The sequence below is a fragment of the Trichomycterus rosablanca genome, chromosome 17 (assembly GCF_030014385.1).
Source record: "Trichomycterus rosablanca isolate fTriRos1 chromosome 17, fTriRos1.hap1, whole genome shotgun sequence".
Lineage (NCBI taxonomy): Eukaryota > Metazoa > Chordata > Actinopteri > Siluriformes > Trichomycteridae > Trichomycterus > Trichomycterus rosablanca.
In genome coordinates, this window is record NC_086004.1 from 19,612,535 (window position 1) to 19,720,617 (window position 108,083).

The 108,083-nt window shown below is 41.1% G+C and overlaps 2 protein-coding genes across 3 annotated transcripts; one reads left to right on the forward strand and one right to left on the reverse strand.

The window, feature by feature from the left end:
• The first annotated feature begins 866 nt into the window (after positions 1-866).
• alx4a (ALX homeobox 4a) lies at positions 867-44,175 on the forward strand. 2 transcript variants are annotated; one of them, XM_063013247.1, is made up of 4 exons: positions 867-1,212; positions 26,483-26,796; positions 35,598-35,726; positions 43,858-44,175. In XM_063013247.1, exons 1-4 carry the CDS (start codon positions 867-869, stop codon positions 44,173-44,175), a joined length of 1,107 nt encoding a protein of 368 aa, XP_062869317.1. The 2 variants fall into 2 exon arrangements, with proteins under 2 accessions (XP_062869317.1, XP_062869318.1); XM_063013248.1 differs by lacking the exon at positions 26,483-26,796 and adding an exon at positions 30,203-30,232 and having other exon boundaries at positions 35,620-35,726.
• A 6,397-nt stretch (positions 44,176-50,572) lies between these two features.
• Positions 50,573-105,105, reverse strand: ext2 (exostosin glycosyltransferase 2). Its single transcript, XM_063012904.1, has 15 exons — positions 105,024-105,105; positions 99,568-99,897; positions 98,079-98,302; positions 97,155-97,244; positions 86,435-86,551; positions 86,146-86,341; positions 84,778-84,917; positions 84,551-84,644; positions 80,499-80,630; positions 68,267-68,456; positions 65,531-65,697; positions 61,203-61,346; positions 58,767-58,895; positions 53,046-53,128; positions 50,573-51,073 (listed from the first exon to the last, which is right to left on the reverse strand). The coding sequence occupies exons 2-15, from the start codon at positions 99,880-99,882 to the stop codon at positions 50,935-50,937; spliced, it is 2,160 nt and encodes a 719-aa protein (XP_062868974.1). The 5' UTR covers positions 99,883-99,897; positions 105,024-105,105; the 3' UTR covers positions 50,573-50,934.
• Between the last annotated feature and the right edge of the window lie 2,978 nt (positions 105,106-108,083).

Sequence of the window (108,083 nt, forward strand, 5' to 3'; positions counted from 1 at the left end):
TTTTGCGCTTATATTATTATATAAAAAAAAAAAAACACGCACTTAAAAGACAAAAAATACATAAATAAAAAAAATACTGAGATGATTTTAACTTTCAATCAGTTATCCTTACATTAATGGAATGTGTTATGACCTTCCACCAAAAAGCAAGATTTAACCTGACCCAGTTATTTCATAGAGTCATAACACAATGTGGTTTTCAATGAGAAAAAAAAATAAAATCAGTTATTTTGATATCATGTTGGTTGAACAAAAATGTCATTAGAAGTGCTTTCAAATGAAAGAAGGCTTACTTTTACATATACAAAATAAATTAGCTTTGTCTGGAGTCCTCAATGAGGAAAGCTGGCTTTAAATGACTCCCACTGAACTGTCTGTTATATATGTATATTCATTTACTGATTACAGTATTGTCATGTGTTAAGTCCTTCCTCCAAATATTTTCAACAAAACAGTTTTTCTTCTGAGCAAAGCTCTGACCTCACCCATTCATTTCATCTACATAATAACCGAAGAGAGGTCCATACGTCCGAGGAGCACTTGGGTAGCCTATATACGAAGAGATCTGGGTTGCATCTTCCAAAGAAAGGCGCATTTTTGTTACTACCGAAACCTTAAGGGGACTTTTTTTTAAGCTTTTGCAGTTTCTGGAAAACATCTGAATCATTTTGTAACCAAAGCCAGCTGTGTGCGAGAGAGCTGGCGTGCGTGTGTGCGCGTATGTGTGTGCGTTGGTTTGGATGAGGAAGAGGTAGAGAGGTTGAGAGAGGATCTGCTGGTTTGCTCACCGCAAGAAGTAAGAAAGGGAAAAAAACCGCTTGGACGTCTTTTTCCTCCCCACCGCAGCCTGTAACTTTTTTTTAGGAATGAACGCTGAGACGTGCGTTTCATACTGCGATATGACATCCATGGATTCGTATTATAGCGCGTCTGCGGCGCAGGCTAGGGATCAGCAGACCAACCCGTTTAGGACTTTTCCACCCAACGATACCAAATACAGCCCCACTTTCCTCACCAACAAAAGTCAGGCGTACGGTGAGAAGTCTCGGAGTCCGTTCCAACCGGAATGCCAACCACTGGATGGCACCGCTGGCGAGGGCACCTTTAACAAATACCACCTCTTCATGCAGAGGTCCTCTTGCAAGACGCCCCCTGAAAGTAGCAAACTGCACCAGGAAAGCGCACCCAACGGAGGACTCATCTCCTGTTACGGTGAGTTTAAATGGTCTAATAAAGCAGTTTTTAAAACAAAGCATAATGTATTACCATAATATATTATGATAAATAATCATTACATATCTTTAGTACAATTTTAAATGCATTTAGTTTGCAATGCTCTTCAAGGTTAAAGATATAAGGCTGCAATGAGCAGTAAGGACAAAAATAATGGTTACTAGAACTAGTGCTGCATACATTGGCTTACACATTTATCTTAATAAATACATATAAAATAATTGTTGCCTATCTAATATATTTCCAAAATGAAATGAAATGAGCTTTTACAACTTACTACCAAAATTTGCTTTTCCAACTAGCTCACTGACATCATTTAAACAGGCATACCCTGGTCGCCTATTAGATTTTCTAATGAATTAAATTATTTTAATGCGATAAGCTATTTTACAATCCTTAATATTGGAGTAAAATCGCACAATTAAATTAACACGTTTTCAGATCTGACTTTAACGTGAAGCCAGGCTATTCTGTTATTATTTTTGACCAATTTGCACAATTTAAAAAATAAAGCCCATTGTCAACTGGCTGTCTTGAGGACTGGTAATGCTGTAGAGCGCCAGTAATATATAAGCTATATCACGGTTTTTTTTCATCAACATACCTTTTCTTCTTTAATTTTAATTCTTATATATTTACTTGTTTAAGCAAAAGGATATATATATATATATTTTTTTTTTAGTACGCTCTACATGTAACTTAGAAAATGAGATTTTGGCGTTTGGTTTATTTAATATCTACTCTATTGAGCATTTGGTGTTGATTGTCTTACACAAACATCGATTACGCTATGACGTTGCTACAATGATAAAATATAAAACATTAAACTGCTCCATACCTTAATAAACAATCATTTCAATCATTATTAAGGACTCATTCCTATCGTCACATTATTCGAACCACTAAGGCTTTTCCAGAGCTGTGCGAAACAATTACATTACGTACATGTTTTTAGGTTTTAAACACAACTAAGCTAATACACAACATTTTTTAACACATCAGTTGCCAAAGTAATTCCAAATTAAAGTCACAATTTACTGTAATATCAACGCCATACTCACGACTACAATCTCCAATCAAGACTACAAAGCTATTTTACTGTCAATGGTGGTGTTAAGCTTATTCCACAACCAGAATTCAACATGAAAATACGTCATTTACACTGAATTTACTGTTTTTAAATGTAAACAGTTGTTTAACGGCCAACTAGAGTTCACATCAGGGAACCTTCTCCAAACAAAAATGGTAACAAAAATCGTGTTGAAGTAAAGTAGATCAGTTTTAACACAAATTAGCAGGTTAAACAGGAAAGCAGAGGTAATTACTAAGTTACACACAGAGTGTCCTGCAATGGTTATAAAATGTATATCTTGGAAGATCCACATGCTGCTATAAATTTTGCCAAAATTCCGAAACATTTTCAACATGAAAAGTATACTGACATCAATAGGATGCAATGCATGTAAAGGTATATACGCTTTGTTTTGTTATTGTCGTTGTTGTACATAAAGGCCATGTTTTAAGCTCGGAAACAATATATGGGTATTAAAATTTCCAGTAAACAAACACAAGACGAAAGTTTGAGTGTAAACTGAGATTTTAATTACATTAATTAAATTATACACACTAACTAGGCTATAATAAAAGTTTTTAAACCTTGAAATATATTTTTATTTTTACACATTATTTTAACACATTGAAGAAGGGTCAGTAATAAAATATATTGATTGACATCAAGTGGACTGCATTTTTAGGATGCTGTAATACTATTAAGATGTTGTAATATTAACACACTAATAAAATGACATACATAACTTCTGAATGATTCTTGAAGCAAAATGTCTAAGGAAAGCTGGATCCCGCTCCATCTGCTCCCCAAATAACATATTCCATCTGTAGCAGGGCTTTAAGCATCGGGATTACCAAATCTTACAACCTTGCTTCCTGTCACCTTTCAACTAACTGAATAAGGTTAAGGTTAACCTTTAGTTTAATGAACCTGCCAACATTCAAAGCATTAATGCATCCCGTCTCTGTTAAAGATCATTAATCTTTTAAATCTCATTGGGGCTCTTTAAATGATTAGTTATTACAAATGTATTGTACCTCACTTTAAAAGCGAAACAAAGTGTTTTTCCTGTTGATATAATAAACAGCGCAAACTGAAAATGTGCTTTTTAAATCTTACAGCTTACATTACTGTGACTTCACAACTTAATTGAACTATACATAATTAAATAATCAAATAATCAAATAATCAAATTAATGCATAACTGAATAAGTCAAATAATAATATTAATAATAACGATAATAATAATAATTAAAATAATAATAATAATAAACATTATTTTCATGAGCACAATAAAATTTATTTTATCATAGCTATTAAAACCTGCATTTGACAAATGGTAAATTTAACAAATAAATACAAACTGTGTTATTTAATTTGGAATGCTTGTATTATGTTTGTTCATTCAGTACAAAGTACAAAAAGTATATATATATATATATATACAGTATATATATATATATTTCTTCAGTATTTAAAAGTTGATGTCACACTGATGAACTATCCTTTCGCCTGTTTGGCAGCATACAAAACCCCTGAATGATTACTGAAGATGTCAAATTTTGGTTAACTGCTACACAAGACCATCCACTTGACTTTAGTCAACTTTCTTTGGGTCACCAGCTGTGTGGTGAGATCTAATACCTACATACTTACTTACTGACACCTTAATTTTCTTTTCTTGAATTTCTTATTTTATGTATATATGCACTTTGCAGCAACAGCTATTCCTATTCCAGCATTCCAGCATTACTGTGCTTATAGGTCTATAAGGACATAAAGCTTGGTTGACAGAAACTCCAGTGGTCTGCAGGGGCATAAATATATATGACAGATTAACAGATTTCATAGAAAACAACAATAATGAGAATGTAGAAAATACAATAAAATAAAATGACAATAATAACAACAATGATAATAATCCATATTAATCATCATTTAATAATAAATATTATGATGATATAAAACAGCATATTGGAGCTAAGCTTATAGCTTAACATAGTCTTTATAAATTTGTAAATATTTTTTTCTATAAATTAGGAAACAAGAAAGGACAGAAAGCTTCAAACCGGGTCAGGGTAAGCGGGCGTACTTAAGTAGAAGTTAAGAGGATCATTTAGAAGCGCACGGTCATGATCGCATCACTGCGCCAAACATTTAGTACAACTACAACATTAAAACCAGATTTCCGATCATTTACTCAAAAACCTGTAAAACAGAGTGAGTTTGGCATTGTTGTGGCTCTTTTATTATGATTATACATTTTAGTGGGGGGGGTTTGCAAATCAGAGCCATCGTTGCGCATAATAGCAAAGTCACTGCATGCTGAAAAAACAAACAGAGCGCAATTCGTTTAGAATGGCAAATTGTGAGGTAAATAAATGTACAAATACACTAAATGTACAATAAACTAAACATTTGTAAAACTGCTGAATTAACAGAGAGAACCAAATCCCTAAAAACTTTAGGTTTGTTCATTATTTTCTTCCTGTGTGTGGCTGATGCCTTGAGACCTTCAACAATCCAATATTGTCACATTCTCTGTCACGTTCTCTCCCTATTTCTCACCCGCCCTAACAAACTTTTGTAATTTAGGCCTTGGGGTTTGTGTACGATAATCCCTTGTTAAATACCAATACCAAAAGTAGACAGAGAATGTAGAATCTAGTCTGTGCGCTTAACACATGCAATAAAATTAACCCAAAGCAACCACAGAGTTTTACACAGGGGCTGTTATATATAATATATATATACACTATAGCACTCTATTAAATAAAGTCAGAAGAATAGAAGAAAGTTTCCCTTTATTTATTTGATTTCATTTATTTATGTGTTTGTTTTGAGTATCTCAAATGTCAAGAGGCGTACGACTTGTGTAGTTTTATTGACAGTTGTACTTATTTACAGTTGTTGCAAATATTTTTTAGATTTTCTTTTATATTTTCTAAAGTCCATTAAACTATATTTCTGATGTAAATTGATTAATTATTAAACTATCTAATTAACTAATGTATCCTAAACTATAAATGTTAAAAAAAAAAAAAATTCATACCAGAAATGGTCCCAAGAATTCCCAATCTACTACAATCTATTAAAAAAAAGAAAGTGTTCGGTTTTACATTAGGTTTGAGAATTTTTGGCTTTCTTTACAATGGGTACCTGTCTACACCTCTAACAGTAGAACTGCAACATTTAATAATTACATTCAAATACTGTATTGCAATTTGTATATTACTGTGACTTTTATCCTATGATATGCATTGTGGATACCATTATAGCAAACTACAAAGCCTCACACACAAGACAAATTAAACGTGTTTGTAGAACCGGTTGTAGCTTGTTTTCAGATTCAGTAACACTTTGTTTGAAGGGTACCTGCACTACACCTTAATGACACTTTATATTAATATATAATATTTCTGAAGAACTTGTGCCATGGTTTGACTGTGTGTAACAAAAAATTGGGGAAATGAGGCCTCTATTTTTGATCAAAAGTATACTGTGGATATTGATAGCATTTACTTTTTAAATAAAAAAATGTCTTACTCAATTAAATAATAAATAAAGAATAATAACAATTATGATTTACCATGTATAATTATGCATTTATGAAACCCATCTAGCAGCTATATATGTATACTTTTGAATGCCTCTAAATTAAAGTGATGAGTTGTATTTTTATAACACAGCATTATTCACAGGTAATGTCAGTTGAATTCATTATTTACATGCTCTCTCTAAACAATTAACTAATTGCACAAAAACGTTCTTCATTTTGAACAATTAATTTAACATTAATTCTTATCTAAGCAGGGCTCAAAGGAATGCCAAGAAAAGTCAAGTTTATTTGTATAGCACTTGCACAGTGACGAATCAAAGTGCTTATCAGAGACATAGAGAATTGAAAGCATAAAACTAATAAAGCATGACAAAAACCTTTTTTATGAAAATGTTACAAAGATAATGTATTACACACGTTTAAAACAGTGAACAGTCTAAACAATGAAAATAAACCTTTTATTGTTTACTTTTTTATTGCATTGTTTTTGTAGCATTACTGTATATTTTCTTTAAGCACTGCATATTAGTGTATTATGAAGTTCTAGTGTATTATGTGTACTGAAAGATGTCCTGACTGGTGCATTCTGATGAAATTTCAATCAATTACTCATTTACTTAATCAGAATATTCATTTTGCCTGTGGTCCTAAACACTTTAGTTTTGTTCATCATTTTCACCCTGTGTGTCAGATGCATATGCCTGATGCCTTGAGGCCTGCATAGCTCTGCAGCAGACTGACTCAGCTGGGTACCACTGCCAGAACCGAAAATTCTTTATAACAGATAGGGGGTATTTAAAAGTACTGGCTCAGATCAATTGTTGGAGGTCCAGTCGCTTTGAAACTAGTGAGAAGATAGTTCTGTCTTTAATGAGTGTCACTTATCTGGTATTATGTGAGGGTGCAATAAATCTTACCAGAGCACTACAGCAAGAATTCCAAATACATTGTAGTGTAGCAAGTGTAACATATTTGCTAACCGATATATCACTTTAATAGATTCCTATCTGGTAGCTGTGAAGCACTGACTTCTGAACTAAAAAAGTATAAATGTTTTCTAAAAATGTAGTAAATGATTCAGTGTGTTAATAGTATGTCCTGCTAACAAAATCAGCAATGTTTTTTTTCATAATCTAATTAACTGTTTGTGTTACAAATATGATTTTCTATTCTTTCACTGACCATATGATTTGTTTTCACATTAGGTACTAAAATTAGCTTAATATAAATCTGAAAATATCTGTGACAAATAAACGGATGTAATGGTCCACATATGGTTTGCTACAATACATAATTCATACATATGCAAATACATTGCTTAATTAAAGAGTCAGCTTGTTATTTTTTATTTATTTATGTCCATTAATAATGTGTGAAAAATTGATTTCATGGAGGTGGTTATTCGTAACATTTAAATTACAAAGTGCTGCCTGTGTAACAGTTTGCCCTAAATCATTATAAACTGAAGAGCCCACAGCCAACAGTACTGTTATACTGTACTTCAAATATCTTTAAACTCAATAACATTTATAGGATTTGAAACACTAACTCAGATGACAGAAAATGTAGTAAAAAAATCATTATACATGTAACTAAAGACTGAATATAGTACATTGTATATCAACAAATTGCATTATGTTAAGTGTTTTATAAATGAAAAACGAAATACATATTAAAATGGTTAAATTATGGCAACATTAATATTAACATTAATATAGGCCAAGTTTAATAATTCTGTATGTTGTCGCTTTATAAGCAAGCAAGCCAGCTTCTACGCAACAGTAGATCTTAATAGAAACCAGTCTTAGAGGTGCTCTGGAATCTGACCAAACAGCTACATTTCTGTAAGCTATTAGTCTAAGGAGTGGTGACAAGAACTCGGGATCACTTTACCACTTAGATCACATTTTGGCTTTTACAATTTACATTAGTCTCAATTGGCATTCTTGAGCACAGCAGGCTAACAGAGGGCTTCAAAGACAAGGCATGCAATTGAACCAGGCCTTAATCAAACCCCAGTAGATTCAAGTTTAATAGATGCTCACACTACAGGGTGCAAATCTTTTAGTTTGAGCAGAAAAAAAAAATCAAACTTGTGTTGTGAATATGTCAGGAATTTATTGTAAATAGATACCTCTTTTTCACTTTTAAATACAGTGAGAGAAACTATGTATTTAACCACTTCTTTTTTTAATAATTTATTATATTAGGTAGTGGATAGTGCTGTCGCCTCACAGTAAGAAGGGCCTGGGTTCAATTCCCAAGCATGACAATCAGTTCTTTCTGTTTGGAATTTGCATGTCCTCCCTGTGTCTGTGTAGGTTTTATTCCGGGTGCTTAGGTTTCCTCCCACAAGTCCAAGGACATGCAGTTACCCCAGTTGGAACAACTAAAAATGTCCTTTGCGTGTGTGTGTGTGTATGTGTGTGTGTGTGTGTCTTTGCCCTGTAATGGACTGGCAACCTGTTCGGGGTGTTTCCAGCCTTTCGCCCAAAAAAATCTGACAGAAAGTACATATTTATAAGCATAAACAAAAATATTTAAAAACTTACATAGAAGAAATATTAGATCAATATATATTAAAAATGTGTAAGACATGTGAAACACATATGATTTCACTATATGTACCTTCAAATTCATAATATAAACGTATGAAATAAAAAACAGCAGCCACTTGAAAGAAGTCACACAAAGGCCGAAAAACAACCAACAAGCAGTGGACTATACTGCAATAATTTCAGTTCCTACACCCCACACAACTCTGCTAAAAATAAGCACAGATGTGTGCCTCAAGACAAATCTTTATACAAATCAGAAGAATGATCTGGTGTAACAGAACTTAGTAATTCAGCTGGTCATGTTTGGATCTGCAAATACTACTTGGGCATTTCATATATCTAACTTATGCTTAGAATACATAATAAACATTTAAAATACGTTTTTATACATTTTCATATGTGTTCGTTTTAGTCATCACTGAGCAAACAATGGCAAACATATTTTAATTGTTAATGCTGAGTTTAGAGGAGAGCAGTTCATCATCATAAAGTATTTTGATGCACTTAGATTCATTTAGATTACCTAAGCAATGAAAATAAATAAAATAAAAAGAGCTACTAAACACTTTATAAGACCATTATATTACCATTCCATTTAGTGCCTGACAGTTCTGTTAGAATCTAAATAAATAATGCATTTTCAGCTGCTATTGCTTGTCTTTAAGCTTTTGCCATCTTACAGTTAGATGGTCTTATAACAGTTAAGAGAACAGTGGTCTATTTTGGGTACAGTGAATGCTTTTTGCTGCAGCCCGGTGGGATAAATCTTCCCTCAAGACTGATGGCATTTTCATCCTGAGATGTGACAAAATTCTACCAAAATCATGGGCCTTCTAGTTACATTAAAACAGAATAATACACCGTCCAAAAAAAGTAGACAATATAGCCCTATGCTATGGCAGGGTGTTACAGTATATTGCTCCCCATAGTCAATTAAGGACGGAAAGACCCGGGCTGGCAGGAATGTCACTGTTACAATCCACTTTTGGTTAGGCAACTTGCTCTGGATTTAATAACTGTATTGTGGGTGTGTTTTTTTTAATGAATCACACCTTCTACCAATATAAGGTGTTAACCTTGGAATCACCATGCCTATGTAACCCGTGACAGCATTCAACTAATCACTGACTTTCAGACTCTGTGTCTATGTGTCTGTCTAAAAGCGCCCAAAATAATTGGAAACCAGAAGCAAGGTTCAGACTGCTGGCGGGGCTTCAGACCAATAAGCTGCCTATTACAATCTTTTTCCAATTTTAAGAACAAAAAACAAACCCAATTAGAGAGACAAATAAATGGAGAAAGGAACTAGCCGTCCACTAATTCCCTTCAGCCTCACCTTCCAGTCAAAACACAAATCAGACATGACCCAAGAACAGAATGTTAAAACACACTTTTTTATTTATGTGCTTTAATAGTTAAACTCATCATAACCTTTGCAATATTTCATTATTACCCCTTCAGAGAAACCCTGAGGTGCCTAATTTATAGTGTTTCTTTTATTTGCCTGGTGCTGACCCTGCCCATCGGATTCCATAAAAAACATAGGGGAGACCCTGCAGCTTTATAGGCAGTTAAATTACACTTTGATGTATTCCCCCATTTTCAACTGGAAATAAATAGCTGCCCCTTGTAAAGCTGTGACCCTTACTAACTCAAGGGTCGAGTCCTGACATCTTACGGGCCATAAGCCTTTGGCGTCTCCATTCACAAGAAAGGCATGTTTTAAGGCTTGCAGGTCTGGAATAAGTGTCTGAATCATTCATGCATGTATTATGAAAAGTATACAGGGCGCCGGTTCTTCTCTATTTACTGGAAATATCAAAGGGCAAGCAATTTAAAGAGTTTCTAGTCTAAAGACTTAGACCAGTGTAGATACAGTAAAACTGATTTACAAGCTTCATTCAGGTGTGAATACACTCAGGTTAAATAGCCAATTAGTCCCTGAGCTGAACCTCACCCTTTCCTAACCTACTGATGAACCCTTTCACGGCTCTTCTACAGCTTCTTACAAGTCTTACAGAAAGCTCAAGAGCTAAATATTCAATTTCTGAGGTACTAATTATTAGATCAGAATTCCATCACCACAATTTTAGAAAAGAATTTGTGGACTCTTCTTCTATTTATTTAGTTTAGGTGATTTAGCAACACCCATTGCCATTTGATGAGTTTGGTGTGGAGGAATTTTACTAACCTGCACTGTAAGCTCTGTCCTTAACCCTATTTAACATCTTAGAATTTGTATTGTATTTTGACTAAACAGGCCCAAATTCCTAGCTTTCCTAGATAATTATAGGCCATTTTTGCTGCAAAAAGGGACCAACTCCATATTATTCAAATGTTTCTTGGATGGAATGTCCATCAAGCTAATGTTCAGGTGTCCAAATGTCCATATAGTGTAAATGCAGATGCAGTATGATACATGTTTTCATTGGGTTTAGTTTGCTAAATTAAATACATACATATCATTACATTTTTCATGTGTTACAACATTTTTCCAAATAGTTGGTAGACAAATGGGTAATTGTAAGTCACAGAAAAAAAGAATACTTAAGGACACCGAGTGTTATTTGTAGAAAAAAGATTTCATCTCCTTAATGTGATTGACAGAATGTGTAACAAACTAGAACCATAAAGTATAATTTTTTTAAAATAATAAATTCCCCCCGTCCAGGGTGTTACTGTGTGCCTTGCGCCCATTGAAAAGCTGGGATAGGTTCCAGCCTCCCCGGGACACTAATTGGATAAGCAGTTAAGAAAGTGAGTGAGTGAGTGAGTGAGTAAGTGTAAATGACATAATTAATGAAGCTGGTAAAATGAGTTCCATATTGCAATATGGTTGCTGAGGTCCTATAAACTATAGAGTGTATTTTACCTGATAGGTTGGCTGATCTATATTGCCTGTATGTGTAAATGAATGAGTGTGTGGGTATTTCTGCCCTGCGTCTAGTGTTTAAAAGTGCACCATTAAAAATAAATTATGATAAATAAAACTATTTATTTAAGCATCAACATTATAAAAGGTAATAAAGTAGCGGTAAAACATGCTAGCACACCAGAGATGACATTTGAAATGTGCAAATTCAAATCTCAACTCTTCTACCAGCAGGCTGGGTGCTTGTACAGACAGTGATTGGCTCACCTATAGGGTGGGATTGCCAGAGGAGATTCCTCATGACTGCTGCAATTACGACCTTTGCTGGTTGATCAAAGAAGGCTGCACAATAAGATGGGATAATGGCGATTGGTTGATTTCTCTCTGTAAAAACAAATAATAATAATAAAAGAAAAAAAATAATACAAACTCCTCAAATAAAATGTTACCTCAGAGTTACGAGTGTCTAACATTCTTCCTATATTGTAATACCGTAGACCTATGCTAAATGCCATTGGCTTTTGCCGCAGTTAAACCAGGCACGTGCTCATGTGCTGCCCTTGTACTACACCATTGAACCGCAATCCCCTCCAAACCTTTCCCATTCTGACAGAAACAATTTGCAGTGAGGTTTCATGCCTTAGAGGCAGGTCATGTTACTCACCCATATGGAGGCGCTCCAGGGGAAGCCAACTGCTGTTCACCTTGGGCAATGGAAAAGCCTTGCAGCCAGGTTCAATCATGAAGGATAACCAGCAAGGGATTGTCACAATACCCTGCATCAGCCAAAAGCCATCAATGACATAAGGTATCAGCAAGAGGCTTTGATCGCCCGGCACCAATTTCAAACAGATTGACATTCTGCCCATGTGGAGGCAAGCGGCGCAAGTCATCTGAAAACCCAAGCCAAAAATATTTATGTTTGAATAAATGTGCTTGCTCCCTCTGTCTTTACAGGCTGTGTCAGGTTTGGGCAAGCAATATGGGAGCCATTAAGCCCATGAGGCCTGGCTCCATGTCTGTCAGGACAGAGGCCATAGTGACTGGAGAATTTAGTCAGCTCTATACAGGCAGGTTTTACAGAGCAATACACTCCCCTGCCTTTCTTCAGTCCTACACACTTAATTCAAAGTTTAGCCTAATGAGATACTTAAAAAAAATTGAAATGTATTTGAAAGGTGAAGGGCGGATGATACTCTCAGGTACTTATGATCCCTTTTTTATATTAATAAAAATACTGTACATAATACATCATATTTTACAATCTAAAATATGTGAACATTTTACATGCGTGAATTGTTCTCAATGAAAGAACATGTGCTGTCATAGGCAATGAAATCTGTGTGTGAATGTGTCTGTGAAAACTGGTGCTTCCTCCGTCAAGAGTGTTTGTAAGGTCAGTCACTGATGTCGGAAGAAAAGATCTGGCTCGCACTCAATGTTCCAATAAATCCCAAAGGTGTTCAGTGGAGTTGAGGTCAAGGCTCTGGGTAAGCCATAAGAGATCTCCACACCTCTACGCCAAAGTTATCAAAGCACGTTTTTATGGAACTTACTTTAATGCACAGGGAAAATGTCATGCTGGAACAGGAAAAAGGCCTTCCCCAAACTACAGTCACAGTTGTTGAATGTGGAATTATGTAATTTATTTTAAAAATGTTTTTACACACCTGTTAGCAGTGACTGGCTGAAACACAAAAAAACTTAGAATTATAAGGTGTCCACAAATTTCAGCACATGGTTCTTTGAAGCTAGTTGATATTTGATGTATTTGATGTACTGTATATATATATATACTGATCAGCCATAACATTAAAACCACCTCCTTGTTTCTACACACACTGTCCATTTTATCAGCTCCACTTATCATATAGAAGCACTTTGAAGTTCTACAATTACTGACTGTAGTCCATCTGTTTCTCTACATACTTTTTTTAGCCTGCTTTCACCCTGTTCTTCAATGATCAGAACCCCCACAGAGCAGGTATTACTTAGGTGGTGGATCATTCTCAGCCCTGCAGTGACACTGACATGGTGGTGGTGTGTTAGTGTGTGTTGTGCTGGTATGAGTGGATCAGACACAGCAGCGCTGGAGTTTTTAAATACCGTGTCCACTCACTGTACACTCTATTAGACACTCCTACCTAGTTGGTCCACCTTGTAGATGTAAAGTCAGAGACGATCACTCATCTATTGCTGATGTTTTGATGAGTTGGTCATCTTCTAGACCTTCATTAGTGGTCACAGGAGGCTGCCCACGGGGTGCTGTTGGCTGGATATTTTTCTCAGTCCAGCAGTGACAGTGAGATGTTTAAAAACTCCATCAGCATTGCTGTGTCTGATCCACTCATACCAGCACAACACACACTAACACACCACCACCATGACAGTGTCACTGCAGTGCTGAGAATGATCCACCACCTAAATTATACCTGTTCTGTAGTGGTCCTGGGAGAGTCCTGACCATTGAAGAACAGCATGAAAGGGGGCTAACAAAGCATGCAGAGAAACAGATGAACTACAGTCAGTTATTGTAGACCTACAAAGTGCTCCTATATGGTAAGTGGAGCTGATAGAATGGACAGTGAGTGTAGAAACAAGGAGGTGGTTTTAATGTTATGGCTGATCAGTGTATATATATATATATACAGTGTATCACAAAAGTGAGTACACCCCTCACATTTCTGCAAATATTTTATTATATCTTTTCATGGGACAACACTATAGACATGAAACTTGGATATAACTTAGAGTAGTCAGTGTACAACTTGTATAGCAGTGTAGATTTACTGTCTTCTGAAAATAACTCAACACACAGCCATTAATGTCTAAATGGCTGGCAACATAAGTGAGTACACCCCACAGTGAACATGTCCAAATTGTGCCCAAAGTGTCAATATTTTGTGTGACCACCATTATTATCCAGCACTGCCTTAACCCTCCTGGGCATGGAATTCACCAGAGCTGCACAGGTTGCTACTGGAATCCTCTTCCACTCCTCCATGATGACATCACGGAGCTGGTGGATGTTAGACACCTTGAACTCCTCCACCTTCCACTTGAGGATGCGCCACAGGTGCTCAATTGGGTTTAGTCCATCACCTTTACCTTCAGCTTCCTCAGCAAGGCAGTTGTCATCTTGGAGGTTGTGTTTGGGGTCGTTATCCTGTTGGAAAACTGCCATGAGGCCCAGTTTTCGAAGGGAGGGGATCATGCTCTGTTTCAGAATGTCACAGTACATGTTGGAATTCATGTTTCCCTCAATGAACTGCAGCTCCCCAGTGCCAGCAGCACTCATGCAGCCCAAGACCATGATGCTACCACCACCATGCTTGACTGTAGGCAAGATACAGTTGTCTTGGTACTTCTCACCAGGGCGCCGCCACACATGCTGGACACCATCTGAGCCAAACAAGTTTATCTTGGTCTCGTCAGACCACAGGGCATTCCAGTAATCCATGTTCTTGGACTGCTTGTTTTCAGCAAACTGTTTGCTGGCTTTCTTGTGCGTCAGCTTCCTTCTGGGATGACGACCATGCAGACCGAGTTGATGCAGTGTGCGGCGTATGGTCTGAGCACTGACAGGCTGACCTCCCACGTCTTCAACCTCTGCAGCCATGCTGGCAGCACTCATGTGTCTATTTTTTAAAGCCAACCTCTGGATATGACGCCGAACACGTGGACTCAACTTCTTCGGTCGACCCTGGCGAAGCCTGTTCCGAGTGGAACCTGTCCTGGAAAACCGCTGTATGACCTTGGCCACCATGCTGTAGCTCAGTTTCAGGGTGTTAGCAATCTTCTTATAGCCCAGGCCATCTTTGTGGAGAGCAACAATTCTATTTCTCACATCCTCAGAGAGTTCTTTGCCATGAGGTGCCATGTTGAAAATCCAGTGGCCAGTATGAGAGAATTGTACCCAAAACACCAAATTTAACAGCCCTGCTCCCCATTTACACCTGGGACCTTGACACATGACACCAGGGAGGGACAACGACACATTTGGGCACAATTTGGACATGTTCACTGTGGGGTGTACTCACTTATGTTGCCAGCTATTTAGACATTAATGGCTGTGTGTTGAGTTATTTTCAGAAGACAGTAAATCTACACTGCTATACAAGCTGTACACTGACTACTCTAAGTTATATCCAAGTTTCATGTCTATAGTGTTGTCCCATGAAAAGATATAATGAAATATTTGCAGAAATGTGAGGGGTGTACTCACTTTTGTGACACACTGTATATATGGACTCAGCCAGTTTTCTTTTCACCAAAATAATGACAACCATGCTGCAAAATGTTCATTAGATTATTATATTCCCTTCACCTTTAATCATTTACACAATTTTACAATTTACAACTGGCATTTAAATGTCGAACATGCTTGATGAATCACACTGTGTGTGTTAAATGAATGTTTATTGATTAGTCCCAGTGTTTGCAAAAGGGAGGGATATTTTTACTAATAGCATAAAGCCTTTCAGGAACAGTATTTCAGAATTCAAAGCTACACTTAATAGTTTTCTAGATCAGCGCTCCCCAACCTTTTTTGCACCATGGACCAGTTTCATATAAGATGTAATTTCACGGACCGGTGGGCACGGGAGGATTTAATATAGAATAACAGCAGAATGAAAAATCAGTGTGAATCCTGACCTTTTTATGCTGCAACGAGACGCTGCTCCAACCTAGTGGTGATATGCAACAATAACACCCGAAGAGTTTTGGAAATTTAATTGCTCTTGTAGCAATCTCTAATTATTTATTCTTTCTGTGCGGCCCAGTAATAAATGACCCACGGACCGGTACCGGTCCACAGCCTGGTGGTTGGGGACCACTGGTTTACAATACGTAACGTAAAGCCTCCTCATGGAAGCATCTGTGGACAATTTCATTTCGTGTTCATGTGCCAGTTAAAATTCATTTATTTTGTTATTATTTTTTTTCTGCGACCCATTTTTTTTGGCTCACGACTCACCCAAGGTTACACGACATCACTCACTCGATCACATCTAGGGACAATTTAGAGCAGCCAAACCACCAGACGCTGCTCCCACCTAGTGGTGATAAGTGACAATAACACCCGAGAGAGCATTTTTCTCCCCATTTTTCTCCCGATTTAGTGCATCCAATTTGTCTTCCGCTGCTGACAGACTCCAGATTTGCATCCAAGGAGAGCACGCCGCTGCCCACGCCTTCTTTACACGTGTCTCTTCTGCCAATCAGGGTCTTTACACAGCGTATGAAGACCCACCCACCCCACCCTGCAGATACGTTGGTCAATTTGTATCTGCTGCAGGCACTGTCAATTATGCCCACCAGATGGCACCAAGCCGACCGGTGGCAACACGGAGACATTTTTGTTTTAGCTACGAAAGCCTTTGTCTAAGCATGAATAAAATGCTCACCGCATACAATCACTGTAAGTTCCCCTAAGCACAAGGTACAGGCTAATCCCTTTATCTTTAATGTATGTATTTTTTTAAGTATCAGACAGAAGATCTGTTTAATAGCTTGTTTTTCTGGCGATCTATGTCACAGGCTTTTTTAGGCAGACAAAGATAATGAAAGCATGAAGAACTGCACAGGCGATCCACCGTATGCATGCGAAAATTCATTTGTAACTGACATGTTGACTGAGGTTTTACAGATGAGCTGATGTGCATTTCCAGTGGCTTGAGGCAGATAATTACCTCTCTAGAGTTGTGTTGCTTGGTCAGTTTGACTTTGTTACTGGCTATGCTTCATATTGCGTCAGAGCATACAGTCAGCGTTCATGTAACCAGAGAAAAGTAACCAGGCGTAGAGGAGGGAACCTGCAATTTTCTATCGGGCTGCAATTACATCTGTTTCTGGATATCTGTTTCATATAAGCACTTGATTTACGAGCTGAGACTGGCAGTTTTAAGTGGAGGAAGTCAGACATGTTTAGATATTACACTAAGCCACAGGCCTGACACTTTTTCCTTTTTTAAAACACAAATAACCAATGAACTTTGCACAGTATGAAGGCATGGTTTAAAAACTAATTTTACCTATATGCTACAAACTATAATTGTTTAATACAGGTGTAAATCTAAAAGGCTTAAGAATTGTATTGACAGTATGCAGCTTTTATAATACACTACATGGCCAAAATACGTTAACATTCCTCCCAGTAATTAAGTGTATGTGTTTCCATTGCCAACATGCATTTAAACCAATAATAGCAAATAAATGACATGCTTCCAAATTTGTGGCAACAATTTAGGGAAGCTCCTTTCCCTTTTTATCCGTGTCTCTGACTCTATCTGTGTCCCTGCACACAATGCCAAATCTGGTGTGGAGAAACTCCAGGCTGCCTGCACAGAGCCCTGACCAAAATTGCAATGCAGTTCCTGACCACACATATGCACAGACACACTTCAGAATTTTGTGGACAGCTCTCCCAGAACAGTGATGGCTGGTATAGCCGCTCTGAAACACCATATTAGTGCCGGATGGATGGATGGATGGATGGATGGATGGATAGATAGATAGATACACACATATATACACATATATACACATATACATACATATACACAAATTGCAAATACATACACATATATAAACATATACATACATATACACATATGCAAATACATACACGTATATACACATACACATACATATACACATATGCAAATACATACACGTATATACACATACACATACATATACACATATGCAAATACATACACATATACATACATACAGTGTATCACAAAAGTGAGTACACCCCTCACATTTCTGCAAATATTTCATTATATCTTTTCATGGGACAACACTATAGAAATAAAACTTGGATATAAGTTAGAGTAGTCAGTGTACAACTTGTATAGCAGTGTAGATTTACTGTCTTCTGAAAATAACTCAACACACAGCCATTAATGTCTAAATAGCTGGCAACATAAGTGAGTACACCCACACAGTGAACATGTCCAAATTGTGCCCAAAGTGTCAATATTTTGTGTGACCACCATTATTATCCAGCACTGCCTTAACTCTCCTGGGCATGGAATTCACCAGAGCTGCACAGGTTGCTACTGGAATCCTCTTCCACTCCTCCATGATGACATCACGGAGCTGGTGGATGTTAGACACCTTGAACTCCTCCACCTTCCACTTGAGGATGCGCCACAGGTGCTCAATTGGGTTTAGTCCATCACCCTTACCTTCAGCTTCCTCAGCAAGGTAGTTGTCATCTTGGAGGTTGTGTTTGGGGTCGTTATCCTGTTGGAAAACTGCCATGAGGCCCAGTTTTCGAAGGGAGGGGATCATGCTCTGTTTCAGAATGTCACAGTACATGTTGGAATTCATGTTTTCCTCAATGAACTGCAGCTCCCCAGTGCTAGCAACACGCATGCAGCCCAAGACCATGATGCTACCACCACCATGCTTGACTGTAGGCAAGATACAGTTGTCTTGGTACTTCTCACCAGGGTGCCGCCACACATGCTGGACACCATCTGAGCCAAACAAGTTTATCTTGGTCTCGTCAGACCACAGGGCATTCCAGTAATCCATGTTCTTGGACTGCTTGTCTTCAGCAAACAGTTTGCGGGCTTTCTTGTGCGTCAGCTTCCTTCTGGGATGACGACCATGCAGACCGAGTTGATGCAGTGTGCGGCGTATGGTCTGAGCACTGACAGGCTGACCTCCCACGTCTTCAACCTCTGCAGCAATGCTGGCAGCACTCATGTGTCTATTTTTTAAAGCCAACCTCTGGATATGACGCCGAACACGTGGACTCAACTTCTTTGGTCGACCCTGGCGAAGCCTGTTCCGAGTGGAACCTGTCCTGGAAAACCGCTGTATGACCTTGGCCACCATGCTGTAGCTCAGTTTCAGGGTGTTAGCAATCTTCTTATAGCCCAGGCCATCTTTGTGGAGAGCAACAATTCTATTTCTCACATCCTCAGAGAGTTCTTTGCCATGAGGTGCCATGTTGAATATCCAGTGGCCAGTATGAGAGAATTGTACCCAAAACACCAAATTTAACAGCCCTGCTCCCCATTTACACCTGGGACCTTGACACATGACACCAGGGAGGGACAACGACACATTTGGGCACAATTTGGACATGTTCACTGTGGGGTGTACTCACTTATGTTGCCAGCTATTTAGACATTAATGGCTGTGTGTTGAGTTATTTTCAGAAGACAGTAAATCTACACTGCTATACAAGCTGTACACTGACTACTCTAAGTTATATCCAAGTTTCATGTCTATAGTGTTGTCCCATGAAAAGATATAATGAAATATTTGCAGAAATGTGAGGGGTGTACTCACTTTTGTGATACACTGTATACGCATGTGTATACAAGTACGTACACACATGGCTACATTAGGAACTTCAGTCTTTAGCTACAGCCAGCCTGTAACGGGTCGATTACCTGCGGCCATTTCCACACGTAGTCGGAAGCGCAGGTCGACTCGTTGTAGTCCAAAAGGAACTGCAAATCCCAGGAGCTGCGGCAGCGCCAATCTGCGCTAATTGGCAGCACCTGATCGCGCTCTATTTAAGAGATCCTTAGCCACGCGATCAGTGCTGAGACATACTCAGTCGGTAAGGTAGTTGGCCGGTGTGCGTTCCTCCTTACTTCCTAACTCTATTCTTAAGCCAGCGGTTTTGTTAACGCTCTAAAATACGAACGCGTTTAGCGTTCACTTCCGCATTTAGGAAGTCCTTTTCTGCGCAAGCGATTCCGCTGCTGAATCGACTCTTGGTTCGGAGTCGTTTCGCACGAATCGATTCGGAGTCGATTCCCTAATCGACTCCCTCGCGCTTTTTACTTTTGTTTTCTGATTAGAATAGAAGAGAAGCACTGGGACCACGACTGTGTGTTGGTATCCTGGTGGATTGAGTAGCTGGGGTACTGACCATGGTTATGGTTCCACCTAGCGCTCTCTGATTTCTCTTATTCTGTCTTCGTGGCCTACCACGGTGAGAGGTTGGTGGAGTTTACCTCTCATCCGCTTAATAAGTTCACTTTTGTTATTGCATAAGCACGTTCCTTCCCTGCAAATGGGTCCAGCCCCCTACTGGTGAGCTTCCCACCATCTGGCACACCAGTGCAACCCCTGACAGAATGTCTCAGCCACAAATGGACCCAGCGGATCTGGAAAGAATTAAATGTGCCATTGAGAGGCAAGGAGCCCTCATCGGGCAGCATGAGCAGGTACTGCATGAAGTCCTTGCACAGTTGCAAATACTCACTGCAGGGCAACGGGCTGGAGCTGAGGCCCCAGAGCCCTCAACGACTTCTCCTACCCGTGAGTCCCAGGGGCCTGAAATTCGGCACTCCCTCCCGGAACCTCAATTACCCGCTCCTGAGCGTTTCAGTGGAGAAATGGGTAGATGTAGAGGTTTTCTTCTGCAATGTTCACTGGCGTTTGAGCTTCAACCATCGCGTTATCCCACCGAACGATCAAAGGTCGCCCACATAATTGCCCTCCTGTCTGGACGGGCCCTGATATGGGCTACGGCTATTTGGGAGAACCGACCCGATCTATGCTCCTCGGTTGATCGCTTTACTGAGGAGTTACGGCAAACTTTTGACTGCCCCATGGTTGGCCGAGACTCGGCCAGTCGACTCCTCCGCATTAGACAGGGTCAGCGTTCTGTGGCAGACTATGCGGTTGAGTTCCGCACGCTCGCTGCCCAGAGTGGGTGGAATTCGGAGGCTTTAATAGCAGCCTACCAGGAGGGACTCTCTGAACAGCTCAAGGATGAGCTAGTAACCAGGGACCCACCCACCTCCCTCGAGGAATTATATGAATTGACGGTGCGGCTGGACAACCGACTCCAGGAGCGTGAGCGTGGCCGTCGGGCCAAAGCCCAGTGGCAACGAAGGTGGGTTGACAGCCCTCCCAGGCCCTCTCCTCTGGCATTTTCACAAACTCCTCACCCCTTAGAGGAGCAAGAGGAAGCCATGCAGGTTGGTGGCACAAGCCTTCCATACCCCTGTCGGCGCTCTGACCCCTGGAGGAGGTCACGCAAGCTTGGCAATAATAAAGCGGGTGTCCATAACCCCAGCCAAGATCCAGCGTTAAAAGGTCAGGTCCGCCCCAGGGAAGGGGACCTGTGACGGACCCAATATTAGCTCCCCACTCCTCAGGGATGTTTCATGAGGTCACCATTCATTGGGGTGCCCAGCAAAAAAAAAGCCTGCAGGCGTTTATTGACTCCGGCTCAGCAGGTAATTTCATGGACAGATCTTTGGCTAAGACCCTGGGTATCCCCAAGACCTCCCTCATTGCACCACGCCCTGTAACCAGTATTGATGGCCGACTGCTAGGGTCTGGAGCAGTCACTCACATGACCCAACCTTTAATCATGAGTCTGGGGAACCATGTTGAGGAAATTTCCTTTCTCCTCAGGCTCCAGATTTACCCTTGATCCTGGGTTTCCCGTGGCTTCAGCAACACAACCCCAGGATCGATTGGGGAACTTGTGAGATCTCTATTTGGGCCCCCATTTGTCAAAGGACATGTCTTAGGGGGAACCCAACAGTTCCACTCACACCCGAAGGGCCCTCAGAGATGGTTGACTTAACGACTGTTCCCCCGGAGTACCATGACCTTAGGTTGGTGTTTAGCAAACACAGGGCATTATCTCTTCCACCCCATCGTCCTTTCGACTGCACGATTAACCTGCTCCCTGGTATGACCCCTCCTCGAGGCAGGTTGTTCTCGCTATCAGCCCCCGAGCAGAAAGCGATGGATGAGTACATCCAGACTTCCCTAGTCTCAGGACACATTCGTCCTTCCTCTTCTCCAGCCGGGGCTGGGTTTTTCTTTGTTGAAAAGAAGGATGGTTCCCTGCGCCCCTGCATCGACTACCGGGGTCTCAACAGCTTAACTATTAGAGATCGCCACCCCCTGCCGCTCATGAATTCAGCATTTGAATCATTGCAAAAGGCCTCCATCTTCACCAAGTTGGATCTGCGCAATGCCTATAATCTTGTTCGGATTCGCTCGGGGGATGAATGGAAGACAGCCTTTATTACACCATCGGGGCACTATGAGTATCGAGTGATGCCATTCGGGCTTGTTAACGCCCCGGCTGTCTTCCAGAGACTCATTAATGAAGTACTTCGGGAGGCATTGGGGCAATATGTGTTCGTCTATTTGGACGATATTTTAATTTATAGTAGAACCCTAGAGGAACATGTGACTCATGTAAGACGGGTCCTACAGTGGCTTCTGGACAACCAACTCTATGTCAAGCTTGAGAAGTCAGAGTTCCATAACTCCTCAGTGACTTTTCTTGGGTTTGTGGTGTCCCAAGACCAATTACAGATAGATCCTGCAAAGACCGAGTCCATTAGTGAATGGCCCTCGCCCACTTCGGTCAAGCTGGTCCAGCGCTTCCTGGGGTTTGCAAACTTTTTTAGGCGGTTTATCCGAAACTTTAGCGGCATGGCCGCTCCCCTTACTGCTCTTACCAGGAAGGAGGCAGGTAAGTTTCGGTGGACGCCTGAGGCACAGGAGGCCTTCAATGAAATAAAGAACCGCCTCGTAACTGCCCCTGTACTAACTCTACCTGACCCAGAGGCCCCTTTCATTGTGGAGGTTGATGCCTCTGATGTAGGTGTTGGGGCGATCCTATCCCAACGCGCAGGTCTCAAGAAAGTTTTGCACCCCTGCGCTTATTTCTCTCGTCGCCTCACCCCAGCCGAGAGGAATTATGATGTTGGGAATAAGGAATTGTTAGCTATTAAGCTCGCGTTAGAGGAATGGAGGCACTGGCTGGAGGGTTCCAAACACCCTTTTTTGGTCTGGACCGATCATAAGAACCTAGCCTATATCCAGCAGGCCAAACGGCTTAACCCCCGCCAGGCCAGATGGGCTCTGTTCTTCGGCCGCTTTAATTTTATCCTTTCATATCGCCCGGGGTCGAAGAACACTAAACCAGACGCCCTTTCCAGACAGTGGGAACCTCCACACTCTTCCCCTTCAAGTGAGCCTATCATTCCAGGATCCCGTATCCTCGCCCCTCTCCGATGGGGGCTGGAAGAGGCAATACGAGAGGCTCAGCGGCAGGAGCCGGATCCTGGTAATGCCCCCCCAGGGAAACTCTATGTCCCAGCGTCGGTCCGGGGACGAGTACTGCAGTGGGGGCACTCCTCCCCTTTTGCAGGCCACCCAGGTGCCCACCGAACACAAGAGTTTTTGCGTAGGCGATTTTGGTGGTCCTCCATGGAAAGGGACGTGCGGGAATATGTGGGGGCATGTGAAACTTGCTCCCGCAATAAGGAGCCTAGAACACGTCCAGCTGGCCTCTTGCATCCCCTCCCTATCCCATCACGTCCCTGGTCTCACCTGTCACTTGACTTTGTAACCGGGTTGCCCCCTTCACAGGGCAACACGGTAGTCTTGGTCATAGTGGACAGGTTTTCTAAAGCATGCAAGTTTATCGCCCTGCCCAAACTCCCTTCGGCCAGGGGTACCGCCGAGATTGTTCTGAAAGAGGTGGTTCGGGTACATGGCTTACCTAGTGATCTGGTGTCGGACCGGGGACCCCAGTTTACTAGCCAATTCTGGAAGGCCTTTTGCCGGCTCTTAGGGGCCTCCGTTAGCCTTTCTTCAGGCTTCCATCCTCAGTCCAATGGACAGACGGAGAGGGTCAATCAAGACCTAACACGTACCCTCCGATGCCTAATCTCCACCAACCCTACAGCGTGGGCAAACCAATTATTCTGGGCGGAATACGCCCACAACACTCTGTGGCACTCCTCCATTGGCATGTCGCCATTCGAGTGCCAGTTTGGGTTTAGTCCACCCATGTTTCCGGAGCAGGAGGCAGATGTTGGTGTCCCATCGGCACAACGCTTTGTGCAGCGTTGCAAAAGAGTCTGGCGAAAGGCCCAAAACATTCTTCGGGCCACCACTGCTTCCAGAACAGCCGTAGCCAACCGCAGAAGACGCGTGGGTCCTTCTTTTCGCCCGGGGCAGAGAGTCTGGTTGTCCTCCAAAGACCTTCCTCTCTCCCTGGAGTCAAAGAAGCTAGGCCCTAAATATGTGGGGCCCTTCAAGGTAGTTCGTAGGGTCAACCCAGTGGCCTACACCCTCCAATTACCCCGGACAATGAAGATTAACCCCACTTTTCATGTTTCACGTCTAAAGCCGGTGCTATGCAGCCCCTGGAATGCCCCCCCCACCTCCAATCCCCCCCCACCACGAATGGTTGAGGGTGCCCCAGCTTACACAGTAAAGCGTATCCTCAACATGCGTCTAGTCAGACATAGCACCCAGTACTTGGTTGACTGGGAGGGATATGGCCCTGAAGAACGGTCCTGGGTTCCAGCCCGCCACATTCTGGACCCAGAACTTATTCGGGAGTTTCGCCGCAACCAAGCGGCAGGACTTGGAACGTCAGGAGCCGTCCCTAGAAGAGGGGGCTCTGTAACGGGTCGATTACCTGCGGCCATTTCCACACGTAGTCGGAAGCGCAGGTCGACTCGTTGTAGTCCAAAAGGAACTGCAAATCCCAGGAGCTGCGGCAGCGCCAATCTGCGCTAATTGGCAGCACCTGATCGCGCTCTATTTAAGAGATCCTTAGCCACGCGATCAGTGCTGAGACATACTCAGTCGGTAAGGTAGTTGGCCGGTGTGCGTTCCTCCTTACTTCCTAACTCTATTCTTAAGCCAGCGGTTTTGTTAACGCTCTAAAATACGAACGCGTTTAGCGTTCACTTCCGCATTTAGGAAGTCCTTTTCTGCGCAAGCGATTCCGCTGCTGAATCGACTCTTGGTTCGGAGTCGTTTCGCACGAATCGATTCGGAGTCGATTCCCTAATCGACTCCCTCGCGCTTTTTACTTTTGTTTTCTGATTAGAATAGAAGAGAAGCACTGGGACCACGACTGTGTGTTGGTATCCTGGTGGATTGAGTAGCTGGGGTACTGACCATGGTTATGGTTCCACCTAGCGCTCTCTGATTTCTCTTATTCTGTCTTCGTGGCCTACCACGGTGAGAGGTTGGTGGAGTTTACCTCTCATCCGCTTAATAAGTTCACTTTTGTTATTGCATAAGCACGTTCCTTCCCTGCAAATGGGTCCAGCCCCCTACTGGTGAGCTTCCCACCATCTGGCACACCAGTGCAACCCCTGACACAGCCTAAATTTAAATTTACAGGAATGAGATGTTCAATATCCCAATGGTCAGGTGTCTGCATACTTTGTTCATATGACCTCATCAAAATCAAATTTCAACTACCTACAAGCTATATAGTAGCAATGCTATCAAGTGGTTAGTGGAAATACAGCCAAACAAAAAGCTTGGAGCAGTGGTAAATCAGTGGTCAGAGTACTGGACTTCTGATCCAAAGGTTGTTGGGTCAAATTCCACCACTGCTGCAAGGCTCCTAGCCCTCATTTGCCTGCATTGTAAACAGTATATAGTGTGTCGTTTTAATTAAACGTGTCTGATCAATTAAAATACTATTGAGTTGTGAGCTTCATTGATCATAGCAATGCTACTAAGTGTAGTGATGCAAGTATCGGATATCCAGGTTTTTTTTTTTTTTTTTTTAATAATTTAGCGCGTCCAATTTCATCCCATCAATCATCCTCTCACTAATGCCGGTCCCTGCTCCTGATCGGGGCTGACGAGGCCGCTCCACGCCTCCTCCGACACGTGCACAGCCAATCAACCATCTTATCACCCACACTTGACGAGTGCAGCGCGGCACAGCACCGTGCACGGAGAATCACACACTCCACCGCACCCCCTCCCGTCTCCATGCAGGCGCCACCGACCAGCCAGCAGAGGGCACAACCGCCCCAGTCCTGAGAGAGTATCCCCTCCGGTCTCAAATCCGCCCCCCCACCTGAACAACATGCCAATCGTTGTTCATACAGCCGCCCAGCCTCGACCGGTGAAGGCAGAGCTGGATTCGAAACGACGCACCTTCGAGATCCAGCTCTGGTTGCAGCGCGTGTCTTTACCGCTGCGCCACCTGAGTGGCGGATATCCAGGTTTTAAATAAAGAAGGTTAGGTTTATAATAGACTTGGAAAATAGATTGCTCCACATATAGACTCCATATTTTGTGGTAAGCTATTTTTAAAAAGGGTTAATTCCATTTCATAGGTTAGTCACCTATTTGGTCCTATATTTGACATCTAGTAACCATTTTATCATTCCATCCCCTTACATTTCCAGGTAAAGACAGCTCAGGGCTGACCGACTCGGAGTTGCCATCAAACACTGACCCTGCAGGGATGGACGGTAGCTACCTCAGCATGAAGGATTCAATAGCAAAGGGTGCTCAGGAAAGGCAGAGCTCTGAGCTCGCCTCCCCCTTGGACAAAGGCGAGGGAGAGAGCAACAAGGGCAAGAAAAGGCGCAACCGCACAACCTTCACAAGCTATCAGCTAGAAGAGCTGGAGAAAGTCTTCCAAAAGACGCACTACCCAGATGTGTACGCCCGAGAGCAGTTGGCACTGAGGACTGACCTCACAGAAGCCAGAGTGCAGGTAAGTTGCTTTCACCAGATACACCAGAACCTGAATATTCTCATGACCTGTGGCACTAGGTTACACAAACACAAAATTCATGTTACTTACACCAACACTTTACCATTTTAAGGTCAAATCAAGGACGACAGATTACAGAAATATTCAAAAATCTTAATAAAGCACAAGGGAATGGATCATTTATTTCTGAAGTTAAAGGTTACTGTAGGATCAAAGTGCAAACAGAGACAAAAATGACTTAAATGTTTATCCTATGTGCAAAGGAAGGGGAAAAGGACAGCACATATAAGTTTTGTGTCAGGTTTCACCCACAGCCTTCACCCTGGAACCAAAACATACCTGAGTCTGGAAAACCAAAATGTGTGACCCTCCAACCCTCACCCCCATATTTGCATATAATCCCTCCAAGACTGCTGCTGCATTCCAACGCTGAGTGAAAAAGGAAGACCCCTGCAAATGCACATCTTAATAAGAACCCTGAATTTACACTGTTTGTTTTTCATTAATGTCCAGCACGAGGAAGAATGTGTCCCTCCCTCATCACAGGGGTAGGTGAGAGGAGCTTACTTGAACTTTTGGCAGTTGTGAGGTTTGCTTATAGCTTACAATGGTTAAAATCTTTATTAACTGGACAAAGAAAAAGCTTATAGGCTGCATACATAAATGAGCTATCGTAATAATAGTGGTTAAAGTGTGGGTCAATTATTATTATTATTATTATTATTATTATTATTATTATTATTAATTATTGCTCTATATAACCAAAAGTATATAAAGGCTTTTCTAAGTCCATTCCAAACCTTGGGCATTAAAATTTACATTTACATTTTCGGCATTTAGCAGGCGCCTCTATCCAAAGTGACTTTCAGCACTGTGTTGTCTAACAGATATTGTCTAAGCAATTGAGGGTTAAGGGCCTTGCTCAAGGGTCCAACGGTTGCAACCTGGTAGTGGTGGGGCTTGAACCAGCAATGTTTCGATGACTAGATCAGTACCTTAACCACTAGATTTTTAGTAGTATCTGTGGAAATTTGTGTAATTTAGTTAAAGGAAATTAGTTTAGGAAATTTAGTTAAAACAACATTTGTAAGGTCAGGCAATGATGTTGGATGAGAAGACATGGTACACAATTAAATAGGGTTAAGGTCAGAGCTGTGTGCAGGCCACCAAACTTGTCAAATCATGTTTTTATGGATCTGGCTTTGTGGTACAGTCATTCTGTAAGAAAGAAAGACTTTTCACAAACTGTTACCACAAACCTGGAAGCAGAGCATTTCCTTCATATAACTAGTTTATAGACCTGTAAGTAATGTCAACATATGGAAATATGCTGTAACAATAACATGAAGATCATAAAGGTTTGCAGTTTGTGAATGCCATTTTGGGGTGCACTTGGGTTATAAAGAGAATGCAAAAACTGAATTTGACAAGAGAAGTTGAAAAAAGTTACCAAAAAGTGATCAATTAAATTTAAATATTTGTATTTTTTTATTTGCCCCATGTGCTGTTTTACAAATAATTAAATATGACATGTAAAATATCGTATGCTGGAAATGTATGGCTATAGTACCACAGTACTGTTTACAAAATGATTAAATACATATCCAGAAGTGATATTTAATAATTGATTAAATAAAATACAAAAAATTCAATCAACAAAAAGCTGGTTTTTATTGCCTGCCACATAATAAACACAAGACTAGTTAGAAGCCAGAAGAGTTAAGAGTTTACTTTTACATTTACATTTTCGGCATTTAGCAGACACTCTTATCCAGAGCGACGTACAGAAGTGCTCCCATAGTAAAGATTACCTTACTCTAGTTTAAGCAGACAACAGTCCAAGAACACAAATCTGCTTTTTTTGCAAGAAATGAATTAGTATTAGTGAGTGTTAGTAAGTAAGTACAAGTCAGCTTAAGTGTTTAGTAAAGAGGTGGGTTTTTAATCGTTTTTAAAGACAGCAAGAGACTCAGATGTTTGGACAGACAGAGGAAGTTTGTTCCACCACTTGGGTGCGAGTACAGAGAAGAGCCTTGATGCTTGTCTTCCTCGAGTCCTGGGTGGAGGATCAAGTCGAGCAAGACTAGTGGCTCGGAGGTTGCGTGGTACAGAGCGGGGTTTTATTAGACCACGAAGGTAGAGGTTAAGAGTTAAGAAGTTTATAAACCTGCCCTAAAAACTCTGCAGCTTCCTGTTTTATATGTAATATTTAAAGTAATATTACATGGAAATAAAAATGTTATGGAAAGAAAAGCATCACAATGAGTTGGCTAAAGCACCTGGCTGCTTTCATAGTCAGTCCAGTCTGTAACGTCAGTGAAACACCACCATAAATCTGTGTACCAGTCCTTGAATTAGTGAGATATAAATAAAGTGAATACATTTATGCACTAATAAATGCAAACAACTTTAAAAAGTGCAATAAATGTATACACATATAAAATAGAAAAGGCTTACAAATGGATTGGCACCATGTCAACAAGAGCTCCTGCACTTAACAGGATGAAGCAGTTGATGAAAATGAAGATGAAGTGAAATAAAGTTTGCAGGATAAAAATAAAATTAAAAAAATTAGAAGTTTCTCATACAAACAAAAATAAGTAAATAAATAAATTCAATTCAATTAATAAAAATGCAATTTGTTGATTATTTTAAACATTGGGATTTCCTTTAGGAACTTTAAATAATTTAATTTATAATTTTTGGGGAATTTTTTTTTTTTTTGGAGACTGATTTTCAAACCCTTCAATGTCAAAAAACAATATAAGAACTATCTATTTATTTAAATGTAATTATTTCGTCGTGAAAGTTTTCTTTGTCTGGTTTTAGCAGTACAATTTTTTTTTAAACCATAAAGGTGCACTTGAGTGACAGCAGAGCCAGACTATCAATCCTCCAAGCTGCTCCTGACTTCAAAGCTAATCTTTTCCACTTGTCTGCAGGGTCAGCGTTCTGTTCCTTCTCCTCCAGCTCTAGGACATAAATACAGTTCTGTAATAAGCGTCTGAATGGCTTTAGCTGTCAACGTCTTTACCAATTACTGGATCATTACCACGCATGCAGAACATGCCAAAATACATTTGCACATACACAGGACTTGCAACAAAATAAACCATCGTCCAAGCTATTATTTGTGTAAAAAGATGAGCAAACATGAGCATTGTCCTAGTTATGGGAACCGAAGGTGATAAGAATGAAGACAAATTTGAACTTTGCCCTTCAAAATTGCTCCCTCGAAGCTTTGGCCTCAGATTTTCAGTCCCCGGTTCAAAGGTTTTTTTGGTAAGAGAAGAAACTGTACACGCCTCTGCATTGACTCATGTGTCCAACTGGAAAAAAAGGAGAGAGCAGAGGAGCAAGGGAATCCATCCGTCTCTCTTGTCTGAACGCCTGTACGGGGTTGGAGGAGCAGTGTCGGAAAGCCGGGGGCTTAGGCGTCAGGAAATTAAACACAAAATGAAAACAAGCTCAAGTTCAAGTTAAGAAAGTTCTCATCTCGCTTCTCAATTTTCCCAAGTTCCTCACTCAGATTAACGAAGCAGCGAAAATAAAACTGAAGCGAAGGACAGAAAGGGGACCATGTCTGGCAGTGTAACAAAATTTCGTAGGCAGAATTTTCCCAGAGTTAACCAGAAACTTTACCCAGAAAAAGGCCCGCAACAGGCCGCTCCGGTGGCGCAGTGGTAAAACACACGCTGGAACACCAGGGCTGGGCTCTCTAATACGTCGTATCAAATCTCAGCCTGCCATCTGGGCTGCGCAACCACATGAACAACGATTGGCCTGTTGTTCAGATAGGGGTGGGATATTAAAGCCGGATAGGATCTCTCTTATAACTAATGCAATTACGACCTCTGCTGGCTGGTTGATGGCGCCTGCACAGAGACGGGAAAAAAAGTGCTGTCAGGGTGTGTCTCTCTGTACACAGTGCTGATATGCATTGCACTCGTCAAAGTGTAGGTGACAAAATGCATATGGCTGCTGCCCACGTGTAGGAGGGGGTGTGGGTTAGCTTCGTTCTCCTCAATCAGAGCGGGGATCGGCATTGGTGGAGAGGAAGCATGACGCAATCGGGCAATTGGACGCACTAAAAGGGAGAAAAAGGGGAGAAAATGCATAAACAAAATATTTTTTAAAAGGCCCGCAACATGTCCAGAGAGCTCCTGCCATTCCCTCAGTTTTTCTGATTATTAATAATTAATATTTATTTATTTATTTTATTGTATTGGAAATGTTATTTTATTTTTATCCTGCAAACTTAATTTCACTTTATTTTCGTCAACCGCTTCATCCTGGTAAGGGTTACAGTGGGTCTGAGTGAAACACTGAGCGCAAGACATGGCGCCAATCCGTTGCGAGCCTTTTCTAAACCCAGAGTTTCAGCCTCAAAAAGGTAGAGTTCTAACCAACCAACTAAAATTTTGATTTAATTTTTATGTTTTAACATCGCTTCATCCTGCTCAGGGTTACGATGACAAAATGCACTATCAAACCCCGGACAGGATGCCAATTCATCATCAGGTCTTGGCCACCCCCATCCCCCCAGACATAGCCAATCATGTCTGTGTGTAGAAGCTCGACCGGTCAATCACACCGCTGTGGATTCAAAGTGTAATTTACTATTGCACCACCCCAGCGCCCAACTAAAACATAGACCTGTTAAACAAGTCTGGCCCTGACACTCTCTAAAAGTGCATAAACAGATCCATATGAAGTCAGGGGTGCTGGTGTGTACTATACCATAAGGTGCAATCAGATGCAGGGTTCTATCAGATTTCATGGAAGACAGATAGCGTAGATGACGTCTCATTTTGGCAGAAGTGGAAAATGCCAGGCCTAAACCCATCTGAGGCCGTGCGTGTATTTAGATCACTTTCTCAGCCTTTGATGGTAATTTAAACATAATAATGCTCTCATAAACAACGGGTTTAGGATCGGTTGTCGAGGGTAATTATGCTACACTTTCGTCATGAGAACATTTCCCTATCCCAGTATAAGCACAAGGAGGGGGGCGCAATGTGTATCGCAGGATCTGCTAACATTTTGTTTTAACCAAAGAGCTTCTCCCCACATTGTCTGTATTAAGAACCGTCCTCTTTTCTCTTTGATTGTCTGCGCTGCCATGGAATTAGACGAATTTCTTGCGTTTTAATTGTATGTGAGTGCATGCATGTGTGGAAGGTGGAGGCCAGGGAAAATTGCTTGTCAATGGACCCAAGAAAGGCACCGTGATTGGCCAGAAGTTTTTTTTCCAGACACAAGTTTAAACCAGATTCAAAGCGACTCTCCTATTGAAAGAAAGGCTTTCTTCTCTCTGAATTTTATTTTATAATAATTTTTCCCACTTTTCCTCCCAATTTTCTCCCCTAATCTAGTCGTGTCCAGTTACCCTGAATACTCTCTATACTGATTCGACCCTTCACCGCTGACCCTCCGGCACGTGCAGTCAGTTCAGACTGCATTTTTCACCTGCATGAGTTCATACACCGACGGGCACTGTGTACGGAGGGCCACACCCCCACCAGCATTATTCCATCAGTCCATCAGTCAGCCAGCAGGGGCCGCAGTTGCACCAGTTATGAGGACCTATGATCCGACTTTTTTACCACTAACCCTGAACAACAGCCAATCAATCGTTGTTCATGCAACCACCCAGCCCAGTCGGAAGGCAGTGTTGAGATTCGATACGATGTATTCGAAACCCCAACTCTGGTGCGCTAGCGTACTTTACCGCTGCGCCACCTGAGCGGCTTTCTCTCTGAATTTAAAAATTAATTGAATCAAATAAAAATATGTCTGAATATGAATCTGCTATCTGTAAAATGAACAAAGCCCTACCCCCCAGTTTTTGGAATGACAGCTTTTTGCAGCTATGTCACAAAAAGCAAACTAATTCAAGCCACGTTCACAGCAACAAGGACAATTATTTCCCAACTCTGGTTTAAACCCAAACTTTTTGTTTTAATACTGAAAATATTCAATACTTCATTTAACACATCACCATTCTTGTAGTTGGGAATTAGCATTGCTGTGAGTGGTGAAGTTAGTTTGACTAAATCAGATTGGCAGCATCAGTACTTTACAATGAATTTTAGAATAAGTTAATTGGATGTGCCATTCCTGTCTGTGAAGCTGTACACCTATTCAGTTAAAGGGCATTTATGATGTTAGGTTCTGATGTTGGACCAGAAGGCTTAATCTGCCATTGACTTTCAGATACACCGACTAGGCATAACATTATGACCACTGACAGGTGAAGTGAATAACACTGATTATCTCTTCATCACGGCACCTGTTAGTGGGTGAGATATATTAGGCAGCAAGTGAACATTTTATCCTCAAAGTTGATGTGAAGAAGCAGGAAAAATGGACAAGCGTAAGGATTTGTGCGAGTTTGACAAGGGCCAAATTGTGATGGCTAGACGACTGGGTCAGAGCATCTCCAAAACTGCAGCTCTTGTGCAAGGAAGGAACAGTGGTAAACCGGCGACAGGGTCATGGGCAGCCAAGGCTCATTGATGCACGTAGGGAGGGAAGGCTGGCCCGTGTGGTCCGATCCAACAGACAAGCTACTGTAGCTAGTAGTTAATGCTGGTTCTGATAGAAAGGTGTCAGAATACACAGTGCATCACAGTTGCAGGGCTGTTTGGGCAGCAAATAGGGGATCAACACAATATTAGGAAGGTGGTCATAATGTTATGCTTCATCTGTGTATATCTTAAGAATGTACAGTGAGTTTCAGGTCAGGCTTTTGTTCAGGCCGCTGTTGTTCCTCCACAACGAAATTATCAAACCATACTTTGTTAGTGTGGGCACAGACATACAGGGACAGGAATACGCCTTCCTTTTATAGTTGCCAGACATTATATAAAAGAATTTAAAAAAATTTTATTTAATTGTCAGGTTTTACCACCACTTTATCCAGCATCACCCCCCAGCACCCCTGCATGTAAAAGCCTGACTGGCAGATAGCACCGCTTGAGCTTCAAACCCTGGATCCAGGTAGTAGTGGGCTAGTGTAGTTTACCTCTGCACCACCTGAGCGCATATTATTTGTTTATTATGACAGTTTTTTCTCCTCTTAGCAATGAGTGGGATTTAATAATTATGAGAGTTGATCACATACATGTGGTCTAATAGTGTATATTTAGTAGAAATTATGACACCGCTATTCTTGGTTCAGCTTGCATGTGTACAGAAATAACTGTGTATGGGACCAATTTACAGGTTATAAAAGCAAAGCTTTGGAGTTCAGTTCATACACACCCACACGAGTAAATTTTGCATGTGTATGCTTTATCAGTTTGCAGTTATTTTACATAAATGTTTTAATTAACACAAGACAAATAGTAGAATCAGTTAATGATAACTAACACTATATACCATGGTGAATCTTTTCATTCACTTGGTAGCTGTCTAAATTAGGTGTAGGCAGAGTTATGTAGTAGTGTTTTTACATCTCTCTGGGGTGTACTTTTTAAATTTAATTTTCTACACACACTGTCCATTTTATCAGCTCCACTTACCATAAAGAAGCACTTTGTAGTTCTACAGTTACTGACTGTAGTCCATCGGTTTCTCTACATATCTTTTTAGTCTCCTTTCACTCTGTTCTTCAATGGTCAGGACCACAACAGAGCAGGTATTATTTGGGTGGTGGGTCATTCTCAGCATTGCAGTGACACTGACATGGTGGTGGTGTGTTAGTGTGCGTTGTGCTGATAAGAGTGGATGGATCAAACACAGCAATGCTGATGGAGTTTTTAAACACCTCACTGTCACTGCTGGACTGAGAATAGTCCACCAACCAAAAATATCCAGCCAACAGCGCGCCATGGGCAGCGTCCTGTGACCACTGATGGTCTAGAAGGTCTCAAACAGCAGCAATAGATGAGCGATCGTCTCTGACTTTACATCTACAAGGTGGACCAACTAGGTAGGAGTGTCTAATAGAGTGGACAGTGAGTGGACACAGCATTTTAAAACGTCAGCAGCATTGCTGTGTCTGATCCACTCATACCAGCACAACACACACTAACACACCACCACCATGTCAGTGTCATTGCAGTGCTGAGAATGATCAACCACCTAAATAATACCTGCTCTGTGGTGGTCCTGTGGGGGTCCTGATCATTGAAGAACAGGGTGAAAGCAGGCAAAAAAAGTCGGTAGAGAAACAGATGGAGTACAGTAAGTAATTGTAGAACTACAAAGTGCTTCTATATGGTAAGTGGAGCTGATAAAATGGACAGTGAGTGTAGAAACAAGGAGGTGGTTTTAATGTTATGGCTGATCAGTATAGATATACACCATTATATAAGGTGAAAACACAACACAGAGGTTCGCTTTCCCAACAGCATTCCTCCAATCTATCAAAACATGTTAGGTTTGAGGTGGAGGAGTGACACAGTTCTCCGGGACCTCCGGCCCCAGTGGGTTTCTGAACCCCTCCCGACCTCCTGCTGTTAGTGATGGCTCCAACAGGAAAAAAAACTCAGAGGAGGCCATCACAATCCATCAGCTCCCACAACATCAAACAACACACAGGTCTCACTGAACTCCTTCCAGGAAAAGATGCTGAAAAGCAATGCAGCGCACCACAACAGCCAAGAAGCTTTCTGTGTGAGCATTTTGCAACACCCTGGGTGTTACCAAGTCTCAAAGCACCACAGCCTGTCCAAGAAATAAAAAAGTGCCTCGAATGGCATGTCATCACTTTCTATCTATGACATAATAATTATTAAACGTTGATTTACAATAGTGCACAATAGTCATGATAACAGTATCTTTGTTAACTGCAGGTATGGTTCCAAAATCGCAGAGCCAAATGGAGGAAGAGAGAACGCTTCGGGCAGATGCAGCAGGTCCGGACACACTTCTCCACTGCCTATGAGCTTCCACTTCTCACTCGGCCTGAGAACTACGCTCAGGTACAGCTAACTTTATATAGTAAAGTAAATCACACAAAAATAATAAAAGAAAAAAACCCAAAGATACAGAAAGGCTGTTAAAATGACGAGGTAAAATATTTACATTATTTAATTTGAACTATTTGAACTATTAAAAAATCGATTATTGCCGCTCAGGTGGCGCGGATATCTGGGATCTTGAATACATTGTATGGGATCTCAGCTGTGCCTGCCAACTGGGCTGAGCAGCCACATGAACAATGATTGGTCTGTTGTTCAGATAGGGGTGGGGTAGTAGTAAGCCGGATAGGGATTGTCTCATAACTAATGCAATTGCAACCTCTGCTGGCTGATTGATGGCGCCTGCACAGAGACAAAAAAAAAAAAATGCTGTCAGGGTGTGTCTCTCTGTACACAGTTCTGATCCGCATTACACTCGTTAAAGTAAAGGTGACAAAATGCATACGGCTGCTGCCCACGTGTCGGAGGGGGTGTGGGTTAGGTTCGTTCTCTTCCATCAGTACGGGGATCAGCATTGGTGGAGAGGAAGCATGATGCAATTGGGGAAAAGGGGAGAAAATGCATAAACACACACATCCATATACAGTGTATCACAAAAGTGAGTACACCCCTCACATTTCTGCAAATATTTCATTATATCTTTTCATGGGACAACACTATAGACATGAAACTTGGATATAACTTAGAGTAGTCAGTGTACAACTTGTATAGCAGTGTAGATTTACTGTCTTCTGAAAATAACTCAACACACAGCCATTAATGTCTAAATACCTGGCAACATAAGTGAGTACACCCCACAGTGAACATGTCCAAATTGTGCCCAAATGTGTCGTTGCCCCTCCCTGGTGTCATGTGTCAAGGTCCCAGGTGTAAATGGGGGGCAGGGCTGTTAAATTTGGTGTTTTGGGTACAATTCTCTCATACTGGCCACTGGATATTCAACATGGCACCTCATGGCAAAGAACACTCTGAGGATGTGAGAAATAGAATTGTTGCTCTCCACAAAGATGGCCTGGGCTATAAGAAGATTGCTAACACCCTGAAACTGAGCTACAGCATGGTGGCCAAGGTCATACAGCGGTTTTCCAGGACAGGTTCCACTCGGAACAGGCTTTGCCAGGGTCGACCAAAGAAGTTGAGTCCACGTGTTCGGCGTCATATCCAGAGGTTGGCTTTAAAAAATAGACACATGAGTGCTGCCAGCATTGCTGCAGAGGTTGAAGACGTGGGAGGTCAGCCTGTCAGTGCTCAGACCATACGCCGCACACTGCATCAACTCGGTCTGCATGGTCGTCACCCCAGAAGGAAGCTGACGCACAAGAAAGCCCGCAAACAGTTTGCTGAAGACAAGCAGTCCAAGAACATGGATTACTGGAATGCCCTGTGGTCTGACGAGACCAAGATAAACTTGTTTGGCTCAGATGGTGTCCAGCATGTGTGGCGGCGCCCTGGTGAGAAGTACCAAGACAACTGTATCTTGCCTACAGTCAAGCATGGTGGTGGTAGCATCATGGTCTTGGGCTGCATGAGTGTTGCTGGCACTGGGGAGCTGCAGTTCATTGAGGGAAACATGAATTCCAACATGTACTGTGACATTCTGAAACAGAGCATGATCCCCTGCCTTCGAAAACTGGGCCTCATGGCAGTTTTCCAACAGGATAACGACCCCAAACACAACCTCCAAGATGACAACTGCCTTGCTGAGGAAGCTGAAGGTAAAGGTGATGGACTAAACCCAATTGAGCACCTGTGGCACATCCTCAAGTGGAAGGTGGAGGAGTTCAAGGTGTCTAACATCCACCAGCTCCGTGATGTCATCATGGAGGAGTGGAAGAGGATTCCAGTAGCAACCTGTGCAGCTCTGGTGAATTCCATGCCCAGGAGGGTTAAGGCAGTGCTGGATAATAATGGTGGTCACACAAAATATTGACACTTTGGCCACAATTTGGACATGTTCACTGTGGGGTGTACTCACTTATGTTGCCAGCCATTTAGACATTAATGGCTGTGTGTTGAGTTATTTTCAGAAGACAGTAAATCTACACTGCTATACAAGTTGTACACTGACTACTCTAACTTATATCCAAGTTTTATTTCTATAGTGTTGTCCCATGAAAAGATATAATAAAATATTTGCAGAAATGTGAGGGGTGTACTCACTTTTGTGATACACTGTATATATATTATGGCAAGCCAAACAGGAAATATATAGCAAACACTGATATGTATATGGAATGAAAATGATATATACAAAATAAAACTCAATATATATCAAATGAAACTCGATATACAGTATATGGAATGAAAACTGATAAATAAAATGAAACTCTATATATATAAAATGAAACTCGATATATATAAAATGAAAGTTGATATATATAAATTGAAACTCGATATATATAAAATGAAACTTGATATATATAAAATGAAAACTGATATATATAAAATGTAACTCGATATAAGTAAAATAAAACTCTATTGAGTTTCATTTTATATATATAAGCTTTCATTCCATATATAATGAGTTTCATTTTATATATATTGAGTTTCATTTTATGTATATCAGTTTTTATTCCATATATGTCGAGTTTAATTTCATATATATCGTTTTTCATTCCATATATATGGCTTGCCAATATATTTGATTATTAAATTTGTTTAGGTTTCCTAGCACTCAAACTGCATATAATCATGGATGTATTATAAGAATGGAAATAATAATAATAATAAATAATTAGCATTAGCTTTAGCAGGGTTTGCATTGGTACATTGAACCACAGAAAGTCTGGTTTACAGGCACATTCTCTCTGCTCAAATAAATTATATACATGGCAATGTGAGGATTTAATTTTCATTTGTGATAAAAATGACGTTAGGTGATGGTTAACAACATGTCCACCAAACACATACAAGAAAAAAATTAACATAATTTAACAAACATATATAAATCAGAGGTGATTTTAAACAGCACTAACCAGCTAAACAGCTAAACAGCTAAAGCCAGCCTCCTGATCAGAACACCTAAATGCTATTTCATACATGAATGAACAGTGATTGAAGCCCCAACATTTGCTGATTGGTAAAATTTTGCATGCCAGCTCCACTATTTGCAAATCATAGGTTAGCCTCAGAGACTAAAGCAGCTACAGACTGCTATCACTGCGTGAGACCCCAAAAAGACTGCCCTCGCTTGCTGCTGGAGACTTTTCCCCGGAGTCGGGTCAGGCTCTGGGCCGGAGCAGAGCAGGACACACCCTCACAGAAGAGCAAGAGATTCCCTGGATTTATTATGAATCTGCAGGGGGGAGGGAGGGCAGAGGAGGCTCTTCAGGGAGCAGACCTGCAGCTGTGGAATGCAGCCCGACACACATCTGGGGCATCTCCCTGAGAGAGCTTTCATCTCCCTCCACAGCCCTCCCTCAGATCCCATCACTCCAGCGCACAGTGCTGGCCTTTCAGTTCCTTCTATTCAGCTTTTTTTTTCAGTAGAAGAGGCTGCTTAAAAGAGGCACGGCAGAGTAATGTCCACATTGTTTTAGGTACTTTGACTTTTATTTGATTGCAGACAGTATGAGCCTGAGATATTTCAACTTCCTCCAAAATTTGTGAGCATTTGCTGTGATTCGAACCCAAATATTAGCAAAGGTTGGAAAGCATAGTAGACCGCATCAACCAAAACATGCATTCGCTAAACTACACCGATCAGGCATAACATTATGACCACCTTCCTAATATTGTGTTGGTCCCCCTTTTGCTGCCAAAACAGCCCTGACCCGTCGAGGCATGGACTCCGCTAGACCCCTGAAGGTGTGCTGTGGTATCTGGCACCAAGATTTTTGCAGCAGATCCTTTAACTCCTCCGCCGGTTTGCCTTCTTTCCATAGTGCATCCTGGTGCCTGGTGCCAGGTAAGCGATGCACACACGAAAATGTGATTCATCAGACCAGGCCACCTACTTCCATTGCTCCGTGGTCCAGTTCCGATGCTCACGTTCCCATTGTTGGCGCTTTCGTCGGTGGACAGGGGTCACCATGGACACCCTGACTGTTCTGCGGCTATGCAGCCCCATACGCAACAAACTGCAATGCATTGTGTATTCTGACACCTTTCTATCAGAACCAGCATTAACTTTTTGAGCAATTTGAGCTACAGTAGCTTGTCTGTTGGATCGGACCACACAGGCCAGCCTTCGCTCCGTACGTGCATCAATGAGCCTTGGCCGCCCATGACCCGGTCGCCAGTTGACCACTGTTCCTTTCTTGGACCACTTTGGATAGATACTGACTACTACAGACCGGGAACACCCCACAAGAGCTGCAGTTTGGGAGATGCTCTGACCCAGTCGTCTAGCCATCACAATTCGGCCCTTGTCAAACTGGCTCAAATCCTTATGCTTGCCCATTTTTCCTGCTTCTAACACATCAACTTTGAGGATAAAATTTTCACTTGCTGTCTAATATATCCCGCCCACTAACAGGTGCCATGATGAAGAGATAATCAGTGTTATTCACTTCACCTGTCAGTGGTCATAATGTTATATTAGCTATATGATGCCTTTCATTTTTTCCCAAATTAAATTCTAACTTTAATATGACAGCACTAATTCATACCATCATGACAATATGGTGAATACAGACTTGACATCAAAGTACATAAAATAAATTCATATTCTACTGATTACTCTGAATCCTCATTGCCAAACATCAGATATGCATCTGATTTATAGCACCAGCTATAAAATGGTCAAAATTCATACTGATAATATTAGATCTTTTGCCGTTTACACTGTCATGAAAAAGACATCTGTGTCACAGAGAAAACAAGATCAGACTTGAGCTGATTGTGCCTGTAGTGTGTATGTGGCCCAGGTTGTTCTGCAAATGTGGAAGAGCAGCACAGACTGGAGCTATAAAAAAATATTTAGGTGGCTGTTAGTAAAAATAAAAATCTATAACATTAATGTCTGTCTAATTGTATTGTACAGCTATACAAACTTAACAATATAACATGCATGAACTGTTTAATCTTTGCAATAAATCTTTTAGGCACCCACATGCAAAATTATTAGAGGGGACAAGGTTCTAGAACCTTAAGACTTTCTACTAGGGATCTTCAACAGTGAGGGCGAGAGAAGAGAGCTTACAGTTCAGATTTAGCGCCATCTGATTTCCACCTGGCACGGTGGCTAAGGGTAGCACTGTCGTCTCACAGCAAGAAGGTCCTGGGTTCAATCCCCAGGTGGGGCCGCCAGGGTCTTTTCTGTGTGGAGTTTCTTTCTGTGCATGTTCTCCCCGTGTCTGCGTGAGTTTCTTTCCACAGTCCAAAAAACATGCAGTGAGGTTAATTAGATACACTGAATTGCCCTATAGGTGAATGGGTGTGTGTATGTGTGTCTGCCCTGCGATGTACTGGTGCCCCGTCCAGGGTGTTACTGTGTGCCTTGCACCCATTGAAAAGCTGGGATAGGCTCCAGCACCGACCCACCCCACCTCACCCCTGCGACCCTAAATAGAATAAGAGGTTAAGACAGTGAGTGATTGAGTGATTTGCACCTTTTTGAATCACTCAAAGAAGTTTCAAGGGGAAGATTATTTTCATGTGATGATGTGAAAGCAGAGGTGCATCAAAGGCTACACGCTAAACCAAAGACATTTTTGATGGCATTAAAAAGTTGGTACGACGGTGGAAAAATGCATCGGAAGGTGACTGTAGAAAAGTGATGCCATTAGTTTTTGAAATTCTTAATAAATAGAGTTTTAATAAAAGTGCAGAAACCCTCGTACTTGTAACCATTGCAAGCTAGGCTAATTGGGCAGCCAGGCTTAGTGCTGACTGTAGTCCATCTGTTCCTCTGCATACAGTTTCAGACTGCTTTCACCCTGTTCTTCAATGGTCAGGACGCCCACAGAGCAGGTATTATCATTCTCAGCCCTGCAGTGACAATGACATGGTGGTGGTGGTGTGTTAGTGTGTATTGTGCTGGTATTAGTGGATAAGACACAGCAGCGCTGCTGGAGTTTTTAAATGCTGTGTCCACTCACTGTCCACTCTATTAGACACTCCTACCTAGCTGGTTCACCTTGCAGATGTAAAGTCAGCGCTGCTGTGTCTTATCTACTCATACCAGCACAACACACACTAACACACCACCACCATGTCAGTGTAACTGCAGTACTGAGAATGATCCACCACCCAAATAATACCTGCTCTGTAGTGGTCCTGGGAGAGTCCTGACCATTGAAGAATAGCATGAAAGGGGGCTAACAAAGTATGTAGAGAAACAGATGGACTACAGTCAGTAATTGTAGAACTACAAAGTGCTTCTATATGGTAAGTGGAGCTGATAAAATGAACAGTGAGTGTAGAAACAAGGAGGTGGTTTTAATGTTACTGCTGATCAGTGTATATACAGTGGTGTTCAAAAAAATAGCAGTCCAACACCATTAACTTGATAAATCAAAGTTTTTAGTAGAAATGCTATTTCTACATAGCAAAAAATTTACTTGAAAGTGTAGTAGAGTATTGAAAACAAAACAAACCCAACAATTAGGACATGCATGCCGTTCATTCTGAGTAATCGAATCATTGATTGAAAGGGGGTTGTTCAAAATAATAGCAGTGAGGAGTTCAATTGGTGAAGTCATTAATTATGCAGAAGAACGGGTGTCAATTTTGGCCCTTATTTAAGGTAGGAGGGTGACAAATGTTGCACAGGTTGGTCATAGCGCATTTCCTTCTGAAATACTGGGTAAAATGGGTTGTTCCAGACATTGTTCTGATGAACAGCGTACTTTGATTAAAAAGTTGATTTTAGAGGGAAAAACATACAGAGAAGTGCAGCAAATTATTGGCTGCTCAGCTAAAATGATCTCAAAAGCCTTAAAGTGACAACCAAAACCTGAAAGATGCAGAAGGAAGCGTGGAACTACTGTTTGAATGGATCAAAGAATAGCCAGAATGGCAAAGGTTCAGCCAGTGATCACCTCCAGAAAGAATTAGGAACATCTGAAGTTACCAGTGAGTACAGAAGATGATTAAGTGAAGCCAATTTACCAGCAAGAAAAAGTTGTCCCGTTGTTAAGAAAAAGACGTGTTCTGAATGGGTTCAAATTTCCCAAAGAACACATTGACTGGTCCAAAGAGAAATGGCTCAATATTTTGTGGACTGGTGAAAGCAAAATTGTTCTTTTTGGGTCAAGTGGCCATAGACAGTATGTCAGACGACCCCCGAGCACTGAATTCAAGCCAAAGTTCACTGTGAAGACAGTAAAGCATGGTGGTACAAAACTATGATATGAGGATGTTTTTCATACCATGGTGTTACATCTATTTATCACATACAAGGGATCATGGATCAGTTCAAATATATCAGAATACTTGAGGAGATCAAGTTGCCCTATGTCGAAGAAGAAATGCCCTTAAAATGGGTGTTTCAACATGACAATGACCCAAAACATCTTGGTTACAGACAAACAAGATTGAGGTAATAGAGTGGCCAGCCCAATCCCCAGACTTCAATCCCATAGAGAACTTGTGGGCTGATATCTGAAACGCGTTTTTTTGAGGCAGAACCCAAAATTGCAGAAGAACTGTGGAATGTAGTCTAATCATCCTGGACTGGAATACCTGTTCAGAGGTGCCAGAAGTTGGTCGACTCCATGCAACACAGATCTTGGAAACAATTGTTATGCCACTAAATATTAGTTCAGTAATTTAAAGTTCAGTAACCTCAAACATTTTCAGTTTATAGATAAATTTTTTGAGTTTTTAAAGAAAAATGCTGGCACTATTTTTTTGAACAGCCTAATATAAATTTTTCTTAACTTTCTGTAAAAGATTAACACAAACTGGCTAAATGTTGTTAATGTTTTGATTTAGAATTAAAAGTGTAGTATTTTCAGTGCATTTGCATTCATGGAAATAAAAGTTATTATAATGATTTTGTGCTTTATTCACTTTTTTAAAATCACTGCAATTTTTTTTAACACTACTGTACATACTGTAGATGCTGAAATTTGGAATGAGCATATTATAATTAAAAACCGTTCACATCTTGTACCTTTGATATTTTAAAACAATGCTGAGGTCTTTTATGTACTTACAAACAACTCTTATTTGTGTTACCCCACAGATCCAAAACCCCTCATGGATAGGCAGCAGCACTGCCGCGTCCCCTGTTCCAGGCTGCGTCGTGCCGTGTGACTCGATCACCTCCTGCATGACCCCTCACCCCCATGCAGCGAGTGGAGTGTCTGACTTCCTCGGAGTGCCCAGTCCTGGGGGTCACATGGGACAAAGCCACATGGGCAGTCTGTTCGGTAGTCCCGGCATGAGCGCCGGCATCAATGGATACGATCTGAACATGGACCCTGACCGAAAGTCATCCAGCATTGCCACCCTCCGCATGAAAGCCAAAGAACACAGTGCAGCCATTTCCTGGGCTACATGATTGCCCTATCATGACAGCACATTACCCATTAGTTTTACTTTAAACAACCAATTGATAGAAATGAAGCAGTATTAAGACATACAATCGTCCATGGGTAAAAATCAGCTAATCACCACATGCCATGTGTTGGAGTGTGGACAGACTGGAGAAATAGGAACTGATGTGGCCCCATGAAAGTAAACCTCTTCAGGAAAACCAGAGATGTATCTTTACAGGATTTGTTCTTTATCTATTGGGATAAAGCAATGCGTCTGAATCCAACTCCTGCACTTATAACATGAATATGTAGGTCCTGTTTGTAAACTGTAATTGTACAAAAACAGAATTGATTCTATTAGTTTTTATAATTTTTTTTTCCAAATGTGCCGAAATCTTTAGTCCAAGACATGTTATCAGCTTCACTTACCATATAGAAGCACTTTGTAGTTCTACAATTACTGACTGTAGTCCATCTGTTTCTCTACATGCTTTGTTAGCCCCCTTTCATGCTGTTCTTCAATGGTCAGGACCCCCACGGGACCAACACAGAGCAGGTATTATTTAGGTGGTGGATCATTCTCAACACAGCATTGACAATGACATGGTGGTGGTGTGTTAGTGTGTGTTGTGCTGGTATAAGTGGATCACACACAGCAGCGCTGCTGGAGATTTTAAATACCGTGTCCACTCACTGTCCACTTTATTAGACCTACCTACCTAGTTGCTCCACCTTGTAGATGTAAAGTCAGAGACGATCGCTCATCTATTGCTGCTGTTCGAGTTGGTCATCTTCTAAACCTTCATCAGTGGTCACAGGACGCTGCCCATGGGGCGCTGTTGGCTGGATGTTTTTGGTTGGTGGATTATTCTCAGTCCAGCAGTGACAGTGAGGTGTCCACTCACACCAGCACAACACACACTAACACACCACCACCATGTCAGTGTCACTACAGTGCTGAGATCATCCACCACCTAAATAATACCTACTCTGTAGTGGTGCGGGGAGAGTCCTGACCATTGAAGAACAGCTAACAAAGAGGGCTAACAAAGCATGCAGAGAAACAGATGGACTACAGTCAGTAATTGTAGAACTACAAAGTGCTTCTATATGGTAAGTGGAGCTGATAAAATGGACAGTGAGTGTAGAAACAAGGAGGTGGTTTTAATGTTATGGTTGATCAGTGTACATTCTGCAGACTAAGCCGATGTGCTCTTCTGGTTCCTTATCCGAATATATCATGTGTAATAATAATCAAGTCCAGTTTAAATATGATATGTGAAGTGTTGGGTCAGCCTGAAGTTTGAGCCCTGCTTCATTAATAATTTGGCAGCAGTACCTCGAACAAATGTCGAGCATTCCACATTTGACATCATACACCTCTGCTTATTTGAAACCAGCTCTGTCGTTTCATGAATTTGTGAAGCACAAAACGCTCAGACAAAACAAATCCAAATAATATCATTTCTAACACTATGATTTAGAAGCTTGAGTTAAAACGTTACAAACGTTACATTTTTACTAAGGTTCTTTATAGTAGAGATTCAACACGCAGTGCAGACTTGTGACTTTCTGAATAAAACCTCAATAAATAAGTATAAGTAGTGTCAGATGATGTCAGACAGGTATATTGCATGATGCATTAAAGCAGTTAATATTTTAACCTGTTTTATGCTCTGTGGCATCTTAAAAAATGCCCAGCAGGTCCTGTTGACCTTTATTTTGGATTAAAGTCCATATGCCTTTGAAAGAGGTTTATTATTATTATTTATTTTCTTTATGCATTTTCTCCCTTTTTTTTTCCTTTTTAGCGCGTCCAATTGCCCGATTGCATCATGCTTCCTCTCCACCAATGCCGATCCCTGCTCTGATTGAGGAGAACGAATCTAACCCACGCCCCCTCCGACACATGGGAAGCATGCCGTATGCATCTTATCACCTACACTTTGACGAGTGCAGTGCAGCTCAGCGTCGTGTACGGAGAGACACACCCTGAGAGCACTCTTTTCTCATCTCTGTGCAGGCGCCATCAATCAGCACCAGTCATGACAGAGAGATCCCATCCGGCTTAGTCCCACCCATATCTGAACAACAGGCCAATCGTTGTTCATGTGGCCGCCCAGCCTTAGCCGGCAGGCAGAGCTGTGACTCGATACGATGTATTCGAGATCCAGCTCTGGTTCCAGCGTGTGTTTTTATCGCTGCGCCATCTGAGCGGCCTTGAAAGAGGTTTATTATTAAAGCACGAATGTCAGAAGCTTCAGGAACATAAAGGAAAAGGGTTGCTGCACTTCCCAACAAAGTCTAACTGTACGCCTAATTAATACGATTGAACTCTTTTCAATTGATTTCTTTCCTGATGTGTTCGATTTTCAGATGCCGGTGTCTCCATCCATAGGGCATGAGGGGCTAAATGTAATGGTCTGATAATTATGTAAATGGTGTAATTTGTGTGATTTGCTAGAGCCCACAGTTAAAAGAACTTAACATAATGAAGCATGTATAAAAGATCAAAAATGTGTAGAATGTATGCCAAGACAATATCAAATCGCATCATGTGGTTGCCACATATAATACAAAGCAAGCTGCATTTTTTGAGTTGATTGTACTTATAAAGTCCACGAGTCAAGAATTACATTAGTAGCAGAACAGTTTGGCTTTATGTGGAAAAGTGCACTGATCCTTTGCACTGTATCGTCGGGAACTCTATATTACCCTAAATCTAACCAATTTTACACCAGCCAAATCATGCCTATGGATGTGCTGACAGCTCTTAGTCCTTTGTGTGATCCTTTAGTGTTCCCCTGCCATCAGGGGGGTTACTTAGAGGACGAAGTAACTATAGAGTTCTGGTGTTCCGAGAAAGGACAGTCCACACAGCTGTGAGCAGGGTAAATGCAAAACAAACATGCCTTGCACATGCTCCTCCTCAGCTGTCATGGCTCCTCTTTCAAAGTCCTGCACTGCCCCACGCTCGGTTCCCACAACTAAATCGACTCTCGGCAGCAGCCGAACATTCAGGCAGTTTTTCTAATTATCACCAGGACATCTGCCGAACAGAACTGTCACTCCTCTGTGCTATCTCAGTCCATCTCTGCCTGGCAGGATTGCTATTGGTTTAGGTTGCCATATTTATAAAAACTGGGTCACGAATGATTTCTAACCAGTTTGGCTAACGTATAAATGTAGGATCTTTAACAGAATACTGCAGATTTTTCTTTTCTTTGGTTTTTCAAATAAAAACTTTTGTGTACAGTATATTCAATATTAAGTCAAACTTGATTTGTAATAAAGGACTACAGAAAGCGAAGCGAAGTTGGTACGGATGAACTAAAAATGGACAGGATGTCAGATAAAAGCCTGCATATGTGCAAAAGTAGGACTTAAGCCATTTTAAGTCCATCCCTGCATTGTTCCTTGTCAATTCTAATACTACTGAAGCAGGCATATTCAAGTTTTAGAATAATATAATGCTTTTTGTGTGTGTGTGTGTGTGTGTGTGCATGTACAATTTTCTTTATGTATTAATTTTTGCTGTTCAGAAATACCTTTGAAATGTAATTAATTTGTTGTAAAGTATCCTTGCAAGGAATTTAATATTATTTTGTGTGCGTGTGCAGGTTCTTGTTTGTATTAGGTCGATTGCAAGCTTGGGGATTGAATGTGACTTTCTGTTATGCAAATGAACATCGCATTTCCCAAAGTTTTAAGCTTAATGTATGGCATTTTAGAACATTTACTTTTCAGCTTGTTAATATTCTATATATATTGTGTGATTTACAGTAAGTTATTGCACTTACATTTTGCAAAGGTTGATTTGCTAGTCTATGAGTTTTATTCTGGTCATTAATGAACTGGGTATGATATCACTATTAAGCATCCCCCCATTCTCCCAAGCCTATCATACACCACAATGAGTGCAACCGTGATTGTAAATGACTCAGCTACAAGTCAATACAATCTCTCTGAAAACGGTCCAAAACTCCCACTGGTTCTATATAAGCCTTTTCGCTCCAGGACAATTCCCACTCGACAGACTATTTTAAGATTCTGCCTTGTGAAATAACATCCATTCTCAAAGCTTGATCCACCACCAAGAAATTGGAGTAATAAAGCTACAGCGAAGTTCCTGTGATGAATGACAAAGGTCCATTAAATTCTATTCATTTCAGGGGAAGGGAGTTCTGTTTATTTAGACGTTTTATTTGAGGCTTTGTGTGTTTTCCCTCTAGATATTGTTCAATAAAAATAAGCTTAACATATTGAATGTTTTGTCATGTCAACCAAAGTGGTTTGGGTGGGATCTGAGTGGTTTAAAACTTCAGAATAAATCAGAAAACCTTTGTACTAACAATATAAAAAGACTATCATCACACACTTTATAGCAGGACAATGCCTGCTTATGTATAAAATTTATTAAGCTCTTATCCAAAGCAATGGAGATGAGAATATGATAATAACCACTACTCTCGTTGTGCTTGCTTTATCCCACACTACAATAACTGCCACACTCCATCTGACTAAACAGCAGACACACTGCAGACAATCTGGCTCTCACTATGTAATTGGTCATCGCTGACATTTCCACTATCCGACTTGTTGCTGGAACCTCCTTACCAGATTTTCTCTTTCTTGGTCAGGAAGCATCCAGACCAAGACTACATTTCTCTTCACAAGTTCACTCCCCATAGAGATGAAATGCATTTATCTCAGACATGCAGGCTCCTGCACTTAAATCATTCACAGAGCTCAGACATCTGTTCCTTTCCCAAGACAACAGAAACCATGAAAAAATAGCTCAGTCTTACAGTACCAGTGATGCCTTTTTTTTTTTTTTAGAAACACCATTTATTATGTAAAATAATTGCTAAAAAAACAGACAAATAATAATAATAAAAAAACTAAATGATACAGAAATCTATTAAAGTAAACAATGTGGGTTATGTAGTTCTTGGATGGACTTATAATAAAATATCAATTTATTAATTAATAATAATAACTACAATAAAACCTATCAGAGATATTGCTGTTGTGTGTCATATGTTTCCAACTCTTAATTACATTATTAAGAAATACTTATTAAGTGTGAATTACAGTATTTATATTTACAAGGACTCTAGTTTAAAATGAAAATAACTGAAATATCTTCAGAAAAAATAAATACTTTTGGTATTCGGTCATATTCACAAACTACGTTCATAATACAAGCTTCATTGGGATATGCTATTACTGGCTATAGTTCACTGTACAAATAACACATCCTTTCCCAAACATCCCTAAGAAATAATAATAATAAAAAAATATTTTCAGTGGTGCTTAATGTGTGCCTGAAATAAAACCCATAAATGACAAGTTTAAATGAAATGAAATCAATGAAATGCATCACTGTTTTTTTTCCAGTACTAACACTTGCATTGCCACAATGACTAATGCTGTAATACACTTAGCTAAAATAAACTGTTTAGTTTCATAATCAAATCAATTTATGTACCAGCCATAGTTCATTTTTAGTTAGTGTATTTACGATTTACAACAAGGGACACCGGCATCCCCAAATGTTCCAGAAGGTTAACACTTATTTTAAACAAACATTTTTAAATAGACTTATTTTAGACTCTATATTACTCCATACACTGATCAGCCATAACATTAAAACCACCTCCTTGTTTCTACACTCACTGTCCATTTTATCAGCTCCACTTACCATATAGAAGCACTTTGTAGCTCTAAAATAACTGACTGTAGTCCATTTATTTCACTACATACTTTTTTAGACTGCTTTTACCCTGTTCCTCAATTGTCAAAACCATTTATTTAGGTGGTGAATGCTAGATTTATTTAGGTAGTGTGTGTAGTGCTGGTACGAGTGGAGTTTTTAAATACCGTGCCCACTCTATTAGACACTCCTATGTAGTTGGTCCACCTTGTAGATGTAAAGTCAGAGACGATCGCTCATCTATTGCTGATGATTTGATGAGTTGGTCATCTTCTAGACCTTCATCAGTGGTCACAGGACGCTGCCTACAGGGAGCTATTGGCTGGATATTTTTGGTTGGTGGATTATTCTCAGTCCAGCAAAGACAGTGAGGTATTTAAAAACTCCAGCAGCACTGCTGTGTCTAATCCACTCATACCAGCACAACACACACTAACACACCACCACCACCACCACCACCACCACCACCACGTCAGTGTCACTGCTGTCTAGAGAATGATCCACCACCTAAATAATACCTGCTCTCTGGTGGTTTTGTGGGGGTCCTCACCATTGAAGAACAGGGTAAAAGCAGGCTTAAAAAGTATGTGGAGAAACAGATAAACTGCAGTCAGTAATTGTAGAACTACAAAGTGCTTCTATATGGTAAGTGGAGCTGATAAAATGGGCAGTGAGTGTACAAACAAGGAGGTGGTTTTGATGTTATGGCTGATCGGTGTATATGCTTCAACAAACTATGTAATATAGTACATTTTCAATGAGAATCAAGGAAAGGCCACAATTTCAGCTTCCAATTAAGGTCAGCAGTTTCTTTTACCCAAAGTAAAACCCAGATTTCAGTGTTATGCACAGTTATAAAACAAGTCCATCTTGTTTTTGCTATCCAGTTGTCAGCACACTTCCATCTTCAGGAAACAAAACACATGTAGCTACTGCACATACTCATCTGCCACATCAATCTCCAGAAGACGAGCACTTATTTAAAAGTCATTTAGGACTTTTAAGTAGTAGAATGTCAGTAAGTGCTAGAGCTTCGGCAGTGTGGTTCAGAGAAAAAATGGGGTTATCATAAACTTCCAATGTTTGGAAAGCTCTTGAGTTTCTCAGGAAAGTCATCCTTATATAGGACTGGATCAGCACGGTGCTCGACAACCTTCAGAGGCATGGTGCCAAACACTGAGGCAAATTTGTTTATGCACTCAGACCTAAAGAGAAAGAAAGAAAGACAATATTTTAAAAAACAGTATTAAAATAACACAAAAGCACGATGTGTACTCTTTAAAAAGCATAAGGGTTAATTGGAAGAAGTAAAAGCCCTAGTCAGGATGATCTAAAGAGATTATTTTGAGTTATTTTAAGACTGCTGCGAGTCTCACAGTTCAGTGTACATAGGGTTAGAACAGCTTTTATGGCAGGAAACATTAAAAGTAAGAAGCGTGACCAGAGAAACCCCATCCATCACACGAGTCTAGACTCAAAAGGACTCATGGTCTGAGGAGCCGGGTTCTAGTGGTAACAATGCTTACTTACTTCCCAGGTCATACACTTGTTACCACTAGAGTGAACCAGACACTTGCGCTACATTCAGATGAAATTAGACTGTATTAGAACAGGGCGTGTCCAATCTTTTTCACAGTGCTTCACAGTAGCTGTAGGTTGTCATACAAAACAAGCTCAAACTTATGGTCTGTCTGAAAACCTAGCGAGCTCGCTACATAGAGTTCACCACATTCTACACGTGCTCCCGAGAAGAAGGCTATCCAAATTCTTAAATACCTTAAAATGCTGCCTACTAAGGTGCCTTATTTCAAAGCCATGATCTGACTGAATGACGAGGGAGCATCCAATGCTTTCTGAGCGGTGAAGGAAAACCCAGCATTCAGTGCGGCACAACTTTTTTCACAGAAAAAATCACTGTCTAAGTCGTGTGTCTGAATAATCTGCCTTATGAGTTTGATGTCTTATTAGAATCCTCTCTACTAGCTGCCTAGGTAGCCAGTTGGCAGCAAGGAAGCTCACTAGGTTTTCGGACAGACCCAAAGTTTGGTCTTGATTCTTAAAATTAGCTGTATTTTGTATAGCTCCTGGTTCATATCACTGGTCATTTATGAAAAGAATGGACATTCTTGCTGCAAAGTTTCTGCATTTAAAGATAACTTTGAAACTTGAATAACAAAATGAGTACGTTTTTCTAAGCTATAACACTAGTTTGCTTAGAAAATCAAGAAGAGCTTTCCTTTACACCAAACTAGTTAAACCAGAGTTTTATAAAACTCACGTTGTTCACTGAAGCAGGTAATTAGATAACCAAAAGTCTTAGCAGCAAAAACAAACACTATTTGAAAGGGCGGCACAGTGGCTAAGTGGGTAGCACTGTCGCCTCACAGCAAGAGGGTCCTGGGTTTGATCCCCAGGTGGGGCAGTCCAGGTCCTTTCTGTGTGGAGTTTGCACGTTCTCCCCGTGGGTCTTTGTGGGTTTCCTTCAGGCGCTCCGGTTACCTCCCACAGTCCAAAAACATGCAGCCAGGCTAACTGGAGATACTGAATTGTCCTATAGGTATCTAGCCGCTAGGATGCAAAAAACAGTGCATTTTAGTGCCGGTCCCAAGCCCGGATAAATAGGGAGGGTTGTGTCAGGAAGGGCATCCGGCGTAAAAACAGTGCCAAATCAATAATGCGGATCACGATCTGCCGGTGACCTCTAACGGGAGCAGCCGAGGAAATAGATTGCCTTTAATTAAAAATATAAGTTTAAAACCTAAGCTTATTATATATACACTTTTTGTACCATTTGTGAAGGTCAATGAATCTGATAAAAATAAAATGGTACAAAGTATTGTAATTTCAGTGCTGAAACTTGAACGCCGATGTTCTATGCACGTCATGTCCATTTCAAACGACATCTTTTTCTGTAAGGCTGTACAGACTCGTGTAAGCTATTTTCTGTTCTTTGGCATAGCGTGAGTGCAGCACTTTTCATGTTTGGCTGAAAATGCAGTCTGTCCTGGAGAGAGAAGTTCTTATGTCTTTGGCTGCTGAATTCACAAGAACCACAATGAGGCTATTGTTGGAGAAAAGACACAATGTGTTTTGGATGCAAGCAGGACCAATGCCAAGTCCAGAGAGCTGCCAGAGCTCTCTATGCCCTGCATGTAATAAAGCCATTTAATACTGTACCTTTCTACCATGTGCGTCTGGTCTAAGGACAGCCCGTCTATTGCTGTGCACTCTGGGCACTTGAACTTCTTACGAGGCGTTACCTATGTGAAAGGAAGGAAAATGAATCTTAACATCTTTAGCACGTTAAAGGTACTTTACATTAAAAAAAACTTCCGTTAATATGTTAATTATGACATTTCATTATGATGATTAATGTTTTCAAACCAAAATCCTTATTAAAGGTTGAAAGTCACATTACACCTCCAGTATTAAAAACAATTATGCCTCTTTGACACACTTTAAATTTCTCTGTCACTAACGAGCACATGGCAATATGGCACACTTTTGTGTTAGTGTGAGTGTTCCATCGAAGGGAGTGGGGGTAGGTGGGAGTTGATGGCCTGGTGACAAGGTCTGGTAATAAGAGTGAGGTGTGCTGCCATGGTCAGGATAAACTAGCTAATCTGCTATGCCTTTTTTCTTCAGCCACATTTATTTTAGCCCATAAATGAACATCATTACTTCAGTTAACGTACACAAAAGATGGGTCATTTCTCAGCACTTTGTGCCCAAAAGAATATTTCTCAAATAATTCAGGTCTTTCACCATCAACTGTTCAAAATCTTAAGATACATTCAGTGTAATTAGTGTATTTACACTACAAAAACATGATTCTGTCACAGCTTTCTGGAGTATGTTAAAGGCATCAAATTCTACATTTGCTTACATCTACAAGTTGAGCAGAGAAAATTTTTTTTACTTTGTTTACAGATGTATCTTTTTATTGCATTCTAACTTGTCTTAAGATATTTTATATGGTACCACTGTAAACCTGTACAGACTAATGTAATCTGAAATTTTTTTTTAATGAGAAACAGTCATTAGTCAAATGGACTTCAGTAAACTGTTGTTGCTTTACACAACTCGCCATACATCAATTCTATGCAGAAACGCTTCCAAGTTCTGGGCCCAAAAATCTCAGATGGACCGAAAGACAAGAAAATGTGGGCTTTGGCCAGATGAGTCAACGTTTCAGCTAATGCTCCATGCCAAAGACAAAAAGGACAAGCCAAACCATTACAAGCCTGCATTAGTGTCCACGGCATGGCTTACTTGCACATGTGTGAAGGTGCCATTGACTCAGATTTGGATTTTTTTTTTATGTTGCCTTGGTTATTTCAACATGACAACACCAGGCCTTATTCTGCACATGCTACAATAGTGGGGATTCATAGATTTATAACAGAGTGCATGTGCTTGACTGGCTCGCCTGCAGTCCAGATCTGTCTCCTATTAAAAATGCTAAAAATGCAAATCTGAGACAATTAGTGTCCTCAGTTCCCAAATAATTAAAAATAGGGATGTCCCGATCACGTTTTTTTGTTCCCAATCCCGATCTTTAATTTTAATTTTAATTTCCAATACCGAGTCTCAAACCGATACTTGTATTTTCTAGATATTGTCTAGATAAGAAGTAGATAATACTGTTCACACAGTGCACACTTCAAGTACATTACAGTTATTCAAATTAATCCAATGTATATGTTGACATGAACAATAGCTCAGTACAACTGAATAGCTCTGCAGTGCTGTAGGAAAAAAATTGCCTGCCGTGTTGTAACTGTAACAAACTTTTCTGTGGTTGTATTGTGACAATGGTTTGATGGACGTTTCTACGCGAAGTGAGTGTGTTTTGACCCTTTGGGGCTTCTATAGTGCATGGAATAGCGTGCTTGGCTAACGCGATGACTCTAGCTGTCCGCTATTCGGTACCGTGACAGAAGAAGTTAATAAAGTGTTATGCTCCCGACAATTTGTGAATATACCGTGTATTTATTTCTTTATTAAGCAAGTGCATCACTACGACGCTCGGTTACATAACTAAGCCAATCAGAGTGCTTGATACTGAGATGTCGTTCAGTTATGTAACACGTAAACTCGTAAAAGCTGTATGTTATGGTCCTGAAGTTTTCATACTGGGATTAAAAGTTATTGTTTTGTGAACCGGAGTGATCCTTGACTCACACACCATACAAATAGTAAAATTCTATGAACGCAGCTCTGCTCCTACCGCCTCGTGAAACGCTCGCATTGCAGACATTACATCTCACTGTTGGACTTGTTTCACTTTACAATTTAAAGTATTTCCACACAGCGGACATGCTGATGTAAAACAAAGGATCGGAATTAGGATCGGCCTTAGTAAAGCCGATACCGATCAGTTAAAAAATGCCTTGATCGGCCCCGATTCCGATCTTTGAGATCGGATCGGGACATCCCTAATTAAAAAGTGTAATTAATCGAAAACATGATTCTGTCACAGCTTTCTGGAGTATGTTAAAGGCATCAAATTCTAAATTTGTTTATAGCACCTCGAAGGGCGCTCCTACCAAGTGTCATGGAGAGGATCCATAACTCCCCCATGCACTCTCTCAACCGGTGTTCCTCAGGGCTCTGTACTTGGCCCACTTCTTTTCTCTATCTACACCCGCTCTCTGGGTAAGGTCATAGCCTCCCATGGCTTCTCCTATCACTCCTATGCAGATGACAATCAGCTAGTTCTATCTAAAACTTAATCCCAGCAAGACAGAGATGTTGCTCATTCCCGGAGATCAGTCTCCAACCCAGGACCTAGTCATTTCTCTTGATGACACCCAGATCAGACCATCTGATAAGGTAAGAAGCCTTGGTGTTGTCCTGGATAACCAGCTGACCTTCTCTCCTTATATAGCCAACATGACAAGATCGTGCCGGTTCCTCCTGTACAACATCAGGAAGATTCGACCATTTCTCTCCAGGGAAGCTACCCAGATTCTGGTCCAATCACTTGTAATCTCACGGTTGGACTACTGCAACTCCCTCCTGGCAGGAGCTCCCATGTCCACTATTAAACCCTTGCAGTTCATTCAAAATGCAGCTGCCCGTCTGGTTTTTAACCAGCCCAAACACTGCCACATCACCCCACTGCTGCGTTCTCTTCACTGGCTTCCTGTAGCTGCACGCATTCAGTTTAAAACACTGATGCTCGCCTACAAAGCCAAAAATGGACCAGCCCCAAGCTACCTTCGTGGTCTAATCAAACCCCGCTCTGTACCACGCAAACTCCGAGCCACTAGTCTCGCTCGACTTGATCCTCCACCCAGGACTAAAGGAAGACGAGCATCAAGGCTCTTCTCTGTTCTAGCACCCAAGTGGTGGAATGAACTTCCTCTGTCTGTCCGAACATCTGAGTCTCTTGCTGTCTTTAAAAAACAATTAAAAACCCACCTCTTTACTAAGCAGTTAAGCTGACTTGTACTTATTTACTAAAATTTTTCTTCCATTTCCAAAAAAAAAACAAAAAAAAAACACTTTGGTTCTAACAGGTTTCAGCAGATTTGTGTTCTTTGACTGTTGTTTACTAAAACTTGAGAAATGAAATGTTTACTATGGAAGCACTTCTGTAAGTCGCTCTGGATAAGAACGTCTGCTAAATGCAGAAAATGTAAATGTAAAATATCTACAAAATACAACTAAGTTGAGCAGAGAAAAAAAAATGTTTACTTTGTTTACAGATGTATCTTTTTTATTGCATTCTAACTTGTCCAAACGTTTCAGCTAATAGGGTTTGTAGTTTTACTGTTAGTCAGACATGTAAAATTCGTTTAGCCACATCTGTCTAGATGTAAGACTTCACATCAGGTAATTCACATTTTAACAATACAGTCAGTGTGGTATCCGCATCTTCTGTTTCAAGGAACCGTCAACTGAAGAAAATGAATGGATCTCACCTTCCTAAAGCATTAATCTAATAAAGCCTCCTTTGTCAGTTATCAGTTCATTACTTAATTATTAGCAACCCTAACAAACTAAAAAGCATTCTGCACAGCACAAGCAACAAACTTGACCTGAAGGTGGTGTGTGTGTGGCATTAGGAGGAGAGCAGAGAACTTGATCCGACTGACTATGCACAGTTTTGGGCTCTGTTGAGCTTAGAAAAACATATCACATTGGAGAGAGGCAGCCAGTGACACCCAGATAACAGAGGTTAAAGCTGGGGCTTCAGAGGCCATACTGCACCTGGACCGAGTCACCACAGTCTGGAGACTGGGGAGAGGGGGGCGAAAGTTGATCAGAGCCAAAGAACTTTATACTATCAGACTGCCTACATCCTTTAAGGAAGCACTCTTTAGCTTCACCTCGGGGAGAACTTAGTCCTTAACTGGCTAGAAAACACCTTTGGGAACACAACTGAGTGCTGAAAAACAAACATGCACTGTACAGCAGAGATGTTCACAAGTCACAAAATACGAGTCCGAGTCAAGTCACGAGTCTTTAGGCTAGAGTCCGAGTCACGAGTCTTTAGGCTAGAGTCCGAGTCAAGTCACAAGTCTTTAGACTAGTCACGAGTCAATATAATATACACTAAACATATATTGGAAATGTAGTGTAGAAATAAACAAATGATATGTAAGTTCAGATAAAAAACAACAGATAAGCAACTGTATTTTGCCGTTTTACTTAGTGCCTTTACTTTCCTAGTCATTGTGCAAATGAATGTAATTTCCGTAACAAGAAGGCACCAGTTAAAAGCTTACCTTAGCTTATGTTCTTCCAGATGCTATTACATTTATAACCGTGTGTTGTCCCATTAGAAATATAATCCATTATTTTGTAAATGTGTGTTTATAATTTAAAACCTCCAAACTTTTCCCGGTTGTGAAGTAAAACACGAACTCGTTAGAAAGCCAATCAAGTGTTTCATTGACACATCTGAATAAATGCAAATAACAGCATTTCTTACTAAAAATGAAAATCAGAAGGTCTGATTGGTTCTTTCAACCATTAGTGCCAATCCTGTAGGAGCGTTTCATTCACCCCAGTTGTTCCTGTGAAGTGCACTACATAGGGTATTCCACCATTTTAAGTAAGATTCCAATCCAAAGGTAATGAAAATGTTCAAATTATATATATACAATTGTCACACGTAACTAATGTTGATGCTAGGGACTCGTTGTTTATGAGTCATTTTTTTGCGAGTCATGAGTTGAGTCCCAGTCATTTGAAACGAGTCCGAGTCGAGTCTGAAGTCGCTGTGTGTGCGACTTATGTGCAACTCTGACTCGAGTCACAGACTTGAGTCCCTATCTCTGCTGTACAGTGGTACCTTGTAACTCAACATCCCCTAAACCCTAAAACCTTTCAAACTTGACGCCCTTCATCGAGAAATTAGTACCCTTAAACTCAATGTTTACCTTGGTCTGAGAAGTTGTCTAAAACACATCATTAAAAAAAGCTTAATGTGACTTAATATAGTAAAAGAATGACATAGAAACACTAAACCTCTTTTAATTATTACTGCTCATAAGTTATCTCCACTAATGAAATTCCTCACTCATTTTAGTACAATAAGCTTTGTGCACCGCCACACTCCATAGGAAATAATGGCACAGCCAACGCAAAAAATTTTTTTTAAATTGTATTTCAGTGTTTTTTCTATTATATTTGTGTTATTTTCAGAGTATAAGTGTCAAAAACAACCCCATTATTTTACATTTGCCTAAAAAACATGCAGTTCCACAGGACCATGTAACGCATTAACAGGTTTCCCATACATCCTTATAAGGAAAAAATACCTTGAAACACCTTTTAAACTTGACGCCACTCCGAGAATCAATTGATTGAGTTTTAAGGTACCACTGTATTTGCACTAGATTAGAATGAAAGCATGCATTTCCAAATAAACCTTAATTTAAATACCTTTATGGGAGCTTTGCCAGTGATGTTAGCCACAAGAAAGTTCATGGCAATATCCTCACAGTTCATATGCGCGTCTACCCAGTTCTTGATGTCTCCAGGCATTTTATACGTGTACAGATAATTGAAGTACTGAAAGAAAATAAGTTTGCATGATTAAAAAGAAAAAAGCATGACGAATGCATCTTGGATAAAAGCTTTATCATCTATATGTTTAACAGCTTCATAAATCTGTAACAAGAGACCATTTTGATGAACTGGTTCTGTCAGAGTGCTGCATAACAGAGGGTAGGACCGATAACCCTCCACCTCTGAGTAATACAGAAAGGATGAGTGCACTACAGGAAAGAATAAAGTACTACAACTAATATTTTAGTTGGCTAATAATTTAAGCTGATGTTTGGGTTTCACAGATACACTGAGCAATGAGAGAAATCAGGCCGATAAAGAACCAATTAAATCTGTGTAGACTAGAATTACATACATTAATGTACACCAGCAGCCATAACATTAAAACCACCTCCTTATTTTTACACACATTGTCCATTTTATCAGCTCCACTTCCCATTTAAGAGCACTTTGTAGTTCTACAATTACAGACTGTAGTCCATCTGTTTCTTTACATACTTTTTTAGCCTGCTTTCACCCTGTTCTTCAATGGTCAGGACCCCCACAGAGCAGATATTATTTAGGTGGTGGATCATTCTCAGCACTGCAGTGACACTGACATGGTGGTGGTGTGTTAGTGTGTGTTGTGCTGGTATGAGTAGATAAGACACAGCAATGTTGATGGAGTTTTTAAACACCTCACTGTCACTGCTGGACTGAGAATAGTGCACCAACCAACAATATCCAGCAAACAGCACCCCGTGGGCAGCATCCTGTGATCACTGATGAAGGTCTAGAAGATGACCAACTCAAACAGCAGTTGACAGTGAGTGGACACGGTATTTAAAACCTCCAGCAGCGCTGCTGTGTCTGATCCACTCATACCAGCACAACACACACTAACACACCACCACCATGTCATTGTCACTGCAGTGCTGAGAATGATCCACCACCTAAATAATACCTGCTCTGTGGTGGTCCTGACAATTGAAGAACAGGGTGAAAGCAGGCCAAAAATGTAGAGAAACAGATGGACTACAGTCAGTAATTGTAGACCTAAAAAGTGCTTCTATATGGTAAGTTGAGCTGATATGGACAGTGAGTGTAGATAGATAAACAGATAGATAGATAGATAGATAGATAGATAGATAGATAGATAGATAGATAGATAGAACTAGAAACACGGAGGTGGTTTTAATGTTATGGCTGATCAGTGTAGTTTTTTTTTTTTTTTTTTTACAAATCATTTAAACACAATTACAGTTTAGAAAAACAGAAGAAGTAGACAGATAGAACATTTTTACCAATGTTCTACAAAATTAGGTATTAGGTATACGTTCCTGGTGAATACATAAACAGGTTATTTTATAAGCTACATCTATCTACCAAACAAACAGATAAACTTTGAGGGAATACAGTTACTAACTGTTGGTCATATGTTGCTTTGTGCACCGTTGCCAGGTAAAAGGTACTCCTATATAACCCTCTGACCAGATGTTATTTTGCATTCTCAGCACTGCTATGACAATAACAACATGGTAAAGCGTGTTGTACTGATATGAGTGTAGCAAGTGCAGCAGTGTTGTTGGGATTTTTTCTATTTATTTATGCATTTTCTCCCTTTTTCTCCTGATTTAGCATAGTCAGTTATTCCTCCGCTGCTTGGGAAGGAGGGTATAGTCGCCTGCTCCACGCCCCCTCCGACGAATGTGAGGTCCCCCGCCCCCTTCGTTTTGCCGCCTCCACTTTTGCACAGGCACCTCAGGCTGCTAACCAAAGTCCTTACACAGCTTTTGAAGACCCCACCCACTTTATTAGTTCGGTCTTTTCCCACCCAGCAGACTCGGTGCAGGCACTGCCAATTATGCCCGCTAGATGGCACCCAGCCAACCGGTAGCAGAGCTAAGATTCGAACCGAGGTGTTCAGAATCTCAGAGCAATGGAAAAAAAAATAAAAATCATAATAACACTGCTGGACCTGCTACACTCATACCAGAACAACACACACCACCATGTCATTACCATGTTAGTGCAATTGCACTGGTGAAAATGGTTTACCATCCAGACATCATATGGACAGTTGGGGTTCTATGGGCGTCCCTTTCAAGTGATACATGCTTTACAGTGTACAGAGCGATAGATGTCTGTACACAGTTATTACACACCCACAAAGTTTATCTGTATGGTAGGCGCAGCTTATAAAACAAATCAATGAACGTATGTACCAGAGAGACATACCTAATCAAATATACTGATACCCTACTATAAAATACATTTACCAACATTCTGGCTAATGTCCACACCTAGGTACAAATACACAAAATACAATACCTTATGGTAGAATGCAGCTCCAGTTAACACCATAGACACTTCATTAGTCCATTCAGACTCATATTTCCACTTCCCCATTTCATGGTCCCACAAGTGAAGACGACCAGGATATCCCACCAGCCTGTCAGGGAATTCCCGCCACACCTGGCAGCACAAATAAGAAATAGAAATAACACAAAACTTTCCATGATGCTCTCAAATGAAGACTATTATAAATAATCATTTAAAATAACTTAAAATGGTCACACATTTGAAGTCTCAGTTAAATGTCTCTCTTTATTTAAAAACAGCAGCAAGACCTTTGATATATGGCCCACATCCAGTTTAAGATCTACAGATCCTGACATTATTGGATGTCACTCCAGGAGTTTGTCTGAAATGCTAGACACCCAACTCGAGAGCCTATTTCATACAATTATCATAAACTGTGCTCATTTCTCTCAATAGGGTATAAATGGCTGCAGGTGAGCTGGAGAAATGCAGGTATGGTCAGCATTAGCCAGTCATCTGCCTTCAAACAGCTAAATGGTATAAGAAACTGTACTGAATAGTAAAAACCCATAGGCATTCATACATCTTTAGCAACAACTTGTAAACGTCATGGTCCCAACGTGGGTCCGAAAATTATATATGATATATAATACTGGAATCTGTAACACTGTAGATCACATAAAGCAGTCAATGCTTTGGTATAGCTGTCAAGAATAGTATCAGTTGAAGCTCTTGTTTTATTTAAAATGGAAAAAGCAAAACATTATAAATGAACAAAGTGCCTAATGGGTAGAGCTTTGGGCTGGTTTAAATCCAGGCTCTGCTATGCAGCCACTTTTGGGTCCTTAAGCAAGGCCCTTAACCCTGTCTGCTCCAAGGGCACCATAAAATGGAAGACCCTGCGCTCTGACCCCAACTTCCAAACAAGCTGGGCATTCAGTAAAAAAAAAAAATTGTACTGTACATGAGTATATGTATACAGGTTCTTCTCAAAAAATTAGCATATTGTGATAAAGTTCATTATTTTCCATAATGTAATGATAAAAATTAAACTTTCATATATTTTAGATTCATTGCACACCAACTGAAATATTTCAGGTCTTTTATTGTTTTAATACTGATGATTTTGGCATACAGCTCATGAAAACCCAAAATTCCTATCTCAAAAAATTAGCATATTTCATCCGACCAATAAAAGAAAAGTGTTTTTAATACAAAAAAAGTCAACCTTCAAATAATTATGTTCAGTTATGCACTCAATACTTGGTCGGGAATCCTTTTGCAGAAATGACTGCTTCAATGCGGCGTGGCATGGAGGCAATCAGCCTGTGGCACTGCTGAGGTGTTATGGAGGCCCAGGATGCTTCGATAGCGGCCTTAAGCTCATCCAGAGTGTTGGGTCTTGTGTCTCTCAACTTTCTCTTCACAATATCCCACAGATTCTCTATGGGGTTCAGGTCAGGAGAGTTGGCAGGCCAATTGAGCACAGTAATACCATGGTCAGTAAACCATTCACCAGTGGTTTTGGCACTGTGAGCAGGTGCCAGGTCGTGCTGAAAAATGAAATCTTCATCTCCATAAAGCTTTTCAGCAGATGGAAGCATGAAGTGCTCCAAAATCTCCTGATAGCTAGCTGCATTGACCCTGCCCTTGATAAAACACAGTGGACCAACACCAGCAGCTGACATGGCACCCCAGACCATCACTGACTGTGGGTACTTGACACTGGACTTCAGGCATTTTGGCATTTCCTTCTCCCCAGTCTTCCTCCAGACTCTGGCACCTTGATTTCCGAATGACATGCAAAATTTGCTTTCATCCGAAAACAGTACTTTGGACCACTGAGCAACAGTCCAGTGCTGCTTCTCTGTAGCCCAGGTCAGGCGCTTCTGACACTGTTTCTGGTTCAAAAGTGGCTTGACCTGGGGAATGCGGCACCTGTAGCCCATTTCCTGCACACGCCTGTGCACGGTGGCTCTGGATGTTTCTACTCCAGACTCAGTCCACTGCTTCCGCAGGTCCCCCAAGGTCTGGAATCGGCCCTTCTCCACAATCTTCCTCAGGGTCCGGTCACCTCTTCTCGTTGTGCAGCGTTTTCTGCCACACTTTTTCCTTCCCACAGACTTCCCACTGAGGTGCCTTGATACAGCACTCTGGGAACAGCCTATTCGTTCAGAAATTTCTTTCTGTGTCTTACCCTCTTGCTTGAGGGTGTCAATGATGGCCTTCTGGACAGCAGTCAGGTCGGCAGTCTTACCCATGATTGCAGTTTTGAGTAATGAACCAGGCTGGGAGTTTTTAAAAGCCTCAGGAATCTTTTGTAGGTGTTTAGAGTTAATTCGTTGATTCAGATGATTAGGTTAATAGCTCGTTTAGAGAACCTTTTCATGATATGCTAATTTTTTGAGAAAGTTTAATTTTTATCATTACATTATGGAAAATAATGAACACAATATGGTCACAATATGCTAATTTTTTGAGAAGGACCTGTATATGGCAGTGGTAACTCGGTGGTTAAGGTACTGGACTAGTAATCAGAAGATTGCAGGTTCAAGCCTCACCACTGCCAAGTTGCCACTGTTAGGCCCCATATCAGTCATATTCATAATTGTAAGTCGCTGTGTAAATAAGCATCTGCTAAATGCCACAAAAGTCAAATGTAATGAGACCACTGTTTAACGCCCTTAGTACTTAAAGACTTAAAGATGCATGTTTAGGGCAGTGGTAGCGCCGCAGTTAAAGTACTGGACTAGTAATCAAAAGTTTGCATGTTCAAGCCCCACTGCAGCCAAGTTGCCAATGTTTGGCACCTGAGCAAGGCCCTTAACCCTCAACTGCTTGAGTTATAAGTTGCTTTGGATATAAGTGTCTGCTAAATGCCACAAATGTAAATGGATATATGACTAGTAAAGGCATTCTTCTTCTAAATAGTGCCCCATGCAGAGGTCTGGACAGTCTAACAGTACTAGGCAGCACCTCATTTGGATAATAAAACAGCTTGAAAATGTATTTTGTAACCAGCCAAGAGTCTTTCTAACCTTGTCTTAGGAAATGTTGTCCATTCATCCTTGCAAAATGCTTCCAGCTCCAAGATATTCTTGGGCTGTCTTGTCTTACTTGCACAACATGTCTGAAAACTACTCAAAACTTTGAAGGCCATTCCAAAAGCTTCAGCTTGCTTTTCTTAAAGTAGTTTATATAGGATTTTAAGGTTTGTTTTGGACCAATGGCCTGTTGTGTAAGCCAAATCTCTGAGCCTTAGTATCTTTACATATACCCAAGGTTAAAGAAGAATATGGTCATTTATTACATTCTGGAATTGCCTGATATGCCGGTTACTCAGGTAGCACAACATTAAAATTATGCTAGCCCACCACTTTTATAGGGGGCTAAAACAGATAAAACTGTGCAAAATCAGGTATGTAGACCAGATCGATCTGCTGTGGTGATCCCTAAATACAGGAGCAGTCAAAAGAAAACAAGAGGCCTAAAAGCCAACAAGACAATCAGGGGCTAAACTGCTAATTACAGATTTTACATCTGGAATTTTTTTGCTGTACTTTAGTTTGTACTTTTGTAGTTAATTCATTTTTAATACAAAAAATTATGTAACCCCTTTTTTAATTATTTGATGCAGGTATTATTTTTAACTAGGCAGTTGTAGTTCAACGTTTAAGGCATTAGATTGCCCCCAAAATAGCCAAGTTGTTGGTTGTTGTTTTTTTTTTTGCTATTGTAGGTCGCTTTTAATAAAGCATCTGCAAAATGTTTACCTGAAAAGAGTAATAAACAATTATTTTCAATTAAAAATAAGTAAAGTATCTCATTTGTGAAGAGCCGCCCAAACTGTAATCACATATTTCTGTAAGTGCTACTTTTTTTTGGCTGCTCTTGTATTTTAGTGGTCAACAACAATCTGGTTTTTACTTCAGATGCTTCTCCTGAGAGGGCAACAAAAAGTGCACCTTAATAGCCCCACTGAAGTATCTCATTTGGAAATAGGTGCCCCAACAGTTTCATAAAACTGTAACCACATATTTTGATAGGTACTAATATTAGTACTAAAGTTTGGGGGTCCTTTTCTTTAATCTGAACACCAGCTGTGATTTGGTTGAAGTTTAGGATACTTTTGTTTACTAATTTGACCTAATAGGATCCAGACATCCAAACACAAGTGTGGATTGGGATCCTTTATTGCTCAGATGGGTCCGCAGTATATAAAGATGTTTATCGAAAAGTTACAAGCATTTGTGCCGATCACTTGTAAATCAGGTTTAAACTAGATGTACTTATATTGACTAGACATGAAATGCATCCTTGTGCAAAAACCCTCCTACCTCATATCCAAACTGCAGCTCATCAGAGGTTAGCATGATAATGTCATCATCAATGGCCAACACTGCCTCTGTCTCGATCTCATCAAAGGGAAAAAAGCGATTGCTGAGCTTGTTCTCCTTGGTGCGCACCACTTTCAGAGGAACAGCAATTTTTGGCCAGAGAGAGTCTGTACATTTCGAGAAAAGACAAGTGTAAGTTAAAACGGAACAGTGTGGCAACCTTGTTGCAGATAGAGATGAAGAATGGCTAGAAGATGACGACTGGTGAAAAGAAAATGGTCTAATAAACCAGTTCCTCAAAGCACATGAGTCTGACCGCAATGACATTCTTTATAGGGCAAGAAAGACAACACTGTGTTTCCAGTTGTGCAACAGCTAGGGAGTGCTCCATAGCACGGAAATGATAGATAGTACATACCCTGTCACCTAATAAAACTGGAAAGAACGTCCAGCTAAAACAGAGAGCCTGAGAGAATACAAGGAAGTCTGTAATTAAACTCTAGAAGAATACTTCTTTTTTATCCTGAAGTACAGAGGAAAAGACTCACTCTAAATCTGCAGGATTACATGAAATAATAGCTTCAAAAAAGACTTTTATTAAAGACTTCAAAAAATTCTCTTATTTAAAATGAGTATTTAAACACAACTGTATTCAACATGTGCCTTGCAGCATTTACTATGAAGGTAAAGCACCCTTATCAAAAAATACTGCAATTAATCCAGGAAAACCCCACAGCAAACAGTTTGTCAATAAGTGTAAAAATCAGAGCGCATTCTGTCTCCAGAAAACAACTATGAGACCTAAAATGCTCTCAAATGTCTACAATTACCTTCATACACTGAACTGCCAAAACGGAACCATTTCAAAATCACCTCAGCTAATAAAGTCTCCAGTGAAAACCAAAGAATTTCCTATTTTACCTTTTAAGTCCATTAAGTCAACGGAAAAAATCCCCCCAAAGCCCCAAAAAATATTTAAAACTACAATCGATTATTGCCAGCACCTCATTACCCTGACTAGTCGTTCTTGGACTAAGAAAAAAAAAAAATCAGCAATTGCAGTGACAAGCAGGAAACCAATCCTCATCTCAGCCTAAGCTTCAGGTTGACCTGCAAGCAGCCCTTATTAGTTCTAATGGCTCCCAAAGCTCCTGCCTGGCTTCACCGACGCCTCTAATCAAAGGCAACAGTGGCCCATTAGGCCACTTCAAAGTATACTGTGGCATAATTGCATTACTAAAATCTACGCAGAGGACATATTTAATTTCGTACTCCAAGCTGTAAGTGTAAGGGCTCCATAAACAGCCACATAGCTTGGTCACCTTGTTAAGAGCGCCACAATAAATAACTACTAATATCAGCTTACTTTGACTTTAATGAGCCATAAATTTGTTGCAATCTGAAGGAAAAATAGGCAGTTAAGATGGAAAACTTGCTGTAGTGAAACTCTACAGAGAACTGGATATACACTATATTGCCAAAAGTATTCGCTCGTCTGCCTTCACACGCATATGAACTTGAGTGACATCTCATTCTTAATCCATAGGGTTTAATATGATGTCGGCCCACCCTCTGCAGCTATAACAGCTTCAACTCTTCTGGGAAGGCTTTCCACAAGGTTTAGGAGTGTGTTTATGGGAATTTTTGACCATTCTTCCAGAAGCGCATTTGTGAGGTTATGTTGGACGACAAGGCCTGGCTCGCAGTCTCCTCTCTAATTCATCCCAAAGGTGTTCTGTCGGGTTGAGGTCAGGACTCTGTGCAGGCCAGTCAAGTTCTTGCACACCAAACTCGCTCATCCATGCCTTCATGGACCTTGCTTTGTGCACTGGTGCGCAGTCATGTTGGAACAGGAAGGGGCCTTCCCAAACTGTTCCCACAAAGTTGGGAGCATGAAACTGTCCAAAATCTCTGGGCGGGTCCGTAAAATTTTATTTTATATGAAACCAGTCCATGGTGCAAAAAAGGTTGAGGACTGCTGTTTTAGATTATCTTGTGTTGTTAGTTTATCTTTCAAATTGGTGATCCTGTGTTCTCAGCATCACGAAAATGTCACCAACTATGTGGGCAAATAACTATGTGGACCTATAAATGAGATTGTTAGACATCCTGTTCCAAAACTACTGGCATTTTTACAGTCAGGCATTGATGTTTGATGAGGTGGCCAGGCTCACAATGGACATTCGCATTGAAAATGGTTAAATTGTCACTGACAAACCCGAATGCAAATACATTGCACTTGTACACCTCAGTAATAAGGAACAGTGGTATATGACATGGTGTATACATACATTGGAAGCTCCCTCGTTACTCTGTCTGTTAACATCTTTGAAATGAGGCACCTTAGTAGGTAGCATTTTAAGGTCTCTAAGGACTGAGACAACCTTCTTCCTAGACGCGTGTATGATGACATAAAATGCTGTCTATGTAGAGTGTTGAGGTCATGGCTTTGCGCAAGCTGGAGAAATTCCTACACACCAAACTAATCAAATCTTGTCTTTATGGACGTTTCTTTGCTCACAAGGCCACAGTCTTATTACTACAGGAAAGCACCTACCCCTAACTGCTGATTCGATTGGATTTATTTTACACACACCTGAACTCAGTAACTAGAAAGAATGGCATATGAGATGGTGTATATACAAACATTAGGGCGGACAGCATAGGTTATTGTTAATACCAATTCACATATAGTTTTAGCTCAATTATAATATCATTTAGACATATTTTACAAACCTTCAGGTGGGCTTTTGTTCTGGTTATTCCAAACAACCAGTAGCTTGGCCAGACTGGGCACTTTGGAGATCTCAGTGATGACCCTGAAGAGACTCTCCACCCGGTCGTAAGTCAGAACCACAGCAGTGAAACCAGGGGACCGAGGAGGAATCAGTGGGAGGAAAAGTGGGCTGTTTACACTGGACCATTTCTTTGGGAAAAATACAAAAACACAATACATTAAGTCAAGTATAAAGAAACAAGGCAATTTGAAGCCAAATATGTTCTTATTTCTATAGTTAGAATGACAGTAAACGTTTTTATGACTTGGTTTAATACAAAGTGAGGTCCGGTGCATGATAAATAAAGCCTTTAAATGGAATTCTTTAAATGTAAGGACTACTTAAAAAACTACAAACTGGCAGAGCTGAGTGGTAGATTAAAAACAGAAAGGAATGTCAAGCACAAACAGAGAATAAAACCTAGGTAACAAGCAGCTGGAGGAGTGTGTCGTGACCTTTCCGTGTGCCAGATTATTTGTCTTAACTTTCTCTCTCAAACTGGGAAAATATTAAGGTACGATCAGGCCTTGAACAAAAAGCTGAAATAATTTCCTTTTTTAATAATGAGCACATACATGCTGTATGTCTGCCTTTGATAAGCAGCAAGCCATTAAAAAATACACTGATCAGCCATAACATTACAACAACCTCCTTGTTTCTACACTCACTGTCCATTTTATCAGCTCCACTTACCATATAGAAGCACTTTGTAGTTCTGCAATTAATGACTGTAGTCCATCTGCTTCTCTACATACTTTTTAAAGCCTGCTTTCACCCTGTTCTTCAATGGTCAGGACCCCCACAGGACCACTACAGAGTAGGTATTATTTAGGTGGTGGATCATTCTCAGCACTGCAGTGACACTGACATGGTGGTGGTGTGTTAGTGTGTGTTGTGCTGGTATGAGTGGATCAGGCACAGCAGCGCTGCTGGAGTTTTAAAATGCTGTGTCCACTCACTGTCCACTCTATTAGACACTCCTACCTAGTTGGTCCACCTTGTAGATGTAAAGTCAGAGATGATCGCTCATTTATTGCTGCTGTTTGAGTTGGTCATCTTCTAGACCTTCATCAGTGGTCACAGGATGCTGCCTACGGGGCACTGTTGGTGGACTATTCTCAGTCCAGCAGTGACAGTGAGGTGTTTAAAAACTCCATCAGCGCTGCTGTGTCTGATCCACTCATACCAGCACAACACACAGTAACACACCACCACGTCAGTGTCACTGAAGTGCTGAGAGTTATTCACCACCAAAATAATACCTACTCTTCAGTGGTCCTGTGAGAGTCCTGACCATTGAAGAACAGCATGAAAGGGGGCTAACAAAGCATGCAGAGAAACAAATAGACTACAGTCAGTAATTGTAGAACCACAAAGTGCTTCTAAATGGTAAGTGGAGCTGATAAAATGGACAGTGTGTGTAGAAACAAGGAGGTGGAAACATATTTCAGTGAAAGGCATTGTGTATGAACTAAATTAAACTAAAAACAAAAGTGGTTGAATTGCATCATTTTACTGTATATTAATATTTAGTGAAATAATTAATATTAGGTTTATATAAACATAAATAAATTAATGTTAAAATTCCAAGCACTATATTACTATTCACAGCTTAATTTGCCCTTTTTGCTCTTAAAGAAAATAAAAAACTACTGATAAACTGATAAAAACTACTGACTACTTTTTTCCAGATAAATATTTTGTATGCAGCAGGGACAAGCACAAGAGATTCACATGACTCCATCTTTTATCATTCACAGTTTTCACTAAGTACAATTTTATTGCTGCACTGTTGTGAACTCGGAGCAGCAGGGGTGCAGATGAGCTTTGGCAGGCACAAAGTGAAGCTGGGGGTGCTGGGATATAGTAGGCGTCAGTGGTTGTCTCCTGCCAGTGTGGGGCTTGGCTCTTCTTCCTGGCCCACTTTAAAACAGCCTGTAAACTCGCAAAGATGCACGGACTGGAGCCGAGATCAAGTGACGCCGTAAAGTAAATACGGCGAGTGCTTGGAAACCCTCTGATGCGGTCATGTAGATGCTGCACTTTACTGGCTCATAGAGGGATGAGGAATAAGCAATGGTTGAACACAGAGTCACACAGATAGCTTATGCTCCACAACAAGAAATGGACCACATTTCTTTTCAATCAGTTATTAAGCCCAGGAACAAACTGCAAAAGTATTTGGACACCCCACATAATTATCACATTAAGGTCCGTCAGCCATACCCACTGCTAACAGTGTAGAAAGTCATCATTAAATAAATGATATGCTTTCAAGTTTCTGGCATCAGCTTGGGGAAAGCCCTTTCCAAAGCAAAGTCCATAAGAACACGTTTTGACAAGTTTAGTTGAGCCTGACCTTTAACCTTGTTGAACACATTTGGGATGATTTAAAATGTTGAATGCTAGCCAAACCTTTTCATCCAACATCTGCATCGAACCTTACACATGTTCCGTTAACTAAATGAGCACACATAGGTGCCGCGGAGTGTCTCAACAGTGCTACCCATCTGGCTGGGCGTCCACACAACACAACTTGCTACGTTTAAAGAAGGGAAGGTCTGACAGTATACTGGGGTTGGGGTAGATCACATGGAGCTTGGCTTGGCTCTCCGTACAATACACTGGCAGGTGACAGGGGTTGGGCAAGCAGTAGCGGACTCTTAATCGAGAATTGGAAATGACTAGGAGACTGAGATAACGTGGGGGAAAAAAAGGCTTAAAATCTTGTTAAAAGCATTTCCAAAAGAGCAGAGTCTGTTGTAGCAACAAACTAGGTGCTAATTTCAATATTAATGCATGGGATGTCCGTTCAGCTCGCTGTCTCTTGTCCACACACGTTTTGCCACATAGTGTATGTCCACCATGGTAAAAAACAAAAAAAAAACCATGAGACAGGCAGACTGATAAACATGACTAGTATTGCCTTTAGTTAATACTACTTTAATAAGCAAGTACAGTGGCGGGCCACTGCCAAAAAATCCAGAAAAAGTTCAATATTTGATGCTTTGCTATAATTGTAAAATAAAAGCGCACGGTAAACAGTAGCACTGCAACCCAGATCAACCACACAGCAGCATAAAATCATAACCGCTGCTTACCTGAGCTTCTCTTCTTCAAATTGAGACCAAATCTATATCTGTGTGTTGTTCCATTAGGGATAAAATCCACTCTTAAATATTTTCCTTCATGTTTCCAGAATATTTCCAGAATATATACAGGGGTTGGACAAAATAACTGAAACACCTGTCATTTTAGTGTGGTAGGTTTCATGGCTAAATTGGACCAGTCTGGTGGCCATTCTTCATTAATTGCACATTACACCAGTAAGAGCAGGGTAAGAGCACAGTTTTGCTCAAAATATTGCAATGCACACAACATTATGGGTGACATACCAGAGTTCAAAAGAGGACAAATTGTTGGTGCACGTCTTGCTGGCGCATCTGTGACCAAGACAGCAAGTCTTTGTGATGTATCATGAGCCACGGTATCCAGGGTAATGTCAGCATACCACCAAGAAGGACAAACCACATCCAACAGGATTAACTGTGGACGCAAGAGGAAGCTGTCTGAAAGGGATGTTCGGGTGCTAACCCGGATTGTATCCAAAAAACATAAAACCACGGCTGCCCAAATCACGGCAGAATTAAATGTGCACCTCAACTCTCCTGTTTCCACCAGAACTGTCCGTCGGGAGCTCCACAGGGTCGATATACACGGCCGGGCTGCTATAGCCAAACCTTTGGTCACTCGTGCCGATGCCAAACGTCGGTTTCAATGGTGCAAGGAGCGCAAATCTTGGGCTGTGGACAATGTGAAACATGTATTGTTCTCTGATGAGTCCACCTTTACTGTTTTCCCCACATCCGGGAGAGTTACGGTGTGGAGAAGCCCCAAAGAAGCGTACCACCCAGACTGTTGCATGCCCAGAGTGAAGCATGGGGGTGGATCAGTGATGGTTTGGGCTGCCATATCATGGCATTCCCTTGGCCCAATACTTGTGCTAGATGGGCGCGTCACTGCCAAGGACTACCGAACCATTCTGGAGGACCATGTGCATCCAATGGCGGTGCCGTGTATCAGGATGACAATGCACCAATACACACAGCAAGACTGGTGAAAGATTGGTTTGATGAACATGAAAGTGAAGTTGAACATCTCTCATGGCCTGCACAGTCACCAGATCTAAATATTATTGAGCCACTTTGGGGTGTTTTGGAGAAGCGAGTCAGGAAACGTTTTCCTCCACCAGCATCACGTAGTGACCTGGCCACTATCCTGCAAGAAGAATGGCTTAAAATCCCTCTGACCACTGTGCAGGACTTGTATATGTCATTTCCAAGATGAATTGACGCTGTATTGGCCGCAAAAGGAGGCCCTACACCATACTAATAAATTATTGTGGTCTAAAACCAGGTGTTTCAGTTATTTTGTCCAACCCCTGTAAATCCACATCCAATGGATCATTTATTCTTTCGGCTTTCGCGGTTAAAAGCTGAAAGTGGTAATTCGTTAACTAAGCTGACATACCTCTACAACCAATAAAGAGAGAGGTTTTTTTTCCCATTGCCAGCTCGTCTAAATGACACGTTGGAGAAATAAAAATTTTTTTGCATATATGCTTTTGGATTAGAGGAACAACTGAAATTCCACTCAAAATCTGAATTCAAAAGCTCTGATTGGTTAATACAGCTGTTTTTCAAGGCCTGAAACATGACTGATTCACTGAAACATTTGCACACTGATTCATGGAGTTGTTTACGCATGACACCGCAATGAAAGAGTGAGCAAAACGAATCTTTACCATAGATAAGAGCACAGCTCCGATTCGATTCCAATGAATAATTTGTATGAAAAGAGTCGTTCTCTGACTTGTTTTTATCGTTTAAGCATAGCGCTTTTGTGCTTCGTTTTAAAACATTCCCCAAATGGTAACGTGTGTATCCTAGTCATACTCAATATAACAAACATGGTCATTTTCATTATTGTGTAAAAAGTAATATAGAATATATCGATATTTGCGATATATCACTCAGCCCTAGTCTAGAGATATGTAAAGAGAAATCTGGACTTTACAAATCGAGATCACACTCTGCAGTTCCTGCAACCCCCCTCAGTTGCAAAGCAGCTGAGTTTGTTTGACAGTATTAGAATGCATTTGTTTGGGGTTTTGATGGTTTTTTTTGCTGCAGTTCGCTGTCTGTTTCTATATGTATTTTGCTATTGTAAAGCATACTGGAACAACAAAACATCATACCTCACCCATATGTTTGAGAAAGGCAGTTTAACACATATGTTTATGACAGTATTAATGAAATGGGTCAAACCCTCTAGAAAAGCTGGCAAAAGACTGTGCATTCCAGTATGAATGATTCTTTACAACAAAAGCCACTAATCAGAGTCAGATTCAAGCGAAAATTTTCTTCCCAGGATCACAACGAACAAAACTGGTCACCATTATCTTGGCAAGAAAGCTAGCACAGCCAAGAAGCAACAGTGTTAAAGCATGGTAATCATGGTAATGTACAGACAAACTAGATGACTATACTATAGCTATTACCAATTTACACTTAATAAGAGGACGATACTTTTAAAAGCAACATGAACCCAGGATAAAACTACTGCAGATTAGTTCCCTGGGTTTCCCCTCACTCCATATCTTGCATTCCCATTGGCTGTAGTTCCATAACAGTATACTCTCTGCCGGTCATAACCTGATCGCAACACTTATTTTTTGATGCCTCCCAAATCACATCAACATACAATTCTCACACAGTGTTTGTTAGCTGATTTCTGAGACCTGAGCAAAGGCTAATTTGCCTCCGTATCTGACGGCGACCTCCAAAAGCTGTTGGCAAGTTGAAAATCCGAGCTAAAATCGTGATCTGTGAACTTAGCCTTTACGCTTCCTCTATACTGATGCTGATCCCCACTGCTGATTGAGGAGAGCGAGACATGTGCAGTAGCTGACTGCATCTTTTCACCTGAACGAGGCGGGTTCATATGTGGATCAGCTTTGTGTATGGACAGCCACACCCTGATCACATTATTCCTCGACTCTGTGCAGGCGCCATCAATCAGCCAGCAGAGGTTGTAATTGCATGAGTTATGAGGTCCCCACCAACTCCCACCCTGTATGAACAACAAGCCAGTTGTTGTTCATGTAGCCACTCAGCCCGGCCGGAGGGCAGAGCTGAGTTTCAAACCGACAAGTTCAAAATGTCAGCTCTGGTGTGCTAGCGTGTTTTACCACTGCGCCACCTGAGCGGCTCATTTAAACAAAATTACAGTTGCTCAAAACAACAGTCCTACCAATAAAGAGGACTGTAGGCTGAAAATTTCAAAGAACCCGTACCAGTCTTGCAAGGAAAGGTTATATAATTTGAAAGCAGACTTAAGTCAGACTGTGGGCTCCATCAGTGGTACGATTCGTGTGCAGCTCCTGCAGGTGCTTACAAATGAAGCCCAGCGGTTAACCAGAAACACTGTGTCTGCCACGGTCTGCCACCACAGACACTCAGCCATTCTTCACTCAACATCAGTCAACCATCCCACTAATAAAAGCAAACTACATCAGCCAATGGAAATTTCTTTGAAGTGGCTGACACTGACACACAAGGAAAGGAAAATGATTAAAGTAGTAAAGTAGTGAGAAGCATTTCGCCTGGGACTAAAAAAGCTCTGGCCTAATTGGGCAGACTCTAGTGTGGTTTGGTGGCTCTTAGGTCTGTGTGATTTGTGAAAATAGGGTGGAAAAGATGGGGGAAACCACTATATACATCTACGTCTCATCTACGACATTTGGCAGACGCTTGTTCTGCCTCTCTTATCCGATCACTCAGGTTTGATGATGGTGGGGAGGTGGGCGCTGATGTCCTATGAAAGTCTTCATGACCTTGTTACCTGCTCGCTCTCCCTTTTAGTTATGCTGTAATAATTAGGGCTGCCGGAGTCTAAAACTCTCTGTAAAACTGTTTTACTCAACTAGCATTGTACATTATCAACTACATTCACAGTTTTACCCCGAGGGCATTCTGTTTACCCGCTGAGGTTAAGGATTGAAGTCGAGACTGCCGTGACAACGGTGCTGCTCCTGCCGGATGTGACGGGTCTGGAGTAATTGCACCAAGAATGACAAGAACTCACTACGGACTTTATTGAAGACCGAATAACAACTCTATTATTATTATTTATTTATTGCCAGTTATAACTTTTAGTTCATTTAATTCTGTTTTTGTATGATTTGTGTAAATCCTACTTATTTAAAGTACCCTCCAGGCCACCCAAGAAGGATGGGCCCTGCTGAGTCTGGTTCCTCTCAAGGTTTCTTCCTGTGATTTTCAGGGAGTTTTTCCTTGCCACTGTCGCCTTCGGCTTGCTCATCAGGGGTTTTTGTATCTGTTGGTCCTGGATTTTGTAAAGTTGCTTTGACACAATGTCTGTTGTAAAAAGCGCTATATAAATAAAGTTGACTTGACTTGTCACTTACAGTTGTGAGCAATTAAAGGTTAAGGGTCTTGCTCAAGAGCCCCAGTTCGGTGACAGTTTGGTGATGGTAGGGTTTGAACCAATGACCATTTGAACACTAATCCAGTACCTTAACCACTAAGCTATCACACTGTATTTTTGTTGTGCAAGACTTTGCTGTTTTACTTATAATGTGCAACAAAAATTGAATAAGAAACCTAAACTTCTACTAAAAGTGTTGATATTAAATTTAGAACCACTGTCTCAACAATCCTGTTGCTATAAAGGAGAATTAAGTAGGCTAAAAATGTTAGAATAACAGATAATAGTAGAATCGATGTAAACGAATATATGGTGTACTATTACCCAGTTAAGTGAATTAAGGCAAAGCTACAGCAATGGCAACTAACACTACACAGTTGGTGCACAAAACTAAAAGGAATGCAGGTGTAACAGCATTTGGATATAAAATAATTAAAATAATTCAATTGACTTTTATTGATCCTGCTTAAGGTCGTAGGGAACCCCGAACAGGACGCCACAGGACGCCAATCCATTGCAGGGTATTGGCCATCTTCTCTCCTTCCCTCAGACATAGCCAATTATGTCTGTATGTAGATGCCCGACCAGCTGACAGCACCACTAGAGATTCGTACCCTGGATCCCAATGCTGGCGTAATTTATCGCTGTGCCAACTGAGTGGCACTGGCACAGTAAAGCATTTACCACTTTGTAATGATGCCATTCTTTTTCACCACACTTAAAAGACGTTTTGGCACCGAGGATACCAAGCGATCTAGTGTTTCAAGTTTTATTTTGTCCCATTCTTTCAGCCCCATACCATGGCAGACCCTGGCTTTTGGACTTGTTGCTGATAACAGTCTGGATGGTCCTTTTTGTTTTCGGTCCGGAGCACACGGCTGGCGTCCTTGTTTTCTTCCAAAATAAGAACTGGAATTCTGATTCATCTGACCACAATACACATTTCCACTGTGTGACGGTCCATCCTAGATGCCTCCGAGTCCCAAAGAAGTCGACAGCGCTTCTGGACATGGTTAACATAAGACTTTTTATTTGAACAGTAAACGTTTAAGTGGCATTTGTGCATGTGACTCCGTATTGTAGTGCTTGACAAAGGTTTGCCAAAGTAATCCCTCACTCATGTGGTTATATCAGCTATTGTTGAGTGGCGGTTCTTGATGCAGTGCTATCTGAAAGATCAAAGATCACAGGCGTTCAGCTTAAGCTTGCGCCCTTGGCCTTTAAGCACTGAAATTTCTCCTGATTCCTTGAATCGTTTAATGACATTATGCACTGTAGTGGGATAAATATGCAAATCCCTTCCAATCTTTCTTTGAGGTTCATTGTTTTTAAACATTTTCTCATGCATTTGTTGACAAACTGGCGATCCTCTGATCATCTTCACTCATCAGACTTTTGTACCAAACCATGATTACAATCACCTGTTGACATCACATTGAAACATTTTTCACCTCATTACTAGCCCTAAATTGCCCACATCCCAACTTTTTTTGGAATGTGTTGCAGGCCTGAAAAGCAGAAATGGAGGTATATTAATAAATGAAATGAAGTTGAGCAGACACAACATGAAATATCTCAGCTTCAAACTGTCTGCAATCAAATTAAAGTCAAAGTAAATGTAAGGAACACTGCATTTTTATTTTATTTGCATTTCCCATACTGTCCCAACTTTTTATTATTTGGGGTTGTAGTTTAGAAATGTTACAGGTTGGGCAAGTCCACCTGTTCTGGATGGTGGGGCTAGCGAATTGTTCATGCCTATATAAACCATATTTCCTCCCACATACAGTACATATGTACTACATCAAGTCTAAATCAGTCTGAGGGGGGAAAAACAGCAAAACAAAGTTCGGGTTGTCAAACACAAAGACCAGTGTGAACCATCATACGCCAGCGTTTTTTTTTTTCTACAGAACAATTCATTCTGCTCAAAGAAACTGCCATCTCTCAGTGACAGGCTGGTCATTCTCATCTCCAATATGAAAGTATGGGAGTTGGCTATAATTACCATAAGCCCTTGAAGTGCTTGTTACTGGGGACCAGTTTGCTTTTGTCAAGAGCGAAAAGCGGAGGTATGAGCGGCATGAGTGATGGTGAGGGATTGCAGGCTGTTTCATGTGGGCTGAGGAGGCTTGCAGAGTCCTGCAGCTGGAATCATACAAGTACAGCTATGGGATTAGGCGAAAATGGAACCCAGATGACAGCATGGACGTCTGTTCGATTGTAGGAGCTATGCACATCAAACGTTTACCTTTACACTGTCACTGACGCCGATGACCAGCAAGTGTGAAAATCATAGTGACTGGCATAAAATAAAAAGCTATCACATAATGTTAGTTTTGTGGCATGTTTTTATCTCAACATGGGGCAATCTTACTCTTCGCTTATTCTCAGCCATTATACAGTAAAATATGTGACAAATCCGAACATAAAAATGACCAAAAGGTTTAACTAGGAGCTGAAAACAGCATAACGAATAAATGGGTGCATATCTTTAGCTTGTACTCTCTTAAGTTTCCTTATAGCTTCTACACAAAGAGCAGCCTGTCATGACATCTCCAAAAGCACCAGTAGAGTTCAAGCAATGTGTTTTCAATTAAGTCCTGGTGGATATGGAAGAAAAAAGTGGTTTGATTTATTTAGTGCTCCGTTTCTATTCTGCTCAGTGTTTTTTGACCAACTTTGCTGAGATCAAGTATTTCATCTCTTCTCTGATGCTGTCCTGGTCAAAGGACAGAAACCCAGCACAATTAACCTATCAAGGTCTACTGATTGTAGCAGTACAGAATGTCTGCTAACTTCTAAAGAGCTGCTCATGCTTGACCAGTGCTTGTCCTGTCCTGTCAGCAAAGTATTATTCATGAGAGAGTAGCTGGAGAAAACCAGCACAAAAAAAAAAAAAAAACACAATTGCTCACCTGGATGATGTTCTATGGACTGACCAATCAAAATGTAATTGGTCAGTGGTTGTAATGCAAGGTCAGCAAATACAGCATTTTATAGCAAGAACAAAAATCTGACAACAATATTATAAAGCAATATAATAAAACTATATTACTGTGATGGTGTGGCAGGGCTCTCCTGTGTCCTGAATAAACCGCTGTTCTTAAGCAAAGTCTAATTTACACGTGTAAAATGTACAATCCTGATAAAAATACAAAAGCAAATTCTTATTGGCTGAAAGTATAAGTCAATGTCCTGACTTGAACCTAATAAAGATGCTGTGGTAAGACCGGAAACAAGCAGTTGATGTGTGTGTCTAATCTAAAGCAGTTCTGCAGTTTTCCAAACATGTGTGAATAAAATGCCAGAAGATGTTTGGCTGCAGTCATTGCTGAAAAAGGTGGCAAGTTACTTTTTCCCCTTAAATTAATAAAATAACAACAAAATACATTATCTTATTCAGGTTTGCTTTGTGTGATGTTAAGTTTTGTTAAATGATTTGAAAGTATTCAGGGTGACAATACACTGATCAGCCATAAGACTAAAACCACCTTCTTGTTTCTACACTCACTGTCCATTTTATCAGCTCCACTTACCATACAGAAGCACTTTGTAGTTCTACCATTACTGACTGTAGCCCATCTGTTTCTCTGCATGCTTTGTTAGCCCCCTTTCATGCTGTTCTTCAATGGTCAGGACCCCCACAGGACCACCACAGAGTAGGTATTATTTGGGTGTTGGATCATTCTCAGCACTGCAGTGACACTGACATGGTGGTGGTGTGTTAGTGTGTGTTGTGCTGGTATGAGTGGATTAGACACAGCAGCGCTGATGGAGTTTTTAAACACCTCACTGTCACTGCTGGACTGAGAATAGTCCATTAACCAAAAATATCCAGCCAACAGTGTCTCACGGGCAGTGTCATGTGACCACTGATGAAGGTCTAGAAGATGACCAACTCGAACAGCAGCAATAGATGAGCGATCGTCTCTGACTTTACATCTACAAGGTGGACCAACTAGGTAGGAATGTCTAATAGAGTGGACAGTGCCTGGACACGGTATTTAAAAACTCCAGCAGCGCTGCTGTGTCTGATCCACTCATACCAGCACAACACACACTAACACACCACCACCATGTCAGTGTCACTGCAGTGCTGAGAATCATCCACCACCTAAATAGTACCTGCTCTGTGGTGGTCCTGTGGGGTCCTGACTATTGAAGAACAGCATGAAAGGGGGCTAACAAAGCATGCAAAGAAACAGATGGACTACAGTCAGTAATTGTAGAACTACAAAGTTCTCCTATATGATAAGTGGAGCTGATAAAACAGACAGTGAGTGTAGAAACAAGGAGGTGGTTTTAATGTTATGGCTGATCAGTGGGTTCGGTTTCACCAGGAAAGATTGGGTGAAAGGCAGGAATACCCTGGACAGGGCTTCTGTTAGACATAGCTGACCATGTCTGTGAAGACACCCGGTTATGATATTATGACTTTGGTTGCTTTTTGTATAGTTAAGGTTGTACAAAATACAGTGGTAGCTTGGCAGTTAAGGTACAGGATGAGTAATCAAAAGGTTGTTTGTTGTTGGTTCAAGCCTCACCACTGCCAGGAATCCACTGTTGGATTGTTGAAATCCTAAAGTCAATCACTTCTGCCACTGTTCTGAGCAGTCAAGCTGCAACCTGAAGGTAGATTATAGACAGAAGACAAAGAGAAAAATGGCGGGTCTGCTTACCACCACTGGAGGGTTGTTCCATTGCTCATATGTGCGAGCAGCATATGGGTAAATGCGATCGTTGATTATCTGTAGAGTGGTCAAACCAATAGCCTTCATGGAGCTGAAGTAAGCATCCCAGAACCACCGAGCCTGTAAATATACACAAAATACAAGACTCAAGCATTAGCTTTATTGCAATAGCAAAGCTAAGACTGTTTTATGCAATGGTACACGCTAATTTAAAAATACTAAAGTAGAAGGACTGTTGGTCTGGACTCAAACAATCCTTCATGGGACTTTCTGACCTTCCATAAGTCACTTTCTGGCAGTGCAGCTCATTAGAACATGATGACAAGACGTCAGAAACCATTCTAAATTGTTACGAGGACTGTAGCCCATCAGTCTTTACCCCTTTGCACTAAAATTGCAGAGGCATTGCTCTTCAGCTCCAAACCCGTGACGAGGGCAAGAGCTCAAGTTCAAAGGTCAAACTCTGTTACTCTTTGTCAAACCCAAGACCAAAGGATGTTTTCCTCATAATCGATCATGCTGCAGAATGAAAATGTGCTTAAATATTCATGTTTGCTTATTTTGTCATGAAAAAGATCAACAACATTAGTAGCATAAAACATTATACTGTGACATAACAAACAGTCCTTCAAGGTAATAACTACACATTCTTTTACTATCCAGTCTCAAGAGCACAAATCCTGAGGCGTAACTGACAAAAAATGTGCTCCTTTGTTTTGCCAGGTTCCCGTCGTTGTTGAGCAGATTTTCAGTTTTATTGGCTGGCATGTTTGCTGTCATATGGTCTACAGAAAGCTCGATGTAGCATTAGTAAAGCACTCAATTTTTCCCTTTCCCAGCCCCCCAGAGCCTGGCACTTAAACACTGAAGAAATAAAGCAACACAAAAACAGCTTTTCTTTTTATGGAGAAGGAAAGAAGATTCAAAAAGACTTTCTGATCCCGGGGGGAGCGCGGCCGCCCATAAATCAGCCAGTGATGAAAGTTTCCTTTCCGACTGGGAGAAGGAAGAGAGAAAAACGCACCCACCAAACTACAAACCCGCCCCATTCATACGCCAGCAAGAATTTTTATGAGAAGCAAGGAGACAGGGTTGCATGAGGGGAAAGATAATTGACTACTCTCCTGTGATGGTCAAAAATACGCACAATCCTTTTACACACCTAACCCTATTTCTAACCCTATTCTGAATTGCAACCGCTTGAGTTACCACAACTGGAATGATTGTATTGGAATACTGTATCATGATGTATATTATAAAAACAAATCCCTGTATTATTAAAGTGGGTTTTTTTTTTAACCATTTTTACAAAAAAAAATTACTTTCCAAAGCACGCCTTCGTCCACAAAAGCCATTATTAAAATTTGCAAACATATTTCATATAATTTCATTTTATCATCAGTTTCCTCCAAATCACTGGACGCAATGCTGTAACACACCCCAGACAAGACGCCAATCAATAACAGAGCCTCAGTCATTCCCTTTAGACATGGATAATCATGTCTGTATGTAGACGTCATTTCTGTATCTAACAGGCCCACAGCACCGGAGATTTGAACCCTGGATCCCGGCAGTAATGGACTAGTGTAATTTACCACAAACATATACACTACAGTGGGATTTTTTTATGTGCACTGACAAAAAGTCCAGAACTGTCCAGCCATACATTATACAGTATGTTTATTTATATATGGTTTGATACAGGATAACTGAAGCCTAGTGCCAAATTGCTTTGATTAGGAAATCACAGTGCTAACTCCTCCCTAATGAGGCATGTGTGAGGCATATGGGTTAACCCAATAACGCTCTAGGGAGTCTCACTTCAGCACACTTTGGTTCAGATTGGCTTCGCTGCAGTCTTCTACATTTTTAACATCCAGCAGCTGTTTAAAACTCATATAACATATTATTTAACCAAAAGTAACATTACCTTTAACATTACCTAGGGCAGTGATAGCTCAGTGGTTAAGGTACTGGTTCAAGCCCCACCACCGCCAAGTTGCTACTGTTGGGCCCCTGAGCAAGGCCCTTAACCCTCAATTGCTCAAAATTATGTTCAGTCATAATTGTAAGTCGCTTTGTATAAAAGCATCTGCTAAATGCTGAAAATGTAAATGTAAATTACCTCTTCAAAAGCAAAAACAAGGTGGTTTTCCTGCTATAAATGCATATTGCTGCCGCTTACTGAAACAGGCAGTCACCCTGCCTCTCCGACATCCTCTATACTTCAGTGGTGGAAACATATTACCCTCCACACATCTCTAAAGAAGTATTTACAGAGTTAAAAATTGTTTCTACATTAAAAAGAAATGCAAACTCCAAGCAAGTAATGGCAAAATTCTGATTTTGACTAAAGGGTCCAGGATATTTAAAGAGCATCAGTAGATGACTGCACCCTCTGTTGGTGAACATATGAAAATGGCACAATCCATCCTCAGACCTCAAAATACAAAGTTCAACTAAAATGTTATGCCACTGGTGGAATAGTTCACTCACAAGTGAAAGTAATAAAACAACCCGTTCTCAAGAATAGAATTAAACAATTCAATAAAAAGAAGGAGCTAGAATAAACAATTTAATACTGTCCTGTCAGGACACTTGGTTCAGAGTGGTTTTGCAGGTAAAAAAGCTAATGGAAACACAAATTGTCTCTGGACAGGTGCACTATACAAGATCTCATGCTTATAATAATAACGACAGCAGTCACAGTATTATAAAGTGACTATAAGTGGAAACTTTACCTATCAAAAACTTTTTTGCCTAGCCAATCCCCTAACCTAAATCTCTCTATATGTCCTCCTGTTATGGGTCGCCGGCGGATCGTGATCCGCATTATTGATTTGGCACAGTTTTTACGCCGGATGCCCTTCCTGACACAACCCTCCCTATTTATCCGGGCTTGGGACCGGCACTACAATGCACTGGTTTATGCATCCTAGCGGCTAGGTACCTATAGGACGATTCAGTGTCTCCAACTAGCCTGGCTGCATGTTTTTGGACTGTGGGAGGAAACCGGAGCACCCAGATAAAAACCCACGCAGACACGGGGAGAACATGCAAACTCCACACAGAAAGGACCTGGACCGCCCCACCTGGGGAACGAACCCGGGACCTTCTTGCTGTGAGGCGACAGTGCTACCCAAGTCGCAGTGCCACCGTGCCGCCCGATTCCCTAACCTGACTGTCATTTAAAATTTGTAGTGTGAGAGGAACAAGCCAATTCCAAAAAAGCTGGACCTGTCGCAACCCTGACCATGTTTACACGGTGGTAAACATGCCAAATGAATGAACTACTCATTGCTGTATGACCTCCAAATTAGTTTGGTAGTGCAAATATGAGGGTGCTATACTTGAGGGGGTTTGTTAGGATGATATGAAGGGACAGGAGCCATCATTAATAGATTATTTTATTTAAAACTTATTAGTATTTCCTTAATTGGAAAAAACTGTATTGTTGTTATTGTTGTCGTCCCCCCCCCCAATTTTCTCCCCTAATCTAGTCATATCCAATGACCCTGATTGCTTACGCTTCACCTCTACTCATACAACCCTCCACTGCTGACTGAGGAACGAAGCAACTGACACACAGCCCCTCCGACACGTGTGCATCTTTTCACTGGCACGAGGCGAGTTCATATGCGGATCAGCCTTGTGCATGGAGAGCCACACCGTGATCAGCATTATTCCTCAACTCTGCGCAGACAGAGGTTGTAATTGCACCAGTTATGAGGAACCCTGGTCTGGCTTATCCCACCCTGTGAACAACAGCCAAACGTCGTTCATGTGGCCGCCCAGCCCAGCCGGATGGCAGAGATGAGATTCGATACTATGTATTCGAAATCCCAGCTCTGGTGTGCTAGCGTGTTTTACCGTTGCGCCACCTGGGTGGCCGTTATGTCTCCTACTGTCCCAGCTTTTTTGGAATTGTGCTTGTAAGTTAAGAATTGTAATAATGTCATTTTTATGTTGTGTCCCAACTTTCCTAAAATTGCAAAAGATCTTTTCAACAAAACAATTCAACATACCAGCCACCCTCTTACCTGTCTTTGCATCTCCTCCACCTGTCTATGGGGAATACTTTTTAAAATGGTATACATCTCTGGAAGCTTTTCCTCTGGAATAACTACTGATGCTCTAAAAAGACACAAGCATACACAAAAACAATCACTTAATGTTACACTATAACACAAAACAGGCATTAATCTGAGATCAGAAATAAATATTAAATAAATTATATTGTGTTAATTAAGACATTTGGTGGTTATACCTTTTCCAGTCCAGCACCTCAGAAAAGGGTAGAATGTACGAATCCGCCAGGATGACCGGAACACAACCTGCCTGCAGTACATCACTGAGTGCGGCCTGGCCGAGTCGAGCTCCACGTAACACCACACAAAATGAGGACTCCTACAGCAGAGTGAACAGGGATGTATAAATGCCACGGAAACAGCATGTCAGTTTATTTATGTTGAACTTGACATCACTTCTACAATATCCATTTTTTGTTGTTATTTAATACAGCTGCAATCGGAAATATTCAACCCCCCACCCCCAAAGAAAGAAGTATTCATGACTTCAAATGAAGTCTTTAACGGCATGTGTTATACCTTTTGGTTACATTCCTGACAGGAACGGTAGTTACTCATTACACAAGATTCATCAGTTCACAAGGTTATATCAAACACAGTCATGGACAATTCAGTATCTCCAATTAACCTCACCTGCATGTCTTTGGACTGTGGGAGGAAACCGGAGCACCCGAAGTAAACCCATGCAGACACGGAGAACATGCAAACCACACAGAAAGGACCCAGATCGCTCCACCTGGGAATCAAACCCAGGACCTTCTTGCTATGAGGCAACAGTGCTACCCACTTATTTCTGTTGTTATTTAATACAGCTGCAATCGGAAATATTCAAACCCCCCACCCCCAAAGAAAGAAGTATTCATGACTTCAAATGAAGTCTTTATTAGTTGAATGATAAAGCAAATAAAAAGAAATAATGTTGTATTTTGTAGTATTATAGAGTAGCCGTATATTTTGGTAATACAGCTGTGTCGCAATTTTTCAACCCCAACATAATAGTGATCTTAAATCCTACTAGTCAGTAAAGACCGAAAGTTGGGTTACAACATGATTAAACCATGGTGAACTCAATAACAAGCCTTAATTTCCTTCAGCTGTGACGTATCACATATAAAACACATAGCAATTCAAGTGTTCTAAAAGCGCTGCACCACCTGAGCACTGAAATCAATAACAAAAACTACAAAGTTTAAATTGGTATAAGGTAAAAGACAGAGCTTAGTCATTACTCATGCTAAACGTTTTTAATGCAAATCACCTCTTAGATTTAGGGTGCTCAGGTAACTACTACTGAGATCCTTGTCTGGAATCTCAGTGGTGCTGTCGGCCAGGCATCTACATAGACAAGATTAGTTATGTCTGAAGGGTGGGGGTGGCCAAACAGTCTGGTATGCAGACCTGGATGATCTACTGTGTAAACCTCTGAATAAGGTAGAACCTGGGGTAAATAACCTTTATTATACCAGCGTATGCTTTAATCTATAGCAAGAAAAAATGTGCCACAAATGTTACAGAATACAGAATCGGCTACTCTGGTTATCACCCACCTGTAGGACCTGGGGATATTCATACACCTGGCCCTTGTAGCATCGTTTCCTGGCTGAAAGCATGCCCTGAGAGAGGTTACTGCATTTGTCCAGGAGAAGTATCGACTCTCCATTTTCTTCCTTTAGCTTCTCCAGCTCCATGCGATACTCTCGATGGATGGCTGTCTGAGTGGACAATATAAAGTAGTGACGTGGTCTGAAATGCAGAGTGAAAAAAATCATTTAGAGCACAGTCACAGTAAAGCAAGGGAGTGGTAAAATGGGCAAATAGGAGAAAAAAAAAACGTACCCTGCCTGTCTCTCTGGAAGGTCGACTTCAGCTGACAGTGGGCTGTAAACAGGAATGCTGACATCATAGCCTTGTCTATAGGTCCATGTGGAGAATCCTCCTCCAGCAAGCAGAGCTCTGGACAACAAACCATTGCCATACTTTTTAATCCAAACTATTTAACAGTTTGGTGCTGCTATAAAGCTAAGCAATTACTGGCAAAGATGTGAACCATGTTTCTCACTTTTATTATACATAGCTAAGGCCCTACCTAACTTACATTCGCGAAGCATTCAACTGCCTTATGTTTACTGGTTAATTTGCACTATGAGGCGGTCCTAGCAATCCTTCAGCAATTCAGCTAGCAATTGGTTAGTCAAAATGTCCAAGATGTCAAAGTCTAAAGCAACTCAAAACAGTACACATGTAACTGAGTTTGGAAAACTCCCAACCAATTCTGTGGACGCAGACGCTTGAATGGAGCAATGCTAATACAACTGAAATTCAGGGTTTAAATCAACAGCATGGTATTAGTCAATGGGGCATCTACATATACAGTGTATCACAAAAGTGAGTACATCCCTCACATTTCTGCAGATATTTAAGTATATCTTTTCATGGGACAACACTGACAAAATGACACTTTGACACAATGAAAAGTAGTCTGTGTGCAGCTTATATAACAGTGTAAATTTATTCTTCCCTCAAAATAACTCAATATACAGCCATTAATGTCTAAACCACCGGCAACAAAAGTGAGTACACCCCTTAGTGAAAGTTCCTGAAGTGTCAATATTTTGTGTGGCCACCATTATTTCCCAGAACTGCCTTAACTCTCCTGGGCATGGAGTTTACCAGAGCTTCACAGGTTGCCACTGGAATGCTTTTCCACTCCTCCATGACGACATTACGGAGCTGGCAGATATTCGAGACTTTGCGCTCCTCCACCTTCCGCTTGAGGATGCCCCAAAGATGTTCTATTGGGTTTAGGTCTGGAGACATGCTTGGCCAGTCCATCACCTTTACCCTCAGCCTCTTCAATAAAGCAGTGGTCGTCTTAGAGGTGTGTTTGGGGTCATTATCATGCTGGAACACTGCCCTGCGACCCAGTTTCCGGAGGGAGGGGATCATGCTCTGCTTCAGTATTTCACAGTACATATTGGAGTTCATGTGTCCCTCAATGAAATGTAACTCCCCAACACCTGCTGCACTCATGCAGCCCCAGACCATGGCATTCCCACCACCATGCTTGACTGTAGGCATGACACACTTATCTTTGTACTCCTCACCTGATTGCCGCCACACATGCTTGAGACCATCTGAACCAAACAAATTAATCTTGGTCTCATCAGACCATAGGATATGGTTCCAGTAATCCATGTCCTTTGTTGACATGTCTTCAGCAAACTGTTTGCGGGCTTTCTTGTGTAGAGACTTCAGAAGAGGCTTCCTTCTGGGGTGACAGCCATGCAGACCAATTTGATGTAGTGTGCGGCGTATGGTCTGAGCACTGACAGGCTGACCCCCCACCTTTTCAATCTCTGCAGCAATGCTGACAGCACTCCTGCGCCTATCTTTCAAAGACAGCAGTTGGATGTGACGCTGAGCACGTGCACTCAGCTTCTTTGGACGACCAACGCGAGGTCTGTTCTGAGTGGACCCTGCTCTTTTAAAACGCTGGATGATCTTGGCCACTGTGCTGCAGCTCAGTTTCAGGGTGTTGGCAATCTTCTTGTAGCCTTGGCCATCTTCATGTAGCGCAACAATTCGTCTTTTAAGATCCTCAGAGAGTTCTTTGCCATGAGGTGCCATGTTGGAACTTTCAGTGACCAGTATGAGAGAGTGTGAGAGCTGTACTACTAAATTGAACACACCTGCTCCCTATGCACACCTGAGACCTAGTAACACTAACAAATCACATGACATTTTGGAGGGAAAATGACAAGCAGTGCTCAATTTGGACATTTAGGGGTGTAGTCTCTTAGGGGTGTACTCACTTTTGTTGCCGGTGGTTTAGACATTAATGGCTGTATATTGAGTTATTTTGAGGGAAGAATAAATTTACACTGTTATATAAGCTGCACACAGACTACTTTTCATTGTGTCAAAGTGTCATTTTGTCAGTGTTGTCCCATGAAAAGATATACTTAAATATCTGCAGAAATGTGAGGGGTGTACTCACTTTTGTGATACACTGTATATACAGACGTGAGTGGCTGCGTTTCAGGTAGGAGGGGAGGTAGCTGATGCATCGCAATGGTTTGTTTGTTTGTTTTTATAATGCCATGTTGTCAACTTTATGACATTTACATCAGAAATCGGTGTTTTATTGTATTATTGTATTTCTGTATTATGCCCCACAATGGACTGACATCCTATCTGGAATAAGATATTGCATTGCGCTCTGTGATTACAGGGAAACCAGCCCCACCACAACTAGGGCTGTCGCGGTGAAAGAATTTCTCCTTGCGATATTCAACCTGCCTCAATATCGCGGTATGCGGTGATATCGCCATATTTTTTTTGTTTTTGTTTTTGAAAATTACTTAATTAATCTGGATTTTAGAGCTATATAAACAAGCTTTATTGTTAGGCTATGATTCGATATATTATTGCTTTATAATGACAAAGATGAGACAGCTTTAAGACCAATGAAATGCGTGTTTAATGTTAAATACAGAACAGAGCAGGGATGCGCGTCTTTTCTCTATTAAAAAAAGATTTTAATTTAGCTTCTAGCCTAGGCTAGATATACAGTGTATCACAAAAGTGAGTACACCCCTCACATTTCTGCAGATATTTAAGTATATCTTTTCATGGGACAACACTGACAGAATGACACTTTGACACAATGAAAAGTAGTCTGTGTGCAGCTTATATAACAGTGTAAATTTATTCTTCCCTCAAAATAACTCAATATACAGCCATTAATGTCTAAACCACCGGCAACAAAAGTGAGTACACCCCTTAGTGAAAGTTCCTGAAGTGTCAATATTTTGTGTGGCCACCATTATTTCCCAGAACTGCCTTAACTCTCCTGGGCATGGAGTTTACCAGAGCTTCACAGGTTGCCACTGGAATGCTTTTCCACTCCTCCATGACGACATCACGGAGCTGGCGGATATTCGAGACTTCGCGCTCTTCCACCTTCCGCTTGAGGATGCCCCAAAGATGTTCTATTGGGTTTAGGTCTGGAGACATGCTTGGCCAGTCCATCACCTTTACCCTCAGCCTCTTCAATAAAGCAGTGGTCGTCTTAGAGGTGTGTTTGGGGTCATTATCATGCTGGAACACTGCCCTGCGACCCAGTTTCCGGAGGGAGGGGATCATGCTCTGCTTCAGTATTTCACAGTACATATTGGAGTTCATGTGTCCCTCAATGAAATGTAACTCCCCAACACCTGCTGCACTCATGCAGCCCCAGACCATGGCATTCCCACCACCATGCTTGACTGTAGGCATGACACACTTATCTTTGTACTCCTCACCTGATTGCCGCCACACATGCTTGAGACCATCTGAACCAATCAAATTAATCTTGGTCTCATCAGACCATAGGACATGGTTCCAGTAATCCATGTCCTTTGATGACATGTCTTCAGCAAACTGTTTGCGGGCTTTCTTGTGTAGAGACTTCAGAAGAGGCTTCCTTCTGGGGTGACAGCCATGCAGACCAATTTGATGTAGTGTGCGGCGTATGGTCTGAGCACTGACAGGCTGACCCCCCACCTTTTCAATCTCTGCGGCAATGCTGACAGCACTCCTGCGCCTATCTTTCAAAGACAGCAGTTGGATGTGACGCTGAGCACGTGCACTCAGCTTCTTTGGACGACCAACACGAGGTCTGTTCCGAGTGGACCCTGCTCTTTTAAAACGCTGGATGATCTTGGCCACTGTGCTGCAGCTCAGTTTCAGGGTGTTGGCAATCTTCTTGTAGCCTTGGCCATCTTCATGTAGCGCAACAATTCGTCTTTTAAGATCCTCAGAGAGTTCTTTGCCATGAGGTGCCATGTTGGAACTTTCAGTGACCAGTATGAGAGAGTGTGAGAGCTGTACTACTAAATTGAACACACCTGCTCCCTATGCACACCTGAGACCTAGTAACACTAACAAGTCACATGACATTTTGGAGGGAAAATGACAAGCAATGCTCAATTTGGACATTTAGGGGTGTAGTCTCTTAGGGGTGTACTCACTTTTGTTGCCGGTGGTTTAGACATTAATGGCTGTATATTGAGTTATTTTGAGGGAAGAATAAATTTACACTGTTATATAAGCTGCACACAGACTACTTTTCATTGTGTCAAAGTGTCATTTTGTCAGTGTTGTCCCATGAAAAGATATACTTAAATATCTGCAGAAATGTGAGGGGTGTACTCACTTTTGTGATACACTGTACACTTTGAAACGAAAAAAAAAAGAGTTTAGGCTAAATATTTGAAACGCACATCTAATCAAAATATGGTAAAAAAAATAGAATAAAGAATAAAGTCTGTAAGAGTTTAAACCTGCATTATCATGCGCGCTGGAAGAACCAACATGTTTTTCATTTATTTAACATTTATTACGCCCGATTGTAAGCGTATAAAACAAGATGGACCCTGCAAAAAAAAACAAAAAAGAAAAACATGAATATCGCGGTGATGCGGTTGCTTGGCATGCCCTGCGGTTGGCTGGTCTATACCGCGATATTTCAAAATTGCGGTTAGCGCGATAGCCCTAACCACAACCCTGACCAGTGGTGTTAACATGAAAACGAATGAATGAGTGGCAGCATGTTGGCTTATACATGGGAGAGAGCTCTTCATTTCTTGGCAGTGGTAGCTCAGCTGTTAAGGTACCGAACTAGTAAACGTAAGGTTGGCGGTTCAAGCCCCACTGTCAACAAGTTGCCACTGTTGGGCCCCTGAGCAAGGCCCCTAACCTTCAATTGCTTGAACTGTAGTCAGTGATGAGTGTGTCACTTTGGATAAAAGCGTCTGCTAGATGCCGCAAATGTAAATTTCATTTATCAACAACCGTGTTCGTGTCATCAACCGACACAAGGCAGGAATACCCTGGACAGGGCGTCAATCGATTGCAGGGCTTCTAGCCAATCATGCTGAGATTTAAACCCAAGCACCCTACAGATTAGATACTGGACAATTTTATTGCCAGCTTAGAGTTCAACTTAGATGAATATTAGTAAGCTGTACTGGAGATAAACCTTATAGCCCATGATTTAATTCTATATTGATGGGAACTAGTTAGCTCTCTAGCTATCAAGCCTAGCCGCCATGACAACACAAGAAGCTAGGGTTCGGCTTTCTCATACTAGTTGGGTGGTCGCCAAATCATACATGCTGTTCAAACCTCGAAAAATATTACTGAGCCAAAAACCACAAACTATAACAAGAGTTAGTCCAGCTCTGACAGTGATTACAAATGTGTGTCAGCTTATCAGTTCCAGGGTTATAGGTCTCTTTCCAAGCCAGCTGACATAAGCATTGTCTTGTCCGACTGGAAACAACTGTCCAGGGACATTCCAGAAACGTCCGACTGAATCAACCTATTAAACTAGAGTTCACTGTGGAGGAAGACACTGATTGAGAACCATATTCATACACTAACTGAAAAGCTGCAAAACACAAACAAAGCAGCACATGCTGTCTTGTAATCTACCCACGCACATACACGCAGACTGACAGATGTTCCTGTCAGGGTTGCACTCCAAATGGTGCACAGCTGGATAAATCCAGGAAATTCTCTACAGCTTCAGATAAGTGTTCCCCATTTTAGAGCTTTCTGGTACATAAAACGCACCTTTTTTCCAACCAAAAAGCGACTGAGGAGCCAAAAACAGGCTAAGAACCACGGGATGTGTAGCAGTAAATACCAGGAGATTATGTATGTCTGTCTGCTCTCTGCACTCCACTGTTCTTCTCTTTCATGACTTCTCTTAGATGCTTCTTTGATCTCTCTTGAACCAATGAAACGTATCGTAGCTATTGTATGTACGGTTTATTTTTCCATCCAGCTATATCACGTTTCATGAAATGCATGCAATGTTGTTGAATATAAGAATTCTGTATGTAAGCATATCCTGTAAAAAGCTCATGAGTTATATTTATGAAGGCAAAAAGTATCCAGACCTTTAAAATAGACAAGTAGTAAACGTGATTCAAAAATACATTGTCAAACTGTCTAGGGATCCTAATGATTTATGCTGAATAAAATTATTTAAATACCGCTGGATAGAATGATTTAAAAATGCACTTCATTGTCCTGCAATAAGGTTTATTGCGGGTTTTCTGAAAGTGAGCTCACACAATGGTGAAAGTCACGCTACCGAAGTTCTGGGGGTTAGGATCAAAGGTTGGGTTCACAAATAGGGAAGGTGAATGGTGTTAGTGCTGGTCCCAAATCAAATATGCTGAAGAGAATCATTCCTGTAGGTTGGTGAAAACGTCAAGTGTGCTGCATCAAATATACACCAAATCCAAGTTCAAACTACTTCATGGATATTCTGGCACAGGCTTGACGTTTCAATCCACATTGTCTTTAGATTCAGGCAATTTAACTATTCCAAAGTACCATAACATTAAAACCACCTCCTTGTTTCTACACTCACTGTCCATTTAATCAGCTCCACTTACCATATAGAAGCACTTTGTAGTTCTACAATTACTGACTGTAGTCCATCTATTTCTCTACACACTTTTTCAGCCTCCTTTTACTCTGTTCTTCAGTGGTCAGGACCCCCACAGGACCACCACAGAGCAGGTATTATTTAGGTGGTGGGTCATTCTCAGCACTGCAGTGACAATGACATGGTGGTGGTGTGTTAGTGTGTGTCTATCGCTGCTGTTTCAGTCATCTTCTAGGTCTTCATCAGTGGACACAGGACGCTGCCCACGGGGCGCTGTTGGCTGGATATTTTTGGTTGGTGGACTATTCTCAGTCCAGCAGTGACAATGAGGTGTATAAAAACTCCATCAGCATTGCTGTGTCTTACCCCCTCATACCAGCACCATGTCAGTGTCACTGAAAGCAGGCTAAAACAGTATGTAGAGAAATAGATGGACTACAGTCAGTAATTGTAGAACTACAAAGTGCTTCTATATGGTAAGTGGAGCTGATAAAATGGACAGTGAGTGTAGAAACAAGGAGGTGGTTTAAATGTTATGGTTGATCTGTGTGGGTGTAAGTGTATATACAGTGTATCACGAAAGTGAGTACACCCCTCACATTTCTGCAAATATTTCATTATATCTTTTCATGGGACAACACTATAGACATGAAACTTGGATATAACTTAGAGTAGTCAGTGTACAGCTTGTATAGCAGTGTAGATTTACTGTCTTCTGAAAATAACTCAACACACAGCCATTAATGTCTAAATAGCTGGCAACATAAGTGAGTACACCCCACAGTGAACATGTCCAAATTGTGCCCAAATGTGTCGTTGTCCCTCCCTGGTGTCATGTGTCAAGGTCCCAGGTGTAAATGGGGAGCAGGGCTGTTAAATTTGGTGTTTTGGGTACAATTCTCTCATACTGGCCACTGGATATTCAACATGGCACCTCATGGCAAAGAACTCTCTGAGGATGTGAGAAATATAATTGTTGCTCTCCACAAAGATGGCCTGGGCTATAAGAAGATTGCTAACACCCTGAAACTGAGCTACAGCATGGTTGCCAAGGTCATACAGCGGTTTTCCAGGACAGGTTCCACTCGGAACAGGCTTCGCCAGGGTCGACCAAAGAAGTCGAGTCCACGTGTTCGGCGTCATATCCAGAGGTTGGCTTTAAAAAATAGACACATGAGTGCTGCCAGCATTGCTGCAGAGGTTGAAGACGTGGGACGTCAGCCTGTCAGTGCTCAGACCATACACCGCACACTGCATCAACTCGGTCTGCATGGTCGTCATCCCAGAAGGAAGCTGACGCACAAGAAAGCCAGCAAACAGTTTGCTGAAGACAAGCAGTCCAAGAACATGGATTACTGGAATGCCCTGTGGTCTGACGAGACCAAGATAAACTTGTTTGGCTCAGATGGTGTCCAGCATGTGTGGCGGCGCCCTGGTGAGAAGTACCAAGACAACTGTATCTTACCTACAGTCAAGCATGGTGGTGGTAGCATCATGGTCTTGGGCTGCATGAGTGTTGCTGGCACTGGGGAGCTGCAGTTCATTGAGGGAAACATGAATTCCAACATGTACTGTGACATTCCGAAACAGAGCATGATCCCCTTCCTTCGAAAACAGGGCCTCATGGCAGTTTTCCAACAGGATAACGACCCCAAACACAACCACCAAGATGACAACTGCCTTGCTAAGGAAGCTGAAGGTAAAGGTGATGGACTAAACCCAATTGAGCACCTGTGGCGCATCCTCAAGTGGAAGGTGGAGGAGTTTAAGGTGTCTAACATCCACCAGCTCCGTGATGTCATCACGGAGGAGTGGAAGAGGATTCCAGTAGCAACCTGTGCAGCTCTGGTGAATTCCATGCCCAGGAGGGTTAAGGCAGTGATAATAATGGTGGTCACACAAAATATTGACACTTTGGGCACAATTTGGACATGTTCACTGTGGGGTGTACTCACTTATGTTGCCAGCTATTTAGACATTAATGGCTGTGTGTTGAGTTATTTTCAGAAGACAGTAAATCTACACTGCTATACAAGCTGTACACTGACTACTCTAAGTTATATCCAAGTTTCATGTCTATAGTGTTGTCCCATGAAAAGATATAATGAAATATTTGCAGAAATGTGAGGGGTGTACTCACTTTCGTGATACACTGTATATACAGTGTATCACAAAAGTGAGTACACCCCTCACATTTCTGCAGATATTTAAGTATATCTTTTCATGGGACAACACTGACAAAATGACACTTTGACACAATGAAAAGTAGTCTGTGTGCAGCTTATATAACAGTGTAAATTTATTCTTCCCTCAAAATAACTCAATATACAGCCATTAATGTCTAAACCACCGGCAACAAAAGTGAGTACACCCCTAAGAGACTACACCCCTAAATGTCCAAATTGAGCACTGCTTGTCATTTTCCCTCCAAAATGTCATGTGATTTGTTAGTGTTACTAGGTCTCAGGTGTGCATAGGGAGCAGGTGTGTTCAATTTAGTAGTACAGCTCTCACACTCTCTCATACTGGTCACTGAAAGTTCCAACATGGCACCTCATGGCAAAGAACTCTCTGAGGATCTTAAAAGACGAATTGTTGCGCTACATGAAGATGGCCAAGGCTACAAGAAGATTGCCAACACCCTGAAACTGAGCTGCAGCACAGTGGCCAAGATCATCCAGCGTTTTAAAAGAGCAGGGTCCACTCAGAACAGACCTCGCGTTGGTCGTCCAAAGAAGCTGAGTGCACGTGCTCAGCGTCACATCCAACTGCTGTCTTTGAAAGATAGGCGCAGGAGTGCTGTCAGCATTGCTGCAGATATTGAAAAGGTGTGGGGTCAGCCTGTCAGTGCTCAGACCATACGCCGCACACTACATCAAATTGGTCTGCATGGCTGTCACCCCAGAAGGAAGCCTCTTCTGAAGTCTCTACACAAGAAAGCCCGCAAACAGTTTGCTGAAGACATGTCAACAAAGGACATGGATTACTGGAACCATGTCTTATTGGCTGATGAGACCAAGATTAATTTGTTTGGTTCAGATGGTCTCAAGCATGTGTGGCAGCAATCAGGTGAGGAGTACAAAGATAAGTGTGTCATGCCTACAGTCAAGCATGGTGGTGGGAATGCCATGGTCTGGGGCTGCATGAGTGCAGCAGGTGTTGGGGAGTTACATTTCATTGAGGGACACATGAACTCCAATATGTACTGTGAAATACTGAAGCAGAGCATGATCCCCTCCCTCCGGAAACTGGGTCGCAGGGCAGTGTTCCAGCATGATAATGACCCCAAACACACCTCTAAGACGACCACTGCTTTATTGAAGAGGCTGAGGGTAAAGGTGATGGACTGGCCAAGCATGTCTCCAGACCTAAACCCAATAGAACATCTTTGGGGCATCCTCAAGCGGAAGGTGGAGGAGCGCAAAGTCTCGAATATCCGCCAGCTCCGTGATGTCGTCATGGAGGAGTGGAAAAGCATTCCAGTGGCAACCTGTGAAGCTCTGGTAAACTCCATGCCCAGGAGAGTTAAGGCAGTTCTGGGAAATAATGGTGGCCACACAAAATATTGACACTTCAGGAACTTTCACTAAGGGGTGTACTCACTTTTGTTGCTGGTGGTTTAGACATTAATGGCTGTATATTGAGTTATTTTGAGGGAAGAATAAATTTACACTGTTATATAAGCTGCACACAGACTACTTTTCATTGTGTCAAAGTGTCATTTTGTCAGTGTTGTCCCATGAAAAGATATACTTAAATATCTGCAGAAATGTGAGGGGTGTACTCACTTTTGTGATACACTGTATATACTGTGTATACCGACATGCCGTACAACTTTATGTACTACAGCTGTACAATGCCAGAAAAAACATTAAATAAAATACACACTCCAACACCTGTGCAATACGTTTAGTGCAGTAAACCACAAAGGCAAATCTAGTAAGACTAATTCTCTGCTTCCCTCTAGTGGACAGAAAAATTCATTCGTTCCATTCTGCCGAATCTATCAGCCGTTAGAAATGCAATGACCACGACCAATTCATTTCAAAAGAGGGCAAAAAAATTACTTCATTTACTCATGGAATTTTAATATCTTGGACGTTTTAGACTCACCTGTCTCTGGGCACGTCCAAAGCTGTATTATAGTCTGGAGGTCCTCCGGGTAACATGTTGAACAGCAGATGATTCATCCCTTTGTCCCATCTGAAAACATACAGGGTATAAATAAGGAATAAATAAGCAAAGAAGTGCTGACTATTTTTTTTTTTTAATTGTTTCCCCTTTTTCTCCCCCTTCCTCATCTCTGTGCAGGCGCCTCTAATTAGCCGGCAGGGGTCGTAATCGCATTCTGACAGAGAGAGACCCACATCCGGTTCTTTGTCCCGCCCCCCAACTGAGCAACCGGCCAATCGTGCTGACTATTTTAAACATCGGCAAAACGTAATTGGTTTCTGACATGAAGTAGCACAAGAGACAAATATCTGCTTTAGCCAACACGTGTCTGGCAATATTTTGGAAAACTACACAAATAGTGTCAGATGACTCAAACAGCTAACTAACAAGTCACTACACCTAATAGCATACATTTTTAATTAGAATTGCATTTTACAGCTGGAATCCAGGGTTTAAATCCTCAAGTGTTATCAGCCGGTCAGGCTCTTAAATACAGACCAAACTCGCTGATGTCTGAGGGTGAAATAGCCGCAGCCCTGTGATGGATTTGTGTCCCGTCAGGAGTATGTTACTGCATAGTTCCCAGTGATTCAGCAAAAACTGGACCCACCTCGACCCTTACCAGGATTAAACGCTGGTAAAAATGAACGAATGAATGAATTTAAGTGCTCATGGAAAACCCATGTGGAGATAGATGATAACATTAAACTTCCTGCAATGAGTCACAATAACCAAGGAGTCACGTTTGAGTTAGGATTTCACATATCCATTCATAACTTTGCATTTGCGGTGGGTCAGGAATTGGAAAGCCCAGCTTACAACACTATTACTCGTCCTTAAAAGGATATTAATTAGGAGGTGTACCTTGGTAACACGGCCAGAGCCTGAGCAGTCTCCCGAATCCGCAGGGAGTTCTGGTTCAGTACATCAACAGAGGGTATAAAAAGACATGCTCGTGTTACATCATCAGTGTAAAAGTCACTGTCTGAGATAGAACTTAGCAGGTCATTATACTCCCGGGACAGGCCAGCACTGCTGATAGGAACTCCGACCTCATCCACAAACCTCTGGAGCGAATAGATGAAGACCTGGAAACACAAAGTACATGAACAGAATGTTTTTCAATGAAAACAGATCGCAGTTGGAAATAAAAGTAAATAAAGCTCATAATTAGTTTAATTACTTATTTTAGAGATTAAATTACTTGTGGATATGGAGAAATGGATGATTATGTGCTACAAATGTGGTTGGAAACGTCTAATACAGTACACATTAAGGGTGGGGGATGAAAGGTGAATGTGTCACAACACACAGTGCATCAAACCCTTCTGTGTCTAGAGCTGCAGAGTCACAGACTAGTCAAAGTGCTCCTGTTCAGGGACCGTAACAAAACAGCAGAGCAAATATAGGGGTCCGACGGATGATTTTTTAAAAGATCATATGGCTGGGCACTGGTTCATCATTTACCCGCTAATAAAGACTGCTTGCAGGATTATCCACCTTACAAAATACAGAAGTTGAAAAACCTGCTGGTAATGTCCTGGTACCTTATTTCACAGGATTTCTTCAAATGGCTTGTCAGGGCAGGTCGGGTCAGAGCCATTCTGACAGCATATTAGGTGGCTGGTCCTTATGTTTTGGATAATCTGAGTATTTTTACGCCCTTTCTAACACAGATTAAGGGAATATCTAGCTTCTTTAAAAAACTAAACGACACAGCACTGATGCTCTTCAGTGCTTTGCAGCTCATGCTACAGACCACTAATGATCTGTAATCTTTAGCTTTTAAAGTGTAAATACACACTTTTTTTACTAGGTTATTGACTAGTAATAACAATACAAATAATGTTCCTATCAACCAGTCGGGCACCTACACAGACAAGACTGGCTATGTCTGTCAGGAGGGATGGTCAGAGGGATGTCATTACTGCTGCAATCTGCTGGCTGGTAGAAGGTGCCTGCACAAAGACAGTGAATAATGGGGAGAACAGTGTGACTCTCTCCAGATGTGATACTGTTCTCTGATTACAACAGTCTCTGCCAGGTAAAAAGAAGTGGTTAGCAATTGTACATGTGTCAGAGGTGACATGTTAGGTAACAGTGCTACCCACCGAGTCACCATGCTGCCCCAAGGACCAGAAGTTATAAAAACAAGTAAATAAATAAAATGAGCATTATTTTATAGAGCCAGAATTTAGAAGTTTCATTTATAGAAAGAAAATATTTTGGACATGTAATGACAATAAATAAATGGTATACAAAAATTTGGTTAAACAATAAACACATGATTATTTCCTTAATGAGAACTGAATTAACATTATCATTGTAAATTAATACGTCTAAGACATCTCACCTTGATGCGGTTTTTAGGGTTGTATCCGCAGCGGTAGACATCAAAGCAGGTGTGCATGCGACAACTAAGGTCTCCCCTCTCAGGAATAGGACTGGACGCAAGTATTTTAACAAGTGGTGCATCATGCACACTGCGGCGGTCGAGAGTCCACTCTGTAGAGGACTCTATAGAGTGTGGCCAGAACTGGAACATCCCAGTTGCGATCAAGCCGAGCAGCACCACAGAGAATAGAGTGATGTAGTAGATGCGATGCTTGGTCTTCATGCGAGGGATGAGAGCAGGGCCCCGAGAGCTGTATTTTACTGATGCACACATTATGAAACAAAAGCACTGTAACAGGGAAAAGAACACTTTTTAGCAAATGTGAACTGAAAGATAAAGTCAAAAAATATACATAATAGAAAACATTGTTTACGTATAGTACAGTAGTACTACTACAATAGCATTTAGGATCATTTGTGTAGGCTGTGGTGCGTTCACATTTTAATTCCAGTTTAAATACTGTAGATCCAAAATGTCTTTACTCACACTGGCACACTGGCCAGTAAAAGTACTAGCATGCATTTATTTATTTTTTAGGATTTTAACATCATCAGTCACATTTACACACTTTGGTTACACTTATGTCTTTAATATCAAACACAATCATGGACAATTTTATATCTTCAATTCACCTCACTCGCATGACTTTGGACTGTGGGAGGAAACCAGAGCCCCCGGAGGAAACCCACGCTGACACGGGGAGAACATGCTAACCACACAGAAAGGACCCTGACTGCTCCACTTGAGAATCAAACTTAGAACCCTCTTCCTGTGAGGAGACAGTGCTACCCACCAAGCCACTGTGCTGCCAAACAAGCTCTGACTTGAAAAGACTTTGTCATGACTGACCAGACAGACCAGACAGACCGGACATAAAAACACAGTCAGACATTGCTGACTTTGCTGCAGCACTCACAAATACACAATTCCCCCCCCCCTTTTTCTCCCCCTTTAGTGCATCCAGTTGTTCAATTTGCATCGTGCTTCCTCTCTGTCTATGCCGAACCCTGCCCTGACCGAGGAGATCGAAGCTAACCCATATCCCCTCCGAAACATGAGCAGCAGCCGGATGCATTTTTGCCACCCACACATTTATGAGTTTGGCGCCACCTAGCGTTGCATGCGGAGAGACACACCCTAAGGGCACTCTTCCTTATCTCTGTGCAGGCGCCTCTAATCAGCCGGCAGAGGTCGTAATCGCATTCTGACAGAGAGAGACCCACATCCGGTTCTTTGTCCCGCCCCCCAACTGAGCAACCGGCCAATCGCTGCTCATACAGCCACTCAGCCTCGGACCGGTGAGGCAGAGCTGGTTTCGATGCGATGTATCAGAATCCAGCTCTGGTTGCAGCGTGTCTTTTTACCGCTGCGCCACCTGAGCGGCCCCAATGCAGCTTTTGTTGTGCTACCAAATGTGTACTGATACATTTGCAACATAGTAATGCATGATATTGCAAAGCTGGAGGCATTTATATTTATTTATTTAATATTTATTAGGATTTTAACGTCATGTTTTACACACTTTGGTTACATTCATAACAGAAATGGTTACACAAGATTCATCAGTTTACAAGTTTAATGTCAAACACAGTCATGGACAATTTTGTTTCTCCAATTCACCTCACTTGCATGTTTTTAGACTGTCTTTGCTCCCGCAGGAAACCCACGCAGACACGGGGAGAACATGCACACTCCACACAGAAAGGACCCGGACCGCCCTACCTGGGAATCAAACCCAGGACCTTCTTGTTGCGAGGCGACAGTGCTACCCACTAAGCCACTGTGCCACCCCAGAGTGAATGTAAAGCCAACTACGTTAAGTTTGTTTATACTGCCAAACAAGCTCTGACTTGCAAAGACTATGCCAGACCAGACAGACCAGACATAAAAACACAAAGTCACTCACAATGCAGCTTGTGTTGTGCTACCAAATGTGTACTGACACATTTGCAACATAGTAATGCATGATATTGCATAGCTGAAGACATTTATGTACAGTATATATTTATTTTATTATTTATTATGATTTTAACGTCATGTTTTACACACTTTGGTTACATTCATGACAGAAACGGTTAGAGATGGACGATCGATCGGCTACGAATCGGTATCGGCCGATTTTTAATCAAAATATGCTATCGGCGATCGGCGATATTTCCTAAAAGTAGCCGATCCGATCGTGTGATATATAAAGACCATGTTAAGTTAACAGCTCAGTGGATTGATCCAGACTTTGAGCTACGAAGCACCAACCATCACATCACCATTCATCAACAATCGTACAGAAACCATCGTGAAAGCTCTTACGATGTAATTTTGCTGATTGTAATATTTACTTTAAAAAGATAATTCAACCCGGTCACATCTGAGTCGATTCTATCAGCACGTTATATAAACTCCTGGTTCAAATCGTAAGCGGTTCTTACTTGTGATGTAGATGAGAACAGAAGACGTTACAGAGCCAATCCGAGGCAAAAGTTTATTAATTACCAAATTCGTTAGTTCCGGATCATCTGCTGAACTTTTAGAAAACGTTTAGCTCCTTAGACGGAACGAGTCTGACTCGGTTACAGATCTGTGGTAATAGCAGTTTAATTAAGCTTTTTAATTAAGCTTTTTAATGTAAGAGAGTCACACAAAATGTTCTGTAGTAGCTGGTGTTTATTTAAAACCACGACATTTAATTAATAACAGTAAACACGGAGAGATAACTGAGAAGAGAAACTTACGCTTCACATAAAAACGAATCAACTCATGAATCAATGAATCACTTATAGCGATACTGTGAACAAAGCGTATCTTCTAAAGGCACAAACACACACACACACACGCGCTGCTCCGGTTTATCTTTACTGTGAGGCTCTTTTTAAGTTTATTTACTGCCCAAGATCGGAATCGGCTATCGGCCGATGTCCCTGAAAGGAGATCGGAGATCGGAATCGGTGCCCCGATCGGTCCATCTCTACAAACGGTCGTTTCACAAGATCCATCACTTCACAAGTTTAATGTCAAACATTTCATCAATTCACCTCACTTGCTTGTCTTTGGACTGTGGGAGGAAACCGGAGCTCCTGGAGGAAACCCACGCAGACACGGGGAGAACATGCAAACTCCACACAGAAAAAACTCTGCTTTGATAACGTTTTAAGCCTAATTCAAATCTAACTGTTCAGATTACAGTTGCATTGATTTCTTCGCTTTGTGGTTCCCTGTAAACAATAACAGTTCTCCATACAGTGTCAGTCAGTAGATGTCTGCTTATAATTTAAAATTGACCATCATAAGTTCTGAAATGCCAGTTTGACATTTCCCCAGTGTTGAAGACCACAAACCCAGCTTCAGTGTCCTTATTGTCATGTACAGGTCCTTCTCAAAAAATTAGCATATTGTGATAAAGTTCATTATTTTCCATAATGTAATGATAAAAATTAAACTTTCATATATTTTAGATTCATTGCACACCAACTGAAATATTTCAGGTCTTTTATTGTTTTAATACTGATGATTTTGGCATACAGCTCATGAAAACCCAAAATTCCTATCTCAAAAAATTAGCATATTTCATCCGACCAATAAAAGAAAAGTGTTTTTAATACAAAAAAAGTCAACCTTCAAATAATTATGTTCAGTTATGCACTCAATACTTGGTCGGGAATCCTTTTGCAGAAATGACTGCTTCAATGCGGCGTGGCATGGAGGCAATCAGCCTGTGGCACTGCTGAGGTGTTATGGAGGCCCAGGATGCTTCGATAGCGGCCTTAAGCTCATCCAGAGTGTTGGGTCTTGTGTCTCTCAACTTTCTCTTCACACTATCCCACAGATTCTCTATGGGGTTCAGGTCAGGAGAGTTGGCAGGCCAATTGAGCACAGTAATACCATGGTCAGTAAACCATTCACCAGTGGTTTTGGCACTGTGAGCAGGTGCCAGGTCGTGCTGAAAAATGAAATCTTCATCTCCATAAAGCTTTTCAGCAGATGGAAGCATGAAGTGCTCCAAAATCTCCTGATAGCTAGCTGCATTGACCCTGCCCTTGATAAAACACAGTGGACCAACACCAGCAGCTGACATGGCACCCCAGACCATCACTGACTGTGGGTACTTGACACTGGACTTCAGGCATTTTGGCATTTCCTTCTCCCCAGTCTTCCTCCAGACTCTGGCACCTTGATTTCCGAATGACATGCAAAATTTGCTTTAATCCGAAAACAGTACTTTGGACCACTGAGCAACAGTCCAGTGCTGCTGTTTCTGGTTCAAAAGTGGCTTGACCTGGGGAATGCGGCACCTGTAGCCCATTTCCTGCACACGCCTGTGCACGGTGGCTCTGGATGTTTCTACTCCAGACTCAGTCCACTGCTTCCGCAGGTCCCCCAAGGTCTGGAATCGGCCCTTCTCCACAATCTTCCTCAGGGTCCGGTCACCTCTTCTCGTTGTGCAGCGTTTTCTGCCACACTTTTTCCTTCCCACAGACTTCCCACTGAGGTGCCTTGATACAGCACTCTGGGAACAGCCTATTCGTTCAGAAATTTCTTTCTGTGTCTTACCCTCTTGCTTGAGGGTGTCAATGATGGCCTTCTGGACAGCAGTCAGATCGGCAGTCTTACCCATGATTGCAGTTTTGAGTAATGAACCAGGCTGGGAGTTTTTAAAAGCCTCAGGAATCTTTTGCAGGTGTTTAGAGTTAATTCGTTGATTCAGATGATTAGGTTAATAGCTCGTTTAGAGAACCTTTTCATGATATGCTAATTTTTTGAGATAGGAATTTTGGGTTTTCATGAGCTGTATGCCAAAATCATCAGTATTAAAACAATAAAAGACCTGAAATATTTCAGTTGGTGTGCAATGAATCTAAAATATATGAAAGTTTAATTTTTATCATTACATTATGGAAAATAATGAACTTTATCACAATATGCTAATTTTTTGAGAAGGACCTGTAGATGCAAAAACTGCATAGTTTGTACAGACCTGAAGGGAATACTGTGACCTTCTTCTAAATATATATAAACAGTAAAGTAAAAAAAACTTGACATAGGGACAGCGGGTCTATCAAAATCAACCCGAATTAAAAATCTAATTAATTGTCTATTCTGACAAGACAATTTCAAAACTATTCATTAAAGATACTACACAGAAGCTTGGTTTTCCTAAGGGCAAGACATGTTAGCTTTATCTGGTTTAGCTAACAGACTCGTCCTGTCAGACAGACAGTTCAAGATATTTTAATACATTAACGTTTCTTCGTATTTTATTATCCACTACAAACTGTAATTAATGTTAAACTGTAGCAAAAGGGGGTACAATAACTTAACGCTGTGTAAATTATGTGTTATTTGCTGTATAAAGGCTCGTCAGAATCACAATAATCTAGCTAGCCAGTTAGCTAGTTACAGATAAAACAAACGTAGCCTACCTTAGCTTGGTCCTGTCACTACTCCTCCAGAAGACGTCGTGTTAAACTAATTCATATTCATTTTTAGTTAAGAAACCGAACAATATCTTCAACAATAATTAATATTTTCTTCAAAAAAATCCATAAACATTCCGAAGATAAGGAACTACTCGAAGAGGGAGGATTCATCCACACCTCTCTCCTTCAGAGTGCGTGTCGCCATCTACTGTAAAGGATCCTTCATTCGGTACAGCACGGACATGGGCTGTATCCCAAATAGTTCTATACAGACTATACAGTGTACATTACACCCAACAGATATTGTCATTTAATACCCTATGTAGTATACCTATACAGAGAAGCTCAAGTAATTTGCCTTGTAGCCCAAGAGTAATGAAACAACATCACCCAGCACACTGATCAGCCATAACATTAAAACCACCTCCTTGTTTCTACACACACTGTCCATGTTATCAACTCCACTTACCATATAGAAGCACTTTGTAGTTCTACAATTACTGACTGTAGTCCATCTTTCATCTTGTTCTTCAATGGTCAGGACTCTCCCAGGACCACCACAGAGCAGGTATTATTTGGGTGTTAGATCATTCTCAGCACTGCAGTGACACTGACATGGTGGTGGTGTGTTAGCGTGTGTTGTGCTGGTATGAGTGGATAAGACACAGCAGTGCTGATGAAGTTTTTAAACACCTCACTGTCACTGTTGGACTAGTGGTGGAGAATAGTCCACCAACCAAAAAAATATCCAGCCAACAGTGCCCCGTGGGCAGCGTCCTGTGGCCACTGATGAAGATAGGTAGGAGTGTCTAATAGAGTGGACAGTGAGTGGACACGGTATTTAAAAACTCCAGCAGTGCTGCTGTGTCTTATCCACTCATACCAGCACAACACACACTAACACACCACCACCATGTCATTGTCACTGCAGTGCTCTGAATTATCCACCACCCATGTAATACCTACTCTGTAGTGGTCCTGGGAGAGTCCTGACCATTGAAGAACAGGATGAAAGGGGGCTAACAAAGCATGCAGTGAAACAGGTAGACTACAGTCAGTAATTGTAGAACTACAAAGTGCTCCTATATGGTAAGTGGAGCTGATAAAATGAACAGTCAGTGTAGAAACAAGGAGGTGGTTTTAATGTTATGGCTGATCAGTGTAAATATACTGTATTAGCCAGCATTTTCTGTGTTTAAACTGTATATGTGTTGGTAAGGTTCTCAAACTTTTTAAGCCTAGATTTAATTTATGAGCAAACACATTAGGCAAATATGTATTTTTGTGGTGTTTTTTATGTGAAGCACTTCGTGAATATGACTTATAACCCACTTAGTCACTCGGGTTTAACAAGGGGAAGTTCCTTCACAAGAGAGAAATAATAGCACAGGTTTTAATGAACTTTGCATAAATGACAGTGTACTTCATTGTCTTCTGTTTGTTTATTAGGATTTAAACGTCATGTTTTTACACTTTGGTTCATTACATTCATCAGTTCACAAGGCATATCGAATACATGGACACGTCATGGACAATTTTGTATCTCCAATTCACCTCACTTGCATGTCTTTGGACGGTGGGAGGAAACCAGAGCACCCAGAGAAAACCCACGCAGACATGGGGAGAACATGCAAACTCCACACAGAAAGGACCCGGACCGCCCCCCACCTGGGGATTGAACCCAGGACCTTCTTGCTGTGAGGCGACAGTGCTACCCACTTAGCCACCGTGCCGCCCAATTTGTCTTCTAGTACACAATTATGACTTATAGTATCCTCATTCTAATATTTGCCAGTAATAGATATTTCTCTATGTTTACTATTCTGGTTAGTGTCATATATTTCTTTTATTTAACATTCATACTGATTTAGAAAAAAAAAATGCTAACAACTTTGTTTATACAGTATACTGTACAGGTCAACATCGCCCAGCAAGCTAAACCCAAGGAATAGTTTAAGTATACTGTAATACCCAGCATTATCTGTGTTCATGGTTAGTAAGACTGATGGTCCTTTACTAAGCCTTTGTGTGGAAACAAAGGAACGCTGGTGGGAATACTCTCAGGCCAATTCTTTCATTAATCACTTTTTCTTGATGAAGGTTGTAATGAGTCCAGAGCCTATTGTGGAAACAGTGAGTGCAATAGGGAAATACACCTTATACAGGGTGACAGTCCCCTGCAAGCCATTCAACACCTTTAAACACGTAAGGCAACAGAGACTCCAAACAGACAGTAAACATAGGCAATTATAGGACATTCGTTTCTGAAGCTGTGCAGCATCATACTACATGCTGTGCCACTGTAGCACCCCACATTTTTATTTTTACTAAGTATAATAAAAATGGTCAGACTTGCAAACAGAACTGGGTTTATAACAGAACTTTCTATACATAAGTTCAACATTTTAAGACGTGTGGTTGCATGGTAATTAATGAGTGTATAGAATATTAATAGATTTAAAATATTTTTAATGTATGTTGGTAAGGCCTCCAGGTAGGATCCGGACCCACCACTACCATGATCAGGATAAAGTAGTAATTAAAAATACACTACTGCTACAATTATGAGTTTTAAGGAAATAGCTCATGTTGTGGCACATGTTAAGAATCGTGCATCATAAATTACAATAAGGCATGAGATACACCGATCAGCCATAACATTAAAACCACCTCCTTGTTTTTACAGATATTGTCCATTTTATCAGCTCCACCTATCATATAAAAGCACTGTGTAGTTCTAAAATTACTGACTGTAGTCTATCTGTTTCTCTACATACCTTTTAACCTGCTTATACACTGTTCTTCAATGGGCAGGACCCCCACAGAGTAGGTAATATTTAGGTAGTGGGTCATTCTCAGCACTGCAGTGACACTGACATGGTGGTGGTGTGTTAGTGTGTGTTGTGCTGGTATGAGTGGATCAGACACAGCAATGCTGCTGGAGTATTTAAATACCGTGTCCACTTCCTGTCCACTCTATTAGACACTCCTACCTAGTTGGTCCACCTTGTAGATGTAAAGTCAGAGACGATCGCTCATCTATTGCTGCTGTTTGAGTTGGTC

What these genes read in the sequence shown, in the direction of transcription:
- alx4a (XM_063013247.1), top strand. Translation starts at nt 867, where the DNA reads ATGAACGCTGAGACGTGCGTTTCATACTGCGATATGACATCCATGGAT. An exon ending in TCACAGAAGCCAGAGTGCAG is followed by an intron (nt 26,797 to 35,597) that starts GTAAGTTGCTTT and finishes TGTTAACTGCAG; the next exon opens with GTATGGTTCCAAAATCGCAG. An exon ending in GGCCTGAGAACTACGCTCAG is followed by an intron (nt 35,727 to 43,857) that starts GTACAGCTAACT and finishes GTTACCCCACAG; the next exon opens with ATCCAAAACCCCTCATGGAT.
- ext2 (XM_063012904.1), bottom strand. Translation starts at nt 99,882, where the DNA reads ATGTGTGCATCAGTAAAATACAGCTCTCGGGGCCCTGCTCTCATCCCT. An exon ending in GCTCTGGCCGTGTTACCAAG is followed by an intron (nt 97,245 to 98,078) that starts GTACACCTCCTA and finishes GTATGTTTTCAG; the next exon opens with ATGGGACAAAGGGATGAATC. An exon ending in CTGGCAAAGCTCCCATAAAG is followed by an intron (nt 53,129 to 58,766) that starts GTATTTAAATTA and finishes CCTTTCACATAG; the next exon opens with GTAACGCCTCGTAAGAAGTT.